A 144,179-nucleotide genomic window follows, 5' to 3' on the forward strand; every position below is an offset into this window, starting at 1 on the left:
GAGAGAGAGAGAGCAGTGTAGCCCCTGTAATTTTCAGATGTCCTTGTGGAGGAACCAGACCCAGTGAGTGAGAGAGAGAGTGTGTACTTTTCAGAAGTCTTTGTAGGGGAGGCAGTAATAGTATGTGTCTGTCTCTGTGCTTGTTTTGCATTGTTGTCAGAGTCTTTGTATAGCAGCCTGTTTATGGGATGAAGGAAAACTCCACCTCTCTCTCTCTTTGTTTGCCTGTGTTAGCCTGAAGAACAACAGTACCTGTGAGTAAAGCCCCAGGGAGATCACAAAAATGTGAGCTTGCAAACTCTGTGCATTTTGTTTGCTTTTTGTGTCTATACTTTCATTTACTAGAATTGCATCTATATGAGGAAATGGTGACTATTCAGGTGAACTGCACTGCTGTATTTTTATGCATTTATTTTGGAAATGGGAAAGTCTGGCTCCACCCCCAAAGTCCCCAGATATTTTCTGAATTAGACTTGGCAACCCTATCCAGGAAAGTCCTGGAGACTGCCTCCTAGGGTGCAGGGGAAAGAGACCTATCTCTTGATGAGAAAGGGCAGCCCACTTCCTCCAAAAAGTGTGTGGGAAAATCTCCAGGAAAGACCCGGAGGCTGGCTCCTTTGTTGAGAGAGAGAGGGGTGGGTGGGAAAAGAAGATAGAGAATCCCCCCGCCCCCTCCAACAGAAGACTCCCACTCACCCAGTAGTCTGGGATTTCTGGGCAGGCCTTGCATGGCTGGGGAACTCTCCTGCACCCCCCCACCTGAAAGGTGAAAGACCTCCCCCTGAGATAGGGTTGCCAAGTCCAATTTAAGAAATATCTGGGGACTTTGGGGGTGGAGCCAGGAGACTTTGAGGGTGGAGCCAGGAGACATTAGGGGTGGAGCCAAGATCAAGGCTGTGACAAGCATAATTGAACTCCAAAGGGAGTTCTGGCCATCACATTTAAAGGGACGGCACACCTTTTCAATTCCTTCCTCCCATAGGAAATAATGAAGGATAGGGGCACCTTCTTTTGGGGCTCATAGAATTGGACCCCCTGGTTCAAACTTTTTGAAACTTGGGGGGTATTTTAGGGAGAGGCACTAGATGCTATACCGAAAATTTGGTGCCTCTACCTCAAAAAACAGCCCCCCCCAGAGCCTCAGATACCTGAGGATCAATTCTCCATAATTTTCTATGGGAATAAATCTCCCTAGGGAATAACAGAGTTCCCAGCAGACATTTACCTCCCCTCCCCCTGTTTTCTGATGACCCTGAAGCGGGGGGAGGGCCTCCAAATCGGGAGATCTCCTGCCCCCACCTGGGGATTGGCAACCCTACCCTGAGATGTCTGCTCGCTTGGCAAGGTGTAGGCTAAAGGTGCCTCCCCCCTTGCTGCCTCCGCCAATGCCCGCTTGACAGGGCAGGCCCCAGCCTTGTCCTGCTGTGGTGGTCCAATGCACTTGTCTTTAGCAGAGGAACACTCCTCCCCCGAGGGCAAGTGCACCCAGCCAAGCCAAGCAAAGGAAGGGAGGGAGGCCAGGCCTGCAATGGAGGTCAGAGATCACCCCACCTCCTGCCACCTCCCTTCCCTCGAGGGCAAGTGCGCCCAGTCAAGCAAGGCAAGGAAGGCCAGGCCTGCAATGGAGGTCAGAGATCACCCCACCGCCTGCTACCTCCCTTCCCTTGAGGGCAAGTGCACCCAGCCAAGCAGGGCAAGCGAGGCCAAGGCTTGACTTTTAGTGTGGGCTGGAACCACAATCCCCCATCCAAAGAAGTCCTTCCCACCCCCGCCCCCTCACAATTTATGGAGCAGTAGCCAGTCCAGCCAGATTGCCAGACAGGCAGTAACTCCAAGCAAGGCCTCAACCTCTCCCCTTGCAGGGCTGAGGGGGTGGGGCCAGATTTCCAAAGAGCCTATACTGCCTTTGAAGAGCCGATACTGTAGCAATTTCACTTTCCATGTCTAGTTTAGTTTGGCTGTTGCTCCCAGTCTGTTCAGTTCAAGGTTTACTCCTGTTCAAACTTTTATACCCTCTACATCAGTGGCTCCCAACCTTTCTGGCACCATGGACAGGTTTTGTGGAAGACAATTTTTCCATGGACCAGTGTGTATGTAAGGTACTGGGGTTTTTGCTGTCCCAGGCTGCCTCTCCCACCCCATCCCTGCCCCCCACAGGGGGCTTTAAATGAAGGGTAGGCGAAGGTCACTGCCGCACTGCCCCTTCCATCTACCCAGGACCCAGGCAGATGAAAGAGGTGGTGCTTTGGAGTGAGGCTCACTGCCTCTTTTGTCCACTTGGGTCCTGGGCAGGCAGAAGGGCAGTGGGGCTGCTCTGTCTCTTTCATCTGCCTGGGTTCCGGGCAGGCAAAAGGGGCAGTGTGGCACCTCTGCCTCACTCCATGGCCTGGTTGCTAACAGGCCAAGGTCCAGTATCGGTCCATGGCCTGGGGGTTGGGGACTCCTGTTCTATGTGGCCTCTACTTTGGGTTACTTGATACATAGAACTGGATCCTAGAAACAGCCAGCAGAGCTTCACTTAGAAGTTTCCACTTCCTCATCTAGTCCTTGTATCACCAGTAAACAGGTTTTCTGGGGTTTTTTTTTGCTGGAGTCCATAGAAACAGAGCTCTGCATGGGCTGGCCAGAGCTCTGGTTGGCCCAACCTGCCAAGTGGCAATCACGTTCTCTGGGTCCAGGTGGAGTGCCCTAATACGCAAATGAGCTTCTGCTGGACTTTTTCTGCAAAAAAAGCACTGCCTGTAAAGCTGCTCCTGAGATATGGCTACCTTCCAGCACAGTGTAGAATGCAGTACAGGAAGCTAAAGCTTGAATGAGAAATCCATGTAAATGACAAATCCTCCCACACTTGAGCAGGCTCATAGCCAGGATTTTTAAAGTCAGGGGCATTTAAATTTCTTAGGGAGCACTGTCTAATTGAAATATAAATAATTAAATTAAATTAAATTAAACCTGAAGCACCCTGTGCAGGAGTATGACCCACCACCAGTTGGGCTCACTGTTGCTGCCCAATTCTTCCTGCTGCTGCTGTGGGAACCAAATACAAAACACTACTGATGCAAAATAAACTTAAATTACCAAATATGAGTTTCAAAATATCATTATATATATTTTCAATTAAATCTTCATAACTTCATTAAATATATATTCAAATCATCAAAAATCAAAGTTCATACAAAGGAATCCTCCACAGTCCAAATTAAGGACCTTGGAATACTCAAATTTTAAGTGGTAGTCCTTGGTACTTCAATGTATCCTAGGGATATGTTTCATCAATGTCCAACACAGACACTCAGAAAATGCCAAGATATGCAGCTGGATGTTCACATCAATAAGGTGAGTAGTTAGCAAGAAACCAGTAGCTGCAGCTTTCATAGACAGGATTCTTCCAGGAATGGTAACCACTACTGCAATTGGCAGGAGTTTGCTGCACTGGCTGGAGCTGGCAACCATGCCTCCGGATTCAGCTGGTTTCAAAGTTCTTTCTTAAAGCCAGCAAGCTGAACTGCTCAACTCCTTCAACGTACTGTCATGACAGCTTATATAAAAGCTCTGATGTACCTCTCTTTGGCATCAGAACCTTGGATGAGGAGCGGTGAGAGAGGAACTGCCAAGTAGAGATCCAGGCTGTGTCTCCAACTTCAGTGGAGTCTTCCTCCAGACCTTTCAGAGCCTTTCAGTCTTGCAGCTATCACTGGCATTCTTTGCCCCACACTGAATTCATTGGGAGGGGGAACATGCATCCACCCCCCCCACCCCACTCTTCTCTGGTTCCAGAGTGGTGCATTCTGCCGGGAGACAATTGGGCTGGGCCAATGGTGATACATGATGTTCTTGGAAGCTTCCATGGCTTGTCAGAGCAGAGAGCAAGCAAAGGAGGGTACAAGAGAGGCCTCTTCCTCTCCCCCATCCAACAGGGACCCATCCAGTGCTTGTGAGGGGTGAACATCTGCCTGTCCACCTGGCGAACCAACCACACCGCTTGGCAGTGATGTCTGGCTCCAGTGGGCAGTGCAGACACCTCTCCTGCAGACATTCAGCCATGGGGGAAGGCAAAATGCCCCACCGTAGCTATGGGCCTGCACTTGAGACTTCTCAAATCCTCTTCTCACACAAAGTCTGACTTAGAACCAAACCTTAATATAATAGAGATATTAAAGGTGGAAGTGCCCATAAAATAAATGCTATTTGGCCTTTCTAATCTGTAGGATTATACATACTTTCAAACATTATTATCTGCAATATAGTGGTGTCCTTACAACCTATGTTCTAGATCAACTGTTCCCTACCTTTTTGGCACCGGGAACTGGTTTCATGGAAGGCAATTTTTCCACAGACTGGGGGGGCAGCGGCACTGGGGTTTCTACTACCCAGGGCATCCCCTGCACCCATCCCTGGCCCCATGGGGGTCTTTAAATGGGGGGGAGACTGGGGCTGCTTCAGTCATCTCCCTGCGAGGTAGCAGAAGCAGCCAATCTGCCTCCTCCTCCCATTTAAAGACCCCTGTCAATCAGCTGACTGGCAGGGGTCTTTAAATGAGGGGTAGGTGAAGGTCACTGTCACACTGCCCCTTCTCCCCACCTGGATCCCGAGTGGGCATAAGGGATGCCGGGGCTGCTCTGGCTCACTCCAGGAGGCAGGCTCGGAATGAGGCTGCACCGATTTTTTCAACTGCCCGGATCCTGGGCGGGTGAAAGGCGTGGTGGGGCTGCTCTGCATCACTCCAAGGCTGCCTCCCCTGCATGTATCTAGGATTGTACATATTTTCCTGCAAGGGGAGGCAGCCTCAGAGTAAGGCCACACTACCTCTTTCATCTGCCTGGGACCTGGCAGGCGAAAGGGACAGTGTGGCACCTCTGCAGCCCTGTTGCTAACTGGCCATGGACCAGTATCTAGATGCTGCATAAACTTACTGGGAGCAAAGTTTCTCATGTTTCTATTGCTGTCTATATACGTGGGGTTTATAAAATTTCCTGCTGAGATCTATTTAGTTCTGCTAGACATTATGAAATGAAGCGTACTTGGGTTTTTAAAAAAAAATGCAAAAATGTTCACACAGAAAAACACCGTGATTATATTTAAATACATTGGTGTAGCCGCAGGAAATGAATGGGTTTTCAAGCAATAATATTGTGTTCTGTTGTGCATGCATGTTTCATGTAAGACCACCAATATTCAAAGGTTTGATGCTGTGAGAAACAGCTGGATTGAGTGAAAAGCTAAGAACTGCTCTGACATGTAAACAATTCTGTTTAATTATGCTTGCTAATTATATTTCCCATGGTAATTATACATAATATTTAAATTTATGTTGCAACTTCCTGTTTAGAGTGATTAAAAACACCCCTGCGCTGGGTGAAATACTGAAGTCAATTAACAATGTTTCAAATGTCTCTGGTTTTTAAAGCACACAGGGCAGAAAAGCCTCTGGTCAGTTGCAATCACACTGGATTTCAGACCCATCAGCAGTAATCCATAAATTAGTCAAATTTGCACCTTTGGGATACTTTCTAGGTACACTTACTCTTCACCTCAACAGCAACTGTGAGCCTTTTGGAAATGAGTTAACCTTGGGACTTGGATCAAAATGGGAATATTAAGTTACACTTCCTACCAAGTTAACATTTAGCCAAAATAAGAAGTGATAAATTCTGTCCAGTGATACAAAATGAGCATAAGTGGTACAGGCACAGCCTGTAGGTAATGCACAATACTGCACACTGAAAGCCAGCAAAAATGTTAAGCTGAGTATTTTCTAGTCAACATTCTTGGTGCCAAAAGTGGTTTCAACATCCAGAATGTTTTCTGAAAGACCTTCAAGACTGTATCTTTTTTCTAGACAGTTCACCAGTGTTTGCTATCCTGACTGCCATCTTCAAAATGCCACTTTTGCTTGAAAAACAATCCTTCCTAATTGCCAAATAGGAAATTGGCCATGTAATGCTATTGCTGTCACTGAAAAGAAGGGCCTTTTGAGCAGAAAAAGAAAAAAGAAAAGTAACCAAAGCTGTAGTTGACTGGGACTATGAAGAGGCTCTTGAGTCAGTGTGGCATGGTAGATAATGTGTGAGACTAGAATCCTGGGAGACCATGGGTCAAATTCCCACTACTACCATAGAAGCTCACTGTGTGACCCTGAGCCCATCATAAACTCTCAGCTCAGCCTACCTCACAGGATTGCTGTGAGAAAATGAAAGAGGGGAGAACAATATTCTGAGCTATTATGAGTCCAAAGTGGGGAGAAAAGTGCAAAATGCAATGCATAATAAAGTGCTGCATCTGACTCCCAACCATCCTGTCCACTTCAGTACCCCCATGGGGGGGGGGATGCTGAAAAGGGACTCTCTGCCCAAGATCATTGGAGCAGATTTTGTGAGAGCTGGAGATGGGACAATATTGTTTATGAAATTAGAGCTATTGGGTTATATCCCAAGATTGTTTTCCTTCAGTGGAGAACTTTCATTTACTGTATGGTAGCCTTTGTATCCAATGTATTGCTTTTCCTTTTCTGTTCTCATGGCACATTCATGAAAAGATGGAGAATACCCCTGCATGGGTGCTCCATTGCTTCTGAGTGCAGAGGTATTCACAGCAGCAGTGGAATTGCTGTCATGTAGAATCAGCTTTTGCTGCATATTACACATGGCAGTCCACATGAATTCTTTAATAACATTTAGGGATTTCACATGTGAAGCAACCATATGATCATGTTGTATATGCTACTACTGTACTTCTGGGACAAAAAGACTCAAAATTGAAGAAGCTTTTACATGCTGTTCTCACTGAACAGATCAAGAAGAATTATACTGATTAGAAGTTTGATAATGATATTTTTCTTCTCTCCATTTACCCTTTCACACTTTTCTTTGACACTTCTGTTGTTTTTTTCCCCTTAAAACCCCTTCAAGCGCTTTCAAACTATTTTAAATTCAGAATAAGCCTTCATTCCCCCACAACCAAGCTCCTTGCACTATTTCAGCAGTTAATTAACAATGAATGCCTTCCTTTGGAAACTGGGTGAAGGGGAGGATAAAAGATGAAGAAGGCTGAGGACAGACATAACAAGAATGGGGAGGGGGCCGAGTGGGTGGCTTATCAAATTCCCCAAATACCAGACACGAAGAGGTGTTGATTTGTTGCTGGGAAAGCCCTGTTTGTTTGCAGAGCTTAATCACCTGGTGTCTATTTGTTGTTTGAAGAATATGGCTGACAATAGAAGTGTTTGTAGGCAGAGTCCAGAACTAGGGGATGGTCAAAGTTGTACAGAGACAAATTATGGCAAAGAAACCTGTAAATCCTACAATAGCAACAAGAATATCTGGTTGCCTGAAAAAGGTCTGCTTTAATGATGTACACATGAAGTATACAGTGGGAAAGGAGTCCTCCCTGATGAATCACCAAGCTTTGATTTTTAGAACAAATCCTACAGGTTGGGCTAAATTTTGGTCCTCCTATTTATGCCACCAAACATTTGCACATTTCAGACTTCTTTTGTGTGTATCACATGCCTTCTGAGCAGAGAAGTAGTTTAACTGAACTCCAAAGGGAATTCTGGACATCACATTTAAAGGGACCACACATCTTTTAAATACCTTCCTTCCCTCCATTGGAAATAATGAAGGATAGGGGCGCCTTCTTTTGGGGCTCATAGAATTGGACCTCCTGATCCAATCTTGAAATTTGAAGGGTTTTGGGGGGAGAAAATTTGGTTTCTCTACCTCAAAAAACAGCCCCTCCCCGATACCCACAGATCAATTCTCCATTCCCCATGGGAATCGGTCTACATAGGGAATAATGGAGTGCCCACAGACATTTCCCTCCCCACCCTGCTTTCTGATGACCCTGAAGTGGGGGGATGGCCTTCAAACTGGGGAATTTCCTGCCCCCCACCTGGGGATTACAACATACAAAAAGTATCATGGCAGAAAAGAACAAGGAAACAAAAAGCAAAAAGCCCCACGTGAACCAGCTTCTATATCCAATTACATAACAAGAAAAGCCATTCAAATATAAATAATTGTATTTAACCCACATATATTGCTTTCATCAAAACAACCATAATAAAAGACCTCTTAGCAGAGACTTCTTCAAGCTGCAATAAACCTCTTGGTAGAGAGCATATTCAAGCTGTAATAGACATCTTAGCAAAGAGCTTCTTCAAGCTGCAATACACCTCTTAGCAATTTCTTAAAGCAAAGGCAATCATAGCCCAAATGTTTTCCAACTGAACACCCAAAGATGCATGGGGGCTTTCCTGATCTCCTCAGGCAGGCCATTCCACAATATGGGGAGCATAATAGAGAAAATATGTCAGCTGGGAATGACACTCCAGCATTCACCCTGACAATTCAAGGGAGTCAGTGCAATGTAACGGCTAGACAGCTGGACTTAGATTAAGATGGGCTGGAATCCCAGTCACAGGGTTTACTTTTATTAGTTGACTTTGACATAGACAGTCCCTCTACTGTACCATACAGGGTTGCTATGACAATTTATAAGGAGGGATGTGTATGCTGCTCTGGAATGAGAGCAGGACAGAAACATTTTATACAAATCAGAATCTTGAAGTCCACTTTGAGCCCAAACACTTGAACATACTGTTGTACCAGCAAATGACAGCTGAAAGGAATATCCATACAGAGGCTTTGGCTTCTCAGGAGCGTCTGGTCTGTCACTGTAGAAAACAGGATGCTGGTCTAGATGGACCATTGCAGGACTCATATTAACATTATTTTCTGAAATTTAAAAGTCGCTTATAGAAAATGCCTTTGGGAGCAGGATTCTTGATTTCTGATTAAATGAATAGGTTAGCATCCAATTCAACATTCTCTGAATTTTAGTGCCTAGCAAACTTCAGAAGAAAATGCAGTGCAATCTGCATTTGTACCACATGGGTTACAGTTTTTTCTGGTTAAACAAGTGACTTAGTTTTTTGCATTTATCCATATTAGCTACAAGGCTTATAATGTGTTGGGGAGAACTTTATAGAACCTTACAGTCATGAGTGGCTCTTTTATGTATGCCATGTTCCTAGGTATATTTGCTCAATTCATTTACATGTGTTTAGGATTACTGATTTAAACTTTTCTGGGTTTTCTAGCTCAACCAAAATACAGAAAGATATGGTTTTCCAAAAAGCACACTAATCGTGCAGATGTTTGAGTATGTGAAAACTGCACCATCTTCATACTATATCTAATAATATAACTATATCCAGGGCATTTTTTGAGCAGGAACACACAGGAACACATTTCTGGCTGGCTTTGTGTCAGGAGGTGTGGCCTAATATGCAAATGAGTTCCCTGCTAGGCTTTTTCTACAAAAAGCCCTGACTCTCTCTCTCTCTCTCTCTCTCTCTCTATATATATATATATATATATATAATAGCCTTGCCTTTGTGTGCATGTTTATCACCCACTGATGATAAACATGCACACAAAGGCAAGACTATTTATTAATCTTTAATATTCCTTGTGAGCCTATCACTGCCATATTTACTCAAAAAGAAGGCAATCCTGAATGTAAGTTGGTGGTGGTAGAAAGTGTATTCAAGTTGCAGCTTATTTATGGTGATTGCACAAAGTTTTCAAGGCAAGGAGTAGTTTGTCATTGCCTTCCTCTGCATAACAACCCTGGTATTCCTTGGTGGACATGCATCCAAACACAGGGCCCACCCTGCTTAGTTTCTGAGACATGATGAGATCAGGCTAGCCTAGACAGGTCAGAGCAATGTAAGATGACCATCTACAAAAATGTTAAATCCCCCACCACCACCTTTTTTAAAAAAAATCACCACCACCACCAAAGTAGCTGGATTGTGATATTGAGGGCAGCAAAACCAGACCATTACAGACAGGGTAACTTTCTACATATTCTTCTGGAATACTTCCCAAATATGCAGAAAACATTACTTTGTAAATTAAATCAAAAGGTGAAAAAAATCCATAATTGGCCTGATGTAAACTAAATTGACTCTAGGAACAGGGAACAATTTTCCTGTGCACCAGTTAAGAAGATAAAAAGAAGAGTTGCTTTTGTCAAGTCTGCAGATTCAATGATGAGTCGGTGAAGACTCTATTTTATTGATACTGATACTTGTGGCATAAGCCAGGTCTTGAAAAGACTAAAGAACATACAGTCGATACATTGCATATAAGGTACACTTCAAAAGGATTCCTACGGGGGGGGGGATTGTGCAGAGGACATTCACATATAGATGTTACAAATACATTCTCATGTTGATTAGAGGCCTGTTTGGCCTTGATACTCCCAGGCTCCTTCCTCCCCCCCAAGCCTGGGCTGAGAAGGCACAGATAAGACTTTCACACATTACCATTTCAAAGCAGGACCAGATCCCTAAAGGGAGGAGAGGATGAGCTAGCAGCATTTGGTTATACTTTGGTTCTACCCAGCATGCTCTGTGCTTGAGCCAGAGTTATAGACAGACTTGACATACTGCCCCCCCTAAGCTGCCTCCTCCACCCTGTGGGAACATTTCTGATGAAACTTTCGTATCAGGTCAGGGGCTGAGATATCTTTCTCAGCCACCCACTCATTTTTGCTGGAGGGGAAGTATTTCCATTTAATTAGGTAATAAAAAATTGCCCTTTTGACTTTAGAGTCCAGAATTTCTTGTACTTCGTGGTGGTTCTGGTTCTTAATCAGGATGGGTTGGGGGGCTGGTGTTCGAGGATGCCAAACAGAAGCTCCGGGGTCTCGACGGAGTAAGCTACAATGAAATACAGGGTGTACTTTACTAAATATCTTTGGCAGCTCCAACTCTACCGTTACTTGGTTAATGACTCTCTTGATTTTAAAAGGCCCCAGAAACTTGTAGGCTAGTTTTTTGGAGGGCTGGATGAGTGACAAATTCTTTGTAGACACAAACACTGAGTCCCCCACTTTAAAATCCCAGGCTGGGACATGAGATTTGTCATATTGCTTTTTGTAAGTTTCCTTAGCCGTCTCTAAATTTTCTTGGATTGTTGTCCAGCTTTCACTCAGTTTTTGCCACCACTGTTAAAGGAGGTTTGTTCGGGAGAGGGGGCCCCTCCTGGAAGCGATGGAATCGGCTTCCCCTCATACCCGTATACTGTTTGAAAGGGAGAGGTTTTGGTGGAGCTATGCATGCTGTTATTGTACCCATACTCTGCAAAGGGGAGTAGATACACCCAATCAGACTGTCGGTGGTTGATGAAACAACGTAAATATTGCTCTAAAACCCCGTTCACGCGTTCCGTCTGTCTGTCCATCTGCAGGTGGTAGGCGGAACTCAATCCTTGTTCTATACCTGCTAATTTACAAAACTCCCGCCAGTAGTTGGCAATGAACTGCGGGCCGCGGTCACTAATGATCTTGTCTGGGAACGAGTGAAGTTTGACCACGTGACTGAAGAACAGCTGGGCTAGTTTCTTGGTGGTAGGGAGTTGGGTGCAGGGAATGAAGTGGGTTTGTTTGGAAAAGGTGTCTACCAGTACCATTATCACAGTCTTGCCATGAGAGGGCGGCAGTTCCACAATAAAGTCTGTGGACACTATCGACCACAGTCTTTTGGCCATCTCTAGAGGTTTGAGTAACCCTGGTGGCTTCCCACCCCTCCTCTTGGCCATGATGCAGATGGGGCAGGAGACTACGAATTCTGATACGTCCTTTTTTATAGACGGGCACCAAAATTTTCTGCTGATTAAGTGAAGCATTTTTATGTAGCCGAAGTGTCCTGTCAGTTTGTTGGAATGGCAAAACTGTAACACCTCTGCCCGTAAGCTCTTCGGGACATACAGCTTGTCTCCTTTGTACCACAGCTCGTCTCCCCTCTTTTGGATTTCCCCGGGAGGTTGTCCCCTTCCTTTTCTGTCTTGGCGGCCACTCTCTCGGTCCCCCAGCCGTCCAGGCTCCGTTTCTTCTGGGATCGGGTGGTTACTACAGCAGCTACTTGTGAGGGGGGAATTAAAGAGTCTACTACTTCCTCCCTCTGACGTCCATGCTAAGGGAGGCGAGAGAGGGCATCCTCCAAAAAGTTCTTTGTCCCCGGGATGTACCTTAGTCTGAAGTCAAATTTAGAGAAGAATCCTGCCCACCTGATTTGCTTCTCACTTAACTTTCTCTTGCCAGTAAGGGCTTCGAGGTTTTTATGATCAGTCCAGATTTCAAATGGCACTTTTGCCCCCTCCAGCCATGATTGCCATGTTTTTAGTGCGAACGTCACTGCAAAAGCCTCTTTGTCCCAGACCAACCAGTTCCTCTGCTCAGAGGAGAACTTTCAGGAAATATAGGCACATGGCTTCAGTTTCCCTTCCCCATCCTTCTGCATGCGTATGGCTCCAACGGCCACATCGGATGCATCACATTGCACAATGAAGGGTTGTTGTTCATCGGGGTGGCTTAGGATCAGCTCACTAGTGAACAGGCATTTCAATTTGTTGAAAGCCGACTGACATTTTGGGCTCCAATTGAGACGGGGTCCCGGCCATTTGGCCTCTGGCCCTTTCCCCTTGGTTTTTAGCAACTCCATTAAGGGGAGGGCAATCTGGGCGAACCCCTCTATTAAGGTCCTATAGAAATTGGCGAATCCGAGGAAGGATTGGAGCTGTTTACGTGTCCTTGGGGGGGCCCAGTCTAACACTGCCTGCACTTTGGCCGGGTCCATCGCCAACCCCTTCCCCGACACCCGAAATCCCAGATAGTCCAGTTCACTTTTATGGAACTCGTACTTAGACAGCTTGGCATACAGTTGGTGCTTCATCAACATGCTAAGTACCTCCCTCACTAACTTCACATGGGACTGTTCATCTTGCGAATAAATAATGATGTCATCCAGGTACACCACCACCCCCTTGAAAAGGTATTTTCTGAGCACATCGTTTATAAAGTTCATGAATACCACAGGGGACCCTTGCAGTCCGAAGGGCATGACCAAGTATTTGAACTGTCCCATTGGCGTATTGAAGGCAGTTTTCCACTCATCCCCCTCCTTGATGCACACTCGGATGTACGCATCCCTTAAATCCAATTTGGTAAATATCTTTCCCTCCGACACTGTGCTTAATAAGTCCCGAATGAGGGGGATGGGGTAGGCATTGGTCGTTGAGATCACGTCGATCCCGCGAAAATCTGTGCAAAGTCTAAGCGAACCATCCTTCTTTTTCCTAAAGAGTACCGGGGCGGCATGGGGGGCCGTTGCCGGCCTAATGAAACCCCTCTCCAAGTTATTTTATAAGAACTTGCGGAGTTCCTTCTTTTCTGCCCATCCCATGGGGTACAGTTTGGCCCTGGGTAAAGTCTGCCCCGGGATCAGTTCTATGGTTCAGTCTGTATCCCGGTCTGGGGGTAATTGGTTTGCTAAACACCCCCATCAAGTCTCGGTATGCTTCAGGGACTGCGTGGACTTCCTCCACTGACATGCACGCTCTTTCTCTGGCCACTGGAGCCCGCGGACCCCAGGCGGGGTTCCAGAGGTGGGTTCGGCAGAAAGGGTCTATGAACCTAATAGTCTGTTCCCCCCACCATATGCGAGGCTCATGTTTCGCTAGCCAGCCCACACCCAGTACCACCGGACAGGAGCACGAGGGGGCGATTACAAAGGATTCTTGATCCCAGTGATCCTCCATTCCCATTGGTAAAAACTGAGTCTCTAGTCTACATGGCTCCCCTCGCATTACCGACCCATCCATTTGCTCAAATTGCATCGGGCATGGTAAAGGCAAGCTCTCTAGTCCCAGAGCCTCCACCAGGTTGGATGCAATTAGTTCCCGGTTGCACCCCGAGTCTACTAGGGCCTGGACCTGCATGAACCTCTTCAGTTTAGTGTTCAGCAGTTTCACTACCACAAAGTCCAATCGTCCCGTCACTCTCACCCTCAGTGGTGCCAGCTCCTTCTCGACCTGCTGGTTGGCACCCTTCAGAGCAGGTTGTTCTCGTTTTCCGATGGCTCGGATGCCCAAGTCAGGTTGCTCAGCTCCACCGATAGAAACACGTCCTAATCCGGCTCCTCCACCGTGGCGAGGCTGCTCTTCACCGCTTCCTTAGGGTGGCTTCTTGGGGGTTGGGGTGCTTGCCTTCGGACCTCCCAATGGGTTCCTGGGGGGGGGCTGGGCAACTGGAGGCAAGGTGGCCAGGGTCGCCACAACGGAAGCACTTGCGGGGTCTGGTAGGTTTCCCCCCGGTGGGTTTCTTGGGCTCCGCTTTGGAGGGAGCTTTTTGCGGCCACTTTCAGGACTGGTGTTGACACTGCATGGCCACCCGCTTCATGTTGGTCTCAACCTCCCCAGCCAATTGTATCCAGCCTACCAGCATGGTAGGTCTGGCTTGGGTAAGGGCCCGATCCAGGATGCTGGCGTTCAGGCCCCGAGTGAATTGCTCGATCTTCATCAGTTCATTCCATCCCTGCACCTTGCCTGCGTTGGTCCTGAACTCAGCGGTATATTCTCGGATGGTTCTTTGGCCCTGCTGCATGTCCCTCAGGGCGGCCAGAGCTCAGGTCTCCTGGAGGGGGTCTTCGTACTGGGCCAACAGAGCCTGAATGAAGGTTTGCACATAGTCCAGTTCCAGGCTCATGGCCTCGTACAGGCTTACGTACCACCTCTTCGCGTCCCCCTTCAGCTTCGACCCCAAGTAGTCAACTCTGCTGAACTCGTCAGGGAAGGTGTTTCCCCAGTAGTGCATGTAGCTATTCGCCTGGATGGCAAAATACTCCACCTCGACTGGATCCCTGTCAAAGGTGGCTTCCAGCTCACACCCTCTCCCTCCATCCCGGGGGGCGCGGGGTGCTGCCGGTGGCGGTGCTGGTCCCACCGGCTGGGGCTTGCAGCAGGGCCGGGGGTGGGAGGACCAGCGGAGGTTGATGGGGTCTCTGCGGCCTGGCTGTCCCCAGGGCACGGGATATCTGGGCAGTCATCGCCTGTATCTCATCCTTCAGGTCCTTGACTGCCCCGTCGACTTCCTTTACGACCATGGCTTGAAAGAGGCGAGCGTCTTCCTCGTGCATGTCTTTCGGCAGCGGTTCTTCTGCCCCCTTCTCCTCAGAGTCGGGGTCATCCTCCGGTACCTGGACAACGAGGGTGGAGTCGACCTCTCCTGGCTCCAAGGTGCCCAGGTTGGTGGGCTCTGTCTCGGTCATCTGCACCCTCCTCATGTGGCAGGTCAGGATCGCTTCCCTGCGAGCGGGCACCTCATTCATGGTAGTGGTTGAGGTCAGCGGCTGCCACTGTCAGGGGGTGACCACGAGCTGGAACTGTGGAGGGGAAACCGCGGCTCGCCTGGCGTCTAGGGTGCCGCCGGCGTGCCAGGGTGCCGCCGGCTCTTCCTCCGGGTTAGGAAGCTCCCCATCTCCTGGAATCTTTTCAGCCATCAGGCTACAAAGTTGCCAGGGTGGTTGAGCTCCAAAGGGGAGTCTTTTCAAAATGTCAAGTCTGCAGATTCAATGATGAGTCGGTGTGGATACAAAGACTCTATTTTATTGATACTGATACTTGTGGCATAAGCCAGGTTTTGAAAAGACTAAAGAACATACAGTAGATACATTGCATATAAGGTACACTTCAAAAGGATTCCTACGGGAGGGGGGAATTGTTCAGAGGACATTCACACATAGATGTTACAAATACATTCTCATGTTGATTAGAGGCCCGTTTGGCCTTGATACTCTCAGACTCCTTCCTCCCCCCCAAGCCTGGGCTGAGAAGGCACAGATAAGACTTTCAAAGCAGGACCAGATCCCAAAAGGGAGGGGGGAAGTAGGAGAGGATGAGCTAGCAGCATTTGGTTATACTTTGGTTCTAACCAGCATGCTCTGTGCTTGAGCAAGAGTTATAGACAGACTTGACAGCTTTTTATACTCTGCTTTTCTCTACCCTAAGTAGTCTCAAAGTGACTTACAATTGCCTTCCCTTCTCTTCACAACAGGCACCTTGGGAGGTACATGTGGCCAAGAGAGCTCTGAGAGACACTGTGACTGGCCCAAGTTCACCCAACAGGTATCATGTAGAGGAGTGGGGAATCAAACCCAGTTCTCCAGATTTGAGTGCACTGCTCTTAACCACTACACTATGCTGTCTCTTAAAGGAAAGTGTGAGGAAAACATGCTCAAATCCTGAGGTGGGGAGATTACAAAGAGTGAGGGTAGGATTTCCAAATTGCTCCTATGTCATCATGGATATGAATAATATTATGTGGAAATAAATTTATTCATCATCAACACTGGTTGGATGCCCAACCAGTAGGGATTGTGAACTACCAATGCATCTGACAGTACCAGGCTATAACATGCATGATAGATATATGTTGTGCCCATACTACGGATGCAGAAATCAGGTGGAAAAGTTCAGACATTTACGAGAGGCATTTTTAAAAATTGAATGGTTTATGTCTGTGAAATTTTTGGCAGTTTTCATAACTTTGTACATTGTATGTATTATCCTATTTTATTCCATTGTTCAATTATTTGCACACCAGCTTTGTTGTATTGTTAGTTGTATTGTACTGGTCTGTTGCATGCATTGCTTTATAATGCTTTGCTTTTTCTGTGTTTTGGTTTGCTCTCTAATGTATATAATCCAGTTTTATCCCACTATTGATTGTGTGTATTATGCTATCAATTGCCTTGTTTTCAACTGTGTAATCTTCCTTGAGTCTTAGTGAGAAAGGTGGACTAGAATTGTATCCTCTGGCATCAGGACTACAACAGTTTTTTTCTACTGAATTTCATGAGCATGTGAAGTGAGCATTGTTGTTGTTGTTGTTATTACAGATCTTTGATTAACAAGGGCGAATAATTACATTTCAAAAATCTGAAGTGTAGACATAGTAAATGAGGCTGAAGCATGAGGTGTGGAATGGACACTACAAATAGCCATTGATTCAGATTTCAAGGCAGGAGGAATAGAGTTCAGTTCATCTCTGACTGAAATGACACTACAGATAACCCCAGAGCACATCCATCTCCAGCTGCCAGCTCAAGACAAATTACCTTCTCTCCAGGATACTCTCTTTCACTGATTACCTACTACTCAGATTAAAAGCCATCTGACTTCTAAGAGAGTTTTTGTTTGTTAGATTCCCCTGGATTATGCAAAATAATTGGTGTGGGGTAGAAGAGAAGAGAATTTGGTACCTTTGAAGTCTTGTGAACACAATGCCCTGTTCTTGTCAGGCCAATTTAGTTAAAACTGGCCAGCACTTAGGCTCATCTAATTGTTTCCCACTTGGGCTAATCTAATTGTTAGTAAACTGTACTCCATTAATGCAAAAGAGAGAAGCAGATAAAATCCAGAAGTCTGAATAATAACCTTAGGTAAGGAAACCTGATTGCAGTTTTGGGGAAGAGATTATTTACATGAAATCTGATACTGAATAGTCAGCCAAAAGAATATAGTGTCATTCCTTTTAAATATTTTTCCCTTTACAAATCTTAACATTTTAATAAATCCATGTGTACTTTAAATTTTATACTCTTAGATCTCTGTGATCATTTCATAGCACCCTATTGAGGAAAGAGTCATGTATTACATTGGCACAAGCAAAGCAGTTTTTGTGTCAGTGGAATGTGCCCACACTTTACTGAGCAAGATAGTAGGATACAGCCTGTTATCATCATTCACAGTGGCATGGAATCAATGACCTCTGATTCTTGTCCCTTTCTGAAATAATAATAAAAATGGAATAATAACATACACAAGATTTACTACTAATAAAGGAAATGCAATATTTTAATAGGTCAGCTAACTGTTATTTGACTTCATGATATTGCTATACTTACTTCTGAACATATTTGCCTGACATTTATTTGTAATGTATTTATTTAAGCCTGACCTGGATAGCCCAGGCTAGTTTGATCTTGTCAGATCTTGGAAGCTAAGCAGTCCCTGCTTAGTACTTGTATGGGACTCCACCAAGGAAGTCAAGGGATGCTATGCAGAGGCAGGCAACCACCACCTTTTGTCTCTTGCCTTGAAAGTTCTACAGCAGGGGTGGCCAACGGTAGCTCTCCAGATGCTTTTTGCCTACAACTCCCATAAGCCCTAGCCATTGGCCATACTGGCTGGGGCTGATGGGAGTTGTAGGCAAAAAACATCTGGAGAGCTACTGTTGGCCACCCCTGCTCTACAGAGTCACAGCAAAAAAAGAAGTCATATTTAAACCTTTCCTCTTGGCTGAAGGCTCAGTTTACCTTCGGTTGTGTCAGGAAAGTAGCATATTACCCTATTAATATTCATTTTCAGTTGTTTAAGTCATAATTAGCAAATGTTTGCAATTTGGTTTCTTTGAAAGCAGTGCAAGTCTTCTGGAATAAATAGCAAATGATCTGATATGCAGTTTAGTTTGCATTAAAAGGAAATTGGACAGATTTATAGCCATGGTGATTAAATGGAACCTCTGTTTAGAAGCAGTAGTAAAAGTCACCATCAGAAGAGGTTTTGCCCTCCATGCCCTGTTGGTAGTCTTGCTGGAGGTATCTGGTTGGCCACTGCATGAAACAGGATGGTGGACTAAATGGACCATTAATTTGCTTCAGTGCTGCATGTTCTTATGCTGTATTGATTTTGTGGATTCTCTCAAGATGTAATTTTAAAATTATGCGAGGTTTAATCTTTTTGGGCCATGTCATAAAGCTTGCATCGAAGTCATTTGCAGTGCAATCCTAAGAACACTTTCTTGGGAGTAAACCCTACTGAATAAACCTGAGTAGGTTTCTACATAGGATGACACTGTTAGTAGATTAACATTATGAATTGCTTCATCACTAAACATGTGCTCACCACCTGTAGCAGCTCATTGGTGTCATGCACATGTCCAGGGCAACACACAGCTCAATGAGATGACTCAGTGTGATATCCAGGAAAGCTACAACATGGCTTTCATGTCTTTGAGTCCTACTTGGATGGTGCATCTTCCTTTAGCCTCAGATGGATACAGGGTTACCAGCCCTGCAGATGCTGATCATGGGATCTTTGGGGGGCAGAGCTTGGAGAGGTGGGTATGTCATGTATTCTGTGACCACTTCCAAGTAATGACCCTAAAGTGACATCACTGCCCCTCTTATGCTCTAGGAATTGGAGCCACTCCAAAAGCTGATTATCAAAAACTGTTAAAGGAACAGCTGGCAAGCATACATCCATGGCCCCCCTGGGCCAGGTGAACCCTGGGTTTGGTGTTGTGGGATGTCAAGGAGAAAAGGGTCTGGTGTTATTACCATCACCCCTGGCACAGAGTAAACCTAATTAGGATCAGCTTGCATGTTTCTATTCAGCCAACAGCTCCTGTGTGGATATAGTAAGGCATTTTAAACTTGTATGTCTTTGTTCTAAAAGTGAATGTACAGCTTTAAATTGCATCTCCCTACACAAGTATTTTTATTATGCTACAGAAAAGATCAGTCAAAATAATAATTAATGAGGAAAATAATAAAAAGAATAAATTTGGTTTTGTTGTAGGACTGAACTGAAAGGGCAATTACTTTCAGTCCAACTTATGGTCCTCCCATGGCTCTTCCTTGGAGAGGTACTGCTGGTATTTCTACTGAAAAAGAATGAGTAAAGCATCTTAGGCATTAATTGCTGTATTTAAAATATACATTATATTTACCCTGTTTTTTTCCTAACTCTCTTTTTAAAAATTTCCTTCCTTTCCTGTCTAATGTGCCTTATTTTAAAAATAGTAAGCCAAATTGAGTCATGTTTTATTTTTATATTTTAAACTAAGTTTAAGAATTAAAGGTCATCTAGGAGTCAAAGGTCAAGCATACTCTTCACATGCAGAAGATCCCAAGTTTGGTCTGTGGTATCTCCAGTAGCAGCTGGAGTTTGGAAGACCCATTTTGCCTGAGACCCTAGATAGCCACTGCCAATCAGAGTAGATATTCCTGAGCACCACATATTTTAAATACTAAAAGATCATCCTTCTGTGGAGTTCTTTTGGCCTCACCAGTAGACCTCCTGATGACACTTGGGTTTTGGCCACTGTGTGACACAGAGTGTTGCACTGGATGTGTCATTGGCCTGATCTCTTAAGTTCATATGTTCAGTTGCCAAATTCACAACAATGACAATGAGTAGAAGGAAAAAAAAATAATATGTAGTTACAGGAATGGCATTTGATCTTCCTGTATACAGCAGATATTTGGTAGACACAGTAGGGTTGCCAACCTCCAGGTAGCACCTGGCAATCTCTTTCTTTTACAGTTGATTCCTAGACAATCAAGATCAGTTTCCCTGGATAAAATGACTGCTTTGGAGTGTGGACTCTGCGGCATTATACTCTGCTGAGGTTCATAAGAACATAAGAGAAGCCATGTTGGATCAGGCCAATTGTAAAGTCTGCTGTATTTTTATTAATATGTTTTCTAACTTTGGTTCAGAAGCAAGGGATTCTGGTCCCATATTGAACACTGAGTGCTGCTAGCTAACTCTCCTCCCCCCCCTCCTCTTAGCTATGCCTTTGTTGTGTAGTCTGCTTTGAAATGCTGATATGGGAACAAGATTGTGGAGCCTTCTCAAGCCAGGTGTCTGTGGGAGTGTGAAGCGCCAAGGCCTTGGCATGCGAACGAGAGAGTAACATCCTAGTGTGAAAATATACTGCCTAGAGTACCCCGCCCGTAGGAATCCTTTGATCTATACCTTAAATGCTTGGTTAATGTTCATGTACCTCAGTCCTTCAATTGTTATCATGGTCTTCGTTTCTGCTTTCAATAAACTAGAAACTTTGCTTTAGCCAAAGACTCGTTATTGAATTCAGCTGACTTGACATTTTGAAGGACTCTCTATCTTGGAGTTCAACCTTTCCGGCAACTGAAAAGGCGATGTCCAATCAGCCTCCAGACAACGGAGAACTCCCAACCAGAGCGGAGGGGGCCGAGACACCCTGGCACATTCATACTGCCAGAAGGACCGCGGCTCCCCCCCCCCAGTTCCAGTTGGTGGTTACCCCCCGGCAATACCAGCCGAGGACCTCGACCACGTTGATGGACCAGGCACCGATCCGCCGAGAGGCGATCATGACCCGCCACACCAAGCGGGTTCAGCTGGCCGAAGCCGTGGCTGCCAACCCGGGTGAGCTGGAGGAAGGGGCCGAGGCAACCGTGACCCAAGTCCCGGGCGGCGGGAGCGAAGGCGCGGAGTGCGGGGAGGAGGACGGGGGGCTGAAGCCCAAGGACCCGCACGATGAGGACTACCAGATGTTCCAGTCAATGGTCCGCCGTGAGGTCGACGGGGCAGTGAAGGATCTCAAGGACCAACTGCAGACCCTGACTGCCCAGCTGGGGAGAGCGTTGAGGGTAACTGGGACCCGCCAACAGCAGCCGGCGCCGGCGGGGCCGTGGGGCCGGCCGAGCCAAACCCCACCCGTTGCCCCGGCGGCACCCCAAGCGCCGGCGGCCCCCGCCCCGGTCAGACAGCGAGACCTGGGGGGGGGGCGGGAGCTGGATGCAACTTTCGACGGGGATCCGGAGGAAGTGAAGTATTTTGCAATCCAAGCGAATAGCTACATGTACTATTGGGGGGATCTGTTCCCTGATGAGGTGAGCCGAGTGGACTATTTGGGGTCAAAGCTGCGGGGTGCCGCTAAGAAGTGGTATGTGAGCCTGTGTGAGACCAACAGCCCGCTCTTGCACTTCGTGAACACGTTCGTGCAAGCTCTACTGACCCAGTACGAGGACCCCCTGCAGGAAGCCAGAGCGCTTTCAGCGCTGCGGAACATGAAGCAGGTGGCCCGATCCATCCGTGAGTATGCGGCGGATTTCCAGGCTAACGCTGCTCGGGCCCGGAATTGGAACGAGGTAATGAAGATTGAACACTTCACTAACGGGCTGAACCCTAGCATCCTGGACCGGGCGCTCACCCAGGCCCAGCCAGACACGCTAGTGGGGTGGATCCAGCTCGCGGGGGAGGTGGAAACCAACCTGAAGAGGGTGGCAATGCTGCGACAAGCACTAGCGGCCGGCAAAGGTGCACCCAAAACCACCCCCGGGAATGTCGAGCCTCCCAAAACCAAGAAACAGCCAGCGGCCGCCCCGGCGAAACCTCGCCGATGCTTCCGTTGCGGCGACCCTAACCACCTCGCCTCCAACTGCCCTCAGCCGCCCGCAGGAGTGGCCCCGACGCCGGGGTTGACAAGGCAAAGCACCCCGGGTCCGAAGAAACCCACTGGCCGCCCTAAGGACGCGGCGAAGAGCAGCGCTCTGATGGTGCAGGAGGAACTACAGGAGGAGGAGGTCCGTCTCTCCGCCGAACTAGCCGACCTCGCCTGGGAAGAGGAGCCGGCGGGAAACGACGCCGACCTGCTCTAAATGGTGCCAACCAGCAGGTCGATCGGGAGAAGGCACCACTAATGGTGAGAACCACGGGACGACTGTACTTTGTGATGGTGAAACTATTGAACCCAAAACTGAAAAGATTTCTACAGATTCGAGCCCTCGTAGACTCGGGGTGTAACCGAGAACTGATCTCCCCCAAGGTGGTTGAGGCCCTGGGACTAGAGCACTCGCAGCTTCCCCACCCCATGCTGTTTGAGCAGATGGACGAGTCAGTGATGGGGGGGGGAACCTTGTATGCAGGAAACAGAACCATGCCCCATGGGGATTGAGGGCCATTGGGATCTGGAGACTTTCGTCATTGCCCCGGCCTGCGGCTACCCGGTGGTGTTGGGAGTGGGGTGGTTGGAGATACACGAGCCCCTCATTCGCTGGAAGGCACAAACCATCCGGTTTCCCGACCCCGATTGTGGCGGGCACTCGTGGAACCCAGCGTGGGGGCCGCGAGCGCCCGCTGCCCGGGAGAGGGCATGCTTCCTGGTGGAGGAGGCGCACCAGGTCCCGGGTGCCTATCGAGACCTAATGGAAGTGTTTAGTGAACGGGAAGCCAACCAATTACCCCCCCACCGGAACACGGACTGTGCCATAGAACTGATCCCCGGGGAGAGTCTTCCCCGGGCTAAACTCTACCAGATGGGGTGGGCCGAGAAAAAGGAGCTGCGAAAATTCCTAGACCTGAACTTGGAGAGGGGTTTCATCAGACCCGCAACGGCGCCCCACGCGGCCCCCATGCTGTTTAGGAAGAAGAAGGACAATACGCTTAGGCTTTGCACTGATTTTCGCGGGATAAATGCGATTTCAATGTCCAATGCTTACCCCATCCCCCTGATCAAAGACTTGCTGAGCACGGTGGCGGGGGGAAAGATCTTCACAAAACTTGACTTGAGAGACGCGTACTTCCGAGTGCGCATCAGAGAGGGGGATGAGTGGAAGACGGCGTTCAACACCCCGATGGGACAGTTTGAGTACCTAGTCATGCCATTTGGGTTGCAGGGGGTGCCTGGAGTATTCATGAACTTTATAAATGATGTGTTGAGAAAATTTTTGTACAAGGGGGTGGTGGTGTACCTGGATGACATCATTATTTACTCACAGGATGAGCAATCCCATGTAAAATTGGTGAGGGAGGTACTAACCACCCTGCTGGAGCACCAGCTGTATGCCAAACTGTCTAAATGCGAGTTTCACCGCACAGAATTGGACTACCTCGGGTTCCGTGTGTCCAAAGATGGCCTAGCCATGGACCCCACGAAGGTGCAAGCGGTAGTAGAGTTGGCCCCCCCGAGGACACGTAGACAGCTCTAATCTTTCCTCGGATTCGCAAATTTTTACAGAGGGTTCATTGAGGGGTTCGCCCAAATCACCCTACCCCTGACAGACCTCCTCAAAACAAAAGGGAAGGGGGAGGACGCTAAGCGACCCGGGGCCAAGCTTAACTGGACGCCCGCTTGCCAGGCGGCTTTCGACCGACTCAAGCAACTGTTCACTAGCGAGCTGGTCCTGAGTCACCCAGACGAGCTCAAGGGCTTCGTGGTCCAATGCGACGCCTCCGATGTTGCCGTAGGAGCCATTCTCATGCAGAGGGATGGGGAAGAGAAACTGCGACCCTGTGCCTATATTTCAAGGAAATTCTCAGACGAACAGAGAAATTGGTCAGTGTGGGACAAAGAAGCTTTCGCAGTCATGTTTGCGCTAAAAACCTGGCGGTCGTGGTTAGAGGGGGCAAGAGTGCCATTCGAAATATGCATAGATCACAAAAACCTCAAGGCACTCACTGGGAAAAGAAAGCTAAGCGAGAAGCAGATCAGGTGGGCGGGGTTCTTTTCCAAGTTCGATTTCACTCTGAAACACATCCTGGGAACCCATAACTTCTTAGCCGATGCCCTGTCCAGGCCCCCACAACACGAGAGTCAGAGGGAAGAGGTGGTTGACTCCTTAATATCCCCCACGCAAGTGGCGGCCGTGGTCACTATCCACTCACAGAAAAGGAGGGAGCTGGACGGGCTCAGCCGGGAACGCATCGCCCTAGAGGCTGAGAGGGAGGGAGGTGGGCGGCCTGAGGGTGTGCAGAAGGGGAAGGATGGATTATGGTATAAAGGGGAGAAACTATACATCCCAATGACTCTGAGAAAAGAAATCTTGCAGCTCTGTCACTCATCCAAATTGGCCGGGCACTTTGGATATGTAAAAACCTTGCATCTGGTAAACTGGCAGTTTTGGTGGCCGTCCCTTCGAAGGGACATGTTGGAATTCGTAACCAGCTGCCCGGTGTGCATAATGGCGAAAAAGAGAGGGGGGAAGCCCCCCGGTCTGCTGCAACTGCTAGAAACAGCCAAACGCCCTTGGGCCATTGTGTCTATGGATTTCATAGTAGAGCTCCCCTCTTCACGGGGGAAGACGGTCATTTTGGTGGTAATGGACACGTTTTCCAAGCAAGCCCATTTCATTCCCTGTGTCCAACTACCCACAGCCAAGAAGCTGGCCACCCTATTCTTCGATCACGTGGCCAAACACCACTCAATCCCAGATAAAGTGATTAGTGACCGGGGGCCTCAGTTCGTTGCCACCTTTTGGCGGGAGTTCTGCAAACTGTTAGGGATGGAGCAGGGGTTAAGTTCAGCGTACCACCCCCAGACAGACGGAGAGAGTGAACGGGGTGCTGGAACAGTATTTACGATGCTTTGTGAGTCAACGCCAGTCTGACTGGGTAGACCTCCTCCCGTTTGCAGAATATGCCTACAACAACAGTGCCCACAGTTCCACCAAAGCCTCCCCCTTCTCCACAGTGTTTGGGTATGAGGGAAAACCGATCCCGATGCTGCCGGGGGGGGAGGGTCCAGAAACGGGTTCTGCCTTCGAGCAGTGGTGGCAGGGACCTAGCCAATGCTGGCCCTCCATCCAGGAGAACTTAAAAGCAGCAAAGGAGGCTTACAAGAAACAATACGACAAGTCTCATGTGCCAGTCTGGGAACTAAAAGTTGGGGACTCAGTTTACCTGTCAACGAAAAATCTACCTCTCTCCCAACCATCCAGAAAGTTGGCTTTTAAGTTCATAGGTCCTTTTAAGATCAAGCGAGTGATTAACCCAGTAACTGTGGAATTAGATTTGCCTCCGGCCCTTGGTAAAGTCCACCCTGTGTTTCATTGCAGCCTGCTATGTCGGAGCCCGACCTCGACCGATTGACATCAATCAGAATCAACGCCCATCTCGGGCAAAGGGGAGTGTCGAATGCTCCCGAGTTCCAAAGCACAAAGCCATGATCGAGAGCAACCTTGAGCCCGCACCGTAGGGGGGGTTTAGGGGGGGCAGTATGTCAAGTCTGCTGTATTTTTATTAATATGTTTTCTAACTTTGGTTCAGAAGCAAGGGATTCTGGCCCCATATTGAACACCAAGTGCTGCTAGCTAACTCTCCTCCCCCCCCCTCCTCTTAGCTATGCCTTTGTTGTGTAGTCTGCTTTGAAATGCTGATATGGGAACAAGATTGTGGAGCCTTCTCAAGCCGGGTGTCTGTGGGAGTGCGAAGCGCCAAGGCCTTGGCATGGGAACGAGAGAGTAACATCCTAGTGTGAAAATATACTGCCTAGAGTACCCCGCCCGTAGGAATCCTTTGATCTATACCTTAAATGCTTGGTTAATGTTCATGTACCTCAGTCCTTCAATTGTTATCATGGTCTTCATTTCTGCTTTCAATAAACTAGAAACTTTGTTTTAGCCAAAGACTCGTTATTGAATTCAGCTGACTTGACACCAATGGCCCATCCAGTCCAACATTCTGTGGCACACAGTGGCCAAAAACCAGATGCCATCAGATGGTCCACCAGTGAAGTTAGACTCCAGAAGCCCTCTCACTGTTGTCCCCCCAAGCACACTGCCCCAGATATATTGTTCCTTCTATGCCTTGTGTTTGATAGTCACTGATGGACCTCTGCTCCATGTGTTTATTTAACTACCTCTTGAAGCTATTTATGCTTGTAGTCACCATCCCTTCCTGTGGCAGTGAATTCCACATGTTAATTACTCTTTGAATGAAGTACTTCCTTTTATCTATTCTGAACCTACTGCTCATTAATTTCACTGAGTACCCATGAGTTCTTGCATTGTGAGAAAAGGAGGAAAGTGCTTCTTTTTCTACCTTCACTATCTATAATTTTGTAAACCTCTATCATATTACCACTCATTATTTTATTTTTGTACATTATAGTTCACCCTTTCCCATAAGGGCTCAGGGTGGATTCCAACAAGCTAAAACATTAAAACCAACAGTAAAACATCAGAATAGTTAAAACAATTAAGCCAATAAATTAAAATTAATTATTTAAGATGGCATGGATGGTATGAGCACATGGGGCATAATTATCATGGGCAGCCTAAGTTGCCCAAAGATGTCAACAGTATTGGCCCCAACTGAAGTGGCAATCATTGCTGGGAGGCCAGTTAGATGGTATAATAGGATGAGGACGTCTGCTTGCCTCAACCATAGACCTGGTGGAACAGCTCCGCTTTACAGGCCCTCTGGAATGGTAACAAATCCGGACGGGCCCGAATCTCTATAGGGAGCTGATTCCACCAGGTCGGGGCCAGGGCCAAAAAAGCCCTGGCTCTGGTCGTGGCAAGCCAGTCGTCCTTTGGGTCAGGGATGGTCAGAAGATGTTAGCCAGCCGATCGTAATTTTCTTTGGGGCTCATCGTTTCTCCAAGCTAAACAGCCCTAACCTCTTTAACCTTTCTTCATAGGAAAAGTGTTGTATCCCCTTAATCTTTTTAGTTGCCCTTTTCTGCACTTTTCCCAATGCTGTAGTATGTTTTTTGAGGTCCAGTAACTGAAACCATACACAGTATCTAAATGAGGACACACCATAGATTTATACAGGGGCATTATGATGCTGATTGATTTGTTTTCAATTCCATTAATCCCCAGCATAGTATTTCCCCTTTTTATTGCCATTGCACACTGGGTTGACATTTTCAGTGAGTTCTCTGCCACAACACCAAGATCTCTCTCCTGGTCAATCTCTGACAGTTTAGACCCCATCAACATATATTTATAGTTAGGATTTTTCACTCCAGTGTGCATTACTTTGCATTTGTCCCTCCTCTTGCAAAACTTCACCCCCCAAATCTCCCACTGTTTCCCAAACTAGAGCTGGCAACCCTAAGAAACAGCTCTATTTTCCTTGTATGATATTCCTGTGCTACACAATTTGATTTTCTCCCTGTTTTTGCATTGAGAAGAGGATGCCTGAAGCAAACCCAGTGACATAACTTTGGACAAACCTAAAGTGTGGTGGCAATGGATTTTTAATCAGGGAGATAATTTTATTAACTGATCAGTTAAGTTTCATCATTTCAACAAGGCATTATTTTAGAGAGTGGGAATGTTCAGGGTGAAAAGAATTGTTAATAGTACATCAACAGAATTTCCAAGACATTGCTTTCTGAATAAAATCTTTTCAGCTGATACAAGAAACAAATTCATTGCAAGAACTTTGGGCTCACCTTCGCAAACACACTTCCAGTCTTGCAGCATATGTAAATTTACAAGAGAGATTGTTCACAAGATCACACAGCAATTTCTCACAACAAGAGTAAAAAAAATATTTTATATGATATTTGCATATAATCAGAGGTGTTGTTGTTATGTGGAGCACATTTGAAATATAAATAAATATAGGAAGAAGAATAGTGGGAGACAAATGACCACAGATATTAAAAACAGGTGTTGGTCTTCAATAACAGCCTAAGTTAAAATTTGTTTGGGAGAGTTCTTTGAAAAAGGACAAACACTTTGTTCCTTCATGCCATAGCCTTAAAGAAAGGAAGTAATTGACATTCCAAAGCAGGCAAGGTTAATCAGTAATGTACCTGATTAATCTCTTAGGACTCCACTCCATAACAAAGCTTCTATTCTGTTATTGTTCAGATCTCTAGAATGGGTTAGGAGAAGATCGAGGAAAAGGCATTTGGGTTTGACTAAAGGCTGGTACATTGTGGAGAACCTGATCAGGGTGATAATACAGGAGTGCTGAAATATAGTGCGAAGAGTTCTACTTATCATGATGACCCTTCATTTAATGCGGAAATGGCCTTTGCTTTGATCAAGATGCTCTGGATGTACCAGAGACAATAGTCACCTTGTTATAAAAGATTATGAGTAAATGAATTCAAGCATGAAACAAGCAATGTGCCATCTTTAACCACAGGACAAATTCTAGAAGAGCAGCAGTCATTTGTAACTGAAGGCTGAAGACAAAAAGGTGCTGTGACTAAATACTTTGTTATGGTGTGTGCTCTTACTCTGGCAACAATTTTTGCTACATTTTGATCTGCATTGTATTTATAACTGGCAGTTTCAGAAGTGCATTATCAGTTTTTTTAATCTCAACATTTAAATCGAGGGGTTTCACATGCTATGTATGGCATATCCCTGTGACAGTACCAGGGATATTTGATGGTCATGCACATATACCATGGGACCCAGAACCAACTGCCACTTCTCTCCATATATGCACACAGTGAAAAAAAAGAATGCCTGTGACTCTCATAAATGCACTGGAAACATTATTGGTTATGCTATACCACCACATAAAGTGGAAGTTCATGTTCCTTTGAACACATTTATTTCAGTATGCACCCACTTTGCTTTAATATCTCCACTCTTTCCCATAAAGTGTGAAGCAGCTTTCAGAAGCCACACTTGCTAAAGGTCTGTCCTCAATTCTTCATGGTGTTGGGCTTATAAAAATAAGCCTACATGGTGTGGCAGTGATGAATTCAGACTGGGTTGGGCTTTTGGCACACAGGTACAGACTTTCCCATGCACCAGTGGAAAGAGAGACCCTTGACTACTTGTAGTAACATTCCTAGGGTTACAGCAAGGATCACTGCCTCAGCCTTGCACAGATGAAATCTCTTGCTCTGCCATTCACATATTAGATTTATTTGTTCTGCTTTTGTTCATCTCAAAATGACTTCTGAAGCAGGAATGTGAATACAGATACCACAACACTTACACTTTTAAAACATTTAACTATGTTTACTAGCTGTGGTTGTATTTATTGCACAATTAAAAAAGAAGTACTCAGCAATACTTACTGCCTTGATAGGCAACTGTATGTGCATGCAGGGGGGTATCTATGAAAAGGAGATACATCTTCCAATCTCCCCAAAAGTAAAGTTATGGACTAAATTAGTACATAGCAACTTATGCAGGACAAACACCAGAAACATGCCATAGCTAAAATTGATGGGTTTTTTTGAAGAACTGGAAAAGTGACCACATTAGTCATTTGCTCAACAACCTTGTCAAGAACTCTTGTTGTAAGGCTGCTAATTCATTTTAGTGAAATGTCATGGACTAGCCCCATAGCTAAGAGTTACAGGGGAAGGGGGACACAGGGGGCATAGAAGGGGCCACGGGGTGAAAGCAAGAAGCTGGAGAGGGTGGGGGGCACCCCTCTCCCTCCCCCCTCCAGTGCGATTTAAATTGCATGTAAGCTCTGATTCCCTTTCTACCTTTCCTGGAACTCAGCCTGCAGTGATCAACTTCCAATTCCAAACTTAAAAAGAAGGCTGATTTGTATCTCTGCACTCCCTCCCCATTTCTCTGCTTTCATGTGCCCTTCAGCCGGGAACAGCAAGGAACGTGCGCAACTTGTACACGCTGGCTGGGGGAGACATGTCCTGGCCGCGGATGCCCTCCTCCCTCCCTCCCCACCTCAAAAGAACTCTAGCTGCCCTTGTAGCCTGTGCAATCTAGGGGCCTTTCCTCCCACCCACCCAAGAACTTACCGTTCAGGGGGAGGGGTCCCGAGGGGGAGGGGGGAGCCAAGGCTTGGAGATGGGGCCCGTAAAATCCACAAGGAGGTACAGTCCTGACCAGGTTTAATGAACACCACATATTTAGCTGGTTATGGGGGGGGGGAGAAGACCTGGAATTCTTGTGCTAGAAAATTAATCCCAGACACACATATTTTACTTTAAATATTATTTCAAACAGGAAGTGTTCTCATGTCAATTGTACTGTAGTCTTTTCAGCTGGCTGTAATTTGAATAGGGCTTGAATAGCTGAAGAGATTTTGGGAAGAAGGGATGGTCTAATTTGTTCATTCATGGGTAAACTGATAAATTCATTAATTGCTAATTATGGCCATGATCCAGAGAGCCAATTTATCCATAAAAAGCACAAATGATAGTTAAAATCAAATGTACAGCTTTAAATGTTGATAGTCTTGTAAGAAACATGAAATCTGATCAAATATTCCCGGAGATTTTCTTGATAATAACAAAGAAGAGAGTTATAATTCTTCCCAGGGGGAAAAAACCCCTCTGGTTGTTGTTCTCTCCCTCTCCCATCCCTCTCCTGCAGGCTCCTTATTACCTTGAAATCTGCATGAAATTGTGAATTAAACAACCGAAACATGCTGTGACTTCAGATTACTCTGCAGGAATAACTGATAGATCAGTGTGGTATTTCCTTTTTCCTGAGGGTTTAGGATAGCTTATATATATGCCTTGAAAGAACAAAATGCAACTTTTTTATCCCACAAAACAAAAATTGCAGTTAGGTGGATACCACGTGGCTGTTTCTCAGTTTAAAGAAGATTGTAAATAGGAAATATCTGATAGCTTTAGCAAGCGTTTTCATTCATCTAATACAGTCCACAAATCAATTATTCACCATTATTTATAATTTTTTCACAGCCTGGCTGAAGAGAGTGGGAGAGGCTATAAAAGGTTTCCAGTGCAACCCTAAACAGAGCAGTACCTTTCTAAACACACTGACTTCAACTGATTTAGAAGGGTGTAACTCCAGTCCCATGGCACAGAGTGGTAAAGCTGCAGCACTGCAGTCAGAGCACTCTGTGCTTAGCGTGGGGTCTTCTAGAGACCTGCAGAATGAAGACTGTACACAGTTGCTGCTAAGCTAACTATAAACAAGGTTTATTTACAATATTTATACAAACTGACAAAGTGCTCCGCCAACACATCCACTATACACACACCACAAGCAGAACAGGTCTATAGCACATTTATACAATTCAGTACCCAATCAGCTTAGTGCTGAGTCATTAAGCACTACCCCATTACATCACCTTGGCTGATGCGACCTGGAGCAATGCCAGCTTGTCCAGCTGTCATTTAGACCATGCAGATCTAGCTGTGGCCTGTAGACTGGATATGCTGACACCCCTCCTCAGGTCTCAGACCATCACCATTAACATTTCCCTTAACATCAGGAATCTGTCAACTGTTACACATTTTGTAAACACATCAGCAACATTTTCAGAAGATGTACAATGCTTTAGGATTACCAAATCTTTATTAACAGCCTCCCTTACATTTTGGTATCGGATGTTAATATGTTTACTCTGGCCCTTTATTCCTCTGTCATTTGCGAGATGTTGGGCAGCCGTACTGTCACAGTACACATTTACAGGTGTTGAATTCTTTATTCCTAGATCACTTAATAACTGTTTCTACCACTCAATATGTATAACAGTACCACTTATTGCAGAATATTCTGCCTCGCAACTACTCATAGATATGTGCGTTTGCTTTAGTGATTTCCAGATGATCAGAGCACCAAACATAAATATTGCACACCCAGAGACCTGCCATCCTGTCTTTCCCCAAACTTGCATCACAATAAGCCATCAAAACCTGCTCACTGTTAGTGCTCATTACCAATTTGTGCCCTGATGTGCCTTTGAGGTACCTAAGTACACATTTGGCTTCAACCCAGTCCCTTTGACGTGGCTCTGCACACTTTTGACTCAGTAGATGTACAGCCATGCAAATGTCAGGTCTGGTCCAGCATGCCAAGTACAAAAGAGATCCACCAAGGATTGATACATGCTTTTATTCTCTAGCACAGTATCATCCTTTCCTTTAATGAAACCAGTTGTCATAGGACTCCGTACAACCTTAGCCTCAGCCATCCCATATACCTTTAAGAGATTCTAGATTTTTTCCTCCTGGCATAATTGCAAATGACCTTCAGCACTTTTAGTGACCTCCATACCAAGATAGTGTTGTATCTCTCCCAGGTGTTTTATGTTGAACAGAGCTTGAGCTTCTCTAATAAACCACTCAAGCTGCTTAGTACTTTTGCATAGCAAACACAGATCATTAACATGAAACAGAATATAACATTCCTGTTCATATACTTTATGACAGAATAAGCAAGGATCAGCCGCACTTTGAGTAAATTCCAAACTTTCCAGTGCATTGCTCAAACACTTATTCCACTCGTTTGCTGACTGTTTAAGACCGTATAGTGCTCTGTTGATCCTTAGGACTGGTAGATCAATAGCATAAGGAAACCCAGGGTTTTGTTGTAAATACAATTCCTCTTTGATTTTGGCATTTAGATAGGTGGTGGTGACATCAAAGTGATGGACTGCCATGCCACTCAACCCAGCTTTACACAATGCTGCTTTTAGGATTTCTATTCGTACAGTGGGGGCAGAACTCTCATCAAAGTCCCTGCCCTCCAGCTGTGTAAAACCCCTGGCAACCAGCCTAGCCTTTCTCTGAAAGGACCCATCTGTCAATCGTTTTTGTTTGAACAACCATTTACATCCAATGACTGATTTACCAGCTGGTAGAGCTGCAGGCGTGAAGACTTTATTTTCGTTTAGGGAGTTAAATTTCTTTTGCATTGCAAGCATCCATGCCCCTCTTTCCTCCCTGTCTAAGGTTAGTACTTCCTTATAGCTCTGCGGCTCTTTCAAGTACACATAATTTATAGCAGCACTAAAACCGTACCTTTTCAGAGGCACTCCTTTGTTAGATCTGTCAGACACCCTTATTTTCTGTTCTGCACTCTGTGCATCTTCAGAGGACTGTGACCTCTGAATTGCCTTTGGTTTTATAGTTACACTCCCCTCCTCTGCTTGTTGAGATAGAGGCAACATTGCGGTAGAAGGCACTTCATTTGCATGAATTCTCTGCCAATTCTGATCCTCACAGAGAGTGGCAGAGCGACTGAAGCTTAAATATTATGTTCATCTGCTTAACATATTATGTTCATCGATAAGCCTTCATTCCATTTTGATAACCAAGAAACAATAACCTTTTAGCTCTGGCTCCACCTTTTCTCCTTTTGTTTACAGGTATGTTTACCCAAGCTTTCGCACCAAAAATCCTTAGGAACTCCAGACTGGGATTTTTGTCATACAGTACTTTGTAGGGAATATCATTTATGGCCTGTGTCCACAGTCTGTTCACTACAAAACAGGAGGTTTTTAATGCCTCAAACCAATATGAGATCTTCAAATCACTGTCTTTGAGCATAGCATGCATCATAGTCTGTAATACGTTGCCTTTTCTCTCAGCTACTCCGTTTTCAGGTGGCGCTGACACATTAGCTATCCTATGCTCTATCCCTTATTCTCTCAACCAGGATTCAAACTGATGCCTGATAAATCCCCCCCCCCATGTCCATCTGTAAAGCACCAATATTACAACTTAGCTGCTTTTGCACCCTGTTTGCCCAATACTTGAATGTACTAAACACATCTGATTTGTTTTTCATTGCATAGACCCAGGCAAAATGGCTTTTATAATCAACCAGAATCAGGGCAAACTGATTCTTAGACACACTATCGGGAAATGGGCCAATTACATCTGCATGAATTAATTGCAATGGCCTTGCTGATATCCTGTTACTTTTCTTTGCCACAGGATATGCTTTTGATTTAGCTTGCTTACAGATATTACAGTCTAAATATGAAGCACAGGGCATGACCTTCACCCCTGTTAAGATAGCCAAGGTTTTGTTTATGGTGTTAAAGCTTGCATGCCCCAAATGCCTATGTAGCAGGTGGATACACCTGTGGTGAGGCTTTTTGTTCACTACCAATCTTGCTCCCATTGCACTTTTCTCTAATACATAGACATTATCCTCAAAATTGCCTTTGGCTAATAGCTTGCTCCCTTTAAGATTTTACACCTCTTATTAGCAAAGGAAACAGTAAAACCTGCTTTGTCCAGGATTGACACGCTCAGCAGGTTCGTTTCCAAGCTAGGAACACACAGAACACCTTCAAATGTGTGTTCAAGCTCAGGGAAATGGATACTCCCCATACACAGTACCTCTACTGTTCTGCCATCCATAAGACTGACGTTTTTCAAGCTTGCTGGCACAATGTCCTGGAGTAGGTCTTTCTTCCGGCAGAATATTTGCGTGGCTCCTGAGTCTACAATCCATGGAGTGTGCTGTAAGGGCAAGTCTGTTTGCACCAACGTGACCTGTTGTCTCTGATAAGATGACTTCTTCCTGCCTTTCTTCACCTCTGGGCAGTTTTTCTTTAGATGTTTCTCCGACCCACAGGAAAAACGTTTCTTCACACGTAGAGCTCTCTCCTCCGGTTGCTTCCAGCTGGACGAAAATCCTTCTCCAGCTGGTTCTTTTGCTTTCTCCTGCCTCTGGCTGGGACACATGTGGGTGTCTTGCTCTCTGCATTCCTTTTGCAGCTGGTCCTCTGCCAAGAGCTTCCCAGTCACATAACTCAGAGGGAGCTTATCTGTGTCTTGTGCTTCAAAGGCCATGAGCAGCAAAACGCTCATGGAGAAAGCTTAGGATAATATACACTTTGCCTCTCTGCTCCAGCTCCTGGAAACACACCAACAAGGCGTTGAGATGGTCTCTCACCGACTCCTCCGGCTGCATCCGTTTGTGATAAATCTTCCGTGTCAGTGCAATTAGAGAGCCAGCAGTCTGTTGGACGTACACGGCTTTCAGACTATCCCAGGCTTCCTTGGCCTGTGTCTTCCCTGATACGTGTACTAGCTGATCATCTGCCACACTCAGGATTATGGTGGCTAGGGCCTTCTGGTCATGAACTTCCTCTGCGTGTGTGGGTGCCGTAGAAGGATCTGATATACTTTCCCACAGCCCTTCTCTCTTCAAGTAGTGCTCCATCCGTACAGCCCACACATTATAGTTCACAGGAGTGAGCTTCTCAACCAGCAACACATCTGTTGCTTGAACCATACTGCTATGCACTTGGTTAGCAGCCTTGCTATTATCTTCCTCCGAGCTGCTTTCTCCCGCACTGCTGGAGCTTCCCTCCGTCTCTGTTCTTTCCACGTGTGCCATTCGAAGACCACCACTTCTCAGTGTGCGTTGGCGCAGCGGAAGCGTGCTGGGCCCATAACCCTGTTTTTGCTTAGCGTGGGGTCTTCTTGAGACTTGCAGAATGAAGACTATACACAGTTGCTGCTAAGCTAACTATATACAAGGTTTATTTACTATATTTATACAAACTGACAAAGTGCTCTGCCAAAGTGCTATACACACACCACAAACAGAACAGGTCTATAGCACATTTATACAATTCAGTACCCAATCAGCTTAGTGCTGAGTCACTAAGCACTACCCCATTACATCACCTTGGCTGATGCAACCTGGAGCAATGCCAGCTTGTCCAGCTGTCATTTAGACCATGCAGATCTAGCTGTGGCCTGTAGACTGGATATACTGGCACTCACAACCTCAGTTTGATCCCAGCGGAAGCTGGGTTCAGGTAGTCAGCTCAAGGTCGACTCAGCCTTCCATCCTTCGGAGGTCAGTAAATGAGTACCCAGCTTGCTGGGGGGAAAGTGTAGATGACTCGGGAAGGCAATGGCAAACCACCCTGTAAAAAGCCTGCCGTAAAAACATCATGATGTGACGTCACCCCAGAGTCAGAAATGACTAGTGCTTGCACAGGGTACTTCCTTTACCTTTTTAAAAACTCTGTTTAGGATTATGCTGTAAATGTAATCAGTAAATATCTACACAACAGGCCTAAAGAGCATATTAGATTAACAACTGAACTTGCCCAAACTGAGTCATAGGGGCACATTTTCAAAAATCAGAGAACAGTTTAGGCCACAATTCTAAACATATGTACTAGGGGCTTTACTTCTAGGGAATTTACATCTGAGTACATAGATTTAGGATTGCATTGTTAATGTAATTGACATATGAAGTGTCAGTCTAGAACTAGGAAGACCTGGGTTGTTGTGAGAATGAAACAAGTGAGCATATATACATGCTACCCTGAATGCCAGAGGAATGGGATAATAAGAAAATGTAGCAGTAAAAGGGCAGCAGTTACAACACTCCTGTTTTTTACAAAAGAATTCTGTGTTCCAGTCAGCAAAGTACCTGTGTTGTATGTAAATCAGGAAGAACACCTGCTACAATAATCCGCTACTTTTTAGAATATGCACATAGGAACTTGATATTTTCTTGGCCACTGACTTGTGACGTTTCTCTTTAGCTTGGAGAAATGTCGCCTGCGGGGTGACATGATAGAGGTTTACAAGATAATGCATGGGATGGAGAAAGTAGAGAAAGAAGTCCTTTTCTCTCTTTCTCACAATACAAGAACTTGTGGGCATTCGATGAAATTGCTGAGCAGTCAGGTTAAAATGGATAAAAGGAAATACTTCTTCACCCAAAGGGTGATTAACATGTGGAATTCACTGCCACAAGAGGTGGCTACAATCATAGCCAGCTTCAAGAGGGGATTGGATAAAAATATGGAGCAGAGGTCCATCAGTGGCTATTAGCCATAGTGTGCGTGTGTGTTTATATATATATATATATATATATATATATATATAAATTTTGGCCACTGTGTGACACAAAGTGTTGGACTGGATGGGCCATTTTTTATAATTTATAATTGATGAAGTATGTACACAAGGATTCTGAACAAGCCACTGAACTTACAGGGAAAGGAAGTTCTCAGTAGGCTACTGCATTGGAAGGCTGCTGGCAGTCAGGAGCAAAAAGAGTCAAGCCCAAGTAGCTTTGCCACTGCTGCAGTGTTGTCAGATGGGTTCAGACCTGGTCACTGGTACTGGTTTACTATGAAGCAGGCAAGGGTTGTCAGGCAAGCATTGAGGATGAGCAGGAAGTTTAGTGGGACAGGAACATTAGGAGAGGAACATGCACTTCCTGTGCAAATTGTGTTGGTGTGATGTTCTAGACTCCCAAGAAACGTTATGGTTTCATTTTCAAATTTAGGAGAACGATAGAGCATCACAACAACTTAATGATATTACATCCATGTTCATGTAGTGTTTGCATGATACTTATTCCCCCCACCTCACATACACACCATTCTACCAAGTGGCAGCGGATAAGCAGGCTACAAGGTGGGAGGTCTCCTGTTATAGCGGGAGACCTGGCAAGCCTGGAATAAACCAGCATTCATTGTTGGTACTTCTGGCCAGGCTGTAGTTCCCTCAGCTTGGCTTGTCCTCCCAGTCTTCCCCTGCATATGCTTATATTTGGGTATAGAAATTTGCATCGACCATGAATTGCACAAAGTGGCCCTAAGCCTGTGTGGAGAAACGCCATCTTGGTTAATGTTGGTGCTTGGTTGGAGGGGAACATGAAACTACTAGGCAGGCTGTGTGGCCAGCCTTCCCTTCACTCCCCCCTGCCTTCCGGAGTTAAACCATCAACGCTAGGGGGAAAGCCTCCTAGACGGGCAGGAAGCTCTTTAGCTTTCCCCTCATTCCCTCCTCCCTTCTGGAGTTAAACCAGCAACTCTAGGGGGAAAGCCTCCTAGAGGGGCAGGAAGTTCTTTTGTTTTTTTTATTTGAGTTAGGCGGGAAAAGGGCAGTTCTCGGCTGGCGCTCAGGGAGAGAGGTTGCCAGTCTGTGGGCTCCTACCTGTGGGACCCCAGGCAGTCATTCACAAGGTAGGGCAAGTTTAGACCAGGGACAAGAGGCTACGTTTAAATCTACCTTTTATTTGTCCTGCTTGTTGCTGTTCAGGTGCTGTGCTAAACCTTTACATGTAACTGTTTTTGTTTTTATTTTTCTTTCTCTTCTTATTAAACATTTTTACTGTTTTGAATGCTGGCAGTCAAACTCTACCACATAGATCCCCAACCGCGTTAGACCATGCTGCTTTATGAAGGGGGCCCCGGGGAAGGCATGCAGTTGGATAAGGTGCCAATCCTCCAGGGGTTCCCCAAAGAAGTGCTGTGGTCTCTGTGATACCCAAGTACAGGGTGGCAGAGGACTTTGAGGCCTGGCCTCATAGCTGGAGAGGGGGATTGGGAGTCCTGTTCCTCTCAGTCTGAACTCCTAGACTGAGCAGGTGGTGGCAGCGAGCCCAAGTGGCCGGAGGAGAAATAGCTCCCTCCAGGAGTTGGCGACTCAATAGGGAGTTGACGGGACCAGGTCTGAAGGCAGAATTGGGCCGGTTCTGTCACAGCCTGTTCAAGTCTGTTGCAACAAAACGCTAGTTCAGCAGGAATGAGCGATATAGAGAAATAATAATTGCACATCTGGATGTTTCCACAGAAGGCTACTGGACTGGATAATACGCTAGTGTATGTTCCACTGAACAGATGAATGATACTGTCAGATATAGTCCTACTTTTTGTGTAATTCCAAACACTTGTTGCACCTTTCCACAACAGCATCAAACATCTATTTAAAGGTTTAGTGGACAATCTCTACAATTTTCTGCACAATGTTCTCTGATTGTGATCGCTGATTAAGAGTTCAACAGCACTGCAAAGACAGAGCAAGGATTTGAACACTGAATTCCCTTATCCAAATTTGCTATTGTAGACAGAAGACTTCATTTACAGCTTATTTCAGCCTCTGGATGACACACTGACAAAGCAAGTGGCACAGCAATCCCCAACCATATATGTGTCCACAGCAAATCTTTAGGTCCTTACTTTAGGTCTCAGTTCAGTTGTTGTTCAGCCACACAGTTGAGTCTGACTCTTTGCGACCCCATGGACAAAGTCATGCCAGGCCCTCCTGTCTTCCACCATCCTCCGAAGTCTGTTCAAATTTGTGTTTGTTACATCAGTAATGCTGTCCAGCCATCTCATCTTTTGCCATCCCCTTCTTCTTTTGCCTTCTGTCTTTCCCAGCATCAGTGAGTGCTCCCTTCTCATTTGGTGGCCAAAGGTTTAGACATCACATGAAAACATAGTTTAATTAAACTAACTATGATTAGTGTGGTTATCTCAAAGATTATCAAACCAGTGTCTTAAATCTTGCTTTAAAGTTGGTTTGTTATTCAACCGCAGTGCAGTGCAGAAGTAATGCAGCCAGGATTTGATCATTTAATTGTGAGCTGAGTCCTAGTTTCCAAAACGAACCATAACTAAAATAAACCTCAGTTTCACATAAGGTCTGAATCAAGCCATGATAGTAGAGTTCTGTTACTGGAACTTCAGATATATAATTTGATTTCTGGATTTCCAAAATGGCCAGTTCCAAATTTTCTAGAAAGAGGTTATACACAAGGCTGGATTAAGACATGTTTATGACCTGAACTAGGTGGTGTTTAAAAGCTCCACAGCATTACCAAAATATGGTGATTTATTAATTTCTATTCTTTTTAAAAAATTAAATGGCCCCTAGTAATCTGAGCCTCTAAAATTTAGGTTACTTAGTTTGTGCATACACATGTATACATAGACAGTTTGTGGTTTACAATTAGGGTTGCCAGGTCACCCTTGGCTACCAGTGGGGGTTGGGGGAGTAAGGTTGTCAGATCCGTGTTGGAAAACTCTTGGAGATTAATGAGTGGAGCCTAGGAATGATAAGGACCTCAGTGGGGTACAATGCCATAGAGTCTACCCTCCAAAACATCTTGTTTTTCCAGGGGAACTGATCTCTATAGTCTGGAGGTGAGTTGTAATTCCAGGGGATCCCTAGGCCCACCAAGAGGCTGGCATCACTATTTACAATGCTACAAATAAAATAAGTACAGAAAGAACCATTTTCATTTTTGTAAAGTGCTTGCAAACAACCAAATCAGAGGACTTCTGGTTTTAGAGATGACCGACTAATTCTATATATCCTTGGGCCTTCTCCAGGTATTTCTCAGCACCTTGGAACGATTAGGCTCACAAAGCCGCACACACTTCAATACAACAATTTAATCCTTTTTAGTGTATGTATCTGTCTCACTCAAGCATTCTCCTGGAGCTGTGTAATGATACATCAAATCGAATCTATTTCAAGGTAAAATGAGTGCTGCTGATGTCTAACACACTGTTCCTGATGTCTGACTTAGGCTCCAGACTTTGTGCAGCCTAGCACTGGAGTAGATTAAATATCAACTCAGGTCACGTTCTCATGGCCCTGGCACAAGTGCCAACATTCTTCCAATTATTCAAGGCCAAAGAGAGAGCAACCTGCTTGACAGAGTTGTGACACAGCTTGATTAGATTTAGCTGAGATGCCTGCCGAAAAGAATACCCTGATATTTAACTCAGGTGGAGAGAGTAACGGTATATCTGCTTAAAAGGAATTGGGAGGGAGAGAATACAAGCACAATGTATTTGTGCACTATATATGATAGCTTAATAATAAATATAGGTTGCCTTTATTTAAAAATCTGTTTGTACTTTAAAGCAGGGTTTATGGCTATCACTGGTATACAAAGAGCTATGGAAGCATTCACACATTGTGTTCTCATGAGCATCAAATATGAGAATGCAACTGTTGGCCATTATTATTCCTGCATTTTTCCCTCTTAACCAGGCTGTTAACCAGAAGTTCATTTCCATATTAGACCACACCCACTGACATCACCATTGGTTCACACAGGGCTTTCTTGTAGAAAAAGCCCAGCAGGAACTCATTTGCATATTATTTGCATATTTGCTGGCTGGAACGGCATTCCTGTGTGTTCCTGCTCATAAAAAGCCCTGCTCTTAACCATCACAGATATCAGGATAGCCACATAGCCGTGCCAGTTTATACAACCAGTACTTCCAGGCAAGCTCAGTTCAGTTTGTAAACATGGCAGTGACTCTGTGCATCTTGAAATGTTCTTTGTGTATTCCTGAGATGTTCAGGTGCCTAATCAATGTGTGAACAAGCTGTACTTCCAAAAGGTCTAATCCATGAATCAAGAAACCAGCCTGCAAAACAACAAATATAGTGAATTGTAACATTGCAGATCAGTATAAATTTTAAATCCTTTGATAAACATGTAGTAGTGTATGTCATAAAAAATGTCAATATGCAATACAGAAACAGAGTTGCCATGTTAAAAATGATGCCAGTTTACCTCATGTATAATTCACCAGAAAGAATGAGACTTCCATAAACAAAATTCTTCTTGAATGAAATAACTCATTTTCAGGTGTTTTTTATACACCATAGAATATATATCAAAGTAGATACTATATCTCCAGTAGGATACAGTGGTTATCTGAGTATGTGACCTTGCTGAAGCTCTCAGAATTCTCAAGTATAGATAGTATACTCCATCTTGTTCTTTGTACACTATTTATTTATTCATTTAAAACATTTTTATGCTGCCTTTTTACTCAATCAGGGTCCACAAGGTGGTGAATATATGAAACATTTAAACAATTAAAATACAGCTAAAATTCACCTTGAGTTGTCATATTTCAGAAGCTAAGCAGGGTCAACTATAGCAAGTACTTGGATGGAAGATCTCATTGGAATACCAGGAGTTGGGTGACAGGGGCAGGCTTTATTCAGCCACCTTCCTGAATATCCTCCTGTAGAGGTCATTCACCAGAAGTTGCCATGGCTTCCTGGTGTGTGTGCGCGCACACACACACACACACACAAATACAAAATATTTAAAAACCCAGCTAAAATTCAATTGAAATTCAATTAAACAAGCAATACTAGAAGGAGGGCCAATAACTATTATTTGTAGCATGGTAGACAAGACAAAAAAGACTTCACCTGCTGGTGAAAGACAACAATAAGAATCCCCTTGGGGAGGGAGTTCCAAAGATTTGGCACCATGACAGAGAAGGCCCTTTCTCAGGTCGCTACCTGTCTAGCTTCAGATGATGGGGATAACCAAAGCAAGGCTTCCAAAAATGACTGGAGTGAGAAGGTAGATTGGTATGGAAGAGGGTGGTCCTTAAGGTGCATTGGTCCCAAGGTGTACAGGGCTTTAAATGTCAATGTCAGCACCTTGAATTGAGCCCAAAAGCAAAATGGAAGCCCATGTTAGAGGTGGGCATGAACTGGCTCACAAACGAAAGTTCATTATTAATTTTGGCCAGTTCGTAGTTTGTGAAGTGAAATTCATGGCAGGTCAACTGGCACAAACTTTCTAGCTGTTTGTGGTGGTTCATGAATGGCATATTCACTCAATCTAAACATTTACCCAACTTCAAAACAAAGTGGGGACAGAACATGGATGGCATGTTGGGTTCACTATATACTACAGTTTACAGCTACTGTTGATACCTAAATCGTTCAGTTTCATTTATACTCAGAAATCAAACTTTCAGGTTTTAAACAATTTTATTAGTAACATATGGTAATTAATTTCAATTTCAATAATAACTACTTTTTTTCTTTTATCCCACATATTACTTTCTACCTCCCCCTCCCCCCATTACTTGACCCCCACCGGTGTTCTATACTTGAAATATTAATATTAAAGGTACCCTTAATTAATAAGAACCAAAATAAATATCCTCCTCCCTCTTGTACTTAATCATTATCAAAAATTGTCCAATGTCCTTTTATTTTCCACTCTTTTTCTACGTATCTTCTAAACTTTTCCCACTCCATCTTAAATACTTCTAAATCTTAAGGTTCTTGTTAACTTGTCCATTTCACTCCATGTCATAACTTTTACAATCCAATCCCATTTCTCTGGTATTCTTTCTTGCTTCCACAACTGCGCATACAATGTCCTAGCAGCTGAGAGCAAATACCAGATTAAAGTTATCTTCTTTTGGAAATTTTTCCATTTGTAATCCCAACAGAAAAGTCTCTGCAACTTTGTTAAATTCGTATCCCAAGATCTTAGAAATCTCTTGTTGAATCATCTGCCAATATTTTTTTTGCTCTTTCACAAGTCCACCACATATGGTAGAAAGAACCTTCATGTTTTTTTTACATTTCCAACATCTATCTGGCATCTTATTGTTCATCTTTGCTAACTTTTTAGAAGTCATATACTATCTGTACATCATTTTAAAACAATTTTCGGTTAATAAACAGTTTTATTAGTAACATATGGTAGCAAAACTATCTCTACAACTTATAAAAACTTAAAGTAAAAGAAAAAAACTTTCTACCCCATATCTTACTTTTCCCCCTCCCCTCCCCCCGTTACTTGACCCCCGCCAGTGTTATTTACTTAAAGGAAACAAATATTAAAGGTACATTTAACTATTAAAGAAAAAAAACAACAACCAACAGTTATATTCTTATTTTAAAAAACCTTAATCATTGTCAAAAATTATCCAATGTCCTTTTATTTTCCACTCTTTTTCTACGTATCTTCTGAATTTCTTCCACTCCAACTTAAAAAGTTCCAAATCATAGTCTCTTAATTTTCTTGTTAATTTGTCCATTTCACTCCATGACATAACTTTTGTAATCCAATCCCATTTCTCTGGTATTTTTTCTTGCTTCCACAGCTGCGCATACAATGTCCTAGCAGCTGAGAGCAAGTACCAGATTAAAGTTCTGTCTTCTTTTGGAAATTTTTCCATTTGTAATCCCAGCAGAAAAGTCTCTGCCACTTTATTGAATTCATATCCCAAAATCTTAGAAATCTCTTGCTGAATCATTTACCAAAACATTTTAGCCCTTTCACAAGTCCACCACATATGGTAGAAAGAACCTTCATGCTTTTTACATTTCCAACACCTATCTGGCATCTTGTTCATCTTTGCTAATTTTTTTGGAGTCATATACCATCTATACATCATCTTAAAACATTTTTCTTTAATACTATGACATGTTGCGAGTTTCATAGAATTTTTCCACAAATATTCCCAAGATTCCATCTTTATTTCTTTGTTTACATTAATTGCCCATTTTATCATCTGAGATTTCACTACTTCATCTCCTGTAGACCATTGTAAAAGTAATTTGTATACTTTTGAAATTAATTTCTCATTATCTCCAAGCAGAACTCTTTCCATTTCTGTTTGCTCCTTTCTTATTCCTTCAGTTTTGATATCATTCTCCACCAAACTTTTTATTTGTTGCATTTGAAACCAATCATACTTGTAACTCAGTTCTTCTGCAGTTTTCAGTTCTATTTTTCCACTTTGTATTTTTAGTAGCTGATTGTATGATAGCCGTTTTTCTTTGTCTGTTTTAGCCGTTATCTTTATCACTTCAGCTGGCACTATCCACAAAGGTCTCCTCTCATCACCATATTTCTTATACTTTATCCATACATTTAGTAGATTACTTCTTATGTAATGGTGTGAGAAAAGGCCATCCATCTTCTTTTTTCCATAGTATAAGTATGAATGCCAGCCAATTTTTTTTCCATGGCCTTCCAACATTAAAAGTTTTTTATTTAACAACGTTATCCATTCTTTCATCCATACTAAACAAACTGCTTCATGATACAATTTCAAATCTGGTAATTGGAATCCACCTCTCTCTTTTGCATCTGTCAAGATTTTCATTTATTTTAAAACAATTTTCTTTGATACTCTGACATGTTGAGAGTTTCATAGAGTTCTTCCACAAATATTCCCATGTATCCATCTGTATTTCTTTATTTACATTAATTGCCCACTTAATCATTTGAGATTTCACTACTTCATCTTCCATAGACCATTTTAAAAGTAGCTTATAGATTTTCGAGATTAATTTTTCATTATCTCCAAGCAGAACTTTTTCCATTTCTGTTTGTTCTCGTCTTATTCCTTCAGTTTTAAGATCATTCTCCACCAAACTCTTTATTTGTTGCATTTGAAACCAATCATACTTATAATTCAGCTCCTCAGCAGTTTTCAACTCTATTTTACCGCTTTGTATTTTTAATAGTTGATTGTATGACATCCATTTTCCCTCTCCTAACTCAGCTGTTTATTTTTATTACTTCTGCTGGCTCTATCCATAGTGGTTTTCTCTCATCGCCATATTTCTTATACTTCATCCAAATATTTAACATTATTTCTTATATAATGGTGAGAGAAAAAACCATCCATCTTTTTCTTCCCATAGTACATGTAAGCATGCGAGCTGAATTTATTTCCATGACCTTCCAACGTTAAAATTTTTTATTCAATAGCGTCACCCAATCTTTTATCCACACGAGACAAACTGCTTCATGATATAGTCTTAAATCTGGTAATTGGAATCCTCTTTCTTTAGCATCTATTAAAACTTTAATTTTAATCCTTGGCTTTTCCTGGTCTTTTTCTTAATTCATCTTCTTTTTTCTTAATTTTATTTTGAATGTCGAAGATCTGTTTATCTTTTGCTCTCTTATCTTTATTATTCAATGTTATTAATATTCCTCTCATTACTGCCTTGTAAGCATCCCATACTGTCTGAAATTCTATATCTTTTTTATCATTAACTTGGAAGTAAGCTTTTGTTTCATTTTCTAACGATGTCACTATTTATTTTGTAGTAAATCTTCATTTAATCTCCATCTTCTCGACTTCTTAGACAATTTTGTAATCCACATTATTGGGTTATGGTCAGCTCCTATTTTGGGTAAAATCTCTATCTTCTTTGTTATAAGTCCCAAATCTTTGGTACCCCACAACATGTCAATTCTAGAAAAAGAATTATGTCTGGCTGAAAAAAAAAAAGTATAGTCCCGTACTTCAGGATTGAACTTCCTCCATATATCCTCCAAATTCTCTTGTTTAACCAGCTCAAAAAAGGATTTGGGCAATTTCCCCTCTTTATTAATTTTTTTCTTCCCAGATCTATCTATTGCGTTCTGAATTGTTCCATTAAAATCCCCCATCAACATTTGCTCATAAGTCACTTCATCAGGGTGTTGCGTAATATTTTTAAAGAAAATGTCCTTTGCACCATTTGGAGCATAAAGTCCCAACAATAAAGGTTTTTTTGCATTCAATGTAATTTCCATCACTAGATATCTTCCATCTTTATCTTTAAAAACCAATTTCAGGTCTAATTCTTTTTTAATATTAAAAATTACTCCTCTCTTCTGTTCAGCCAATGTATAAAATTCTAGTCCTGATTGCTTATTCCATAAAAAATTATAATCCTTTTGTCTAATGTGCACTTCTTGTAAACAAACTATGTTACAATTTTGTTTTTTTATCCAATGAAATGTTGCCCTTCTTTTTTGTGATGAATTTAGTCCATTTACATTCCAAGATATCAATTTGTAATCCATCATGGTGCAAATTCTTTATTTTCTCCATAGAATCTACGCAGTTTCTGTGTGTTTGTAATTGTAATCCTCTTCCCTTGTAGTTCAAAGCTCAAACCTTCAGGTATTATCCATCTGTATCTCATTCCATTGTCACGTAGTTTTTCTGTTAGTTTTTTATATGCATTCCTGTCAGTTAACACTTGTCTTGGCAACTCTTTCATAATTCTTATTCTACTACCTCCCACTATCAATGTCTTTTCAAAATTTTTATTCATGATTTTTCCCACCATTTCCTTTGTCATAAATCTTATAACCACATCTCTTGGCAGATTATTCTTTTTTGCATAGAGTTCACTCTGAACATATAGTCATACATTTTTCTATTCCCTTCAGGATCTTCCTCCAAAAATTCTGCAATTATTTTTATTATATATTCTTTCATATCAGATTCTTCATCTTCTGGTACACCTCTCAGACGGATCTGTGTCTCCATCAGCTTGCAGTCATGTATTATCACCTTTTCTTGTAATTTTAACAAAGTGGAATTATGTGTTTTCACTCTCTCTTCCACCTCTTGTACTTTTTTTTATTACTACAGTCTCATTTCTGAGATTCTCTATTTCCTTTTTTAATTCTTTTTTTGAGTCCTCAATATTCTTTCTTATTTCTTTTTTAGAGGCAGTTATCATTTCTTTCACCCCCTTCATTATCCTGGCTTCCATTGCATCTAATTGGGCTTGCATTTTCTCCATTGAAGCAGACCTAGCATGAGTTAGCTTCGAGTCTAACATATAAAAAAGATCAAAAAATTTTATCTCCCCAAATTAAATTTGGACCATCAGGTTTAATAGAGTGAAACTTGCCCTTTCCAATACACCCAATTTCGCCATCCTCTGGGCCTCCCAGGCTCAGATATTAATGTTTAAAGTTTTTATTTCCCCCAAAATGGCGGTCACAACTTTTGCTTCACTTTAAAAAAAAATTCTTCTTTTCCCTTTAACCAATTCAATCTTCTTCACCACTGTCCAATAGTCCTTATTTTATAATTGGCAACTCAATTAACTCCACCTTTTTTATTGTCTGGGTCACTTTAAAAACATTTTTAAAACTTTGTCCTCCCAGCAATGGCCGCTGATGTTTCTCTGTGATATTGTAATCCTAGAGTAGGCTGTTTACTTCTCTAACTTCCTTCTTCTTTTTCTGGTACTTCCTGCTTTTCCTGCCACCAAGTCTCATTTCACTGGTAGAGAAATCTCACGATGTCTGACGTACTTCCTGTGTTGACTATGAGTGCTGCAGATCTGTAATGATGGGGCTGCCTCCTCAACCACAGATAGACTAAACAATAAATTTCTTTAACCTCTTAGCACTGTCTTTTAGATCTACAAAGTTCAAATTTAGCCCCTTTTCTTCTCCTCCTTTCAGGTTCCCATTATATCCAACTCCCACCTTTTAACTTTGTTTTGTTTAGCTTTAGTTAGTCCCGGAGTGAAAAGATAGCAATCAATACCTTTTCTTTGTAGTTTATCCAGCTCAACACCAGTCTTTTGCAGATTAGATGTTTAAAGTTGTAAAAGAAGATTCGGATCCTGTCGAGCTTATGTCAAATAAATGACTCTGGAAACTTCTGCAGATGAGGAATATGCAACTTCTCCCCGGAGATCCCTCAAATCCTCAAAGGAGCCCCCTCCAGGACTCCCTTTCAGCCAAGGTAAGTCTCCTCAAAGTTTCTGTGCATATCTTGGATGATTCTCTAGCTGAGAAAAGTAGGCAGTAGGCATTAATTTGCCTTTTACTACCCCGAACAGAAGTGCCAGCCTGCCCCCGTTAAGGATAGCAGCTCAGCTAGCCATTTTCTGATCCCAGAAGTCCAGAAATCAAACTTTCATTTCATTTCATGTATTCAACATATCCTGCCCTACCTACATGTAGATGGCATGTAGAGGTCTCCTGTGACTTTGATGTCTCTGCCTTGCACAGGATCTGAGGGGCATCCAGGGGAACTTCCCTGTGACTGATGTTTCTGGTTTGCACAGGATCTATTCTATAGAACTGTCATCTGCTTATGAGTAGCTGCTTAGCCCAAATCTCTGGGTGGTTCTTCCTAGTGGCTTTATATAGATTTTGGGGAAGGTCAAGGGGCAGTGCCTCAGCACCATACTCTGGAACCTACCTTTGAGGTAGGATCAGAACCACTGTAGAACAGTGTCTCCAAGTCCCTGCCTCAAAAGGCAATCCAGAAGGATTTTATGGTCCATGGTATCAAAAGCCATCAAGAGATCTAGGAGAATTAACAGAGTTGTACTCACCTTGTTCATCTCTTGGTGTATATCATCTACCAGGGTGACCAAAGCTGTTTTGTCCCAAAACTAGGCCTGAAACCAGATTGGAATGGGTCTAAACATTCTATTTCATTCAGGAATCTCCAAAATTGCCAGCCACTCTTTGTTTGGAATGTTTAGTGTTGGGAGAAAACATAGACATTGTGGGAATTTCAGAAACTTGGTGGAATGAGGAGAATCAGTGGGATACGGTGATTCCTGGATATGTTATATCGGAAGGATAGGGAGGGAAGGGTTGGAGGTGGGGTGGCTCTGTATGTCAGAGAGGATATACGGTCCAGTAAGACTGAGGTCAGAGAATTAGATTCACTTTTAGAAATGCTTTGGGTTGAAATAGAGGGCCCAAAAGGAAATTTAACTATGGAAGTTTGTTATCGCCCACCAAATCAAAAGATAGAGGACAATTATAATATGATGGAAGGCTTAAAGATAGCGGCTAAACGTAAAAACTGTGTCGTAATAGGTGATTTTAACTACCCGCAGATTGATTGGGTCAATATGTGTTCTGGTCGGGAGAAAGAGATTGAGTTTCTAGATGCTCTCAATGACTGTGCTATGGAGCAGTTGGTCACAGAACCTACCAGGGGTGAGGCGATCCTGGATTTATTCCTAAGTAATGCCCAAGACTTGGTGAGAGATGTAAAAGTGATTGCGCCGCTTGGGAGCAGTGACCATAATGTTATTGATTCCACCGTTTGTATAAATAGGGAGTTGCCCAAAAAGACCACCACAACCACGTTTAACTTTAAAAGGGGTAAATACACTGCGATGAAGAGGCATGTGAGGAGGAAACTGAAAGGAAAGGTAAATACGGTCAAAACCCTTGGGGAAGCTTGGACAGTATTTAAAACTATAATCCTAGAAGCTCAGATAAAATACATACCACAAGTTAGGAAAGGCACAAACAGGCATAAGAAAAGGCCTGCATGGTTAACAAACAAAGTAATGGAAGCTGTAAAAGGTAAGAAGGTCTCCTTTAAGCAGTGGAAAACCAGTCAAAGTGAGATTAGTAAAAGGGAACACAGGCTGTGGCAAATCAAATCCAAGACTGTGATCAGGCAGGCAAAAAGGGACTATGAGGAGCATATTGCAAAAAACATAAAGACCAACAATAAAAATTTCTTCAAATATATTAGAAGTAGGAAATCAGCCAGGGAGGCAGTGGGGCCCTTGGATGACCATGGGGTAAAAGGATTACTGAAGGAGGATAGGGAAATGGCTGAGAAGCTGAATGAATTTTTTGCCTCCATCTTCACTGTGGAAGACGAGAACTTTTTGCCTGCCCCAGAACCACTAATTTTGGAAGGGGTGTTGAAAGACCTGAGTCAGATTGAGGTGACAAAAGAGGAGGTCCTGCAACTGATAGACAAATTAAAAACTAATAAGTCACCGGGTCTGGATGAACTTGTGGATCTTCTAACAAAAATCTGTAATCTTTCATTGAAATCTGCCTCCGTTCCTGAGGACTGGAAGGTAGCAAATGTCACCCCCATCTTTAAAAAGAGTTCCAGAGGAGATCCAGGAAATTACAGGCCAGTCAGTCTGACTTCAATACTGGAAAATTTGGTAGAAACCATTATCAAGGACAGAATGAGTAGGCACATTGATGAACACGGGTTATTGAGGAAGACTCAGCATGGGTTCTGCAAGGGAAGATCTTGCCTCACTAACCTGTTACATTTCTTTGAGGGGGTGAACAAACATGTGGACAAAGGAGACCCAATAGATGTTGTTTACCTTGACTTCCAGAAAGCTTTTGATAAAGTTCCTCATCAAAGGCTCCTTAGAAAGCTTGAGAGTCATGGAGTAAAAGGACAGGTCCTCTTGTGGATCAAAAACTGGCTTAGTAATAGGAAGCAGAGAGTCAGTATAAATGGGCAGTCTTCGCAGTGGAGGACGGTAAGCAGTGGGGTGCCGCAGGGCTCGGTACTGGGTCCCATGCTCTTTAACTTGTTCATAAATGATTTAGAGTTGGGAGTGAGCAGTGAAGTGGCCAAGTTTGTGGATGACACTAAATTGTTCAGGGTGGTGAGAACCAGAGAGGATTGTGAGGAACTCCAAAGGGATCTGTTGAGGCTGGGTGACTGGGCGTCAACGTGGCAGATGCGGTTCAATGTGGCCAAGTGCAAAGTAATGCACATTGGGGCCAAGAATCCCAGCTACCAATACAAGTTGATGGGGTGTGAACTGGCAGAGACTGACCAAGAGAGAGATCTTGGGGTTGTGGTAGATAACTCACTGAAAATGTCAAGACAGTGTGCATTTGCAATAAAAAAGGCCAACGCCATGCTGGGAATTATTAGGAAGGGAATTGAAAACAAATCGGACAGTATCATAATGCCCCTGTATAAATCGATGGTGCGGTCTCATTTGGAGTACTGTGTGCAGTTCTGGTCGCCGCACCTCAAAAAGGATATTATAGCATTGGAGAAAGTCCAGAAAAGGGCAACTAGAATGATTAAAGGGCTGCAACACTTTCCCTATGAAGAAAGGTTGAAACGCTTGGTACTCTTTAGCTTGGAGAAACGTCGACTGCGGGGTGACAGGATAGAGGTTTACAAGATAATGCATGGGATGGAGAAAGTAGTGAAAGAAGTACTTTTCTCCCTTTCTCACAATGCAAGAACTCTTGGGCATTCGATGAAATTGCTGAGCAGACAGGTTAAAACGGATAAAAGGAAGTACTTCTTCCCCCAAAGGGTGATTAACATGTGGCATTCACTGCCACAAGAGGTGGTGGCGGCCACAAGCATAGCCACCTTCAAGAGGGGTTTATATAAAAATATGGAGCAGAGGTCCATCAGTGGGTATTAGCCACAGTGTGTGTGTATATATAAAAAATTTTGCCACTGTGTGACACAGAGTGTTGGACTGGATGGGCCATTGGCCTGATCCAACATGGCTTCTCTTATGTTCTTATGTTCTTATGATCACCTTGCTTAAGAATGGTAAATTTAAGATTTGAAGACTTCACATTTCTGGGATCCAAGATCACTGCAGATGTTGATTGTAGCCATGAAATTAAAAGATGTTTGCTCTTTGGAAGGACAGCTATGGTGAACCTGGGTAGTATAATAAAAAGTAGAGACATCACCCTGCCAACAAATGTCCATGTTCCTGGTCATCAATCGAGAAACTCAAGATAAGCACATTTAAAATTGCCTTTCTCTTTTTCATATACAGACACTAATAGCTGGAAAAGAGAGAAGTGCATTATTTGGTACAAGTGAATTCAGCTGAAGAAACCCCACAAACCACAGCTGAGAGAAAGCATTTGTGCCTGATTATCTGGAGGATATTTGGAGGATGGCACAATTTCCAGGGATTAAAACCTCTTAGTGTTTCAAAGTCTAACTAGAAAACATCTTTTTGCTTAAAAAAAAAGGCCTCCTAAAATAAGTTCTGACAGTGTAATCAATAGTTCTGATAAGGTGTTTTAAAACAAGTCTCTTCTGATTATGGAATACTTATTGGTTACCCAGAGGATATATGAGAGGTCTGCTACTAGCACCTCCATTGTGATGTGTTTTGTTATTGCAATTTTAAAGTCTTTATAGTTGTAACTGGTCAAGTGTTAGGAGCACTTTTGGGTTGATCAGACAACTACTCTAGTCCCTACTTGCACCACTATTTCACAAAACATCTTCTTCCTCATCCTCCCCACCCCCAACTTTGGAGGAGGCCATGTCTCCTTAAGAATATCATAGTGTAATATATGCAGTATAGAAACCAGCTAGCCTCTGGTATCAGTGATGTCTTTCCATTCTATAGGCAAGGAGATATAGCATCAGTGTTACTAAGGATTCCCAAGACACTTCTTTTAAAAAGCACACCTCATGGAAGCTTTCATTTAAAAGTGGGGGAAAGCTCATTCTTGACATATTAGAAAATGTTGTTGTGACATCCATAGTCTTTAATCTTTTTACTGACTTTTTCAGCATTTGAATGACATAAGTTTTGGCTTCCAAAGTATTTTTCTGTGTGAGGACTACATGGAATGTGAAATGATCCAAGCCTGCAGCTGAAAGAAGCAAAGACCTTGGCACCTCAAATTCATCATGTTCATGAAGGTCATGTACATCAGTTTACTTGACAGACTGTTCCCTTTCATGATGGAGGGTCCACTATGCCCTGAAACTGGCTGTGAAAAGAGCAGCCACACTGGTAGCAATCCATATTGTCAACTTCATTCAAGCAGAAGAGCCCATAAATCTTGACATTTTGCCCCCAGCAATCAGAGGTCTCCTCCCTGCCCTTCACTTGTTCTACAGCAACTAAACTAGCATGTAACAAAGCTCAGAGTTATTTAATAAATGGGGAAAAGAAAAAGCACCCTTTCCCATATCCCCCAGAACAGATTTAGATTATTCAGGATAGATGCTGCGACCTCCTTTAGGGATTTAAGAGCACACTCCTAAGCGGAGGGGGGGGAGGCAAAAGTGCTCTGGAAATGAACTAACAGCTACGTGGGCATAAATGCCAGTTGTGCCATTTTAAGTCCCTCCATGCCGTTGCAAATGGGAGATATACTAATCTACAGGAGCTCGGGCGGGCGCCCCCTCCTGCCTTCAGGCAGAGGAGCGTTGCTCCCAGTCAGCGGTGTGACTAGGGCATAGGCAGCCACTCTCACATGGGAGGGGGTGGAGTCAGGGGTGTGTCCAGGCATAGTCAGCTCCCTAAGAATTTTGGGCCCTGGTACGCCCCCTCCAAGAGGCACAAAGTTATGCCAATGAAAAGGCTGGCACATCCCATAGACACCTGTTGATCCTGAAAATACAGTTCCCCCTTGCTGCTGCATGAGCCCGCCAACTCCTTAGGAAGCCATGTAATTGCTTCACTAATCCCTTTGTTCCCTGGGCTTGGTGAGCTCCCTCTCAGACACCCAGTCGCTGCTCCCCACCCCCCAGATAACCTTCTGCTCCGGCCTCACACACTTCCTTAGGTAGGGCACACAGCACAGGACTCTGTCTCAGAACCCCCTGCTGTGTGGACTTAGAATGAGGATGAGGCACTGGCAGGGCTGGCTCTCCTACTAGGAAAACTAGGCGTTTGCCTAGGGCACTGGGAGGGTGCCTTTTGGAAATTGTGCAGCTGGGGCAGAGGCGGCAAGAGGGAAGGAGATTGAATATGTCTTAGTTTGATGTCATAGATGTTTGGTTACAGGATGGTTCTTGGATGAAACTCATTTGCGAAACGTGGGATACGAAGTCAACGAACACGTAAAGGGAACACAGTACCTTTGGAGTTTTTGTTTTGGGAGATTGGATCAACCATAGCTTTTGGAACTGACTGCATTTGAATTTCCAAGGGAAGCTTTTTAAAATGGACTCTTTGCATTCTCCTTGGAACCTTCTTGAAATTCATTGTGGAATCCATCCCCTCATAAAAACTTCCTGTATATTTGTGGTATCTTTATAATAATTTGGACACTGTACTCACTTATTAAATGTTTATTTATTTCTGTGTACGCAGTGGTTTTGCTTTGGCTTGTTCCCACCCTTGGCAGAGCAATGTGTGTGGGGGGATTTGGCAGCTGCTCCGATGCCTGTGGGGAGGCAAGTCAGTGACCGTTCCTTTAAGGCAGTCCCTGGCCAACATGCCGCCTTGTGCTGCTGTGGCTAATGAATTGCGAGCAGTCCAGGAGTGCAGCAACTCAGAACAGGAGGGTTCTCTCCTGTGCTGAGGGGGGTGGGGGTGTTATGTAAAAAAAAAAAAAACCCGTCTCTGCTGACCCTGGCTGCAGGTGGCTTGGCACTCCTCCCCAAGTGCTCCAGATCTTTTTCTCTGTTTTAGAGGTGGGGATTTGACAAAGAGGCTTCCAGTTACGGTGAGTCCAAGCTCCACCCCACCCCCACTCTACTCAGTCAGCTGTTTCTGTCCTCCTCTCAGAGTGAAGCCTCGTGCCCTGTAGGACTTTCCAACTTCTACCTGGTTCCTGCACAATAAAGCCTTAGATGTGTCTCCACTTTGTCTCTCTTGCCTGGCCTCTGCTTCACGCTCCTATCTGCCCCTCTCCTTCCCCTTCTGCCACTTTGTTGGTGGGCTCCCCAGGGAATGTCTCAGAGGGTGAGCTCAGTTGCTCCAGTAGGGGGGCAAGGGTGGTGGGGACCAATGAGCCACCTCACTGAGAGGCTGGACAGGGAAGCCCAAGGGTCTTTTTCCCATGCATACCATGGGCGGGAGGGTGCCTGGGGCCAGATACATCACCACAACCTGCCCAACCCCATGGGGCTGTCATACTCATGGCACAGAGAAAAGAGGAGTGCCTGGCTGGTGCCTCACACTGTTTTTTGCTACCACCAGGGGAGGGGTTCCCCGCAAGTTGCGGGGGGCATCAAGGAGGAACTTCAAGTCCATGCCGGGGAGGGCTTCCCTGTAGGACTTGGTGGCATGCTGGGACTCTGTCTGCTCGTTCCAATACACGCATTTTGCCTGGCTTCTCTGAGTACAGACTCCTGCACTATGTATTTCCTGTTTGCTTATGGCTCGCTGGGAGGGCACATGACTCCACTCATCTGCCTTCCATTGGCACGAGTCTCTGACAGTGGGTAGGTGCAGCCATGGGACTGGCCAATCCTGTAGCTTGGCATTTTCCCTTCCCTCCCCCCATCCCCAACTCGTCAGCAAGCCAGGCTTCTCTCTCTCACATGCGCACACACACAGCCTCACTCCTTTCCCTTTCCCATGTCGGCAGGACTTCTCTCCTTTGACTTGGGCCGTATGCCTGTGACTGGCACAGTTCTCTGTCAGGGGGCAGGGAGGGACACATGATCAGCCTCTCTGGTGCTGCCTTTTCCCAACCCAACTGTCATGTGCCACGGTGCCTGTGCCAGGACTGGCCAATCCGGTGGCCCAGGGAGGCTCCTCCCCTCTTGCTGCCTCTGTCCCAGCTGCACATCTGCACTCCAACAGAATTGCCATGGGGACGGTCTCACATGCAGAGAGCTATGCTTCTCCCCCCATGCCCGGGTGTAACTTAGCCCTTAGGGAGTCAACCAGCGGCACCCCAGTTACGCTTACGTTGTAACGGCCACATAAGTCAGGATTGGGCTGCCCATATCTTATATTTGTTTAAATTTGCATATATTACTTCATTTAAATATAGATTTATAATTTGCCTATTGTTTAACCAAGTTAAACTTCTAGAAAAGATGTACAGATTGCAGGGAGGGAGGGACCCTGCCACCACCATTTAGCCATTGAGCTTGTGCTAATGGTGCTAATGGCAATGCTGTTACAGGCATATCAGCCATGCACTTGCAAGGCTATGGGTGCATTCACACTACACTAATGTTTTGTGACTGGATTTTTACTCTATAAGAACAGCAAAAATCCACTTGCAAAACACATTATTTAGTGTAGTGTGAACGTATTCTATGTCGTTATGGCTGGGAAATCTTCTCTTCATATCCCAGTTCTGGACTCCAAAACTTAGTCCATCCCTCTCTGGGACTACTTAGAGTTGGCATGTGATCTTTCAGATTTAACTACTATGCTTTTAAATACTCTTACTACAATGTAATTCTTCATCAAGTGCCAATAATAGTTGTAATCAATAACTCTTAGGTATGTGATTGACACAGCGAGCTTACAGTTAAGAATGATAGACTGAACAAGTACCTAGCATATAAACCTAGTAAATTAAGCTTTGTCTAATTTATTTTTTTATTCATTAGCCTAACAGCATCAACATGTGGGATATATATCACAACTTGAGGAATGAGGGATGGCAAGAAGCCTTGTGATTCAATTGAGAATATATATATTCTCCTGATGCTAAGTTCTTATTTCCAGGAATTGGTTCAAAACAATAAATCAAAATTACGTTTGGTAGGCAATGGATATGCTCCAAAACTCAGCAGGATTCAAACAGAGATACAGAGCTATCTTGGATTAATATGCATGCATATCCCTCTTGTATATAAACCTAATGAAACATGGCAGCTTCCAATTTTGTGTGAGCACTAGAACTTCTGCAAACACTGAAGCTAGCAATTGGAACAACAATGCTACTCAACAGAAGGGGAGATTATATAATGATGGCAGTGTGCAACAATTCAAATTATTCTGATACCTGAAAAGTACAAAATATACTTTCAACTGAAATTTTCAAAAAGGTTGGTATATTATATATTCGTATTGAACGATTTAAGATATAATCAAGTATCACACAAATAAAAATGAATTGATTTATTGAAATAAAAAACCTGAGAAAACCTGAGGAAGAGAGAATATAAAGATGTGGAATAGAAACCCAAGCATATTTGACATTGATTGAAAACCCAAAACAATTTGATTAATAAATTCTGAAAATATTATTTTAAATAACATTTCAGAGATTACATGAGTGAGGACCCAGGGCAGTACAGTTTGTTTGTTTTTCCACTGTGGTGGTAATTCCTCTTTTGAAAGGTATGTTATTTTTTTTATTTTTTTCTATTTTGAATTCTATGTCTGTCTAGATTGAATCTTGGCAGATGGAGAGTGTGTACATCACTGAAATGCTTTCCCAAATAATATTTGCCAAGTATATTGTTTAAACACTCTAACATATAGGCAGCATGCAACAGCCCTGAAGAAATGCTGTGTCACAAACAACTAAGCACCAGTCAGGATGAGTCCAAGCAGCTGCCTGTGGCACCTGAAGCAGTTCGGTTCTTATGTGATTTTTTTTTTCAAAAGTTGTCGATAATGCAGTAAAATAGTTAGTCCTATCAGTTGATGTAACAGCATAAGAAAGCAAGCCAAAAGCTATGTCTTACATGTGGTTCTTTGATAAATAACTTTATGTGTGTTCAATATTTTAAAAAGTATTACCATCTGTTTGTTTTGCACTGATACGTGCTGCATTTTTGCACAAATTCCAGCTTGTACTGCATAAGCTAAGCAAGGTATGGCACTCATTAGACTGGGTGACAAAGTTTTAAATCATGTGGGCCATGTTTCAGCATGTTATTCATAAAACTAGGTCTGGGGATAAATGTACTGTTGGAACTCAGCATATAGTACTTTTCCTCAGTAAGATACATCATAAATATTAACTGTCCTGAACACATACACAGGCTCATGGCCTTGGCTTCAAGCCCTGTTCATGGAATCTAGAAAATAAGTTCCAATTTAAGGTAATGGGAATGTGAGGAACCCTGAAAAGATTCTATATAACCTTCTAGACAGCCTTTTCCCCAACGGACTACTGTAACAGAAGAGGAATTAGGTCCCAGGTATGAACTGTGTGGGATTTTACCAGAAGGATTCCCGCTACCACCTCTGAGTATCTCTTAAATTGGAAGGTCTGGTGCCTTTACAGGGGACATTAGGCACTGGTGATGGAGATACCAAGGCTGCTGGTGGTCCATGCTGGTGCACCACCTCTAAGAAGAGAGTAGTGTCTGGTGTGGATTCCAGCTTACTATTGTATATGTCTCTATTGTAGAAGTCTCTCCAGCAGCCAGCTGATTGGTGGCAGGGGTGTGGCCTGCTGCTGGTTGGGCCCTACAACCCTATTCTCACCCCTCTCCTAGTTGGCAAATTCTAACTTAATAGTAGAATTTCAGTAAATCTTTGTTAATATTATGAACAGAAGGGGGGAGTTTACATTGCTGCATTACCTATCAAAGTAGTAAAATGATGCTTTCCCCCTGCCCACCCTTTTATATGTGTGTTAACGGAATACTAATCTGTTCTGGTAACTATAAAGGAGTGCTAGCTTCAAGTTAGGGAATACCTGGAGATTCTGGGGGTGGACCTGAGGATAGTGGGATTTGGGGAGTGGAGGGACTTGGATGGGGTATAATACCAAAAGTCCACCTTCCAAGGTGGCTGTTTTCTCCTGGTGGACTGATTTCTGTCACCTGGAAATCAATTGTAATCCCAGGAGAACTCCAGCCAACAGATAAAGGTTGGATAATCCTAGAGTACCACAGTGAAGGACAAACCAAGCACATAAAAAAACCTGTGGCAAATTAACAAACTACTATTGCCCCCCCCCCAGTCGGAATGAAGAGGCTGACACATTGTGTTGGATAAACTGGGCTGCTTTATTGGAAACAAACTTGAGCAAACTAGAACGACAAAGGGTATGGCCTAACAGGACAAGCCCTGGGGTCAGCCCCATGACTCTGCCTTGTCTTAGGAGGGCGAGCCACCCTGCCCCCAGCACAAGCCCAGTATTCTGGCTGGTGCTGAGCAGCCAGGCCCAAAGCCCGCCTCCACCTGGGCTAGCATCAATCCCTCTGGAAAGATCCGCCCTGGTGAGGCTTTGCCGTGATCTGCACTCCCTGCATTGAGCTGTACTGCCCATCTGCAGTTCATACAGACCACCCGCACCAACTGGTGCTGAGCCATAGGTGCTCCCCTGAAAACACTGTGGCCAATACCTCATCCTGCCACCGCCAATGCCAAGCCTCTGCTTCGGCATTAGTGCCCCCTGGACGGCCCAGAGCCAACCACAATTCCTGCCTAAGCTCTTCCAAAAAGGCCCGGTTGCCCAACTCAGACAGATGAACCCCATCCAGCCTATACAAGTCAGCATTCTCAACTCGTATGGCCGGATGGGGAAGGAATATCTCTAGGCCCCTTTCCATGGCCTTCTGCAAGGCCCGATTGGCCTTATGCCGGGCGCATTCTATCCCCCCGGGAGAAAGGGTGGACCGCCAAACCCTGCGTGGCAGAGTTGCAGACCACACCAAAATAATACCCGGCCATCTTCGCTTAATTGCCCAAAGATCTGCCTGCGCCTGCAAAGAAAGGGCTTTCCCCTTCATGAATCCCAGGTCATTACCACCCAGGTGGATGACTAGGATGTGAGGAGGAGGCGCCACCCTCCCCTGGAACAACAGTGGCATGATCCCCGGCCAATGCAGGCCACGGTGACCCAGCCACTCCACCGTTGCCCACTTGCTAAGACCCAGCTGGGTGCTCACTGGCGATCTCCTGGCTTGGTGGGCCGCCCAGAACACCATACTGTGCCTGCAGATGAGGATCTGACACCTCTCCCTACGAGCCACCGCACCTGGAAAACAGAAAAACGTCACCACCTGGAAATATGCCAACGGGCAACAAAACAACCACACTGCTCCCCCACCTTCCTAAGTGACCAACAGGCGCATGTAGGATTTGAAGGCTGCTGACTGCCACCGGCCAATCCGCTGTATGGTGGAGGGGGTGTAGCCCATCGCTGCTGCCGTGAAAGCGGCACCAATCCGGAATGAATGTGTTCCAAACTTGACACCCCCCAACCCCAACTCAGCCAATGCCTTGCCTGTCACAGCCCAAAATTGATATTTGTAAGGGGGAGGGGCGCTCACTATGGCGAAACAGGGGTCCATCGCCCTCCCCCCTGAGCTGTACATACTGCTCCAGGGCCTTGACCGGGCACAAATCTGGTAATACACACTGGCCAATTGCAATAACCATGCCCCTCTGATGCTGGTCTGCTTTGGACCATGTAACAGTCAAAAGAATTTGCCCCCATACAATTTTGACATCATTGGCACGCAGCGCACAGTCAGAATTGTCAGTCTTGGACTGCACAACCAACTTGCTAATCCGCAGTGCCGTAAAAAAGGCAACCAAAGAGGCTGCATGAAACAGAGCGGCCTCAAACAAAGATGAACATATCCCCGGCCAGACCCTATACAGCCCCTTCAGCACCAAAGGGGATATGGGTTGCCGGGTATCAGCCCGTGGCCTGTGCTCCCTTGCCCAACCTTCCAGCATCTTCCTGACTCTAAAATCGCCCGTGCTCTCGTGGAGCCCCTGTGCTTTACTCATGAAGGAAAGTGCTGCCAATTGTGCCCTAATTGACTTAAGCCCTAACCCTCTATCCTTCTGATATATGCAAAATTGCATGATGTGCGCCACAGGAACTGGCCAGCTGCCCAGCAGCACTCCTAAAAACCTGAAACTGTAATCCTGCCCTCTCATAAGCCTTTTGGGTGCTCGGTGCCAATGCTAATTGAATTGCCCTACTGGCTTCAGCCTCCCAAGCTGCCAAAGTTCCTGGGGCATTCGTGCTGGCCACGGGTCTGCTTCCGGAGCAAGTTGGCGAAAACGCTTAATCTGTTGGCGAGATCACCACCCCATTGCACGCTCCTGGAACATGCCTTGCAAGGAATAAAATGTTCAACTGAAGGCATTGCAATGTGAATGCCCGCACCAGATTCATTACCAGTGCTGATTTGGAGGACAAGGAGTTGATGACATGTACAGCCATGTTATCACACCAGAAATGGACAGTATGGTTGGCCAGCTGCTGCCCCCAAAGCCAAACGGCTATTAAAATGGGGAAAAAATCCAAAAAGGTGAGGTCCCTGCAGAGCCCACTGGCCAACCACCCTGAGGGCCATTGCTCTGCACACCAGTGGCCCCGGAAGTATACCCCGAATCTGGCGGCACCTGTTGCATCCGAAGATATCTGGAGCTCAGCTTCAATCTTTAAGTCCTCCCGCCAAAATGAAATACCATTAAAAGATTCGAGAAATTCCTCCCAAACCTCAAGATCTCACTGCATGCCCGCAGTCACTCAAACTCTATTGTGAGGAAGCTCCAGGTGCCCCATGGTGTCACATAGTCGCCTCAAATAGGCCCCGCCCAGGGCCACAACTTTGCATGCAAAGTTGAGGTGTCTTACAATCTGCTGGAGGCTAACCGCACTCTAAGACCAACCACTTTATCCTCAGGCAGCCGTGAAGCTTGCTGAGTGGTGTCTAGCTCAACACCTAAAAACGTAAGCACCGAAATAGGCCCTTCGGTCTTTTCATGTGCCAATGGCACACCCAGCTCTGGCGCCAGCTCCTGAAATGACCGTAATAACCTGGCACATTGCCCTGACCCCACCAGGCCCACAAAAAGCTAGTCATCCAGGTAATGAACAGTATCACCTAGCCCGACCTGTCCCAAAGCACCCATTCCATAAAGGAACTGAAACGCTCAAAAGCGGCATAGGACACCAAACAACCCATGGATAAGGCCCTGTTCATGTAAAACTTTCCTTCAAAACTGAAGCCCAGAAGGTCAAAGTCATCCAGATGAACCGGCAAAAGGCGAAATGCTGACTTAATGTCGCATTTTGCCATCTCAGCCCCAACACCACACCCCCGCACTACTTTTACTGCTTGGTCAAATGAAGTGTACCTAACCGAACAGAGAACATCCGGAATGGAATCGTTCACTGATGCGCCCTTTGGGTAGGACAAATGGTGTATCAAACGGTATTCCCCTGGCGCTTTCTTAGGCACCATCCCCAAGGGGGATACCCATAAAATGGGCACTGGCGGAGCCTCGAAGGAGCCTAGGACCCTCCCTTCTGAACACTCCTTGGCTATTTTTGCCCTTACTACATGCTCCATACCTACCACCGAACGGAGATTAGGAGCCAAGCAAGGTACCCTAGGTCCCAGGTACGGAATACGGAACCCGGAGGAAAAACCCTCCAATAAATACTCCCTATCTGCCACCAGGGGATAATTGCCAAGCAATCTACTGAGTACCTTCAGTTGGATGGGGCTGGGCCCCTTTACCAGGTGGCTGCTGGTTACCCCTCCCCCACCGGGGCGTTTAACACCTGCCTTGGGTTTTGACCGGCTGCAGGCTGAGAAGGCATGTGACCCAGCACACAGCGGGCACTCGTGCTTAAATTTACAGGGCTTCATGGAACACACGCCCTTGGATGTGAATTCCCAACATAACAGCCGGGGTTGAACTGACTGGCCCGCAGTACTGCGGGCCCCTGCAGCAAGCTGTTGCTTATGCACCAAGTGTCCACTATCTTCCCTATCAACTAAATTAGGCTTTGCTGGGGACATCAACTGTAGCCAAAGCTGCTGATTAATCTGGTCCCAAGGTAGCCCTGGGTTAACTGCGGCCCTCATCCGAAAGGCCTCATCATATTGCAACCAAGCTGCACCGACAAAATCAGTGTATGCACGGTACACTATGTCGCAATACTGGGAAAGCGCCACCGTGCGAAACGGCTGCACCCTTGCTATGACACCGGCATAGATAAGGAAGCCAGGCAGCCAACTGGCCCAAGTCCTATCCACTTTTCTACGCTTTAATTTTTCCTTTTCCTTATCGTCCAGCTCTTCCTTATCCTTCTTTTCTAATTTCCTAAAGAGGAGGCTGAAGAGGTTCACGTATTCGCCCCTCAAAATCTTGTCACGTGTAGCCACCAACAGATGGTCCCCCAATAGCAATGCAGTGTCGCCATATGGAAGCACATTAAAAGGTATGGACCCATAAGGATTCGGGGGGTAACTCCACATACCACACTGATAACCCGGCCACCCACCATGCATTGGAAACTGCTGTTGCCCACCCCAAGGCAGCACCCCTGGCGGAGCCTGTTGCAATGGGACACTCTATGACGCAGCCGGAGCAGCTACCCGCAAGGAGGCCTGTGATCCAAAACCTGCGCAACTTTGGCCTTGCGGCAATACCAAAGGAGTACCCCAAGCCCATGACAGCCCAGCAACACACTGGGGGACCGAAGGTCCAATCTGCCCTGCTCCCTCTGCTGTGGCTGGGGGCTGCCAATAATTGTGAGGGACCCCAAGGCCAGGTCTGAGGCTGTTGTTGTAAAGAGAGCTTACCGACATCACCAGAGGGGATAACCGCCACTGCCACCGCCGGAGCCTGCTGCCCGACATCTCCCACTGCCCCAATAACCAAGGGCTCTTCACCTGGCAGCTATCCTGTGTCAGCGCCATCCTCCTGGTCTGATTCGTGTCTCATGTAAACCCCTGTAACTCCGCCCTGTAATGCAGAAAGACGGGCCAGAACCTCCTTCTCAAAAGTCAATCATGATGAACGCCCCGTTGCTCTACGGTGCCCTTGCCATATGGGAGCCCCTGCAGCACCTCTCTGCTGCTCTAAAGCCTCTAATTGGCCCATAATAGCTTGTCTTAGCTTTGCCTACTGACCCACATCCTCGGCAGGGCTGGGTTGCTGGCCCCGCCACCTAGCGGGCCAGGTGGGTTGCTTACCCTTAGAGGTGCCCTGGCCCTTCTTGGGAGCCATACTAACAGACCTCCAGAACCCCATACGAACCCAAATGGCTCAGGCCCGCTAATAAGGTGGCCCACCCTTTAAACCCCGGGGGTTATGGGACCTGCCACCCGCCCTTTCTAACACTTACCACTAGGCCGTGCTGAGGATGGCTGAAGACCGGGGGGGGTCAAGCTCTCTCACAGCCACCCCCCCCTGCGCACTCTCAATATGATGGTGGGGTTGGAGAGGGGAAAGGACCCACTCCAAACCCAACCACCCCCAAGCACCGCAAGATTAAAATGTGGAGGGGGGTCTAGGAATGTCTGTCCGAGCACCCCAGCAAATGACCCTTTCAAGGCCCCAGGCCCCAGCTCCACGCCCCGTCACCGTAAGGCTGAGCCTCGCGCCGCTGGACTGCACGAGCCCCTTAAAATCACTGCCACTCGCACGCCAAAGGGCTGCTGCACCCGCTGAACACCCTGCATAGCGTTGTAGCTGTCATGGAATGCCCCTCGCCAGTGCCGCCCGCTGACGCAAGCCCCGGCTAGAAGACTCCCACGACATGGCTCTCCTTTCAGAGAGCTGAGAAGCAACTGCGTGCTTCTGGGCAGAGCCGGGGCTTTTACAGCCCCGACACCACGCCCAGAGCAAGCTCCTGGATGCCCGGGACAAGGGGCCAGCCTTCCCTTTTTCCAGGTTGGCAACAGATGGCCCCCAGCCTATTGCTGGCGATGCCAGCTTGGCTAGGAGAGACCAACTTCCAAAATACAAAGTTTTAAACACCAGTTACACAATATATAAATGGAAAAATACTCATTTCATTATATTTAACAGCAAAACACTCTAGAAAATATACCAAGATAGAAAACGTAACAATTTCACAGTTCCTCAGAGTGTGAGTTCAGAATTCAAAGTTCCATACATGCATCAGGCTCTTTCATTATAGAGCCTATCACACCTTAGTGGGGCAGTAGCAAATATCCCTTTAAAACTAAGGTGGGTGTAATATACTGAGTGACAAGACATGTTGAAGGCAACATGCTTTATTAGCGAGTACATCACAAGGGAAGGCAACAAAGGCTGGGTCCCGATTATATACATATCCCGGAACAACCCTCAGTCTGGCCAGGTCCAATCCTGGCCAGTTAAACTTCCCATCACAGATCTTGATTGGCAGAGCGTATTTGCGGAGCTACATCCGGGGACCAGTGGACTTCCACTGGTCACCTCTGTAGCGTCCTCTGTGTTGTAATTTCAGGATTGAAATGCAAGACACAACACTCCTCTCCCCCTAGTTCAAGATACGAAGTCTTCCAAGTAGGCTGGTACCTTGTGTTCCCGAGTCGACCTCCTCGGGGTTATTTGGGGAGTTGGAGCGGCCGCCGTGGCTGGCAGGGCAGCTGGTTCCTCGTGGTGGGGTGACGCCGCAAAAGGGCTGTCCATCACCTATTGCTGTTCCGGAATCTCCTCTCGGGGGGGGGGGGGGTGTTGCTCCCTCCGCTGTGGTGCTCTGCCGTCCGCATAGGCTGGGCAGCTTCCGGGGGTGTTGCTGTTAGTACTCCCCCGCTTCTCGCTCCCCCGATTGCTGTCGGTTCTTCCGGCAATGTGCAACGGCGCAGCTGGTCAATATGCCTCCTTAGGATCTGGCCCCCCTCCGAAGAGACCTCATAGGAGTGGGGCCCGGTGACTCACATCACCCAGGCGGCTAACCACTCTGGCCCGCTTGCATAGTTTTTTGCGTATACCGGATCCCCTGGAAAGAATCCCCTAGCAGCTTCCCTGGTTTCGGGGGAACTGCGGAGGTCCATAGCCCGGTCAGGATGCAACCTGTTTAGCCTCGTGATCAACTTCCTCCCCATTAGTAACTCGGCAGGGCTTAACCCAGTGATGGGGTTGGGGGTGATTCTGTTATCAAATAGGAAGGCTGCCAGGCGGTGATCCCAATCTCCCTGTACAATGCGGCCGCGGGCCTCTTTAGTGGTGCGCACCATGCGCTGTGCTTGGCCATTGGTGGCTGGATGGAAAGGGGCGGACCGAATGTGCTGGATGAGGTACTGATTCAAGAACTCCTGGAATTCCAGGGAGGTGAAAGTGGCCCCATTGTCCGTGACGAGGGTATCGGGAATCCCATGAGAGCAAAAGACCCTTCACAAGGCTCTGACCACTGCCGCGGTGGAGGTTGAAGCAACAGGAATCACTTCCAACCACTTGGTGTATGCATTGACTAAAATAAAGAATATTTGGCCCTGGTATGGCCCTGCAAAGTCTAGGTGTAACCGGGACCACGGCCTCCTGTTGGACTCCCAGCGGTGGACAGGGGCACTGGGCGGATCAGGTTGGGACTCTTGGCAGGGTTGTTACCTTCTAACCCACCCTTCTATCTCCTTGTCCATCCCCGGCCACCATACATAGCTACGTGCCAGGGCCTTCATGCGCACTATCCCCGGGTGTGTTTTGTGTACGGCTTACAGCACTTGCTTCCGCAATGGGGGGGAACCACCACCCTGCTACCCCAGAGAAGGCACCCCTTGTGCATGAACTGTTCTTCTCTGTGTGATGCGAATGCCCTGAATTCTGCATCCAGTTTGCCCATGGGCCACCACCTTCCCACCCAGTCTAAAACGCGTGTGAGGATGCGATCTCTACCCGTGGCCCTAGCTACCTCAGCGGTGTGGAGGGGCCTCTCTGGTAGAGTCTCTATAAGCATCACATGGTGGGCGGGGGTGGGATCCAGGTCCATAGAGGGCAGCGGCAGGCGGTTGAGGGCATCCGTGTGTCCCATAGCTTTGCCGGGGCGGTGGACCAGGGCATATGTGTACGAGTTGAGGAACTGGTTCCAACTCAGGACGCGCTGTGACAGAATTTGCAGTGTCTGGCGTTCTGGGGTGAGTAGGCCCAATAGCAGATTATGGTCTGTGGCGATTGTGAAACGCCTACCGTACAGGTAGTCATTGAATTTATGCACCCCTGCCACTATTGCCAAGACCTCCTTGTCTATCTGGGCATAATTGCGCTCCGCGAGGTTCAGTGTCCTCGAATAATAGGCCACTGGTGGAAGACAACCTTTGGATTCATATTTTTTGGTTCATGTCAGAGGAAGAAAGTATAAGAAATGAGGTCCTGCTTTTGCCTTTTGAAAAAATGTAGTAGGTACCATTTACAATGTTGTTAGTGTGCACATCTCTGTGTCACTGTGTTTCAGTTCTCTGGAAGCTAAATGTATGAGCAAGTGATAAACTTTCTGACTTTAGAGTAGCACAGGTTTATAAGGGTGTGGCATGCCAGTGCACTGCTTCCCTCCCATAATGCTGTTCCATATATTCAGTATCTGAGCTGCAGCTATTTTATAGTAAGCAGGTATGTGGTCAAAAAGCAGAGAAAGGCAGTATGTTTGAGAAAGTGAAGAGGTTCAGGTAATGATAACGTGTCCGCATTTTCATTTATGAAATGCTGGGGGGCTTAGAAACTGGATTTACAGCATCCTTTGCACATAGGTTCACTATCTCAGTTTGTCATAAATGTAAATGTTTACCCATTACAGTTTCAGACAAAAAAAATCATCCAGTATATATTGGAGAGCAATTGGAAACAATGTCTTCAAAATGAAAAAAAATAAAAATAAACCACCAACAGGGCTAGAATGGTGTTATATCTTGGTCAAATATTCATCTCTGAAAAAACTATAAGGCACATGGATTACAGTGTAATATTTCTACATGAGTATGTTTCTTGTATAAATTTTTAAAAGTAACTTTTGAGCCAAAAAAGTCAGAAAAGGTCTAGAGTGTTATTTAATGAGGATCAGGTCCATTGCAGTTCTAGTTTCTTTCTTCAAGCACGTATCAAATAAGCTCTCCCCCACCTCGATGCAATTACAACTTCAAAGTCAGAACCTTAAAGAAAAGGAAATTGTAATACCGCCTGCTATTTTTTTAAAATCTCAGATTTGACGGCAATTAAAAATAAAATACAGCTTGTTAGTGCCTTGAACATGTACTTTTACATTTTCAGCCTTGGAAAAACACAGACTTTGACTCCTTGTGTCAGGGTAAGGGCCTCCACACATTGTCCCCACATTACACTTTTTGATCCTGTTCAAAAATGTTACCCTGTGTAGCTCCATGCATCAAAGGAGTGCTTGTACACACTGGGATCTGTTTCAACCCTGAGGCAATGAGACCAAAAGACCCTTCTCATAAATTCTAATTCAAAAGTTTTTAGTTATCAAGAGGAAGTTTCCAATTGCTCTCTCACATGTGGGAAAATATGTAAGCTACTGAGAGGACCTTTTGTCTGGGACTTTAATGGGGCAATTTGCAAAGGGGGAGTGCAAAAGTTCTCATGTGCAGTGTGTAGAGACAGTAAGCAGGCACATACTTGGTATTTAATGAAGTTCCATGAATCATTAGCCATACAATAACCATTGGGTTCTATAAATCACCTGCAACGATATTTTAGGCCAGTAAGTTGAACAACAGTGGCAAAGTGGAACACCTAAAGAGACATGAGGGGTGGGGAAAGAAGCAAAAGATAAAAGGAGGCCCATACCCTGCATTTGTCTTTAGCTGCCCCGGCAATCTGGAAATTAAGTCCTGTTGTTTTAACTTGCTTGCTGTACAAAAAAGCAAAGCAATAAAACACAAATAGTATAATGTGCCACCCCCTTTACCAAGTGCTGAGGTTACAAAGTTCAAAATTTCCTGTGTAAGTCTTCTACCTGTAATATAGAGCTTGTAATGTAGTGGATTACTTTACAGGGCTGATGTAACTCTGACAACAGATGCAAAGCAGTATTCAAAAACTGTTACTATATGTCTTTAGAAGTACTACATTAATTGAAGGACAACTCATGAAAATTAAGAAGAATTAAATAAATCTGACTTTCAAATTGCTATGTTCTTGCATGAAAGAGCCACCTCTTAAAAATAAAGCACTAAAATAATTCTAAAATGCTAAAATAAAGTGAGACCCACAATAAAATAGTCAATGAAGTCTGAGGAGTCAAATCTTGTTGCAAGCAACCTTGAACTCATTGGGTGGCCTTGGATGTCATTTTATCCCAGCCAGATTCTGGCAGCAAAACAACTGAGTGACATCACTGGGTTATTCTGAAGATGAGTAACATTGCTCTTCAAATGTGATTTATACAGTTAGAAATGTTAAACAAAGAGTTAGGAATATTGTCACCGCATATCAGTAATGAAACACAAGACAATCGTTCAATGACCTGGCAGTTTAAAAAAAAAGAAATCTCTTTTTCACAAACAAGGTTTTATTTAACCTAAGCTATGTCATAAGATTGTACTAAACTGATATTTGAGTTAGAAAACAGACATACTCATGGAATTCAGTTAGAAAAGATATAATAAACGTAATTAAGTTTCCAAAATTAGCTGAGAATCTCCATCTACAGCCAAAATCTATTCAGGCTCATTACAACCCCCCTCTGGCCTGTCCAACATCTGTCTCTAGTACTGCATAGCAGCCTATTGACTGCTCTGACTTATTCCATTAGCAAGTATCTTAAAAGTAGAAACAAATCCAGTAGCACCTTAAAGACTAACAAAATTTGTGGTAGGGCATGAGTTTTCATGAATCACTGCTCACTAGAAGCTCATTGCTACCCATCTCTATCCCAAAAGTATTTCTTGTTTGCTGGCCATATCTGGATTGGCATTCCTGCCACACACCCTCTCCTAAATATGATGTAAGATCTGGATGGTTAAGTTTGCAACTACCTACAAATTCTCAGCTAAAACGTAATGAAAAAGAATTCCTCCTGTCCAGTAGCCTGACATGCCTCATGTAAGGTACCTTTGAGAGGTACTTCTATAGCTAGTGTAAAGAAGACATTTCTTTAATTGGGCACATGGATCTCTAGTGAAGAGTCAGGAAGATCTGATCACAGTATTTTGCAGGATATTTGGGTAACTTCTAGTTTGCAAAAGAAAAAAAAAGGGAATAACAAACATGAAATGCCCAGGTACATGACATATCAATATATAAGGTAATCTACAAGGAAGATTAAGTATTTCAATATATTTGGCTCTGTTAGCGGGAAGCCTTTGTGTCGTTGGTGGAGTCCCTGGGTGCCGGGAGGGCCTAGCTTGTGGGTCTTTAGTAGGGGGGTAGGCCTGTAGGCCTTTAATGAATAACTGGTTGGTGCCCTTTGGGGAGTGGAGTTCTTGGTAGAAGGCATTGCTGGGTGCCCAGCAGGCAGGAGTTGGGGGCAGTATTGTAATTGCTATGGGGCCTAAGAAAAAGCAAGGCCCTTCAAAAGGGAAGCAGCCAGCCAAGAAGCCCATTAAGAGGCCCACTCCCGCTGAGCCTCCAGTTGAGGACTGCGATGATGCCAGTATGCATCAAGCCATACTGGATCACTTAGCTGTTTTGGAAGGGGAAAAAAGGGTGGCAGGCCCTTCAAGGAGACTCACGGGGCTTATGGGTTCTGGTAGGGCCGCTACCATCGCTTTCCAGAAGGAGGTACTTGCACGTCTTTCTGCCTTACAGGGTGGTGAACTCAGCAATTTGCCAGAGTTGGGGACATTGGAGGAGGAGCACAGGGAAGAGCCTGAGGAGGTTGCTGTGATTCCACATGACCGTGAAGGTAGGTTACCTGCTCAGCAACGGGGGACGATGTGGCTGTGGGGCCCCTGGGGCCCGATTGTTGGACCCGGTCTGGGCGCAACTGGGCTGTCCCATTCGACAGGTTCCCCCTATGTAGGCGGGGGCTCGTCTACGAGTCAGCAGGTGCTGTCAGGATGACCCTCCATTCCGTCTTCCATTTCAGGGCAGGTTGGGCTTTGGTCACCTTGGCCTTCCTCTTCATCATTGGTAGGAAAGTCTGGTACTGCAGGAGAGGCGGTGACTTCCACGGCTGGGGGAGTGCTCCCACGGGGATTGCAGCAGGTCTCTTCTTTACACACATCCTGGTCCCCGCAGCAGTGGGGGAGTTAGGGGTTTCCATCACATCCCCCAATTCTGTATAGTTCGGCGGCTTTTCATGCTCTCCCATTTGGTGATCCAGCTATGCCGCTTGGTGATCACCTTACAGTGGCAACCAGGGAGAAGATTTTGAAAGGTGAATATGTGGACGTATTCAGCTTGTTATATAGGGAGCTGGAAAAGAAATCCTAGGATGAGATGGATGATTAGGATAAGGAGAAACTGAAGAAGAGAAAGGTGGATAGGTCATGGTCAAACTGGCTGCCGGGGTTCCTAATATATGCGGGCGTTATTGCCAGGGCATAGCCCTAGTGGGCAGCCCCTCTCTTCCAATACTGCGATATTATTTATCGTGTGTACAATGACTTTGTGGGTGGGGCGTGGCTTCAATACGACGAAGCATTTCAGATGAGGGCAGCCGTTAACCCAGGGCTACTGTGGGATCAAATCAATCAGCAGCTTTGGCTGCAGCTTATGGCACCTGCAAAACCCAATCTGGGGGATAGGTCGGACAGCAGTCATCTTGTTCAGAAAACAGCTCAATCTGCTGGCACCCGCGTTACTGCGGGACAGTCAGTTCAACTGCAGCTGCTTTGCTGGGAGTTTACCTCCCAAGGAGCGTGCACCAGAAAAGCCTGCAGATATAAACATGAATGTCCGCTGTGTGGGGGGCCCCATGCCTTTATGGCCTGCAACATGTCTAAGCCAAAAGATGCCATTCCTGTTGAGTTGTGTTCCATTAAGTACACGTCTTTTGACCAGGCAGTGTGAATTGTGCGTCACTGTGGGGTGGGTGCGGAGCTTGCGAAATGTGACATCAAGTCGGTCTTTTGCCTCCTTCCCGTGCACCCAGATGATTTCGAATTGTTGGGTTTTTGCTTTGAAGGGGGTTTTTACCTGGACCATGCCCTTCCCATGGGGTGCTCCGTGTCGTGTGCTGCTTTCGAGCGGTTCAGCACGTTTTTGGAATGGCGTTACATTTTAGGACGGGGGTGCGCGACACGGCGCATTACCTAGATGATTTTCTCTTTGTTGGCCCGGCAGGCTCGGGACAATGTGCCCATTTGCTGAGGTCATTTGAGCGGTTGGCGGCTGAGCTGGGTGTACCTTTGGCAGGCGAAAAGACGGAGGGCCCTACGACTGTTTTGACTTTTTGGGGGATAGAGCTCAATACCGTGCAGCACCTATCTCGGCTACCGCTGGACAAGTTGAAGACTCTGCGGGATAGAGTGGTGGCGGTAAAGGGCAAGCGGAAGGTCACGCTGCTGGAGTTTCAACAGTTAGTGGGCCACCTGAACTTTGCATGTAAGGTGGTGGCCCCCAGCCAGGCATTTTTGCGTCAGTTTTGTGATGGCATGGCATCTCTGCGTTTGCCTCATCATTTTACCCACGTCACTAGTGGTATGCACAGCGACCTTGAGGTTTGGGAGACCTTTTTGAGGGACTTCAATGGTACGTCTTTCTGGCGGGGGGGGGGTAATGCAGTTGGAGGCTGAACTTCAGATTGTATCAGACGCTGCCGGCACTACTGGTTTCGGTGTGTATTTTCGGGGACAGTGGTGCGCTGCACCTTGGCAGGTTGAGTGGTTGAGCTCTGATTTAATTCGCAATTTGATGTTTCTAGAGTTTTTTCCTATTGTAGTTGCTGTTTTTATTTGGGGGCATTCCCTTGCCAATCACACGGTGCACTTCTGATGCGACAACATGGCGGTTGTTCATGTTGTCAACAACCTTACCTCCAGGTCTCCACCAGTGATGAGGTTGGTTAGGGCATTTACGTTGCGTTGCCTTGAGCTGAATGTTTTGTTTTTAGCCCGGCATGTACCAGGCATCAGTAATGGCATGGTGGACGCCCTGTCTCGCCAACAGATGGCGTGTTTCCGGCAGCTAGCTCCAGAGGCCAACCCTCTTCCAGTGGGCATACCTGCAGAGCTGTGGCAAATTGGAGGGACAAAGTTAGCCGGGCGATTCAACTCGCTATAGCACCTAGCACAAAAAGGTCGTATGACCAGGCGGCGAGTCAGTTTTCTGTTTTTCGGGTGGGTGCTGGGCTTGAGGAGGCTTGGCCAGTTCCTGTTGAGCATCTGCTGCAGTTTTGCATGTGGCAGAAGGGTCGAGGCCTCTCTGTTAAATCTATTAAGGGTCACCTGGCGGGGCTGTCTTTTATTAGCAAGGCGCGGGGGTACTCGGAATGACGAGGGATTTCCGCATTTCAAAGATGTTGGAGGGGTGTTCGCTGGAGGCTGGGCGACAGGCTGACAGTAGGCACCCTATTTCTCTTTCCATACTCCATGGGCTTCACGCCACCTGGGCCATAGTTTTCACCTCAAGTTTCGAGCAGGCATTATTTCATGTGGCTGCATTAACGGCTTTTTTCGGGGCATTACGGTGTCCGAGTTGTAACGATGCTTTGGGTAGGGCCCTTCAGGTCGGGGATGTTAAGTTTTTGAAGGGGCAGGCAGTCATTCGAGTCCAACGGTCCAAGACTGATCAAGGTCAGAGGGGTTGCACAATTACTTTGGGCCCCTGTTCTGATACGGAGCTATGTCCTGTGCAGGCCCTTGTGCAATATTTGGAAATGCATGGGCCGTCTCAGGGTCCTCTGTTTTGCCATAAAGACATGTCCCCGCTGTCTAAGTTTCAATTTTGGACAGTCACCAGTCGGGCCTTGGAAAAATTGGGACTGGGGGGTGCAAAGTTTGGCAGTCATTCTTTTCATATAGGAGCCGCATCCACAGCTGCAGCCATGGGCTACGAGGGTGATGCTATTCGCCGGGTGGGTCGTTGGAAGTCCGGGGCTTTTCAGACTTACATATGGCCTCTACAGACTTAAGAGGGGTAACTGCTGCTGGCTTTCCCTTCAAGATGTTTTTATTGTTTCTTCATGCAGGTGTAAGTTCTAATGGTTTCTCTTTTGTAGCTGTGGCTGGCCTGAAAAGGAGGAGGATCCTCATTTGCAGCCACAGTATTGTTTTTTGGGCAGCACATCAGGCCCGTCGGACGCCGGTTGGATCTCAATTGGGCCTGAGTGAGCGGGCTGTCATTGAGTGGCAAGGCCGACGTGGCATGAAGTGGGTGGGACTCCTTTTGCTTCTGTTCAGGGAAAGGAGGGGCCCGCCGCCGCACAATTTGGTGATTCACCTGGGGGAGAATGATTTGGGCTTAATGAAGGGTAAGGCCCTTTCACTTCAGGCCCGGGATGATATCACCTTGATCAGGAGGAGATAGCTGGGTGTACTTGTCCTGTGGTCGGCCATGTTGCTGCGCCGTGAGTGGCGGGCGGCCTGGGATCCAGCAGGCTTGAAGCGGGCCAGGAGGAAGGCCAATAGAGCCTTGTGTATTGCCATGGAGTCGGGGCTGGGAGTTTATGTGCCACACCCATCCATCAGATCCAGTTGTGCAGATTTGTATAGGCCTGACGGGGTTCATCTTTCACTAAAGGGCAATGAGGCCTTTTTGGCTGAGTTACGGCAGGGGCTGGAACATGTTCTTGTTTAGGTTAGGCTTGGCTCTGTCTGTGGCTGTTTATTGTTGGGAACATGTTCTTTTGGGGTATTGGTGAGCTCCCATGGCACCGCACCATTGGGGTGAACGGTGTCCCTGGGGTGACCTAAGCTGTACAGCCCAAGGTTGGTTCCAGGGAGCCTCGGGATCCCATCACTATTGAGTTGTCCACATCCCAGGCTGTACGGCTTGGGTGAGGGTGGAGCTTCGTGAACGGGATCTCGTGCCTGGCCGGCCGGGTTTGAGCCATTGGGTTCTGACCCCTGGCTTGACCTGGCCCCATTTTTTTCCATTGCCATTGAGTTTAAATAAAGTGGCCCTTTATTCCACCTTGGTGTCTGTCTCATTATTCCGAATGGGGGGGGGGGCAATGAAAACTCTCCATGGTTTGAAAAAGAGTTATATAATTTTGAATCTGACCTTTTTTTAAATCATTGCTGTGTTTTTATCTACGAGTTATGCTAATAAAAAATACTTAATATTTTTGATCCTTTGGGATCAATGGATCAACTGCCAACTTAATCCACACAAAAATAACAGGCAATTTCCCACCAGGACAGAGGCCTGTTTGAGCCCTAAAAGAAGGTATTAAGCAATGCCCTGCACTGCTATTAATATCATTAAATTACCCTAAGCAAAAAGACATCTCAGAACCAGACAGGCTTGTGTTGATATTAAAAATTGACAATCTGCACTGAAAATAATGGCGCTTGACAGCTGGAGGATGAAAGACTGCACTAGAAGAAAAACATGGGCCACCACCCTTGACATTGGTGATCACCCCCTTCTTGACTGCTTCTTCCCACAGACCAGTTTTCTAAAGCTCTTTCCTCTTTACAAAAACATATCAGAACCAAAGAGTTTATCTGACCTGACCTTTACCCTAATGCTGAACCCTCTTTCATGTTCATTCTTTTCACAAAAGCCACCACATGTAATATCCCTGCAGTGCTTTGTCTTATTTGGCCCTCATTATGATTTTCCACATTAAATTTGTATGCTACAACTGATAATGCATTCATCAGAAACTGATTGTAACACATTATATATGAGAGAACTTTAGTATCCTTCATCACTTCAGTGCAATGAGATGGCTTGAAGATCTTTGGTTTGGAGAATCAACCTGGGGAGGGCAGTGCAATCTATTCTCAAATTCCAATTGCTGTGGAAAGGAAACTATATCACTCTACAGAGTCAAGATTTGTGTTTAGATTTTGTTTCAATATATTTATAATGTTTAATTCTACAGCAAGATACCAAGCTTATTATCTAAGGGAAGATTTTTCTCAAATACTTCATTATTTAGGAGTCCTGATTATCCAAGCTCACTGTGTAAAGGATTACACCATACCAGTATAACCCTATCTGATCTGCACATAGTTTTGTCAAAAGTATTGACTATGTTACTGTTCTTCCCTGTAACCCATTAAATGGCTATCTGAATGAAAAGCAGTAATAAGGTAGTACTGTATATCCAGCCATTTTTGCCTTATGTATGTTGTACAATAAAGCTAACTTCAGCCTTCAGTTTATGAAGTCATATGAGATGGTAGAAAGAATACTTTGCAGCCAAGATTGCATCTGCAAATTCGCGCCCAGCACAATTGTTTAGGATAATTGGGGACCTTATAACATTGCCACAAGGCAAACCAAACGTTAGAGAATTAGAGATAGGCTGTGAGGCATTTGCGAAATATTTTGCAGATAAAATCTCGTCACTCCGCCAAGACTTGCCTATCACATTAGATACAGTAAGTGAAATTGAGGCTCCGCGTCTGTCTTCTGATTTAAAGCTGGACCACTTCGACCCACTCAGCCTGGAGGAAGTTGATGGAATTCTCTCTGCTGCTCACCCAACAACATGCGATCTGGACCCTTGCCCCTCTTGGCTGATTAAATCTTGCCAGAGGGAGCTTAGATGTCCTTTACGGGACATCATAAATAGATCCCTCTTAGAGGGGCGTTTTCCAACACCTTTGAAAGAGGCCTTGGTCCGCCCCCTCTTGAAAAAATCTACAGCAGACCCGGCCGAATTGGCAAACTACCGACCGGTGTCTAACTTACCATTTTTAGGTAGAATTATCGAGAGGGCAGTGGCACTGCAGCTACAGAGATTTCTAGATGACGCTTCTATCCTAGACCTGTGCCAGTCCGGTTTCCGGCCGGGCCACGGGACAGAGACGGTCCTGGTCGCCTTGGTGGATGACCTCCAACGGCAACTGGACCGAGGCAGTGTAGCGGTGCTGATGTTATTAGATCTGTAGGCTGCATTTGATACGGTCGACCATCGGCTACTGATCCACCGCCTCACCAACATAGAGGTTAGGGGGTTGGCTTTACAATGGCTCTCCTCCTTCCTCATGGGTCGGGGACAAAGGGTGGTGATTGGGGGTGAATGATCCCAGAGGCGCACACTAGACTGTGGGGTGCCTCAGGGAGCAGTTCTCTCCCCGATGTTATTTAACATCTACATGCGCCCCCTTGCCCAGATTGCCCGGAGGTTTGGGCTGGGTTGTCATCAATATGCAGATGACACCCAGCTCTATCTGCTAATGGACGGCTGGCCCGCCTCCGCCCCAGGGAACCTGGACCAGGCCTTACAGGCTATTGCAACGTGGCTTAGGCTGAGTGGGCTAAAGTTAAACCCAGCGAAGACAGAGGTTCTCTATGTGGGTCGTGGCACTCTGGAAAAGGAAATATCTCTCCTGACCTTCGACGGTGTGCCACTAAAGACGGCGCAGCGGGTGAAGAGTCTGGGTGTTTTACTGGAGCCTTCATTATCAATGGAGGCCCAGATAACAGCCACTGCCAAGTCGGCATTTTTCCATCTGAGGCGGGCGAGGCAGTTAGCCCCTTTCCTAGAGCGTCAGGACCTAGCAATGGTGATCCATGCGACGGTCACCTCAAGATTGGACTACTGTAACGCCCTCTACATAGGGCTGCCTCTGTGCCAGACCCGGAAGTTACAACTAGTGCAGAACGCGGCGGCCAGACTGTTGCTTGGCCTCCCAAGATGGGAACATATACGGCCGGGGCTACGTGAACTGCACTGGCTACCGATTGTATACTGGGTCCAGTACAAAGTGCTGGTCATTACCTCTAAAGCCCTATATGGCCGAGGACCAGCCTACCTGAAGGACCGTCTCTCCCCGTACGAGCCCCAGAGAGCATTGAGGTCAGTAGGAAAAAACAGATTGACTACCCCTGGGCCAAAAGAAATCAAACTCCAAAACACCCGCACACGGGCCTTTTCTTCCGCGGCCCCATATCTTTGGAACCAGCTCCCAGAGGAGGTGCGGGCCCTGCGGAACCTCGATCAATTCCGCAGGGCCTGCAAGACCACCCTTTTTAAACTGGCGTTTCCAAATAGCTGAATTACAAGTGCACAACAAAGAAATATTCGCCATCGATACCAACTGACAGATATAGCGTCAGCGACAATAATACAATTAGATTTAACTAATGTAACCTAATTTAATGTAATTAGATTAATAATGGTTTTAATTAATGTATTAACTGGTTTTTAAGGCTAATCTAATGTTTATTAATGCAATGGTTTGTTAATGTATTGTTGTTGTTTTTTCCTGTTGTTAGCCGCCCTGAGCCTGCTTGGCGGGGGAGGGCGGGATACAAATAAAATTTTATTTTACTTTACTTTACTTTACCTATGCTGTTGTCACATTTCTATATATTTTATTTATAAAACATATCCTTTGCTTTTCTACCCTCATCAGGGCCACCAAGGCAGCTTACAAATTCATAACAAGTAACATAGTAAAAACACATGATAAAAAACCATTTAAACCAACATATATCATTAAAACAAAACAACTGAAAGTTATAATACAAAAATGTAAAAAAAAAAATCCAAAAGGAATCACCCACTGGTGGAAGACAGCAACAGAAGGTGAAAAGCAAGTCTCTCTGGGCACAGAGTTCTAAAGTTCTGGTGTCACAAGTGAAAAGGTCATCTTGCAGATTGCCATTCAACTAATCTCAGAAGGTAGGGGTTCCCTTTGTGCATCTTTTGGTCCAGCTGATGACCAGGGTGACCAAAGCCATTTCAGACCCATAACCAAGCCTGAGCTTAGATCAGAAAGGATCCAAGCAACCCACTTCATACAGAATTGCTTGAAGTTGTGCAGCCACCACCTGTTTAATCACCTTGCTTAAAAATGGGACATTTGAGACTGGTTGATAGTTATTGGAATTGCTTGGTTATTGGATAGGTGGCTATTGGATAGCAAATACTCTATTCAGAGAGATGGCTGAATAAAGCCTGCCCTTGCTTCTGGCTCTGGTATTCCAAGGCAGTCTCCCATCCAAGTACTTGTCAAAGGTGACCCTGCTTAGCTCATGAGATCTGATGAGATCAGGCTTGCCTGGCCTATCCAGGTTAGGGCTGAGCTTCTTAAAAACCTTTAAAGATGATGCTGTCTTCATTTCCTCAGGAAGCATTTTCCACAGGTTGGGAGTCACTACTGAAAGGGACCAGGTGCTAGTAAATGCCAAGCAGACAGCCTTCAGTGGATGAAACAACCTGAAGGTGGCAACCACATGACTGTAATTGGTGCCAAGGGGGCATACAGGAAGGCATCTTTCAGAACTATGGCTGTTAGACTGTGAAGGGCTTTAAACTAACACCTTGAACTGAATTCAAAAACAAACTGGCAGCCAAAGTAGCTGTTTTAAAATAAGTGAGAAATGTTCCTGACTGCTAGCCTCTGACAATAATCAGGTTTCTGCATTCTGAACTAGTTGTAGTTTTTGGAGGATGTTTTTAAAGGCAGCTCCACTGTGGAATTCCCTATTTCTTTGATATCTACTCTTCTAAGTTTTAGGTGGCAGTGGAGATGCTTTTATTTTCTAGGGACTTCAACCATTTAAATTTATTTTTGTTGTAAGGCTGTTTTCTGTTGCTGTTCTACTTACTTGTAGTTGTAATTTGCTATTGTCAGATTGATATTAATGTTGACATTTTAATGTTATGGGGTTTTTAATAATGTCAATGCTATCATTTCACCATAATTTCCTTGTTAACTGGATAACTTTTTTTTTTGTTATAAACTAACATAAATTATGGGCCACAGCTCTATTACTTTAACATCTCTGATCTACAGTAGTGACTTAATTGAAAGTTACCTCCCTAAATCTGTGTTGTTATTCTTGTCTTCTACTCTTCACCTTTTGGGGCAACCTTAACCTGGTTCTAAGCCTCATCTTTGTTCTTCAATCACCACCCTTGCCTTAAAATGTGCTGAGGACATTCAGTCCTATAACTAGCTCACTTATTGGTCAGCCTTGTGTTTGATGTGCCTTTAGGACCCCTTACTAGAAGGTCTCTAGAGTTGTTTAGCCATAAGTATTGGTTTGGACCAGCCTCCATTTCCTACACTCATGTCTCCCAGACTCAACATGATTCCATTCCTCTCTTTCCTTCTACTACACTAAAAAGGGGCCCTATTTAGGCACCAAAAAACTTGAAGCCAAATAAACTAATCGATTAAACTTAGTACACATCTCAACAAATTGGAGGAGGGATGAATCTATCTTTCAATTGCCAGTTTGAGAATAGGAACCAAAAAACTTGACAGATGACTTTCTAATCCCTGTGTTTTCATGTGGGTGGACCGGATGGTGACATATTGGGAACTTTAGCTTGAGGGAAGTGATGCTTTTGTTGTTGTTCAGTCATACAGTCGAGTTCGACTCTTTGCGACCCCATGGACAAAGTCATGCCAGGCCCTCCTGTCTTTCACCATCCTCCGAAGTTCCAATGCAGTATCGTTCTTTGCAGCATCGTACTTTCCTTTCACCATCAGACACATCCACAGTTGAGCATCCTTTCGGCTTTGGCCCAGCCGCTTTACTCTTTCTGTGGTTACTTATACTTGCCCACTGCTCTTCCCCAGTAGTATATTGGGCACCTTCCGACCTGAGGGCCTCATCTTCCAGTACCATATCTTTTAGCCTTTTGTTACTGTCCATGTGGTTATCTTGGCAAGAATACTGGAGTGGGTTGCCAATTCCTTCTCCAGTGGATCACATTTTGTCTGGGTTCTCAGCTGTAGTCTGTCCATCTTGGGTGATCCTGCATGGCATAGCCCACAGCCTCACTGAACCGCACAAGCCCTCTCACCACGTCAAGGCAACAATGCTAAACTTGATCAAATTTGCCTGGCATTCTAGGATATGTGAGGCACCTGGCTGTTCATATACTGCTCTCAAGTTCCATTCTTCTACACACATACATACATGTGCTAGAGCATGTAAAAATCTTACAGTTTTTATGGCTCAAAGTAGATATCACAGCAAATTCTCCCTTCTCTTGAAATACCTAGTTATTAGGATATAATATAGATGCTGATAGGAAGTTCAAGTCCTGCACTAATAGTACTGACTCAGGTCTGGTGAGCAGTAGCATAGGAGAAGCAATTGATGAGTCAGCATCTGTAACTGTCATTGCTGCTTGAGTCTGAGTTGAGCAGAACCACACTGTAGAAACTACTTGGCATGGATCTGGCTGGTAGTGGTATGGGTGTCAAGCATCTTGTTTCTTTTATGTTTTGCCTGTATTGATAGCTATTTTTCTAATGTGTTACACATCAAAGCCATGTAACCTCTTCCTTAGTTCTCACTTGTAGCAAATGCAGGAATGTCCTCTTTGAAGATAAAACCTCCAGGAACATTTTCTCAGGCTTAGGTCTGAACCCAGGACGTAGCTAAACCGCAATAGTAGATAACGTATTTACCAAACTGGATTTGAGAGACACGTATTTCAGGGTGCGGATTAAGGAGGGGGACAAATGGAAAACAACATTTAACACCCCAATGGGCCGATTTGAGTACTTGGTGATGCCATTTGGGCTACAAGGAGTGCTGGGGGTGTTTATGAACTTCATCAATTAGGTCTTAAGAGAATAGCTATATTGGAGAGGGGGTGTACCTGGATGACATAATTATTTATTCAAATGATATGGAATCCCACGTGAACTTAGTGAGAAGAGTCCTTTCTACTCTATATGAGCATAAACTGTATGCCAAACTGTCGAAGTGTGAGTTCCACAAAACAGAGTTGGACTATTTGGGATTTAGAGTGTCGGGGAAGGGGCTAGCCATGGACCTAGCAAAAATTCAAGCAGTATTAGATTGGGAGCCCCGGAGGACACGTAGACAGCTACAATCATTTATCGGGTTTGCAAATTTTTATAGGACTTCCATTCAGGGGTTCGCCCAAGTCATGTTACCCCTGACGGATCTACTAATGACCAAGGGGAGGGGACCAGAGGCGAAAAAAACGAGAGCCAAGTTAAAATGGACTCCCACGTGCCAGCAAGCGTTCGATAAACTGAAAAGACTGTTCACGAGCGAGCCGGTGCTGAGCCACCCTGATGAGCTCCGGCCCTTCGTGGTATAATGCGACACTTCCAACATGGCCATAGGAGCAATACTTATGCAGACTGACAAGGGGAGACTGCACCCCTGCGTTTACATTTCTAAGAAATTCTCTCAAGAACAGCACAATTGGTCGGTGGGACAAAGAGCCGTTTGCAATGACTTGTACTTTAAAAACATGGTGATCCTGGCTAGAAGGGGCGAGAGTGCCGTTTGAAATTTGGACTGATAACAAAAACCTAGAGGTGCTAACGGGGTGCCGAAAACTAACTGAGAAACAAATCCGGTGTGCAGAATTCTTTCCCAAATTCGATTTCACCCTCAAACACATTCCAGGCTCAAAAAACGTTTTGGCCGATGCCCTGTCCAGGCTGCCTCAACATGACAGCCAGAGGTAGAAGGTGATAGACTCTATAATACCCCCCAGCCACGTAACCACAGCAGTTACCACTTGTTCTGGAAGAAAAAGAGAACCAATAGAGCCTTGGGAGGGGAGTCGGCTAATAGAGGCAGTCAAAGTAGAAGGGGAGGAAAAAACGGAGGGAATAAGTAAAGGACGGGGGGGTTTCTGGTACCATGAAGGAAAACTCTATGTGCCTAAAAGCCTCAGAAGGGAAGTGCTACAATATTGCCATAATAGCAAACTTTCAGGCCATTTTGGATATGTGAAAACTCTGCACTTGGTTAACAGACAATCCGGTGTGCAGAATTCTTTCCCAAATTCGATTTCACCCTCAAACACATTCCAGGCTCAAAAAACGTTTTGGCCGATGCCCTGTCCAGGCTGCCTCAACATGACAGCCAGAGGTAGAAGGTGATAGACTCTATAATACCCCCCAGCCACGTAACCACAGCAGTTACCACTTGTTCTGGAAGAAAAAGAGAACCAATAGAGCCTTGGGAGGGGAGTCGGCTAATAGAGGCAGTCAAAGTAGAAGGGGAGGAAAAAACGGAGGGAATAAGTAAAGGACGGGGGGGGGGGTTCTGGTACCATGAAGGAAAACTCTATGTGCCTAAAAGCCTCAGAAGGGAAGTGCTACAATATTGCCATAATAGCAAACTTTCAGGCCATTTTGGATATGTGAAAACTCTGCACTTGGTTAACAGACAATCCGGTGTGCAGAATTCTTTCCCAAATTCGATTTCACCCTCAAACACATTCCAGGCTCAAAAAACTTTTTGGCCGATGCCCTGTCCAGGCTGCCTCAACATGACAGCCAGAGGTAGGAGGTGATAGACTCTATAATACCCCCCAGCCACGTAACCACAGCAGTTACCACTTGTTCTGGAAGAAAAAGAGAACCAATAGAGCCTTGGGAGGGGAGTTGGCTAATAGAGGCAGTCAAAGTAGAAGGGGAGGAAAAAACGGAGGGAATAAGTAAAGGACGGGGGGTTTCTGGTACCATGAAGGAAAACTCTATGTGCCTAAAAGCCTCAGAAGGGAAATGCTACAATATTGCCATAATAGCAAACTTTCAGGCCATTTTGGATATGTGAAAACTCTGCACTTGGTTAACAGACAATTTTGGTGGCCATAGATGAAAAAAGACATCTCTGAGTATGTCTCTGCCTGTCCAATATGCATCATGGCCAAAAGGAGGGGGGAAACCTCCCAGACTCTTACAACCAACTAAAACTGCAGAGCGGCCCTGGTCCATTGTATCCATGGACTTTATTGTGGAACTGCCCACCTCTCAAGGGAAAACGGTGATCCTAGTGGTTGTGGATACTTTCTCAAAGCAAGCTCACTTTATCCCCTGCATGAAATTACCCAACACAAAAAAATTAGCGTACTTATTTTTCCAGCACGTGGTTAAAGTACACTCATTCCCTGACAAGGTCATTAGTGATAGGGGCCCACAGTTTGTTGCCAAATTCTGGCAGGAGTTTTGCAAATTGACTGGGATGGAGCAGGGTTTGAGCTCTGCGCATCACCCAGACAGACAAATGGAGAGGGTTAATGTGCTTTTAGAACAATATTTAGGGTGCTATGTAATTACCAGCAGATGAACTGGGCAGAACTGTTGCCTTTCGCTGAATATGGATACAACAATGGCGTTCACAGTTCCACTAAAACCTCTCCCTTTAAAGTAGTGAATGGGTATGAAGGGAAACCCTTTCCGCTCCTGACGGGGGTTAATAGCAATCCAACCCCCTCCCCGTTTGAACAATGGGAAAAGGGTGGAAGGTGATTCAAGAGATTCTAGAAATTGCCAAGAAGGAGTACAAAAAACAGTATAACAAAAAGCATGCCCCAGAGTGGGATTTCAAAGTGGGAGAGACTGTTTTCTTATCAACAAAGAACTTGCCGCTGCCACAAACTTCGAGAAAATTGGCATTCAAATATTTGAGGCCCTTTAAAATAAAAAGGGTAATAAAGTAACTGTGGAACTGGAATTACCCAAATTGTTTAGTAAAATGCACCCTGTTTTCCATTGCAGCCTTCTACAGTGAGATCTGGGGGCTACGAGCTGGCATCCCCGCCCGCCAGCGCCCATTCCCATTCAAGTGGATGGTCAGAGTCACCATGAGGTGCAAGAGATATTGGATGCTAAAATAAAAAGGGGACTGCTTCACTTCTTGATACAATGGAAGTACTTCCCCCCAAGCTGTGATGAGTGGGTGGAAGCATCCAATGTCCGAGCCCCAATATTGGTGAAAAGGTTTTACCTACTGCACCCAGACAAGCCCTGAGTGAGAGCTTGGGGGGGCAGTATGTCAAGCATCTTGTTTCTTTTATGGTTTGCCTGTATTGATAGCTGTTTTTCTAATGTGTTGCACATCAAAGCCATGTAACCTCTTCCTTAGTTCTCACTTGTAGCAAATGCAGGAATATCCTCTTTGAAGATAAAACCTCCAGAAAAAATTTCTCAGGCTTAGGTCTGAACCCAGGATGTAGCTAAACCGCAATAGTAGATAATGTAGCAAGCATGTGAATTTCACACGCTGGAGTAGAATTCCTAAGGTCTCTTTGATGTGCCCCTTAAAGCTAGTATTCTTGAGTTACAATGTATCACTTCCAATCTGGTGCCTATCCGAGGACAACGGATTATCAATAAACCAATACTTTGTTTCAAAATCAAGGACTGGTTATTTTGAGATCTAATGCTTGACAATGGAACAAGACAGTGGGCAAGGCAACACCAGCATTGTTGCAACTGGCTGCATACAACCTGAGCAGCCCCTGTTGATAATGTTCACATTGGCTAGCTCCAAGGTCCCAGTAGCCTTGAAGGCATTGGCCCATCAGGAACTTTCTCAGTAAGTTAAAGCCTAGTATCATCACATCATGCAATTTCTTTCTTTCAAAACGTATGACATAGTGACATCATACAAGCCCATTTTTTTTCTCAAAGGAGGTAAAACTAGACATACCACTATCATTGTGGTGGCAAATGCATCAAGCTGAAAACGTTCATTTTCAGTCCAAGCAATACTTTTTCTGTTCTGAACTTATGTTCTGACAGTTTTTCAAGAGAGAGGAAATACTTACCAAACAGATAGACGGGCAGCTGTGTTGGTCTGAAGCAACAGAACAGAGTTGGAGTCCAGTAGCACCTTTAAGACCAACAAAGTTTTATTTAGAATGCAAGCTTTTGTGTGCATGCACAGTTCATCAGATAATGAAATGGGGTACAGTGAGCAATGCTACATACTGTATAGTTTGTGGGCAGTGGTTGAGTATGCAAAAGAGAACAAAGAATCCAATGGCAAAACAGTGAAATCAACAAATTGAAAGAATAACAAGTTTGGTTTGGATAGAATCAGTTTTATGGGAAAACAGCAAAGGCTATAAACATGTCAGAATTGGAGAATAATGGCAATAACTTGTAATGGTGGCATCACAAGGCAATAAATGTGCTGTTAATGGCTCTATTTCTCCATAAGCATGGGTTAAACTGAGAACATTTTTTTTTCAAGGTGTTTCTGTCCATCTAATTTACTTTTTAACATGAAGCATAGCATTATAAATATCATTCAAGTTTGCCAGTACAAAAACAAATGCATTAGAATACAGTGGGTTTAGCATATGTAATGAAATAAACAACCAATATCCCTTATTCCAGTTTGTCAATACAAAAAAGACAGTATTCTGATATACTATTCTAAAAGAGGAATATAGTGGAATACAGTGGACGTATAGCTCAATTTTGTGAGAATGGGGAGGTGTTTGTTCCAAGTTTCATAATAACTTGTAATTCAGCAATTTCCCTCTCCATTATATTCTTTACAGTAAAACAGTTACTTTGAGGTCACCCATTGAATGTCCTGGAAGGTTGAAGTGTTCGCCTACAGGTTTCTCAGTTTTGTAGTGCCTGATGTCAGATTGTGACCATTTATCCTTCAGTGTAGGGTTTGTCCTGCTTGCCCTATGTAGAGAACTGAAGGGCATTTTGACATTTAATGGCATATATAATTTTGGAAGATGAACAAGTGAATGAGCCTGAGATGGTGTACTTAATGCTGTCAGATCTGTGTTGTCTGGCTGTCAGTGACTGTGTTGTCTGGGTGTGTGTGGCAGCAAAGTTGGCATTTAGGTTTATTGCAAGCTCTGGTACCAGTGTCCATGCTCAAATGAGATGTTATATTATTGTGAGTGAGGAGTTGTTTGAAATTAGGGGGCTGTCTGTGTGCAAGAAAAGGTTTGCCCTCCAGTACTTTTGAAAGAGATCTGTCACTGTCCAATAGATAGAGGTTGTAAATCACTGATGATGTGTTGAACTGTTTGGAACTGAGAGTTGTGTGTGACCACTAGTGGTGTTCTATTATTGTCTTTTTTGGGCCTGTTTTGTCAGGTCTGGGAAGTACCTTCAACAATAATGACTCTCCATGGAATTAGGATAAGCATTTATTGTAAGATACCATCATGGACACTGTCAGAGCCAGTGTCAGAACTGGGGTACAGCTGCAGGATATATAATTTCTTTGTGGCCATTGCAAATGCACCTTTTGTTATAAGCTTGAGATTATTTCAAAAGCAAAAGCCTGCACAAAATAATTCAATTTACTTCTCACATTACAAAGCAACACATGTAATCACCACGAGATAACACACTGGACTAACCTTGAAGGCCAGGCTGAGAAGGAGTGAGCTGGCCTCCCTTGTGGGGCACTTGAGTTTGGGTTTCTTCTAGACAAAGCAAGCACACAAGCATTTATACTAAATATAATAATGGCAAGGGATCTTGTCATGTCTTGTAACAGGTTTTCTCTATCATTCTGGCTTTGTTAATCTGTTTCCTGACTTCATCAGGCGGGTACTTTAGTTCCCAAAAGGTTTGTTGTAGATCCCTCAGGTGAGAATCTCTGTCAGTAGAATTGGAACAAATGCAGCTGTAGCATAGCGTCTGGCTGTAAACAATTGATCGTTTGGTATGTTTAGGATGGTAGCTGGAGGCATGCAGATATGTTTGTCAGTCAGTAGGTTTCTGGTATAAGGTGGTGTCTATGCATCCATTGTGTATTTTTACAGTAATGTCCAGAAAATGTATTTCTCACATAGATTGAGTCATTGTCAGGTTGATGGTAGGGTGAAAGTCATTGAATGCCTTATGGACTGAGTCCAGGGTTTCTTTGCCATGTATCCAGACAATAAAAATGTCATCAATGTAATGCAGGTATAAGAGAGGTATGAATGGATGGGAGTTTACCTCCAAGTCAACCATAAAGATGTTAGCATATTGTAGGGCCATGCAGGTGCCCAAGGTTGTACCATTGATCTGGAGGAACAGTTCATCACCAAATCTGAACTGGTTATGGGTGAGAACAAAATGGAACAGTTTGGTGGCAAAGTCATCTGTGGTTTTATCAGAAATTATATTCCTTATAGCTTTCACTGCCACAGGAGGTGGTGGTGCTACAAGCATAGACAGCTTCAAGAGGGGGTTAGATAAAAATATGGAGCAGAGGTTCATCAGTGGCTATTAGCCATTGTATATATATGTGTGTGTGTGTGTGTGTGTGTGTATAATTTTTTTGGCCACTGTGTGACACAAAGTTGGACTGGATGGGCCATTGGCCTGATCCAACATGGCTTCTCTTATCTTCTTATGTTCTTGTAATTCATCTTGGTGTGTGGGATGTTGGTATACAGAGATTCCACATCCATGGTGGCTAAGATCGTATTCTCTGGGATGCTATTTTAGTATAGTATTCTCTGGAATACTATCTCAATAAAACTTTGTTGTCTTAAAAGTGCTACTGGACTTCTGCTTACCAAACAGATCACTTTCTTCCTCACCACATTAACTTAGCACAATTTCTAAACAGCAAAGCCATACATTTTCAGTTTATTGTTCAAATAATTAAAGCAATTCTACCTAAGATTATGATCTAGTAATTTGCAAGATAATGGAAAGGATGAAAAAATTATCTGTTTGAGAAAGAAGGCACATAATGATGGCTTCTTTCAAATCAATGTAGACAGTGCAGTTGTGAAAGCTGTGCATAAGTGTTTCTTTCAAAATCTCAAAAGCAGTTAAAGGTTGGGACTCTTTTTCCAAACATGCCATAACCTGGCATGTGCATTTTGTACTCAGGTATCCACACCTTCATGAAAACACTGTGAGAGAAGCTGCACCAAGGAAATGAATTGGGTTAGTTTGAAGACAAGATTAGCTGGGATAATTTTTTCCTGGTGATCACAAAGGTGCTGAGGGGAAATAACTTTAATTCTCTTTCTGTATCCCAGGGAACAAGAAAACATTTCATATCCACTAGAACAGCCAGGAATTTAGAAAGACTTTGTGGCATAATGAAAAGTGAGTGAAGCTAAAAGGACAGTGTGAGCAATTGTACTGCTAATAAATGAAGTCGCACAAGTGAGGCCCAAGCTCAGGGGAAGGAAACCAAGTTAGCAGTTGAGGACAATATGTTAACATTTTTCATGCAACTTTATTCCTGACCATCCTATGCTGTCCTTAAACAGGACTTGAAACAATCACATCACATATGTTTAGACATTTTTTTTTAGTTCTTCATTTTATTTGAACCAGAAACTAGAATTGTATCCTCTTACCAGGATTTCACAAGAATTTTGTGGCTAGTATGTTGCTGGTGAACGGTGACAGATAAAAAAAAATCACTGCCCCAAAAGCAACTTCCTTGGTGAGCCCAAAGAGCAACCCAGGAGATCAAAACCATCAGTTAGTGTCTTACCATTTTACACAGACTACAAAGAACAGTCTCTTAAAGATTAATGTTATGGTCTCTCTCATGTTGTGGGCAAGACTAGCCACAGTCCCCCCCCCCACAACTTTCCAGTTGCTACAACCATTTTGGGTAGAATCCAGCCACTCCTCCCCCCCCCCCCAGCATGATTGTCTGATGCCAAGCTCACAGGGGTATCAGTAGCATATCAAGAATCCAGACAGGTGGGTAAAAACTTGTGCATACTCTCTCCAGTTAAACAAGATGTTACTTCTATGAGGGACAAACTCAAAGTATTGCAAAGGTCAGGTTCTAGGTGCACTAAAGAAAAAGACAGAATCTAACTAAACTACTACAATCTAGGTTGCCTCTACAAGATGCCCACACCTTGATGCATTTGTATCTCCCTTTTGTGTCATTCCCCTGTCATCCTTCATGGAAACTACATGCTCCCCTGAGTTCCCAAACAAGAAGCAAGCCCCAGCTGAAGGAACAGTTTCTCTTTTCAGATCTCAGCCCCACGTGTGCCCAGGAGTCTTCATCCAATCTGGGTGCTAATCTGTGGGTGTCCAGCCCACCAAACCTGCACCCTCCAGTCAAGAGGTGTTAATGCACTACAGGTCTGATATGTTATCTTTCTCAGCTGGAAAGGATGCCCTCTTGTAGCAAATAGCATCTTTTCTCCTTCTTCCTAGCCATGAAGACACCAAGACCTTGTTCCACCATCATAATTATCAAGGCATTGCCTGTCTTCTCATCTTCTGCCTCTCATCTCACTATAATTAACTGGATTCCACTGATCTTTTTCATTTAGTTTTCTGATATGCCCTTTAGCACTAGATTTTCTTCATTATTATGTTTTGTGCAGAAAAAAAAAATCACAGATGCACAGAATTCCAGCAGCCATTGCAGATAGCTGAAAATCTTTAAATCACACTGTAAATCAGTATCATGTATTTAAAACCTCATTGGTTTCCTGCCTGGCCACTATGTCATAATTTTAGTCACACCAACTTGAAGAGTGCTAAGAAGCTGAATTATTATGTATAGAATACCTGCAAACATTTAACAACAACAAGCATAATAATGTGAAAGGAGCATAAGTGATGTACATGTCATCATGTGCAACACGTATCACCTTGGAAATATGAAAACTAAATCTCCAAAGCTGCTTTTTCACCACCTGTGGTGTTCAGAAATCAACAGCTTGTGTGTATGTGTGTTTAACTTCAATGCATGCTGTTAACACTTCAGCCAGCTTCTTATGGTAATTGTTATTCAATCCTCTCAGCAATTTAAGAAAAACAAATGGTATTGCTTTCAGTTTACTTTCCAGATCCTGCAGATCTAAAGATGATACTGAGGCCTTTCTAAAGAGTCAATGATTTTTACAAGCATTGAGGCTGATAATGAGGCTGGTTTAGACACAATGTGAAGTCACCTTTTATTTAAACTAACTATTGCTAGTGGATCATCCCAGTCCATGACTTTGCACTAAGTTAGTTTGAGTTGAGGAATTGTAGCCAGAATACAAAGCTGCCTTTACTAATCAGTGCCGCAGTCATTGTTGACTCTTTCCCTTATCACCCTGCCCCATGCCAGTTCTGAAGAATTCCGTTCCCAAATAAAATGACCAGGATTTTGAACTTCAGTATTCTATGCTGTTAGATTTACTATCATATCCAGGAACCTGATATTTTAGCAGCCATTATCTAATACACACCTTAAATGCATCAGGATTTGAGCTATATCATGATAGTCTTGGCATTGCCTCTGTTAACTTGTTGCAGTCAGAATGTATGCAACATGCTCCAGGACTGTGAGAAACAGGATCCGCTCAGCTGTATCTAGGCAGTGTCCATGCACATTTTGTTTCTGGTTCTTCTCAGGGTGTCCTGAAATCATTCATGGGCAACTAGATTTGAGCAAAAAGTTTTGAGAGTCAAAGCTCCCTTTGTCAGACTGATATCTGCAGGGCCAGCCTTAGACTATCTGGCACCCAAGGCAAGGCCAACTTCTGGAAACTCCCCTCCCCTGCACTGATAACATCACCAAGTCACATGGGGGGTACCTAATTCAGTACCCCCAGAATGCTGGTGCCCTAGGCAATCGCCTAGTTTGCCTAGTGGCAGGGCCGGCCCTGAGTATCTGACAAAGGGAGCTTTGACTCTTGAATCTTATATTCTGAAAATCTTGTTGGTCTCTAAGGTGCTCCTGGACTCAGTCTTATGGTAGACCAATACAGCAACCCTCAGAAACTATATTCCTGGACAAATACTTTCTCTTGCGAAGCTGGAAAACTAGGGTGTGGAATCAAAACTGTGATGTGTGAGTTTTACTGCAATATAACGTAATGCATACAGTGTCATTTAAGAGATGAGAAGAATATTATCTTCTCTAGTATCCCTTTTAGTATATCATCACAAGAACAGAGTCTTAAAACATTTTCAGTTTTAAAAACCATTGCTTATGTGCTCAGCCATACTACTAACAGGAACCCCTCATTGTTTAGTCTGAGGCACTCCTTAGACATTTGCTCTTCTCTCTAAAAGGCAGGTTTCTGTTAAAATAAATGAAGTTTGTAGCCCTTTCCTTTGTGAGGATAGCCTTTCCAATTCCTATACAAATCCAAGTTCTGTTGTCCTGTTAAGCTAGCCATGCAGAAAACAGTTTCCAGCCAAAGAATAGGAGTAGCCAACGTATGAACTCTATACCTCAATGAGGTGTTAACATCAAAGCTGCCTTAGTCCATTTAAATGCTAACATTATTAGGCAAGGAAGTCTACGAAACAAGCACTCAGTGGGAGTCAAAGAAAGCGTTGTAAAAAGAGTTTTCTTTATGCTTATCACACTCCAATTCACTTAGGATGAGCTCTTGTTCTATGCCTTCCAGTTTCCTAATTAAGTCTTCTCTTGCTTTCTGCAGTGTTTAGATTGGAGTTTTTCCTTCCACCATTAGCGTTTTTCTTTTCCTTCCTTTTTTCTATCTCCTTTTCTTTGCTGTTAATTACAGTGATGGAGCTTTAATGCAACCCAATAGATGGATACCCCAAGTTCTATAATTTTTTGGCTACCTGAGAAAGGATCAGTCCACATATTACAAAAATGCACCTGAATTAGTCATTATGCCAGTCAAGGAAATGTGTATTATTGAACTGGAGCTATTTTCTCTACAAGTAATTTACACATAGTTCAGCTCACTGCTCCATTTTCTTTCCTTTTTTCAAACCCTGTGGTGTGCAAGATGTGAAGTGCATGATCATGTTTTGTGTTTGATAATTCCTCCTGGCAGGCAGAGGGCAAACTGGAAAGCTTTTGGTCACTTCCAAGTCTTGTTGCTAAGGGAATGTCCCCTTCAGTCTCATTTAAGCAATCAGCTCTGTCTGGGTATAATCTTATCTCACCTGTACTTTAAATCTGAAGGTGATTTGTTTCCTCCTAGAAACCACTTGAAATCCAGTCCATCCCTAACTCCACCCTGGCTTAGACCATTTTTACAGACACTTTCAGTCAGCCAACTGCTGCTCCCAAGTCCCAACCTTGACAAGTTTCATGTATGTGTTTGTTTCTTTAGCTTCATTGATAGCCTGCCTTTCTCACTAAGACTCAAGACAAATTACAAAATATAATAAAAATCATCAATTCAATCAGACAGCATAAGAAAGTAAGGGAGGGGGGAAAGGAGTCCTCAACATAGGGCTGATGGGTGCTACAACTCCTGCTGACACCTTTCCTGGTACCCACCGTTTTTAGAAAGTGGGTGAGCCAGGTGGTTTTCTACCTAGCAAGCATTGTGATTGGCTATGCAGGTTAAAATAATGTTGTTTTGGCAGCAGCTTCTATACAGTGTCGTTTTATATATATATATCATTTCATATTTCCAGTGCGTTTTTTGAAAAAAAATACTTTGCTTATCACCTGTATTTGGGCTTCCTCTGTGTGTATGCCAGCTTGGTGTAGTGGTTAAGTGTGCGGACTCTTATCTGGGGGGTTTGATTCCCCACTCCTCCACTTGCAGCTACTGGAATGGCCTTGGGTGAGCTATAGCTCTCATAGGAGTTGTCCTTGAAAGGGCAGCTGCTGTAAGAGCTCTCTCAGCCCCACCTCCCTCACAAGGTGTCTGTTGTGGCGGGGAGGGGAAGGTAAAGGAGATTGTGACCACTCTGAGACTCTGAGATTCAGAGTATAGGGCAGGATATAAATCCAATATCTTCTTCTTCTTTGTGTGTGTGTGTGTGTGTGTGTGAGACTGGTTGGTTGGCACAATCTCCCATGATGACTATGTTGTGGTTGGCTCCATCACTGGTGGTGGTGATTTTGTGTGTGTCAGAATTCTGAAGGTGCGAAAAGGCTCAAAAAGGTTGGGGATCCACATATCGCATGATGATAAATACTCAGGAGAAAATCAAGTCTTGGCAAGATATCAAAGATGGCTGCTATATTATCAATCAGTCTCAAGACCAAAGGAGATCATGAGCATTAAAGGTGGAGTTCTAAAAGATGCAACTGAATTTGAATAGCTAATTATAAAACAAAAAGAGCATTTACTACAATGGATGTATAAGATTTTACTCCAGCTAGAAACAGAAGATGAATAAATGAAAAAATGTGTGATTAAATGGATGCAGAAGGAAGGCGGAGCGTCGCGAGGCAATGGCGGATGCAAAATAAGTGAGCTCCGACAACCTCCTTCCCCAATCTATTAACACATTGCTACTACGAACTCCAATGTCCACTAAATCGAAAGGAAAACCGGTGCTACAAAAGAAGAAGCAGATTTCAGCAAAAAAAGCAGCGGTGCCAAACTACTTTTCACCAGAAATCTTATCTAAGGTTGGTGGCCCGTTCTCGTGCTCCCCGATTCCCTGCAAAATGGTGCTCAGCCCTGCTGCCTCTCACCTTAACCAGCCATCTACCCCACCTGCTCCTGGTCGTGAGGAGGATGGCCTGATTTGCCATAGAGATCTTGATCTACTATGCCTGGATATTCATAAATATTTTAACGAATCCATAGCTGAACACATTAGGCCCTTAAAAGAGCAAGTGCAGGAGTTATCGGAAGACCTTGCCACTACCGCCAAAATAGCGGAGAAATCAGCGGAGCTGGGGCTGTCTATTAAAACGGAACTTACCTCTTTCAAAAGCAATGAAATCAAACTTCAGAATAGAATATTGATTTTGGAGAACAAGTGGAGAGCTTTAAACTTGAAGCTACATGGGTTTGATGAAGGGGCTGAAGATAAAAGCGATCTTTTATTGTTTATTGAGAACTGGCTCCAAGAAAAATTTTCGTTTCCAGGCAACATGGTGAACAATATAGTCAGAGTGCAAAGACTGGGCCCTAGGAAGTCATTGCGAAGTAACTTCACTAGAGACATTCTTGTACAATTCTCCAACTCCAGAATTAAAGACATGATTTTAAAAAAAGCAAGACAAAGTGATGCTTTGACATACAATGGAAAACAAATTTTATTTTTATTGGATTTATCTCCTGAAGCGCTGGAGAAAAGAAAAAAATTGAAAATCATCACGAATAAGCTACATGCTAGCAATTTGAGATTCCGTTGGAGCCCAACGTCGGAGATCTTACTTTTCAAAAATGGCATCCTGTATAGAGCTTCTGATGCGCAGTCAGGGATAGTTTTAATGGAAGCCTTATCACTAAAGCTGACTCTGGAAGAGAAGGATGATCTATGGAAGCTGTTTCCAGCGCCAAGGAACCAAATGCCCAACAAGGCTGATGAAGACGCAGCCGCGTAGAAACTTTCTAATGCACCTCAATATGTTTCTTTCAAGCTATTGCTCTCTGACCTCGAACTATCCACGGAGTTGCACTTACGGGAGCTGGTCTTAGTGCATTTTAGTGTTTGGTATTAGTTAATAGACTAAAATGCAAAGGGGTAGGGGGGAGCTTTGATGGCAGAATATAGGTTTAAGTTTTGGAAAGGAAAAGGCTTCCACCCCCTCCTCAGAATGCTGTATCTATCTGACTTCTATTGTTACTCGTTAGGGTTAGTGTTTAGCACTTAGGATTTAATAATTAAAATAATTAACTAGTGTGTTTCCTCTAGAATTATATTTGTTTTGAATGGATGTTTATTCTTAACAAAATTATCAGGGGACTCATGGCTGCTGGGTAAATCACATATTTTCATTGTTGATCTTTTCTTTTGAAGGAATAATGAACTTCTCAGTATGTCTTTCATTCCAGAACTAATCAGTTTTGTACTTTTATAATATCTATAAGGTTTGTAAATCAAGTATTTTTTAGTTCTTGAATATATGACAGTCTATATTATTTCTATTTTTATAATGATTCAATTGTAGATAGTTGATAATTAATTACTATGTGCTGGAGAAGGTGTACAGCACTATAGGCCTGTAACAAAATATTACTATACTTTATATGAATTTTAAGATGTATTTTTTTATCATCTCAAGGCTTACTTACCAAAAGATTATATATATATTAATATATATATAATTAATATATAATTAATATAACAATAAGGAGCATGTGTTTAAACAAATATTAATTAACCTTATATTAGTTAAGGAATTGAATATTAATGAAGTTTTAGTCCTTGGGTATATTTAAATCTTTTATAAGGTTCTTTAGGCTTATAGTAACTAATTTTGGAAGGGGTAAAAAAAAGAAGAGAAAAGGGGGAGAGATAGATGAGGTTTAAGACTATAATAATCTTTTGGAAACTCTAGGTAACACATTATCTGATTTTTGTGAAGAACTATGGAAGTGTATTTGCTTCTGATGTACATACTCTCTTATCATAGTTCTTATTTGGTGATTATAACTCAACAATGGAAGTACTGATCAATATTAATGTTGTTGTTATAGATGACAATTTTGCTTTGCATTGACTACTTATATGTTTTTTAATGTTTGAAGGAGTTTGTTACTCATCGGAAATATTGGGGAAGGAGGAGGCGTTAGATGTTTAAATAATTTTTTGTTGGTTATTTTCACCCTCTGGAGAGGAGTGTAGGAGTTTCAAGGAAGGGAAACCTATAGGTGTTTTCCCTAACCTCCTTATTTAAAGGAGGCTTTGAAAAGTTACCCATCTTAGGGTATTTAGCTTTTTTACTTAGTTAAAGTTTACCTTTCTATAGAGGTATTGTGGAAAGGTAAAGTTAGTTCTTATTTTCTTCCCCCTTTATTGTTTTTTTAATTTTTAATTTGCAATTTTGATTAAAAATTCTTTTTCTTTTTGCTAATTTAATTTGTGAGATTTTTTTGAGTGTAAGTGTAGTAAGTTGCTTCAATACATCACAGCCAGGTTTTGGGTCCTTAGTAATTCTTAATCTTTTTCCATCCTTACAATGTCCAGAGAAGTTAAAATCCTCATATGGAACTGCAGGGGTTTTAAAAACCCAATCAAAAGGGCACGTATTTCTAATTTTTTGACCAAAGAGCAACCACAAATAGTTTGCCTTCAAGAAACACATGTAAAAAAACAAACTGCTTCTTTGTTACGTTCCAAATGGTTTACTCAGGTTTTCCAAGCCACAGGGTCTTTGAAAGCTAGTGGAGTAGCAATCCTGATTTCTAAAACCACATCTTTTAGTCTGCAAGGCATGAAAGCTGACCCCAACGGTAGGTTTGTGTTTGTTAAGGGTATTTTAAATGGCAACCCACTAACAATTGCTTCCATCTATTCTCTGAACAGTGGCCAACTGAAGTTCCTGGAGGAAACCTTTTCTGATCTGATGGGTTTTAAGCAAGGGGAACTCATTATTGGAGGCGACCTTAATTACGTTGTCGATCCAGCTCTGGATAGTCAGGCCGCAGAGGGACAAAGTTCATGTCTCCTAAGAAGACAGGTTTATATGATCTTTTTCATTCCTTTAACTTAACATAAGAACATAAGAGAAGCCATGTTGGATCAGGCCAACGGCCCATCAAGTCCAACACTCTGTGTCACACAGTGGCAAAAAATTTTATATACACACATACACTGTGGCTAATAGCTACTGATGGACCTGTGCTCCATATTTTTATCTAAACCCCTCTTGAAGGTGGCTATACTTGTGGCCGCCACCACCTCCTGTGGCAGTGAATTCCACATGTTAATCACCCTTTGGGTGAAGAAGTACTTCCTTTTATCCATTTTAACCTGTCTGCTCAGCAATTTCATCGAATGCCCACGAGTTCTTGTATTGTGAGAAAGGGAGAAAAGTACTTCTTTCTCTACTTTCTCCATCCCATGCATTATCTTGTAAACCTCTATCATGTCACCCCGCAGTCGACGTTTCTCCAAGCTAAAGAGTCCCAAGCGTTTCAACCTTTCTTCATAGGGAAAGTGCTCCAGCCCTTTAATCATTCTAGTTGCCCTTCTCTGGACTTTCTCCAATGCTATAATATCCTTTTCGAGGTGCGGCGACCAGAACTGCACACAGTACTCCAAATGAGACCGCACCATCGATTTATACAGGGGCATTATGATACTGGCTGGTTTGTTTTCAATTCCCTTCCTAATAATTCCCAGCATGGTGTTGGCCTTTTTTATTGCAAACACACACTGTCTTGACATTTTCAGTGAGTTATCTACCACGACCCCAAGATCTCTCTCTTGGTCAGTCTCTGCCAGTTCACACCCCATCAACTTGTATTTGTAGCTGGGATTCTTGGCCCCAATGTGCATTACTTTGCACTTGGCCACATTGAACCGCATCTGCCACGTTGGTAGACATTTGGAGGACACTTAATCAGGGAGCAAGAGACTATACTTTCTTTTCACATGTACACAATTCCTATTCCAGAACTGATTACATTTTAACTTCCCCAAATCTTTTAAAATTTGTTCACAGTGTAAATGTAGGCTCGAGAACTATTTCTGACCACTCCTGGGTGACTGGGGAGTTGGAGATTTTGAGCTCTGATAAAGGCCCAACTTGGTCTTTAAATAAACTACTTCTCTCAAAGGAGAGCATCTGTGAGGTAATTAAAAAATCAATTCAGGATTACTTTTTACACAATGGGGATTGTGGAGTTTGGCAACATCTGATTTGGGATGCATTCAAAGCTGTGCTTAGAGGGAATCTGATCTCAATTGCTGCGGCATGCCATAAAAATAGATGCAAAACAATAATGGAGCAACAACTTAGAATTGCTGAATTGGAAAAGAAACATATAAAATATGGAGGGAAAAAAACTTCTAAAAAAGCTGTCATTTGAGAGAAATAAACTAGAACTGATTGAAACCTCTGACATACAAAAAAAATTGTTGAATCTAAAACAGAAGTTTGTCACCAAGACTTCGAAGTCTCTAAGGTTTTTGAAGTTTGGGTTACATCAAAAGAGTGCTACTACAATGATTCATTCTATTCATTCATCTCAAGGTGATATCCATGTCACACCTCAGGAAATCACCAAGGTATTTCAAGAATACTACTCCTCCTTATATTCTTCCTCTATTGATAGTAACCTGGATTTTAAAACATTTCTAAAAAATGCTAAATTTGACAGGAAACTAACTGAAGAGGATACTGACTTTATGGATAGATCAGTTTTAGAATCGGAAATCCTGGAGGCATTATCGTCTATAAAAAATAACAAGGCAACGGGGAAAGACGGGTTCCCTGTGGAATTTTATAAAAAATTCAGTTCTGATGTGTTGCAACCCCTTCTGAAAACCTGCAATCTAGCAATGGAAACTGGAGTCCTTCCAGATCCATGGAAGGATTCCAAAATGATTGTGATTCACAAAGAAGGCAAAGATAAACAAAATCCCAAATCATACAGACCGATTTCAATATTGAATCATGATTTCAAAAAATTTTCAACCATCTTGGCCCGTAGATTAAATAAAATTATTTGCTCCTATGTTCACGCTGATCAGGCAGGATTCATTCCTGGTCGCTCCATCTCTGATAACATTAGGAGGACCCTTAATCTAAAACATTATGGTAAGTTGTCTAAAGTAACTTCATTAATTCTTTCTTTGGATGCAAAGAAAGCGTCTGACATGTTAGAAATCAATTACCTAAAAGCTGTCTTAAATCACATGGGTTTTGGCCCAAACTTTCTAAATTCAATTACGGTCATTTACAAAGACCCTAAAACGCAATTAACCATTAATAATCATAGATCAGATGAAATACATTCGTCAAGGGGTACACATCAAGGCTGTCCGGTTTCTCCAATCTTGTTTGCTATTTCGTTGGAACCATTATTACACTTAATTCAGTCGGATCCTGATATTGAAGGCATTAAAGTGAGAGGTAATTCTCATAAAATCAGCCTCTTCGCCGATGATACTGTTTTTTATTTGAGTAATCCAGTACAATCTCTAACCAAACTAATGAAGATTATAGCATCATTTAGGAAATTCTCAGGCTTTACCATAAATATGTCTAAATCGGAAATGTTTCCAATCCATGTTCCTCCAGATGTCTACCAACAATTAGAACATTCTTTTCCTTTCAAATGGGTTACTAAATCATGGCGTCATTTGGGTATCCACATTCCTTTGGACCTATCCAAATTGTTTGAAGCTAATTTTAAACAACTCTTTACAACTACCAAAACTAATCTAACTATATGAGCTAAACTCCAGCTCAACCTGTTAGAGAAAATAGATTTGTTAAAAACTTTTGTTCTTCCTAAATTTCTTTTTTTATTTCAAAATCTGCCTATTCCTATTTTGAGTAAGGATATGAAGTCTTAGCAACAATGCCTGCCTTTATTCATTTGGAACAATAAAAAACCAAGGATTTCGTATCATGTCCTTTCTAGGCCTCTCGTTAGGGGAGGGTTGGCGGCACCAATCTTAAATAGTTATTACGCGGCAGCCCAGCTTTGCAATGTTTTGCTTTATGCTAGGAAGGAATGTCAACTACCCTGGATTCAAATTGAATCAGCTAGCATTTACCCTCTATGTCTTAAAGAATTCTTTTGGAACTCTAGGGCTGAAAGGAGTAAAGTATTGTTAAATAACCCATTTTTACGATGCACTTTAGAGTCATGGGACAAGTACAGAACCTTTGTGGTCCAGCCTTCCACTCCTGTGATGCCTTTCTTGGGTCAGCACTGGTTTCCTCCAGGAACTTCTGAGGGGAGTTTCAGAACTTGGATACAGCAGAACATTCTAAGAATTTCAGATGTCAGTTCCAAAGGAAAATTGCTTACTCGTAACCAATTGGAATCCAAATATAAAACCAATATCCCCTGGTATGAATATCACCGACTTTATGATACATTGAATAAGGTACTCCCTGTTACGATGTCTGTCGGTCAATTAAATGTTTTTGAAAAGTTAATTCTCAAAGAAAACACAATTATGAGAGGAGTGATTTCAAAATTATATAATTTATTAAATCAAAAAAATTGGTCGCAGACATCAGCACAACAAAATGTGTGGAGCAAAAATTGCTCTCTTAATTTATATGAAGAGCAGTGGTCCACAATCTGGATGTCTTCAATATGTAGATCCAGGTGCACGAATTTCAAACTACAGCAGTATAAATTATCTTCTCGTTGGTACTTAACTCCTCTTTCTTTGAGCCATGCAAGAAAAGGTTACAATTCCCATTGCTAGAAAAGGATGTAGTGAAACTGGATCCTTCTTTCATTGTTGGTGGTCTTGCCAAAAAGTTCAGACCCTTTGGAATACCTTAATAAATAAAATTGAATCCATTACCAACGAAACCATTCCTCGCACCCCGGAATCTATTCTACTTAATTCTCTCTCTCTCGGCTTGACTTCGCGAATGAAGATTTAAGAAGGGTGCAGTAGTCCACGTCTGCTGCAGGCTCGCTGGTGGCTGACAAGACCAATGCGGGACAGGCAGATCCGGCCACAGTGGCTGCAGGGAAAAGTCTGATTTGGGGTTGGTGCTGTAGCAGTACGATTCTTCCTCAATCTTCTTTTGTCCTCAAGACCAGCTATGCGTGCGTTCTCAAAGGAAGAGACAGCCTGGTGGATGGTGTGCCTCCATGCTTTGCGATCTGAGGCTAGGTCAGACCACTGGTGATGGTTGATGCGACAGGTGCCAAGGGATTTCTTCAAGGAGTCCTTGTACCTCTTCTTTGGTACCCCTCTATTTCAATGGCCGGTGGAAAGTTCGCCATATAGAGCAATCTTGGGAAGGCGGTGGTTTTCCATCCTAGAAATATGCCCTGCCCAGCATAGCTGCGTCTTCAACAGCAGTGCCTCGATGCTTGTAACCTCCGCCCTCTTGAGGACTTCAGTGTTGGTCACAAAGTCACTCCAGTGGATGTTGAGGATGGTGCGAAGGCAGCGCTGATGAAAGCGCTCAAGGAGTCGCAGGTGATGACGGTATAAAACCCACGATTCAGAGCCGTAGATGAGGGTTGTCATCACAACTGCTTTGTAAACATTGATCTTTGTGCCTTTTTTCAGATGCTTGTTGCTCCACACTCTTTTGTGCAGTCGGCCGAATGCACGGTTTGCCTTTGCCAGCCTGTTGTCAATCTCCTTGTCGATCTTGGCATCTGAGGAGATGATGCACCCCAGGTAGCTGAACTGCTGGACTGTCTTCAGAACTGATTCACCCACAGTGATGCAGGGAGGGTGATAATCTTCCTGGGGTGCAGGCTGGTGGAGAACTTCTGTCTTCTTCAGACTAACTTCTAGGCCGAATAGTTTGGCAGCCTCTGCAAAGCAGGACATCATATGCTGCAGAGCTGATACCGAGTGGGAGACGAGTGCAGCATCATCAGCAAACAGTAGCTCTCGGATAAGTTTTTCCATTGTCTTGGAGTGAGCTTTTGGTTGACTCAGGTTGAACAGGCTGCCATCGGTGCAATAGCGGATGTAGACACCATCGTCATCATCTAGATCTACTGCGGCTCTTTGAAGCATCATGCTAAAGAAGATCGTAAAGAGAGTTGGCGCGAGAACGCAGCCTTGCTTTACACCTGTGCCTATTGGGAAGGGCTCCGAGAGGTCGTTGCAGTGTCTCACTTGGCCTCGCTGGTCTTCGTGTAGCTGGATGATCATGCTGAGGAACCTTGGGGGACATCCTAAACGTTTCAAGATTTGCCACAGACCTTTCCTGCTAGCGGTATCGAAAGCTTTGGTAAGGACGACAAAAGTCACATATAGACCCTTGTTCTGTTCCCTGCATTTCTCTTGGAGCTGCCTGAGAACAAATACCATGTTGGTGGTGCTCCTGTTAGCTCTGAAGCCGCACTGGCTCTCTGGGAGGAATTCTTCTGCAATGGTGGGCACCTGTCTGTTCAGGAGTATTCTGGCAAGGATTTTGTCTGTGATGGAGAGCAGGGTTATCCCCCGTAGCTGGAGCAATCTGACTTTTCCCCTTTGTTCTTGTGTAGAGTGATGATGATTGCATCGCGAAAGTCCTGTGGTAGTTTGCCTTGTTCCCAGCAGGTGACAAGTACTTTGTGAAGTGTGCTATGTAGTACTGTGCCCTCATGCTTCCAGATCTCTCGTGGGATTCCATCAACTCCCGCTGCCTTGCCACTTTTCAGTTGCTTGATGGCTTTAACAGTCTCTTCTAGGGTGGGGATCTCATCCAACTCTGTTTTCACTGGTTGAAGTGGGGTGAGATGGATTGCTAAATCTTGAACTACGCGGTTGGCACTGAAGAGAACCTGAAAATACTCCGACCACCGGTTCAGTATGGATGCCTTGTCTTTGAGGAGTACTTGGCTGTCTGCACTACGCAAGGGACTCTGAGCCTGATATGATGGGCCATATACTGCCTTCAGGGCTTCGTAGAACCCTCTTAAATCACCAGTGTCTGCACACAGCTGGTTTCTCTCTGCAAGCTTGGTCCACCACTCGTTCTGAATGTCTCGAAGCTTGCGCTGGAGGTTGCTTCATGCAGTGCGAAAGATTGCTTTTTTCCCGGAACAGGAGGGCTGAGCTAGATGTGCTTGGTAGGCAGATCTCTTTTTCGCTAATAATTCTTGGATCTCTTGATATTTCTCGTCAAACCAGTCCTTGTTCTTCCTTGTGGAGAACCCGAGGACTTCTTCAGAGATCAACAGGATGGTAGTTTTTAGGTGTTCCCAGAGTGCTTCTGGAGAAGGGTCTGTGGGGCAACTGGGTCCTCAATTCTTGACTGGAGTTTTGCCTGGAAGGCAGCTTTAACTTCGGCTGACTGAAGGCTGCCAACCTGAAGCTTCCTCCGAGGGATAGCTCCTTTCCTGGGTGTGGGTTTAAAGTGAAGACGGAGATTGCAGTGTACAAGACGATGATCCGTATGACATTCAGCACTGGGCATTACTCGGGTGTGTAAGACATCTCGAAGGTCTCTCTGGCGCACCAGAATGTAGTCGATAAGGTGCCAGTGCTTGGACCGTGGGTGCATCCAGGTTGTCTTCAGGCTGTTCTTCTGCTGAAAGATAGTGTTGGTGATGGTGAGCTGGTGCTCCGTGCAGAATTCTAGCAGGAGGCGCCCGTTATCATTGCAGTTGCCAATGCCGTGTTTGCCAAGTACTCCTTTCCAGGCTTCCGAGTCTTTACCTACTCTGGCATTGAAGTCACCAAGGATGATCACCTTGTCCTCTGTAGGGGTCTTCCGTACGAGGTTGCGTAGATCAGCATAGAACTTGTTTTTTTCTGCAGGATCTGCTTGAAGGGTTGGGGCATACACACTGAAGAGTGTTGCATGCTGCTTGTTTTGAAGTGGGAGGTGCATGGACATGATGCGATATGAGTGACCTGTTGGCAGGTTTCCGAGTTTGGAGGCAATGGAATTCCTGACCATGAAGCCAACGCCAGAAAGGCGGCTCTCAGCCTTTGACTTACCCGACCAGTAGAGGGTATAGCCAGCACCGTGTTCTTGAAGACTATCTTCCTCAGGGAAACGGACCTCACTGAGAGCTGCTATGTCAATATTCAACCTGAGAAGTTCGTGGGCAACTAGAGCAGAGCGTTGCTCAGGGCGACCACTGTCTACTGTGTCAAGCATGGTTCTGATGTTCCAGCACGCAAGCTTTAGTCTTTGCACACTTGGTGAGGCAGGTGCATGTCTTTTCTTTGTTGTTATTTTTTGACCGCAAGCAAGGATGCCCGTTGACCGTGGCTAGCCAAGTGGGGGGGGGAGACGAGCTTTGTTTAGGCCACCTTTTCTAGGCCCCTCTCCGTGTGGAGCAAGCAGTGCTGTCCCTAGATAAGGCTGCTTGGTCGTTCAGGGTGCTGCCGAAAAATGCTTTCGTCTCCGGGTCAGCATCAGGCGACCAATACCCTGAACCACCTACATGCAGGATCGGGACTGCGGCTTCCAGTGGCATCTTCCACCTGCCGTTTCGCCCCTTGCCCATCGCTGCAGGACTTGGTGTGTTGTGGGTTGTGGATGTGGATATGCCCTTCAGGCCTGCGCAGAGGAATTTTTAGGTGAAGCACAGTGTGCGCAGTACTGGCTCCACCCTTTCACCTTAGGGGTCATATGCCATGGCCCAGTAAGCCGGGACACCGGCAGCGAGTCCTCCAGGTGGTAGGTGTTACATTAACGAGCTCTATCTGCCCGGGTTTGATATTAGAATTTTCCTTCTCTTGGCTGGCGAGGTTGGTGAGCCCAGCCTGCCCATCCGGTTATACCGCCGGACATTCGGTCGCACCATGACGTGGCAAACTCTGTGAGAAATGGGAGGGACCAGTGGGAAGGTGTTGCCATGGATGCAGTAATGCAGGAGAGGCCATTGCAGTGACCATCTGCCAGGCATAGCCGGACAGTGACCACGCGGCGTTTACTACACCGGGAAAGGAGAGGCTATGTATTGCGCATACACTTTCCCTGGGGGGGCAGGATACCCAAGAGGGAACCCACCCCCCTCGCCCCCCTAGAGCAATTAACAATTAGCAATCCAGAGCAATTAACAGGAGGGTTACCTATCAGCAAGGACTCAAGCTTTTCAGCCTGGGGCCACTGAGGATCTCCCTTTGAGCTGCTAAGACTACTTAATTATTCGCTGAATAATAACTATACCAAACAAAAAAAGGAACTTATTTCCCTGCTGATTTTGGCATGAAAAACTTTTGGCAAAATGTTGGAAAGCCGCAAGAATCCCTTCATTAACCCTGTGGTTTCAGAAGGTGTGGGACATTGTTATATAGGATAAAATCGCTTCACAACTTATTTTTAGTGACAACCTCAAAGTAGGAGAAAATTTTGTTGAAAAATGGTTTATCTTTCTTGATTATGTAAATGCTAATTCGTCAAAAAAATGAAATCCAAAGAAATACTTAAACTTCATTTTGTATTGATTTATGAGTGCTTTGCTTGATGAAGGGCTTTAAGACTTGGCTGTGAGTTTTGGAGTAGCAGAAGGTGAAACTTGTTCCCCCACCCCACCCCTCTCTCTTTTTTTTTGAGTGTGTGTGTGTGCTGGCTTAATTTAATGTTTTGGTACATGTATTCTTGTAATATTTGTTTTGTGGAAAATAGAGATATATTAAAAAAATAAAAATTTTGAGTTAAAAAAAATGGATGCAGAACTTCAAGGAACAGATATATCTTTGCAACAATGGTATGACTATGGGGGGAAAATATCAAATTTACAGTCAGCCAGACAATAAGAGAAAATTGGTACAAAATGTTCTTAGATGGTATATAGCTTCAAAGGACATTGATTAAAAGAGGCCATGATGGTACCACTCTTAAAGAAACCATACCTGGATCCCAATTACCACCCAATTTTGAATCTTTCATTTCTGGGTAAGGTAATTGAGAGAGTGGCAGCACAGCAGCTCCAGAATTTCTTGAAAGATACATTGACCCTAGATCCTTTCCAGTCTGTCTTCCACCTTGGCCACGGAATGAAGACTGCACTGGTCACCCTCACAGATTATCTCTGCAGACAGCCGGATTGAGGTAGGCCAGCACTGCTGTTATTGTGCAATCTGACAGCAGCATTCAACATGGTTGACCAAAAGTTGTTGACCCACTGCCTTGCTTAAGGAGGAATTTATGGGATGGCCTTGAAGTGGCTTACCTCATTGATACCCCTTGGTACGTGGGGGTCTCTCAGGAGGTAATAGCCCTCACTCTCCTCTTCTCTCGTGGATGCCACCAGCAACAGGGATCCAACTTGGAGACAGATGGTTTGGGCACTGCACAGGGCTGCCTCCAAGGCTGAGGTAAGAGGCCAGTGCCATGGAAGGCCATGCTTTGGGTGGTGTGGTGCAGACCCAGATCAGAGGCAGAAGAGAGCGGAAGCATGTTTGCAAAGCTGCCAGGGCTGTCCTAGTGCCCAGAGGGGATGCAGCAACATGGAGGCCAGGGTGCAACCCTATGGGATAATTCTTTCCCCATTGTTGTTCAACATCTACATGAGCTTCCTCACTCAGCTAGTGCAGAGATGGAGCCCAGCTGTATTTGTTGATGGATGGATAGCCAGACACCACCCCAAAAAATCTAGCCAAAGGGGTGAAAGCCATGACTGGTTGGTTGATTGAAGCAGAACTGGCTGAGACTGAATCCATGCAAAACAGAGGTTTGTGACTGGAGAGGGGATTCAGGATTGGGGTGCCAACTCCCAGCCATGGATGGTGTGCCATTAACAGTGGTATTTACCAATAAGAGCTAGGGGCATGTTTCTGGATGCCTCCCTATTGAGAGAGGCCTAGATCACAAATGTTGCTAGGCAGTCATTTATCCAGCTTCACCAGGTCAAGCAACTGGCTCCCTTCTGGTTTTGTCCTGACCAAGCCACAGTAATCCATGTAGTAGTCATCTCTAGTCCAAACTACTGTAATTTGCTCTATGTCGGGCTATCTTGAGACTGACCCAGAAACTACAAATGGCCCAGAAATAGGGTTGCCAAGTCCAATTCAAGAAATAGCTGGGGACTTTGGGGGTGGAGCCAGGAGACTTTAGGGGTGGAGCCAATAGCAAGTTTGTGACAGGCATAATTGAACTCCAAAGGGAGTTCTGGTAGGGTTGCTAAGTCTGTCTCAGAAAATATCTGGGGACTTTGGGAGTGGAGCCAGGAGACTTTCACATTCCTAAAATAAATAAGCAAAAAAACCAGCAGTGCAGATCCCCAGAATACAGTGTTCATTTCATCACTCCAACCAGCTGCACCTTCTCTCTCTCTCACACACACACACAAACAGAGAGAGAGAGAGAGAGCACCCAAAATAAACAGTTTGCAATCCCACACTTGTGTGATCTCACGAGGGCAATTTACTCACAAGTTGCTGAAGTTCAAAGTTCTAAAGAATAAAACAAGGAAACTAAAGGTTCTAGTTCTCTAGTCTCTGAGACAATTATAAAACCAAAGCAGTTTCTGGACTCCTTCCCTTCCAGCAGGCATGTTGTTCTGCAGGCTTGCCCCACCCGCAGCCTGGTCTAAGATTTAAAGGCACAGAGCACCTTTCTAGGAAAAAGGCTATTCCCGGGGTCTTCTTAAACCTTCAACGTTTAAAGGCACATGGGGGCTGTTGGGACAGGGCTTCCCCCCCACCAGCCAGCTGCCTGGGGATGGAAAGGAGCCTGCAAAAGTGGAGGAACCCCCGCTGGGATCTGGGGATAGGCAAGCCTACCCAGAAAACAGCAGCACGGGTTCTCACCTGAACCCCATTAACAGCACACATTCAACCAGTGCTTTTACTGCTGCGCTGACTCTAAGTTGAATACTGGATCAGTTTCAAGGTTCTGGTATTAACCTTTAAGGCCCTAAATGGTCTGGGACAAATGTTTTTTCAGGACCACCTCTCCTGCCACTTCCCCCCCCCCCACCCGAAGAGCACTTGGCTGAGAAAAATCTTCTGGAGATCCCTGGCCTGAAAAATATCTAGCTGTCCTCAACCAGAGCCAGGGCTTTTTTGCCCTGGCTCCAATGTGGTGAAACTCTCTGCCTCCATGCCTGAGGGACCTAGTTCAGTTCTTCAGGGCTTGTAAGGGAGAGATGTTCCACCAGGCCTATGGTTGAGGACAGCAAACAGTTTTTTAATTAGCCTGGCCTCTTTTTCTGTTCACTCCCTCACTTGGGTAAGCAATCTGTTTTAGACGCCATCTGAAATGGCTACTGAAATTGTTTTTTTATTATTTTATTATTAAATTTTATTTGTATCCCGCCCTCCCCGCCTAGGCAGGCTCAGGGCGGCTAACAGCATTCAATAAAACATTATACAAAATACAATAATTAAAACAACATTAAAATTATACATAGTTAATACATATCTTAAAACTAATCCAGCATATATAATCTATAACTTAACAGCAGCAGAGATGTTCCAGGCGCTATTTATCCATTTACATATTTAGGTAATGGCAAGAATCACTAAAGAGTTACTTTGTTGGATCATCCGTTCGGCCATCCTCTGTCAGCAGTCTAAGACAGCCTGCCTAAAGAGGATGGTCTTGCAGGCCCTGTGGAATTGGTCTAAGCTCCGCAGAGCCCGCACCTCCTCCGGGAGTTGATTCCACAGGCACAGGGCTGCCACGGAGAAAGCCCGTGCCCGAGTGCTCTGTAATTTCGCCTCCCTTGGCCCAGGGACAGTCAGCTTGTTCTTCCCTGCTGACCTCAGTGCTCTTTGGGGCTCGTATGGGGAGAGACGGTCCTTCAGGTAGGCAGGTCCTTGGCCATATAGGGCTTTAAAGGTAATAACCAGCACTTTGTAGCGAATCCGGTATATAACTGGCAGCCAGTGCAGTTCGCGCAGCCTTGGCTGTATATGCTCCCATTTTGGGAGTCCTAATAACAGCCTGGCCGCTGCGTTCTGCACTAGCTATTTTGAGCTATTTAATTATGATTGTAAATTTGAATGTTGTACACCATCCTGAGCCCCAAGTATGGAGGAGGGTTAGTTTATAAATTGAGCAAACAAACAAATACTGAGAAAGCAAATAAAAACATACAGAGAACATAAGAACATAAGAGAAACCATGTTGGATCAGGCCAATGGCCCATCCAGTCCAACACTCTGTGTCACAAAGTGGCCAAAAAACCCCAAGTGCCATCAGGAGGTCCACCAATGGGGCTAGAAGCCCTTCCACCTTGCCCCCCCCCAGCACCAAGAATAAGAGCATCACTGCCAAAGAGAGTTCCAACAATACACTATGGCTAATAGCCACTGATAGATCTCTGCTCCATATGCTTATCCAATCCCCTCTTGAAGCTGTCTATGCTTGTAGACGCCACCACCTCCTGTGGCAGTGAATTCCACATGTTAATCACCCTTTGGGTGAAGAAGTACTTCTTTCTATCAGTTCTAACCCAACTGCTCAGCAATTTCATTGAATGTCCACGAGTTCTCGTATTGTGAGAAAGGGAGAAAAATACTTCTTTCTCTATCTTCTCTATCCCGTGCGTAATCTTGTAAATCTCGATCATGTCACCCCACAGTTGACGTTTCTCCAAGCTAGAGACCCAAGCATTTTAACCTTTCTTCATAGGGAAAGTGTTCCAAACCTTTAATCATTCTAGTTGTCCTTTTCTGCACTTTTTCCAATGGTATAATATCTTTTTTGAGGCACGGTGATCAGAATTGTACACAGTACTCCAAATGAGGCAACACCATCGATTTATACAGGGCATTATGATACTGGCTGATTTGTTTTCAATTCCCTTCCTAATAATTCCCAGCATAGCACTAGCCTTTTTATTGCAATCGCACACTGTCTCGACATTTTCAGTGAGTTATCTACCATGACCCCAAGATCTCTCTCTTGGTCAGTCTCTGCCAGTTCACACCCCATCAACTTGTATTTATAGCTAGAATTTTGGGGATTTTAAAAAGTTTTATTAGTTTCAGAAAAAAAATAGGGGTAGGGAATAGAGAGAATAGAAAACAGAATACATATTAACCTTGTTCTGCATAGTTACTTTCAGAAAATACAAGCCTACATCTGCAATACTTTCTTAAAGTATTTATAGCTAGGATTTTTGGGATTTTAAAAAGTTTTATTAGTTTCAGAAAAAAATAGGTCAGTCTCTGCCAGTTCACACCCCATCAACTTGTATTTCTAGCTAGGATTTTTTGGGATTTTAAAAAGTTTTATTAGTTTCAGAAAAAAATAGGGGTAGGGAATAAAGAGAATAGAAAACAGAATACATATTAACCTTGTTCTGCATAAAGTTACTTTCAGAAAATACAAGCCTACATCTGCAATACTTTCTTAAAGTACATAAATTGTCACATATTATTATCTCTAAGCTAAACACCATCAACATTTTGATATTTTGTATTATGAATCTTTTAGTTAAGGTATCTATTAAGTTTGACAATTCCAATAAAGGCAATTTTGTAATATAAAATACAGGAAAAAAGGAGAAATAAGTTCACACCTAAGAATCTTAAGAGTCTTGAGTGTCTAACCAGGCATAGAATTTCATCCAACATTTTCTTGCTTCATCCTTAGATTTCCCAGCCAACAGCTGGGATAAAAAATCCAGCTCTGCTGTTTCCAGAATTTTTCCCACCAAGTCCGTTTTCATGAGAATTTCCTGCAATTTCCATCTCTGCGCCAAGAGAATCCTGGTTGCTGTGTTGAAATGTGCCAACAAAAGTCTAATTTCTTTGGAATAGTCCTCAGGATATATATTCAATAAAAATAGTTCTGGTTTGAATTGAATCTGTGTCTTCATAATTTTCTGTAGTATTTCATGAACCATTTTCCAATAGCCCTTCACCATCTCACATGTCCACCACATATGATAAAAAGAACCAACTTGTTTAGTACATTTCCAACATTTGTTAGACATATTAGTATAGATCTTACACAATTTCTGTGGAGTGAAGTACCATCTATAAAACATCTTATACAAGTTCTCTTTAAAAGTTACTGACCTAGTTAATTTAACATTGAACTTCAACAGTCTCTCCCATTCTTCTAATGTAATGTTGTGGCCAAAGTTTTTTCGCCCATTGAACCATACAATCTTTTACAACTTTATCTTGTGCCTTCATCTGAAGTAGATATGCATATAATTTGGAGATTAACTTTTACTGTGGACCTAAAAGTATTTTATCAAATGGGTATTGTTCTGTATCGAAGCCTGTCATCTTGCCTTTGGCATACCTAGATTCAACTTGCATTCTCTGTCGGAGCGGGAGTAGCAGAGTGAGGGAGATGACTTGCCCGACACAGGGCTTCAGGAAAGAAAATCAGGCAGACACGTGCAACTAGTGCCAAAAGGTGTATTAACATATATACACAACAAGTGCTCTCTTGTGCAGTCTATACAATATCACCTCCACGGACAAAGTGCTTCGCCTAACCACCATCTCACAGGGAGAGACCTGTGTGATGCACACACAGATCATATATAGTCCAAGCAGCCAATCCTGGCCGTGCTGACTCAGCAGATTGCATCACTTGGCTTCTGCCGGCTCAAGCCGGTCTGCTGATCAGGTCACTGTGACCTAGCCTGGCAGCTAGATCACCAGCTGTCATACTGTAGCTGTCAGACTGGGTTTATGTAGATTCTTGCTCCAACACACCTCCTAATCTATTTAAACCCAGTGCACCAAAACACTTTACACAGTTTACATACATGTCCACCAGCAACATTACAGTTCATATTTACGTAGCTCGGAACCCTTTCCGGAATTCGTTCAGGAACTCATCATGATTGTAAAACACATCATCGTGTTCCTGTTCAGCCAGCTCTTTCAGACGCTTGGCTTCAGCCTCCTTCTCCCTTGCCTCGCACTCTGCCACCCAGGCTTTCCATTTCTTAGCCTTTTCTTTTAACATTTCCTCAAATCCGGGTGGGTCTGGATTGACAGTCAGAGTGACATAGGGACACTTGTACCTAGCGGGACGTTGGCCTTTGGTGGACCTGGCAGACACCCGTGGCCCTGTGCTTGGACCAGCTTTGTCTTCTTCGGGTTGCTCTGTTCCCACCTCCTGGGCTGGTTGCTCTGCCCCTGTAATTGGGTGTTGAACCTCCTGACTCTCACACTTTACCTCCAGTTCCTGCATTTGAGGCTCTGCCTCCTGACTCTGCTCGTCAGGCTCTGTGCCAGCATTCGGCTCACCTTCTCCAGCCCCACTGGGTGCCACCTCCTGGGCTGGAGTTCTGGGCTGCGCTCCAACATCGTTATCGCTACTTGGCAGCAGGACAAATTGTTTCTGCAAGGAGTGCAACCTTGGCCAGCTGCTTTCTTCATTGAACTGGGCACTCTTACTAAGTGTTATCTTGCTTTTGCTATTGCAGAAACGATAACACCTGGCCCTTGGCTTGTAGCCCAGAAAAATTAGGCTCTCTGCCCGGACATCCCCCTCCCCGCTACTCGTGGAGTGGATGCCAACCCGAGCCCGTGGCCCAAAGACTTTTAAAGAACTCAAATCTGGGGTCTTGTTCAACAGTAACCTGTAAGGCACATTTTTCACAGTATTACACCAAACCCTATTTTGCAAAAAAACAGCTGCATGTATGGTTTCTGCCCAATAGGTCATTGGCAGTTGTGCATCCTCTAACATGCAATACATCACATTCTGCAATACAGCCCCATGCCCATTTTCTCGGGGCGTTGCCGGGTTCGTCAGACGGTGGGCGATGCCCTTGTTCTCCAGCCAACGTTTCATCTGGTTAGATAAGAATTCCCCCCCTCTGTCGGTTTGTACAGCCAGGAGATTAACCCCTAATTGTCTCTCCACTGCTTTGACCCACTTGGTGAATGTCTTATACACCTCAGACTTATGCACCATGGTGAAAACCCACGCGTACCTCGTGTGGTCGTCGGTGGCCACCAAGCAGTATCTCCTCCCCGACAGACTCTTTGGCAATGGGCCAATAACGTCTAAATGGACTAGTTCCAGGGCTCGTGTGCTTTCCCTTGAGCTTTCTTTAGCAACAGCACACGCCTTGCTTTTGGTCTTCTTGCAGACCTGGCAATCCAAGTAACATTTGCAAGGATTTACTTTCAAACTAGGCACAAGCTCCAGGGTTTTCTTTAACGCCCTAAATCCGCAGTGCCCAAGTCTCCTATGGAGCAAATGTATACAATTATTGTGCACAGGCTCATTTGACACCTGTGCCACCTGGGCACATTCATTCTGGACCACATACAGTTTACCTTCCCTCTTTCCTGTCACAAGCAACTTTCCCCCACCTCCCAGGATTTTGCAGCAGGTTTTCTCAAATCTCACCTGGTATCCCTGGTCAAGCAGTGTGCTAACACTCAACAGGTTAGACTGCAGTGAGGGTACATACAACACATTTTGCAACATACATTTCAGTGCAGGAAATTCCACATTGCCTGAGCAAACAGAATTGGCAGTGGTCCCATCAGCCAATCTCACATACTTATGCTCAGGACTGTCAATGTTTTTCAACAACTCCTTCTCGCAGCAGAGATGGCTCGTTGCCCCGGAGTCTAAAATCCAAGCAGACCCTGTGCTCTCTACTGCAGACGTGACCAGCCGGGTTGCTTCCTCACACGGGCTGGCGGTCCTCCGCTCTCGCCGCACACGCCCCCGCCTCTTCTCCCTCTCAGGGCAAGCTCGGAGCAGGTGCTGCGACGACCCGCATCCATAGCAGCGACGGACTGCAAACGCAGTCGGCTCCACTTCCTCCACCTTCGGACGCCTGCCAGCAGCAAAAGCTGGCTCATTCTTGGCTGTCTTCCCGGACACACCGATAACAGCACGCTGCCCGGCCGACACCCCCGGACAGCTCACGGCCGCAATTCTCTCTTGGAAGTCAAGCAGGTGGGCACAGACGTATTCCATGGTCAGGGTCGCTACGTCCACCGTCTCCAGAGAAGTTATCAGGGGAGTGTACTCAGGTGGCAACGACGACAGCAAAATGTACACTCTGTCGTCTGGAGCTACAGTCTTGCCTCTTGCCTCCAGCTCAACGAAACAGTCCGTTAGCCGTTTGATGTGATCTTTCACACACCCTCCAGCCGGCATAACGGTGCGGAACATCCTCCTTGTCAAGGCCATGAGGGAACCAGCAGTGGTGCTAACATGCACCGCACTCAACGCGTCCCAGGCAGCCTTGGGAGTGTCCTTCCCTCGCACATAAACCAGCTGGTCATCTCCTATAGACAGCACTATGTTGGCCAGTGCCTTATCCGATAACACAGTCTCGGCAGGAGATAAGTCAGCAGGGGGGTTACTCACGAACAGCCATTGCCCTTCACGCTTGAGGTAGTGTTGCATTCTCAGGCTCCACACCGCGTAGTTGGCTGAGGTGAGCTTCTCAACGGCTACTCCAAGCTGTTGCTGAGCCATCGTGCCGACTCCTCCTCACAGCTGGCTGCCGACGTCCCTCTGGCTCTCAAACAGAGAACGGTGGTGCTTCTGTGTCCTTCACCGGCGTTCCTCGCCTCCGGCTCTTTCCAAACTCACAGTCAGCTCAACTCTCAACTCTCTCCTCCGCGCAGCGGAACCGCCCTGGGCCCATAACCCTGTCGGAGCGGGAGTAGCAGAGTGAGGGAGATGACTTGCCCGACACAGGGCTTCAGGAAAGAAAATCAGGCAGACACGTGCAACTAGTGCCAAAAGGTGTATTAACATATATACACAACAAGTGCTCTCTTGTGCAGTCTATACAATATCACCTCCACGGACAAAGTGCTTCGCCTAACCACCATCTCACAGGGAGAGACCTGTGTGATGCACACACAGATCATATATAGTCCAAGCAGCCAATCCTGGCCGTGCTGACTCAGCAGATTGCATCACTTGGCTTCTGCCGGCTCAAGCCGGTCTGCTGATCAGGTCACTGTGACCTAGCCTGGCAGCTAGATCACCAGCTGTCATACTGTAGCTGTCAGACTGGGTTTATGTAGATTCTTGCTCCAACATTCTCAACCACCAATTCATTTTAATATCCATATTTTCCAACTCCTCTCTAGTTTTCAGCTGATTATCTTTTCCCAACAAGTCATCATATCTATAACTCTGATTTGGTTTTAAAATATTTGGATGGGTAAATGCTTCCACTGGAGAGACCCATCTTGGAATTTTTTGATAAGTTCTAATTTTTAACCATGACCACGTGTGATACAAGGATTTCCGGAACCAATGGTTCTTAAAATAGGAATGGCCTTCAAGTCTTTGATACCATAGATACGTATGCCACCCCATAGTAAGATCATGTCCCTCTAGCGACAATTGTCTCTTGTCATTCAGTAGTATCCAGTCTCTTACCCACAAAAGCACAGAAGTTTTTGCCAGTCTGGAAGGTCCATATCTGCTCTTAATTTGGAATCTTGCAATGTCTTTAGTTTGATTCTAGGTTTTTTGCCTTGCCAAACATATTTGGAGACCAACTTGTTCAATTCTTGAAAAAATCCACTATTTAAAAGTACTGGAATAGTTTGAAACAAAAATAATAGCCTTGGAAGGATATCATCTTTATTAAGGCTATTCTTCCCATTAAAGATAGGTTCAAGTCATGCCATTTTTCCACGTCTTTTTTAATTTCCTTAAGTAATTTATCATAATTATCTGTTTTTAAATTGCTACACTTATTTAAAATCAGAACACCTAAATTCTTTTCTCATACAAAAATCCTGATTTTGCTGAAGAGATTGGATTTGTTCCATCGTCATATTCTTTGTCAGAAATTTTTGTTTTGTGGTAATTAATCTTCAATCCTGCCCAGTAGCCAAATTGTGTGATCTTGTTTGTAAGACAGTCTATTGAATCTATTGGTTGCTCTAGTATAAAAGTCTCTCAGTTTATATTGTTCACCTTTTATCACTGCTCCCTTGATACTTGTATCTTCCATTATTTGGTTATTCAGTATCTCTAGTGATAGAATAAAAAGTAAAGGTGACAGTGGACAGCCTTGTCTTGTACCTTTCTGGATATTAATTGCATCTTTAGGGTTTGTAGAATCTTTTGGGCTCAAGTGCCGTGTTCTACTGGAGAAAGTTTTTCTTCCAGACGTTTCGTTCTCGGCTGCGGAGATCATCCTCAGTGGCGTTGCAGCCGGAGTAGGCGCTCTGACCTTCTTGGCTGCTGTGCATTGAGTGAGGCCAGGGCTGCTGGAGAGCTGCTATTTCTAGGCTGGAGGGGATGTGATGAAAGGGCAATAGGTTTGTGGATGTACCCATTGTTTGGTGGGGCTTCCTGAAAGGGTAGTGATAAGGAAACTGGCTGTTGAATGTGACCATTGTTCTGTGTTAATTGCTGGGAGGGTTGGAAGGGGTGTGAAGATAAGGAAGATGGTTGTTGACTGTGCTGATTGTTCTGTGGAATATGCTGGTTGTTCTGTGACATTCTGCAATTTATAGTCTGTAGGGTGTTTTGCAGAGCTGGATACCAAGATTGGTGGATGGAAATGCACCAGTTGTGCTGGTGTTTGTAAATCTCAATAGCTTCTCTGTTCAGGCGGGTATGATAATGTGAGGCCATAGAAAGGACTTCAGTTCTTTCAAAGTGGATGACGTGGTCTCCTTCTTGAAGTGCATGTTCCGCTACAGCTGATTTTTCTGGCTTAAACAAACGACAGTGTCTCTTGTGTTCGGTGAGGAGGGTGTTGATACTGCATTGGGTAGTGCCAATGTAGACTGCACCACAGGAGCAGGATATTTTGTAGACTCCAGGGGTTGAAAGTGGATCTCTCATATCTTTGGCCGAGTGCAGCATGTGGTGGATCTGTTGTGTGGGTTTGAAGACTGTGTCAACATTGTGGTGTCTGAGAATTTTGCCAATGCGGTCAGTAACAGATTTTATGTAGGGCAGGAAGGCTGTACCTACATTTTTGTGTGGCTCGGGTTTTGGTGTGGATGGTCTCTTGGGATGGAAGGCTCTTCTAATTTCTTGTAGGGAGTATCCATTGGCCTGCAGTGACTGGTTGAGGTGGTGTAGTTCCTGCTGGAGTTGGCTTGGTTCACAGATGCGTGATGCTCGGTGGATGAGGGTTTTTATAACTGTACGTTTTTGGCGAGGATGATGATTGGAATTCTTATTTAGATAGTGGTCGGTGTGTGTGGGTTTCCTGAATACAGTGTGGCCGAGTTTTCTGTCATCTTTCCTGGTAATGAGGACGTCAAGAAAGGCAAGTTGACCATTGTTTTCTTTCTCCACGGTAAACTGGATACGAGGATGGACTGAATTCAGATGAAGGAGAAAGTTATTCAAAGCAGCCTCTCCATGACTCCAGATGGCAAAAACATCATCCACATATCGGAGCCAGCAACGTGGTTTTAGGAGGGCAGATCTTAGTGCTGTTGTCTACGCATGTGTTCCCCTATCTCTCTATCTATTTTTCTTAGGACTGTGTGTATGATTTTATGAGTATTTTATCTTGTATGGAAGCCTATATTTTTCCTTAATAAATTTTAATGTGTTTTACTTAGAGTCCCTAATATTTTTAAGCATTACTTTCTGGACGTGGAATCCTGTATATACAGGTAAAAGATCCTGAGTGAGCCAGGTGCCCACCTGACAATTCCCTAACCTTGTTTTGAGGGCATTTTGGCTTACAAGGCATGGAGAAGCAAGCTCAACCCATAGGAAAAAGAAAGAACAACCCAACCAAACCTGCACCTTCTTCTTTTTCTATATGGAGACTTTGATATTATTTCTAAAAGGAGCATGATGATGATGTACTTTGGCTTTGCTGTAGCTGGGTACCTATTGTACCATAGAGTTTTCCCTCCCAAATCGCTAGAGCATCCGGGAAAACCATAGAGCAGCCGGAGAGCGATGTCACTGGCATGATGATGTCACTTCCGGGTAATGTCAACATGCCGGCAACGTTGGGGAGGTTCCCCCTGCTGGCCTAATGTGGGCTAGTGGGTTGGGAACCTCCAGGGTGCAAGAACCCATGCCTGACCCAGGGGCTTGGCAGCCCCAGATGACAGTCATGAAGGAACCAGAAAAGATCTTTAAGAATATGTCACTGGCGACTAAGCAAGTTAATTCATGCCACAGTATTCCCCATTACTATATCTGAGTGTGAAAGTTGGACAGTGGAAAAAGCTGACAGGAAGAAAGTAGATTCCTTTGAAATGTGGTGTTGGAGAAGAGTTTTATGGATACTGTAGATTGCCAAAACACAAATAAGTGGATTCTAGATGAAGAAAGAAAGAAAGAAAGAAAGAAAGAAAGAAAGAAAGAAAGAAAGAAAGAAAGAAAGAAAGAAAGAAAGAAAGAAAGAAAGAAAGAAAGAAAGAAAGAAAGAAAGAAAGAAAGAAAGAAAGAAAGAAGATATTGGATTTATATCCCGCCCTCCACTCCGAAGAGTCTCAGAGCGGCTCACAATCTCCTTTACCTTCCTCCCCCACAACAGACACCCTGTGAGGTGGGTGGGGCTGGAGAGGGCTCTCACAGCAGCTGCCCTTTCAAGGACAACCTCTGCCAGGGCTATGGCTGACCCAAGGCCATGCTAGCAGGTGCAAGTGGAGGAGTGGGGAATCAAACCCGGTTCTCCCAGATAAGAGTCCGCACACTTAACCACTACACCAAACTGGAAAGAAAGAAAGAAAGAAAGAAAGAAAGAAAGAAAGAAAGAAAGAAAGAAAGAAAGAAAGAAAGAAAGAAAGAAAGAAAGAAAGAAAGAAAGAGCATAATAAAATTTAGAGCAGAGATGTTGAACTCATTTGTTATGAGAGCCGAATCTGACATAAATGAGAGCTTGTTGGGCTGGGCCATGTGTGTCATAAAATATAATGTCATGTAGCAGAGATATAAACTTTATAAAGGACACAGACAAACACAAGGATTTTTTAAAAACTTAAAATAAACAATTCTTAAAACATTAGCACTTGTTGATCTTAATGCTGCTTTCTTTGTATCTCTCCTATGCAATCCAGGGAACTGGACAAGGGAAGCTCTGGGAACCAGGAGGAGGAGGAGCCTCAGCCAATAGAAGGAAGATAGGCTTGGCTGAGTAGCTCTGCTGTGCAATTGAGAGAAAATTACCAAGAGAGAAGTCACTACAGAGAATGTAATACAAAGCACAACCTACAGGTTATAGTGACAAATAACTATGCAATAAGCAATAAACAATACAATAAAGTCCCATCCAAAATCACAGTCTCTTCTCATTATTTAAATTACAAAAAGGAAGTCCATACTGTTCTTGTTCTTAAAGAACTTGCAATCACTGCTGCAATAAGAACAGATCACAAAGGAACTTGTAAACTGATGTCTTCATGCAATGAGAAGAAAAAAATTCCATTCATATCACTACTAGAAATAAATTCTTAAAGCCAGTGGTGAGTGTGAGCCACCATAGAGAAAATGTACTGGAGACTGTGTCCCTTAGAACTTATTTCTAGTAGTTTGATATTGAGTATCATTTGAAACTGTGAAATATCCCTCATTGATAAAGTAATTGAAACAGGTGTGGCAGAAGTCGACAACCTGTTCAAGGAATTTCATTTTGCTGCTATACAGTGAATACAGTAATATGAAAGGATTTTTTTTTTGTTCATGTCTTTGGCTCTCAAACATCTGAAGTTTATTTTTTGTGGCTCTTACATTAAGCAAGTTTACCCACTCCTGACCTATAGCATGAGGAAGAGAATGAAAATTTAACCCTTGTTATTGAACTCTAGGATTCAGCCCTAATACTGAAAACAGACTTCTCGATTGTATATTGGCACAGATACCAAGCCCTATGAGTTCTTCGTGTTTGTGGCTGTGCAGCTGAATTTGTTATTATGGAGCTAGATGACAAGGCTGAAGAATTTATTTATTTATTTATTTATTTATTTATTTATTTATTTATTTATTTATTTATTTATTTATTTCAATTTATATCCCACCCTCTCCGCAAGCGGACTCAGGCCCACAGACATGCTATCTGCAATGAAGATTTCTACTTACAGTACTGCCACGTTACACCCAAGAATTTGCTTGTTTGCTGGTTGCTGAGTACACCTATCTTCCCTGAAGGCAACATTTTTGTTGAAGGGATTTGCACTTTCCAGGCACTCACAACATAACAAAGATAGATAGATAGATAGATAGATAGATAGATAGATAGATAGATAGATAGATAGATAGATAGATAGATAGATAGATAGATAGATAGATAGATAGATAGATAGATAGATACTCCTCTCATTTTCTCCAGGCCATGCATAATTTCATAAACCTCTGTCATGTTCCCCCTCAGTCATCTTTTACAACATATTTTTCTTTCTCTTTTTTTAAACTGAAAAGCCCCAAAGTCTTTGCCCTTTCTTTATAGAAAAGGTGCTCTAACCTCTTAACCATCTTGGTTGCCCTCATCTGTACTTTTTCCAGCTCTACAATATATTTATTTTAGATATGGAGACCAGAACTGTGCACAGTATTCCAAATGAGACCATACTATAGATCTATGCAGGGACAATTTTATAATGGCTATTTTATCTCCAGTCCATTTTCTAATAGCTCTCAATAACTTTTTCACTGCTGTTGCACACCAAGTTGACATTTTTATCAAGCTATCCACTACAATGTCAAAATCTGTTTTCCATTCAGACTCTGTCAGGTTAGACTCAGCAAAATGTGGTTCCTAATAAGACTTATTATCAGGACTTGCTATTTTTCTAATACATGTCATTCCTTATTAGTATCTTCTCTGTAGCACATATGTATTTGTCATTGTTTTAATGTATTATCATATTGGTTTGGTGTATGTTTAAAATAAAGATTATTTATATATGTTAGGGGTCCCAATCCTCCCGCTCTGGCGGGAGACGCCAGGTTTTCCAGTCTCTTCCCCCGCTCCCCCCAAAAACAGCAGCGGGGGGAGGGGAGGGGAGGGAAACGGCGCCTTCTGCAGATTCAGAAACGAATCTGACTCTGCAGAAGGAAGTTCTGAGGAAGAGGTGTGCGTGCGTGTGTGAAGCGGCACGCGCAGGTTTCTGTCGCATGCGCAGTGGCTGAGGCTCTGTTCGAGAGAGCGCGCCATGCCGTTGAGGAGCAGGCTGAGGGAAGGCGGGTCGGCCAGCTCGCGGCTGCCTGGCCTCGGTCTGTGGCGGCTCCGGCGCCCGCAGGACGTTCCAGAGTCCCCAGGGCTATGACCTGCCTCCCTGGCTTCCTCAGCGGTGGCTCTCCCTGCGCCGCCCTCCGCTCCCTAAGTTTCCCCTCCTCGCCTCCACCGGGCTCCCCGCGCCTTCCTCGGCGCAGTCGTCGCCCTCGCCACGGCACCTCAGCGTGGAATCAGTCGTCCCTGGGATCTGTGACTGTCAGCCATGAACACAGATGTCTGTCTCTTGATGAAATTAGATGGGGGTATGTGAAGAGAGCAAGCACACACACACACACACAGAGCTCTTATGGTTTTTTCTGTGTGCTACACGATAGTGATCTGTTTGGAAGCTACAATGCCTTTTAAAATTTAACTATGCCTCTCTTCTTATATTTCCTTCTGTATATAGTAGGCCAAGGGCTATTTTAAGTTTTAGATTTGGAAACATGTTTTCTTTCTGGCATGATTAGGGCTGTTTGTTTTCTGCCAGCTGCTGGTTAATATTTGGGCGGGGGGGGGGGGGTTAACATTAGAATAGGCAATAAGCAACTTTAGCTTGACATATATGTAAATGAAGAGTTATATGAAAATAGTCTGTGCCCTATTTTGTGCCCTCAGAGTTCTTGTTTCACATTCACAGTAGAGGAGCTTTTCCTTTATAGAGTGTCACAAGATTGCTAGAAACTATTTTAATAGCTATTTTTGCCATTTTGAATGTGAAGTAAGGTATAAAAACAGCAGGTTGGACCAGGGGGTCCAATTCTATGAGCCCCAAAAGAAGGTGCCCCTATCCTTCATTATTTCCTATGGAAGGAAGGAATTGAAAAGGTGTGCTGTCACTTTAAATGTGATGGCCAGAACTCCCTTTGGAATTCAATTCTGCTTGTCACAGCCTTGATCTTGGCTCCACCCCTAATGTCTCCTGGCTCCACCCCCAAAGTCTCCTGGCTCCACCCCCAAAGTCCCCAGATATTTCTTGAATTGGACTTGGCAACCCTAATATATGTGTATATAAATAGAGAGAGAGAGAGAGAGCCCCCCCCCCCCTAATATCCAGCTGGTACTTTTCTGCCTGTAATTGAAAACTATTATCAAGAGTCCTATCCTCTGCTGCCAACAGGAACAGCTCTCTGCCCTCCTCTAAGTGACAGCCTTTCAAATGCTTAAAGAGAGCAGTCATATCCTTTCTTGGCCTCCTCTTCTCCAGACTGAACACTCCCAAGTTCCTCAGCCTTGCCTCCTAGGGCTTGGTCTCCAGGTCCCTGATTATCCTTGTCACTCTCTTCTGCACCTGCTCCATTCTGTCCACATCCTTTCTGAAGTGAGGCCTCTAGAATTGCACACAGTACTCCAGGTGTGGTCTGACCAATACAATATACAGTGGGACTATGATATCTTGCAATTTGGATTTTATGCCTCTGTTGATATACCCCAAGACTGCATTAGCTGTTTTTGCTGATGCATCACACTGATTTGTTCATACATAGCCTACAGTCCACCTGTACTTCAAGACACACTGTTACTCCACATATACTGCTACTCAAAAGTGTATTTCCCATCTTGTAAGTGTGCTTTTCATTTTTGTTACCCTGATGTAGAACTCTGCACTTATCCTTGTTGAATTGCATCATGTTCATATTCCCCACTTTACCAGTGTGTTCAGATCATGTTGAATTCTATCTTCTGATGCATTCATTACTCCTCCCAATTTAGTGTCATTTGCACAGTTAATTAGTCCCCCCACCTCCTCATCCAAATAATTTATAAAAATACTGAAAAGCATTGGGCCCAGAATGGCCCAGAACCTCTGGTACCCCACTGGACACCTCCCTCCAATCAGATGAAATTAACAACCACTTCTTGGGTGCAGCTCTCCAACCAGTTCCCTGTCCGCCTAACTATTATAAAATCCAGTCCACAATCCTCCAGTTTACTAATCAAAACACTTGGGGAGGCTTATCAAAAGCTTTACTGAACTCCAGGTAGACAATGTCAATGGCGTTCCCACAACCCACCCCAAAGTTTTTTTCGCAAACACCAAGTCCCCCGTATTGAACCTTTGGGGTGCTCGGACTACCTCTGGCACCTCCTGCCAGTCTGGGGCTCTGTTGGGGTGCATCCAGTCCAGGAGCGTTGACAGCTGCCGGCCCAATAGTAGCTGTTCCAGGCTGCGGCTGGTGGCTGTGCAGGGGATTATGTGCTGCACCAGTAGGCATTCTGCAAGGCAGGCCTCCCAATCCCCATGTATGATGAGGCAGAGTGACTCCTTTGTGGACCTTACCATTCTCTTGGCTTGGCCGTTGGTGGCCAGGTGGAAAGGGGCTGACCTAAAGAGTTTTAGGTTTTGTTCGCAAAAATCCTGAAACTCACCCAACATGTTCCATTGTTGGAAACGAGTGTGTTGCGCAAGCCATGTGTAGTGAAGATCTTACAGAAAGCACCAATTGCGGCTTGGAAGGAGGTGGATGCCAGAGGGACTACCTCAAGCCATTTAGAGTGGGAGTCTACAATGAAGAAAAATACTTCCCCCTGGAAGGGCCCTGTAAAGTCCAGGTCCAGGCAGGAACAGGGGTTGCGTGTGGACTCCCACTGTTGGGCTGGTGCTCGGGGCAGAGCCGGATGTGTTTCTTGGCATGGCTGGCATCGGGCAACCCAAGACTCAGTAGCCTCATCTATTCCCGGCCACCGTACATAACTGCGGGCCAGCGCCTTCATGCACACTATTCCCGAGTGGATTTCATGCAGCGTGGTGAGGATTCGCTGCCTCAGCACTGGGGGAACTACCACCCTGCTCCCCCACAACAGACCCCCCTTATGCACAGAAAACATGTTCCATTGGGACACAAACACTGAAAACTCCAAGCCCACCCAGCCCGTAGGCCATCCCCTCCACACCCAGTCCAAAACCCAGGAGAGGATCTTGTCTCTTGCAGAACATCTTTGGGGTGCATCAGGCGGTCAGGGAGGGATTCAAGAAGCATAATCTGGTGTACCGGGGCTGGATCTGTTGATGGCAGTGGCAGGCAGCTCAACACATTGGCATGGCCCATTGCCTTCTCTTGGCGGTACTAGAGGTTGCACTGGTAGCCCACAAGGAAGATGGACCACTGCAGGACCCAGGGTGAAAGCATTTGATGTGTTTGGCGGTCAGGGGCAAATAGGCCGGTAGGAGCTTATGGTCCATCAGGATGGTGAAGGGCCCGCCATTCAAATAGTCATTAATTTTTTTTTACCCCTGCCACGATAGCCAGGCTCTCCTTGTCGATCTGCGCATGATTGCGCTCTGGCTTGTGCAGCGTCCTGAAATAGTAGGCTATCAGGACCTCGCAGCCATCTGGCAGCACATGGGCCAAGACTGCCCACCCCGTGAGGGGAGTGTCACAGACCAAAATGATGGGCAGCCGGTCATCAAAGTGCGCCAACAAGCTGTTCAAAGTTAAAATGTCTTTGACCACCAGAAAAGCGGTATCTTCCTGGCTTTGATTTTTGTCCTGTGCTGGGTGGATTCTGCTCGTGTCACCGTGTAGCCCAGAAAGTCTATCGTAGGGACCACTAGCACACACTTCTCCCTTTTTACCTTCAGTCCTGCCCCATCAAAATGTTGGAGCACTGCCCGGAGGTGGAAGGCAAACTCTTCTTTGGTGACCGCGGTGATCGTCAAATAATGGCTGTACCCCAGGGGTACCTTTTAACAAAGAATCCATTAAGTTCTGGAATATCCTGGGGCCATGCTGACCCCGAACTAAAGACCCTTGACCTGGAAAGTGCCCCGATGGGTCACAATGGTTTGGGCTTCAGCTGTGGCAGCATCCACCAGAAGCTGCCTGGGCCAGGTCCAGCTTGCCGATAATCTTGGAACCTGCAAGGGATGCCATAACATGACTGATCACCAGGACTGGGTATGCGTGGTCCTGCAGCGCCTTGTTTATTGTGAATTTTTAGTCTGCACAGATGCGGACATTGCCATTGGACTTCACTAGAGTGACAATAGGTGCCTCCCATTTATCATTGGCGACTGGCTCTAACACACCTTGCCCATGAAGCAGTCTAGCTCCTCCTCAATCTTAGGTCTTAGAGCCAAGAGAACCCGCCGGGCCTTCAGCCTTATGGGCTGCACATTAGAGTGGGTCCACAGGGGGTCCAATATACATTCCCAGGCTACCACCAAAGACTGTGGGAAATTCTTTGCAGATGTGCTGGAAGTCCCTGCATGAGGGTGCCCTGCATGAGGGCCCCCATCACCTGGATCTCCAGGGCCTCAAACCATGACCGGCCTAATAAATTACACAGGTCCCCCTGCACTACGATTAGGGGTAGCTTTCCAGAGAACTGCCCATATTTCATGTGGAAATTTCCCACCCCCAATACGGCAACCTCTTGCTTCTGGAAATCCCTGGCAATGAATGGGGATAGTTGTAGTTGGGCTCCCAGGAACAGCTTATGGAGAGTCCTGAATGAGATGACCGTTTGTCTGGTCTTAGAGTCCATCTCCATTTGCAGGGCTTTCCCTCAATAAGCACAGTTATTTTGAATTTTTCTGGGGAGGGCATGGGAAGCTGGCATACCTGTGCTCCCACTTCGGTGAGTGCGTGGAGTTGTTCTATGAGGCTGACCTCGTGGGGGCAGCCATCTTTCTGCCAGTTGGCACTTCCTGGGGCTTGGTGTGCCAATTGGGAGTGGCACACGTGTGCCAGATGGCCTGTTTTTCAGCATTGGTGACAGACTGTATCTCTGAACTTATAGGTGCAGTGCTCGTAGTGCTTCCCACAGCCGGCACACTCTCAGGTTGGTGTAGCCTCCATTCCCCTTGGTGGCCTTGAAGCCACAGGTTGCAGCTTGAGTGAGTCATCATCTCCCATGTCCTCCAAGTCGGACTAGTGCGCGGCTCAACGTGCAGAAGCCGTTGCTTGCTTCTTCCTTGATCATTCATACGCTGTTGCTCCCTGATCGCCTTGGTGTGGTCAGTGTCATCCTTACCCAGAAGCTTCTGACAAAGCTTCTCGTCCCACAGGCTGAAGATGAACCGGTCCCTCAGGGCCTCATCCAGGTGGGCAAACCTTCAGCAAAGTGACAACTGGCATAGCATGGCGATGAATTCTCCCATGGACTCATTGGGCTTCTGGCAGCACTCTAAGAAATTGGCATGCCAGGACCATTGGCTGTGGTGCAAAATGGGATGTTAGGGCCTTGGTAATGGTCCGCATACACAACACAAAGAATGAAACAAATTTGGTCTGGCAAGACCTGTTGTGGATAAATCCATGCTGATTTCCCCAGATGATCAAGTTGTCCTTCATATGTTCATAGACTGACCCCCTTTAAAATCTGCTCCAGTATCTTCCCTGGGACTGACTGGCCTGTAGTTTCCTTGGTCATCTTTCCTTCTCTTTTTGAAGACTGGGATAACATTTGCTCTCCTCCAGTCTTGTGGCACATCTCATGTACACCAAGAGATCTTGAAGATGATGGACAAATGCTCTGCAAGAACTCTAGAAAGTTCTTTGAGCTTTCTTGGTTGCATACAATCTGGCCCAGGGGCTTTGTACTCTATTCATGCAATGGAGCCAGGTGCCTCTCAACAACCTTTCTCTGTCCATATTGACCAGCAGCCTAGACGCCATGCCTTGCCTACTACCATCTCTAGATGAGCTTGCTCTCTTCTTCAGGGAAAAAAACTGAGGCAAAATAAGCACTGAGCCTTCTGCTTTCTCTCTGTCAGAGTTTCTCCATTTTCAACCAACCTTGTATTTTATCTTCACATATCTGAAGAAGTTTTTCTTGTAGCAAACCTCCTGGCCAGCCTCAGCTCATTCTGAGCTTTGGCCTCTCTGATGCCTTGCAGCCCTCAGATACTCTTTTGCCCCCCTAGTCGGAATAAAGAGGCTGACACAGAATGTTGGGAAATGGGCCACTTTATTTAATTAACACAATTAGCACGGCAAGGGCAACCTGCAGTGGGACAAGCCCTGGGGTCTTCCTCAGACCCCGCCAAGTCCCATGAAGGGCGAGTCACCCTGCCCCCAGCACGAGCCATAAGATTCTTGCTAATGCCAGGCCGGCCAGGCCAAAACCCTCCCCTAAACTTCTGCCCCGATACCCAGAAGGAGGCGAATTTAGGAGGAGGCATGAATACGATCCGCATTATACAGCATTGAGCCGTAAAGCCCATCTGCCACTCCTGCGTATCGACTGCACGAACAGGTGCAGCTGCCTGGGTGCTCGCCTGCGAGGTATAAACCCCTTGCACCTTCTGCCACCGCCAATGCCAAGCCTCTGCTTAGGCAATGGTGCCCCACAGAGCAGCCAAGGCCGCCCGCCCCTGCCAAATGTCGTGAAAGAAGGTCCGCTTACCCACATCGGCAGATGAATCACATCTGGCCGCCACTGCCCCCACATGCCCTTCCTACCAGGAGGAAGAAGGAAGGTACCCAGACCTTCACCAAGGCCGCCACAGGGCCAGATGCCTTCCGTCAGGCCCGCTCGACCCCGCCGGGTCCCGAGCGTCCAGCCAGATCAGTGTAAAAGGCGCCCTGTTAGTCGGACTCCAGGCCACCCCCACACGATGGCCTGGAGCTCCGCCACCAACTTTACAAACCAAAAAGGGGGGGCTGCCCCACCAAACCCCGATCATTCCCACAAGGGGAATGCAAACAGAGGAAGGTACCCAGACCAACCCCCAAAGGCCACCACAGGGCCAGGTAGGCTTCCATCTGGCCCGTTCAACCCAACCAGGCCCAAGCAGACAGCCAGACTCTAAAGTGGCGGCCAGGTGAGTTGGAATCCAGGCCACCCCCACTTGATGGCCCGGAGCTCCACCACCGGCTTAGACAAAAACGAGGGGGGGGCTGTCCCTCCCACTCCGATCAGTCCCACTAAGGTGAATGCTGAAAAAGGAAGGTACACAGACCGACCACCAAGGCCACCACAGGGCCAGATAACCTTTCGACTGGCCCGCTCAACCCAACCAGGCCCGAGCAGCTGGCCAGACCTACCAATAATTGACAGCCAGAGGGGTCGGACTCCAGGCCACCCCCACACGATAGCCCAGAGCTCAGCACCGCTTTCAATAATGGTGGGAGCCGCGGCCAACTCATCCCCAGGTGCCACAGCGTTCTGCCACAGCCCGCACCAACAGCAACAAGGCTTTCGCTGGCGATCTCCTTGCATAATGGGCCAACCCCAAAATCATACGGACCAGAAACTAATCTGCCTACCCTGGCGTGACACCCACCTCTTGCTGGTCAGACCTAGAAAGCCCACTGGTGCAGCCGTGGCATGGCCCACATTTGGAAAAAATGTTGCGGATCCTACACCAAGTCCATACCCTTAACCCGGGCCAGACCCATAACCGCCTGAAATGACTTAACGGGGGGGGTGACTCTGTACACTCCCCCCTCCAGCCCATAGCATTGACACTTACACCGTCACACACCGACCCCATTCAGGGACAAATAAGCAACAAGTGCCCATAACCACTGATCCGGTAGATCGGCATACCTGCAGCCCAACTCTTCCGAATTTTACGTTGCCATGTGCCGCCCAGACCACCAATCGTTCCGGGCAGCCAAATTGGCCTTTAGCCGAAGGATGTCAAAAACAGAAGTCGGCGCGACCGCAGAAAATCGTGCCGTCTCATGGCCTGAGCTGTCTCAGGCAAACCCGGTTAAACCTCCTAGTACGAACGGCGAGGAGGCTCGCCATGCGCATCCTGCGCACCCAGCTCATGCAACAACCTTTCAACCACTTAGGATTCTAAATCCTCGACTGGATTTGAAATGCTAATCGTCTTGCTAAAAAGCAAAGGCGGCCAACTATGCCAGATAGGCCTCACCTTTAGGCCCAATATCAATCTGAAGCGCACAGAACGACATACAACCACCGCAACATTGGGTCGACTATCCCGACAGCGCGTACGTCTGCCCGTCCTACCTCGTCGAGTGACAAGCTCGGCACCTGCCGTGTACCAGGGGACAAGGTAACACAACTGCCCTGCCACTATCGCCTAGCGAGCAGCAATGACTCCTGGAAAATTGGTTCCAGCAGAAAATCTGCCTCAAACCACCGACATAATGCTTGTCCCTTGTCCAAACAATATGACCATCACGAATAACAATCCCGCGTTATGCTTATCCTGAAAAAACAACACCTCTACTGAGGCATCGTAGAGTAAAGCCATTACCACGTTCATTACTGGCATGGACTTAAATATCAACGATTAAATAACGGGTGCTGCCGGCCAACTGACGCAACCAGCCGTACGCCCATTAGCCGTCCGCGCCCCCAGATCCCTAATTACCACAACAATAGAAAAACACAAAATGCTGGGTTCCCGCACACCCCCAGTACTACTAATGCCGGTGCTACCGACCAGCACTCCAGTGCCGCCGGCAAAGAACCTGAAACCGGACGACCCGGCCGCTACAGAGGATACCGGAAGGACACTTCACAGAATGCCCTTGCGCCAAACGGAACGGCATCCAACAATTGCCAGAAAAAGGTGACCCGACAACGAGCCGCTGAGGAAACTAGCTGTTAATGTGCAGCACGATGGGGGGGGGGGCAGAGGGACTGTATGGTGCCGAAAGACGCCACAATCCAACTCCCCCCGAGGCCACCATTCTAACGGTGAAATCAGGCTCAACAAGCTTAAGAAACTAACCGCACTACATGCCCTCTAGTATAATGGCTGTGAGTCGTTACCGAGCTGTTGTGCTCCCGTCGGGATTCACGAAACCAACAGTACCGAGTACAGTTCAATCCCCACTGAAATTAAAGAATGAACCCCGGGGGAGAACCCTTCGGACAGCCTCAACACTACGATGTACGAAAAAAGGGGGGGAGGGGCAACCGCCGCGGCACACAAAGGCGACCTAACCAGGGTGCGAAGCGCCACCCACGCCTAATTCCCAATTTTTTGGCCCCCGCTGACATAATAGTCTGCCTCAACTCAGACCCGACCGACTACTCCTCATGCAGCTTGCCCGGGAAAACCCAATTAGTAGGGCCGTTGTTATCCACTTCCGATTGGAAGGAACTTGCCCTTTCTTAGACCCATTGAAAGAAAACCAACCATTTCGACCGGAATTACCGTCACCGCACCCACGCAGGTAATTAACCCGTAACCGATACAGCTGCCTTATAATGCCTCGTACCGCCGGACCGCCACAGTCAGCAGCATCCCACCGAACCAATGGCGGCTCGCCGAATCCGAAGCAAAGATCCATACGCCCGTTTGCCCGGACCCTCTTTAGTAGGGTACACCTTACATCGAACCTGGGACCCTGCACATCAAGTAGCTGCTCAGCCAGTGGGAAACCGACCCGGAAGAAAGTGGGACGGTTAGCGAAGAAGAAAGCATAAGCCAGGTGGAAGGCCAGCAGCATCCCCATCTCCAGCCGCAAGGAACGGCCAGCCTGACAATGGCGCCCTTTACTTGGGTGGGCAGGGGACCCCATCCACAAACCATGGCAGACCAATCTCCAAAACCCCCAAAGAAATCTCCACTGCCTACCTCCCCAACAAGAACTCGGTCTTCCTTAGAGGTCTCCCATTCGAGGCAATGACCTTAACAAGCCCTGCATGGCAACCTCCATACCAGTCATGGACAACCCGTCCGGCCACAGGGACTGACAGGACTCAGCCAGCCTAGACTAACTGACTCAGGGGAACTTTGTCACAGCAGGGGAAGCCCGGCCTTTCCCTATTCAGTTCCCCACCAGCAAACGATCCATAAGACATAAGAGAAGCCACGTTGGATCAGGCCCGACGGCCCATCCAGTCCCACACTCTGTGTCACAGAAGAACATAAGAGAAGCCAGCGGGATCATGCCTATGGCCCAACCCCTTTGTGTCACAGAAGAACATAACAGAAACCATGTTGGATCGGCACATGGCCCATCCACTCCGTGTCACAGAAGAACATAAGAAAAGTCATGCTGGATCAGGCCAATGGCGCATCCAGTCCCTCACTCTGTGTCACATAAGAGAAGCCATGTTGGATCAGGCCAATGACCCATCCAATCCATCACTCTGTGTCACGGGAAAAACATAAGAGAAGCCATGTTGGATCAGGCCAATGGCCCGACCAGTCCAACATTCCGTGTCACATAAGAACATAAGAGGAGCCATGCTGGATCAGGCCAATGACCCATCCAGTCCAACACTCCGTGTCCATAAGAACATAAGAGAAACCCTGTAGGATCAGGCCAGTTGCCCATCCAGTCCAACATTCTGTGTCACATAAGAACATAAGAGGAGCCATGCTGGATCAGGCCAATGACCATTCCAGTCCAACACTCCGTGTCCATAAGAACATAAGAGAAACCCTGTAGGATCAGGCCAGTTGCCCGTCCAGTCCAACATTCTGTATCACATAAGAACATAAGAGGAGCAATGCTGGATCAGGCGAATGGCCCATCCAATCCAACACTCCATGTCTCCTAAGAACATAAGAAAAGCCCTGTAGGCTCAGGCCAGTGGCCCACCCAGTCCAACATTCTGTGTCACATAAGAACATAAGAGGAGCCATGCTGAGTCAGGCCAATGGCCCATCCAATCCAACACACCGTGTCTCATAAGAACCTAAGAGAAGCCCCGCTGGATCAGGCCAGTGGCCCATCCAGTCCAACGCTCCATACCCCATAGGAACATAATAGAAACCACCTTGGATCAGGCCAATGGCCCATCCAATCCGACACTCCGTGCCACCTAAGTGCATAAGAGAAGCCATGCTGGATCGGGCCAGCGGTCCATCCCATCGCACACTCTGCGTCACATAAGTACACAAGCGAAGCCATGCTGGATCAGGCAAATAGGCCCTTCTGATCCACCGCTCCGTTACACAGACAAACATAAGAGAGGCTGTGTAGGACCCGGCCCGCGGCCCATCCGGTCGAGCACTCTGCGTCACCCAAGAACATAAGAGGAGCCATGCCGGGCCAGGCCGATGGCCCACCCAGTCAAACGCTCCGCGACACACAGTGGGCGCCCAGGAAGGTACTGCCCCTTCCCCCAATAGACCCCCCTTTGCTCCTAAAACATACACCTTCGAAGAAGGGTGGTAAGGAACCGACCCCAAAGAGTCGCGGCCCGAGACTGCGGCTACTTGCAAGCGGCGGGTGGGGGAGGGGGGGACAAAAGCGAATAAAAACCTTTCCAGACCCCCCTGCCCGCCGGCCGACCGCTCAGCTTCGTCCCACTCGTTCGAAGGCACTTCAGCCCTCAGGCCAAATGCCTCGATCCACTCCCCATGGGAGCTCGTGGCCCCGACCCCGTCCAGGTCCTCCACAGAGCCGTCCAGCCCGATGCGGCCTTCATCCGCTCTCAGCCTCATACACCAGGGACCTCCGACCAGGCTGAGAGTGGCAACGCGACTGATCTGTGAGGGCGGGGCCGAGGCTACAAACAGCCCCGACGCTCCGCCCGACAGCCACTTCCGGATGGAGGGAAGCTCAAGCGCAGCCTCCCCTCCTTCCAGGGAGGCAAAAGGCGGCCCCGTGGCGCGCAGCTGCTTTGCGGCGCGGCCTTTGAGGGGCCGAATTATAGAGGTATGTCCTTCTCTCCATTTTCCTAAATGCAATCTGCAAGACTGCCAGAATACTCCACATGCAGCTCCAGAGTTACACAAATAACTCTCCAATTTTATTTTGGTTCACGAAAAAGGTGTGTGTGTGTGGTGGGGGTGGGGGGGGGAAGAGCCTCTTCCTTCACCACCCACGCCACTGTCTTGAGTCAAATAGTTTTCTACAGGCTTTAGAGGTAATGTTTCTGCAGCTTCTGGATGGAGGGGTTGTTTATCACTTGATAAGACTGGGGAGGGGAAGAGTATCTAAGCCCACTGCATTGTGGACCTAGACATTTTTAAATTACCCTAAAGTGGTGGCAGTGTCCTTATTGCAGCCACAAGGACACCATCACATCTAGTTTGGGTCTGAGGTTGAAACTGAGTTGGGTCAGGGGAACCTAAACACAGCTTGTTAAAAAATGTGCCATGTAGTTTGGTAATTGGGTTGCAGCATGAGAGCCAAGGGATCTTCTGCCTCAAAAGATTAACTGACATTTGTGTTTGATCTGTCACTGAAGATACAATAAATATTATTTTGCTTCACCTTCAAGAATTAACTGAAGCTAATTGAAATTATCCTTTTTATTGTTTGTTTTAAACAATGCTGAATTGCTTTATGTGATCCCATTGTTTTATTTTGAGGGGATACCATTTTGCTGTCTGTGAACCACCTAGGGAAGATTTTTTGTTAAAAAGTAGTAATAAGTGTATGTCATGTTGGGTTTAACAGCAGCCTTGCAAAGGATTATATTTTAGAAAGGAAGCTGATGCTGAAACCATAGAGGAGGAGGAGATAATGATAATATTGGATTTCACTCCACCCCTCACTCTGAATCTCAGAGCAGCTTACAATTGCCTTTACCTTCCTTCCCCACAACAGACCCCCTGTGAGGTTGGTGGGGCTGAGAGAGCTCTCACAGAAGCTGCCCTTTCAAGGACAGCTCTGCAAGAGATATGGCTGCCCCAAGGCCAGTCCACACACTTAACCACTACACCAAACTGGCTCTTGAGTAAGAAGGTCATGCAGTATCTAAGCAAAGAACATTGCAGTTCCCATATAAATGCAAAAGCATATCTTAGAGAGAGGAATTATATCTGTGATATAGATATGATACATGCTGTTCCATAAATGATCGTCTGTGAATAATTGTACGATTTTGGTGTGCGGGATCCAACACATTTTCTGCTCAATGTATATCATTTTTGAAGGTTCTGTAAAAAGCTTGAAACAATTTCCACTGCCAAACGTAAACAAGGCTTACAGATAGTTCTGTGATGTTGGTATGTAAAGACCAAATGAGATCCGTTTACACAAATAAAATGAATATTTAAATAAAAAGCAGCCACCATCAAAAAAAAGTTTTCATTTTAAATTTTTAGCTGTTTTGGTTAATGCAACATAGTGTGTTTCTGCCAACAAAGGCAGTTTCTGATCAGACCGCACCGTGTTTTTCCTTGGAGATTCTGCAGACAGGGTGGTCCTCTTTGAGGGACGGGATGGGGGCTCGGTTAACATTACACATCTTTCATATATGCAGGCTGGTAAATGGAAGGCATTACAACTGTGCAGTTTGTCACCTAAAACTGAGCTGAAAGGTTTTTATATACATGGAGTTCTATGGCAAGAGGCCTTGCCATGTACAGTACCTTTTTTGTTCTCCTCCTGTTTTACAATAAAACAAATCACATTTTATTGATGAAACAACACTCCTGAACTTCTAGAGACAGTAAAAACCAGATGGAGATGAAACAGGAAGAGTAATTTAAAGCAAACAGAAGACCCCTTTAGCTGGGCAAACTATATTACAGAACATGGCCTTATGAAGCATCTATAGTTGTTAATAATTTCACAAGAATGTCACCAGAACTATCCTCCCTCCCTTTTCCATAAATGCCATTCTCTTTCATCACTGACAATTAAAAAAAAATGTTTTCAAAGAAACCTTTCATTGCTATGATAGCTGTCAAGATCACCTGAAATAATAGGACAGGTGGACAAACAGATTAAAAAATGGCCCTAGGCATGACAGAGTCTTCATACTGAGAACTTCCACAGTATTGAATGTCAACTCAGGGCCAAACTAGATGATACCACATCTCTGAGTCTGCCATAGGGATGCAGTCCCATTTTGCAGCCTGGAATTTTACCTTTCAAAACTCCATGGGGCCTGATTCTGCTGGGATCAGAGGAGCAGGGGGATGAGGGCTCCTGTCCCCCTCATGCTGTTTGGAAACTTATGGGAGGGAGAGGAGCCCCTCATCCTCCCACACTGCAATCCCCAGCAGGATTGGGCTTGTACAGTGTTTTGCGGGATAAAAACTAGGAATGGGCATGAACTGAAAAACAGACCATGGTTTGAGCACAAACAAGACCAGTTTGTGGTTTGTTTTGAATCAATTCATTTGGTTACACCATGCCTGAACCAGAAAATGAACTGCCTTTTTTTCCTTAGCGGCTCATTTGTTTTATTTTTGTGGTTCAATTTTTCCAGACAGCCTGGCGTTGATTCAATCAATTCCTAGGCAACACTGGAGATGGACTTATGGGAGCCCCAGATGTCCCAACTCAGTTACTTTCACTTTGCAGCACGAAGAGATTTAGTTGCCATGAGAGCTGACAGTGAGCTTTCCTGGGGGCACCTGCTTTGGGGGGATATAACTCAGACATTCCAAATCTAATCTGTACCAAACCTGGAGGGTGGGTGGAGAATAATAATAATAATAATAATAATAATAATAATAATAATAATAATAATAATAATAATAATAATAACTTTTATTTCTATCCCGCCCTCCCTGCCTAGGCGGCTAAGGGCAGCTAACAACAATTTACACGTTAACATAAATAATAAAACTTTAAATTTAACAATTAAAATTAAACATATAAAAACCAGTCAGTTAAGTTAAAATACATAATTTACATTACACTATATATATATATCTGGCAGTAATAAAACTATTATAGCGCTGGTTCTGCCAGTTTAGACAATCTTATATGAGTGTTCTTATATTTAATAGATGGCGGTTCTTTGTATCATGCAACTCAGCAGTCAGTGTCACCATAGGCTTGTCTAAAAAGGGCGGTCTTGCAGGCCCTGCGGAATTGGTCGAGGTTCAGCAGGGCCCGCACTTCCTCCGGAAGCTGGTTCCACAGTGCAGGTGCCGCAGCTGAAAAGGCCCATACTCTGGTGTTTTGGAGTTTGACCTCTCTCGGCCCAGGGATAGTCATTTTGTTTTTACCCACTGACCTCAGTGCCCTCTGGGGTTCATATGGGGAGAGACGGTCCCTTAGGTAGGCTGGTCCTCGGCCATATAGGGCTTTAAAGGTGATAACCAACACTTTGTACTGGACTCGGTAGGTAACTGGTAGCCAGTGCAGTTCGCGCAGCCCCGGCCGTATGTGCTCCCATTTCGAGAGCCCCAATAGTAGCCTGGCCGACGCGTTCTGCACCAGCTGTAACTTCCGGGTCCGGCACAGAGGTAGCCCCAAGTAGAGGGCATTACAGTAGTCCAATCTTGAGGTGACCTTTGCATGGATCACTGTTGCGAGGTCGCGGCGTTCCAGGAAGGGGGCCAACTGCCTTGCCCGCTTCAGATGGAAGAATGCTGACTTGGCAGTGGCTGCTATCTGGGCCTCCATTGATAACGAAGGCTCCAGTAAAACACCCAGACTTTTTACCTGGCGCGCTGGTTCCAATGGCGTGCCGTCGAAAGTTGGGAGAGCTATTTCCCCTCCCAGAGCGCCACGACCCACACAAAGGACCTCTGTCTTCGCTGGATTCAACTTCAACCCACTCAATCTGAGCCACGTCGCCACAGCCTGTAAGGCCCGATCCAGGTTCCCTGGGGCGGAGCCAGGCCGGCCATCCATTAGTAGATAGAGCTGGGTGTCATCTGCATATTGATGGCAACCCAGCCAGAACCTCTGGACAATCTGGGCAAGGGGGCGCATATAAATGTTGACCAGCATTGGGGAGAGAACAGCTCCCTGAGGCACCCCACAATCAAGTGTGCGCCTCTGGGATCGCTCACCCCCAATGGCCACCCTTTGTCCCCGATCAGAGAGGAAGGAGGAAAGCCATTGTAGGGCCAACCCCCCAACCCCTATGTCGGCGAGGCGGCGCTTTAGCAACTGGTGGTCGACTGTGTCAAATGCCGCCGACAGGTCTAATAACATCAGTACTGCAGCGCCGCCCCGATCCAGATGCCGCTGGAGGTCATCCACTAAGGCGACCAGCACTGTCTCCGTCCCATGGCCCGGTCGGAACCCAGACTGGCACGGGTCAAGAACGGAAGCGTCATCTAGGAACCTCTGTAGCTGCAGCGCCACTGCCCTCTCAATAATTGTACCTAAAAATGGTAAATTAGACACCGCACGGTAGTTCGCCAATTCGGCCGGGTCTGCTGTACTTTTTTTTAGGAGAGGGCGAACCAACGCCTCTTTCAAAGGCGTTGGGAAATGCCCCTCTACGAGGGATCTATTTATGATGTCCCATAAAGGACATCTAAGCTCCCTCTGGCAGGATTTAATCAGCCAAGAGGGGCAAGGATCCAAATCACATGTTGTTGGGCGAGCAGCGGAGAGGATCCCATCGACTTCCTCCAGATTGAGCGGATCGAAGTGATCCAGAACCAAACCCGAAGACAGGCACGGAGCCTCAATTCCACTCACTGTTTCCAAGGTGGTAGGCAGGTCTTGGCGGAGCAGTGAGATTTTAGCCGCAAAATATTTCGCAAATGCCTGATGAAGAGCCTGATGAAGACTCCTGGTGAGTTTGGTATCTCTAACTCATGAGGGGGCTGTTCTACACCTCTCAAATCAAACAAACCAAATGAACCAGTCCGGGAAATCAAACGAACCACGAACCTACGTGAACTACTGGTTCAGGCAATCAAACAAATCACGAATCAACACAAACCACATTTTCTTGGTTCATGCCCATACCTAGTAAAAAGGCTTGTATGACCATAGGAAAAAAGTCTTCATGCTGCCTAATCCTGAAGTAAAACCAAGTGTCAAAGAATATAATGGATCTTTGTTATTCTCTTGAAATCAAGTTATAACTGTCTATAGCCCTAATTTTAAACTAGACTGCACAGACACAAGAAGCATGCCAGATCAGACCAAAGGCTCATTTAGTCCAGCATTCTGCATTCACACAGTGGTCGTCTAGCTACCGACTAGAAAGGATGTCCAGTTTGCCTCGACCAGGGCCAGGGCTTTTTCAGCTCTGGCCCCGACCTGGTGGAATCAGCTCCCTATACAGATTTGGGCCCTTCCAGATTTGTTACCATTCCAGAGGGCCTGCAAAACGGAGCTGTTCTGCCAGGTCTATGATTGAGGCAAGCGGACATCCTTATCCTCCTATTATACCATCTAACTGGCCTCCCAGCAATGACTGCCACTTCAACTGGGGTCAATACGGTTGACATCTTAGGGCAACTTAAAAGATGATGCTGTTAAAGTGATGCACACATTATGTCAGCAAATTTGGAAAACGCAACAGTGGCCACAGGATTGGAAAAGGCCAGTTTATATTCCAATCCCAAAGAAGGGTAATGCCAAAGAATGTCCAAACTATCGCACCATTTTCACTCATCTCACATGCCAGCAAAGTCATGTTAAAGATCCTACAAGCTAGGCTTCAGTAGTATGTATGCTTAAACCAATTTTATTATACTGCAATATATTGTAATAATATTTATAAAAAATTAATACAAATACATTACATTTTTCTCTTCCCTCCCCCCCTTTTCATGGTGTATTATAATTAAATTGTTAAAAATAAAAGGTAATTTTATCAGTTAAATAATATTCATTAAAAATTCTTAAAACAAGAAGAAAAAAAGGAAAGAAAAAACCATATGTTATAATTATAATCCATTTTCATTATAATCCTTCAGTCTTTACCAAAAAAAATTGAAAAAAAATGTTCACATAGTCTCGCTTTTTGACTGTAGTCCATTTATTATTCCTCTAAAGTTCAACCATTGTCAAAAATCGCCAGATATCCTTTAACCTTCCATTGTTTTTCAGCATATTTTTGAAATTTTCCCCACTTATTTTTAAACTTCTCTAGATCATATTCTTTTAAGATTCTTGTAAGCTTGTCCATTTCACTCCAATGCATAACTTTTAAAGTCCAATCCCACTTTTCTGGTATTTTATCTTGCTTCCACATTTGCGCATATAATGTCCGTGCAGGTGAAAGCATGTACCAAATTATCATTCTATCTTGTTTCGGAAATTTTTCCAGTTTACAATCTTGTAGTATGGCTTTCTCCTGCATTTTTTTTTATAGTGGAATCCACTGTATCAATTCTTGAGTCTTGCTCTTTCACCTTTTCTTCTACCTCCTGCACTTTCTTTAACGCTACTTGGGAGTCTTTTTTGAGAGCCTCAATTTCTTTTTTGATTTCTTTCTTAACCGCCTCTGCACTGGATTCAATATCTTTTTTTTAATTCCTTCTTACTCTGTTATTGAATCTTTTATTACTTTTGCCAGACTTGCCTCCATGGCTTCTATTGCCTCCTGCCATTTAGACATTTTTGCTTCTTCAAGTGACCTAGCCTTCGTACGAATCTGCTTTGCTCCCGATTTATGCACAGACATCACTGCCTGCCCATTGCTAAAATAGGCTCTGAAGTTGACAACACCAAATTGAATTTCAATTACACAGTCTTATAGATTAGAGCATGCCCTTTTAGATGAGCCCAAAATCGCCATTCCCAGAAGCTCCTAAGTCGAGATATTAATTATTAAAGTTTTATTTTCTTCAAAATGGTGTCTGCAACTTTTCTGCCCCCCTTTTTTTTAAAAAAATTTCCTTTTTCTCCTGGAGTGCTCCAAAATTAGTTCAAAGCATATAGTCCAATAGATTTCACCTTTTAATGATGATATCTGCCGGCTCCACTATTTTTTGAAGTCCCATTTTCTTTTAAAACATTTTAAAACTTTTGACTTTCTTTTAATGGCCGCCGGTACTTCTCTATGATTTATGATCCTAGAGATGGCTAGGAGGCTTCCAGTTTTCCCTTCTCTTAATGGCTACTACCTTCCTTTCTTGCCACGAAGTCTCATTTTCTTTTTTTTCTTTTTTTTGTGTTTTAACAATTTATTGATAACATATGGTTACAAAACTTAATTATAAATTTCCTGTACTAACCCATATGATATTTCAATCCCCCTCCCTCCATTGTTTGACTTCCCCGAAGTTATATATTTAAGTTCAATACTAAAGGTACCACTAACTGATCAAAGTTCAATATTTTTTTCCCCTCATCAATACTAAAAAATTGTCCAATGCCATGAAGTCTCATTTTCGATGGTTTTAAAAGTCTCATGATCTTTCTATGACGCCATTTCCTGGGATTTCCATCAAGTCAGCAGTTCTGTTTCAGAGGGGGGTGTCTGGCCCAACCACAGGTAATCAAAACATAAGTTATTTTCCCTCTTTTAACCTTGTTTCTCAAATTTCCTTAGTCCCAACTTTACCCCCTCCTTTATCTTCTTTACTTTAAGGTAATGTGTTTGGATCCAGACCTTTGTCTTTATTTCAAAAAAGTCTTATTTTAGTCCCAGAGTGATAGATAAAGATCTTTTACCTTTAAAGTCACTATCCTTTTGAACACCGTTCTCTTCCAAGATAGATGTTAAACAGTTTCAAAGAAGCTTTGAATCCTGGTGAATTTAAGTCAATTTAATGACCCCAGAAGTCCTTTGTAGAAGTTGGAATGCAATCCTTCTCCGAAGACTCTTCAAAGCCAAAAAAGAACCCCACTGGAATTCCTCGTCAGCCAAAGTAAATCCCCTCAGAATTTAATATGCATGTCTTGGCCTTCTCCCTGCCTGGGAGAAGTAGGCAGCAGGCGTTAGGATCACCTTTTCTGCCCAGAACAGAGGCTCTGGTCTGCTCCTCTCCTGAGAAGCAGCTCAATCCTCCATGACCCAAACCCGGAAGCCCGGCTTCAGCAGTATGTAGAACAGGAACTACCAGAAGTTCAAGCTGTGTTTCGGAGAGGTAGAGGAACTAGAGATCAAATTGCCAACATTCGCTGGATTATGGAGAAATCATGAGAGTATCAGAAAAAAATCAATTTCTGTTTCATTGACTACCCTAAAGCCTTTGATTGTGTGGATCAAAACAAACTGTAGCAAGTCCTTAAAGAGATGGGAGTACCAGACCACCTCACATGTCTCCTGAGAAACCTGTATAAGGGTCAAGAAGCAACGGTCAGAATGGGATATGGAACAACTGATTGGTTTAGAATAGGAAAAGGAGTTCGACAAGGATGTATATTGTTACCCTGCTTATTTAATTTATATGCAGAGTACATCATGTGGAATGCTGGCCTGGATGAAGCATAAACCGGAATTAAGATTGCTGGGGAAAACATCAGCAACCGCAGATATGCAGATGATACCACTCTAATGGCAGATAGTGAGGAGGACCTAAAGAACCTTTTGTTGAGGGTGAAAGAGGAGAGCACAAAAGTAGGCTTGAAACTCAACATCAAAAAAACTAAGATCATGGCATCTGGCCCCATCACCCCTTGGCAAATAGAAGGGGAAGACATGGAAGTAGTGACAGACTTCACATTTCTGGGATCCAAGATCACTGCAGATGGTGACTGTAGCCATGAAATTAAAAGACATTTGCTCCTTGGGAGGACAGATATGGCAAATCTGGGCAGTATAATAAAAAGTAGAGACATCACCCTGCCAACAAAAGTCCGTATAGTCAAAGCAATGGTATTCCCAGTAGTAATGTATGGCTGTGAGAGATGGACCATAAGGAAGGCCAAGTGCAGAAGAATAGATGCTTTTGAGATGTGGTGCTGGAGAAGAATCTTGAGAGTCGCTTGGACTGCAAGAAGATCAAATCAGTCAGTCCTAAGGGAAATCAACCCAGACTGTTTCCTGAAAGGTCAGATGCTGAAGTTGAAGCTCAAATACTTGGGCCACCAAATGAGAAGAGAGTATTCCCTGGAGAAGATCCTGATGCTGGGAAAGACAGAAGGCAAAAGAAGAAGGGGATGGCAAATGACGAGATGGCTGAACAGCGTTACTGATGTAACTAACACAAATTTGAGCAGACTTTGGAGGATGGTGGAAGACAGGAGGGCCTGGCGTAACTTTGTCCATGGGGTTGCAGAGTCAGACTCGACTGTGCAACTGAACAACAACAAAAGGAACACACCCTGTTTGAATGCAGAGAAAGCCATTGCAAATTAAATGAGCAGCAGGCAGAGAAGAGCCTTTATAATGGATGAGAGCAGGAAGGGGAGGAGCTATAGGCATAATATGAAAATAGACATGCTGCAGGGAAATATACATTGTCCCTGTTTCCATCCGTGAAGAATCAGAAGTTATGGACTATGCTTCAACAACCCAGAAGGTTTGTTAGGCAGCTCTTCATCTGATTTTCTCACCCTCACTATTGTTTTATGGCCTTATACTGTATTTCTGAAATCCATGAACATTTAAATATGGAAGATTTCCGTTCATCTTTTCCATGTGTGTGTGTGTTTTCAGTCCTAATCACTGGGCCATGGGGGCATTTATAAAAATTGTCAGTGTTATATTTATGGAGCACAAGGGAAGCAAATTAAACTGGGAGGAAGATGTTTTCCATTTATATGCAAACAATAGGGATTGGGCTTATTTCCTAAAATAATACCACCAGTACGGTGCTCACTTTATAGCACACAGAAATTTCTCAAATACCTTCTTTCAAACTATCAGGTGATTTAGAAACTTGACATGTTGGAAACTGCTACTCCCCTTAAAAGGAAAAGCAAAAGAATTCCTAATTGTAATGTTTGGAAGGTGTTCATTCCAAAGGAATTACCTATTATTTTCTTACCATACCTATTATTAATAGCTGTTATTCTGAATAAAAGCAAATACTTAGAACTTTCATAGGGTGCACGCAATGCCCTTAAACAAGTCTTCTCTGCTCTAGGCTAAGCATTTTGAGAAGTAGCCAGTTTACTGCAGATGGATCCAGCAATAGAAATGCAGAATTGTGTCCTTAAATAATGGAAAGGAATGCTTTATTGCAGCCAAAGATATTGCAAACATGGGTGTGTTGCCACTTTTTTTTTTTTTAAGGAATACAAACATGTTCTTTCACCATCCCTGGAAGAGCTCCTTCCATCAGTAAAGATCTCCTTTTAATCTAACCCTATAGTTTGGATTATACTCAAAATTGTGGAAGATGTACAAGGTGTTTTACAGAGCATCCTGATTTGCCAACAGCATAATCACCCTGATACAGATCAGAGCTGCCAAACCTCCTACTATGGCAGCAGGCCTCTTGCTGACAGCCATCATTGCCCACTGCCACTCCAAGCTATGGCAGGATTTTTTTAAAAAAAAGAAATGTTGGTATATGTGTACTGCTACGCAGAGCTTTTTTTGTAGAAAAAGCCCAGCAGGAACTTATTAGTACTCAAGGTCACACCTCAGACATCACCATCATTTGCATCCTAGGCCACACCTCTGACATCACCAAAAGTGCTATAATATCTTTTTTGAGATGTTGTAACCATAATAGTACTGTGTATAATTCTGGTCACCACACCTCAAAAAAGGTATTCTAGCATTGGAAAAAGTCCACAAATATATAGCGATAGATAGATAGATGATAGATAGATGATAGATAGATGATAGATAGATAGATAGATAGATAGATAGATAGATAGATAGATAGATAGATAGATAGATAGATAGATAGATAGATAGATAGATAGATAGATAGATAGATAGTGTCCCCCCAAAAAAATTCCAACACTCTACTTGATCACAAGAGCCAGCATGGTGTAGTCCAGGGGTGGCCAAACTTGCTTAACTTAAGAGCCACATAGAATAAATGTCAGAAGTTCAAGAGCCACAAAGCATAAATGTCAGATGTTTGAGAGCAGAAGGAAGGGAGGAATGAGAGAGAGATGGAAAGAAAGCAACTTTAATTTTGAATGCATTCTCTAAGCTGCTGGTTGGCTTGGCTTGGAAAAGTGATTTAAAGAGTGAAATGCCTTCTCCAAATTGGCTGACAGGGCAGTGAGGGTTCCAAAAGCCACACAATATATGTGAAAGAGCCACATGTGACTCCTGAGCCACAGCTTGGCCATCCTTGGAGTAGTGCTTAAAGAAAGAAAGAAACAGAAATAAAGCAAATAGGGGGAAAGACTGACTGACAGAAAGAGAAAGAGAGGGAGGGAGGGAGGGAGGGAGGGAGGGAGGGAGGGAGGGAGGGAGGAAGGAAGGAAGGAAGGAAGGAAGGAAGGAAGGAAGGAAGGAAGGAAGGAAGGAAGGAAGGAAGGAAGGAAGGAAGGAAGGAAGGAAGGAAGGAAGGAAGGAAAGGGGATGGCTGGGAAATAAGGCAAACAGGGAAAAAGAAATATTGACAGAAAGACTGACAGAAAGGAAGAGTGGGGGAGTGGAAAATAAAACAAATATAGAAAAAGAAAGACTGACAGAAAAATGAATGAATGAATGAAAGGGGGAGAGAGTTAGTAAGAGATAGAGATGGGGGAGGTGGGAAATAAGGCAAACAGGGAAAAAGAAGTATTGACAGAAAGACTGACAGAAAGAAAGAGTGGGGGAAAATAAAGCAAATGGACAGAGAAAATGAAAGACTGACAGAAAGAAAAAATGAGTGAATAGAAGGGGGGAGAGAGGCAGGAAGGAAGGAAGGCAGGAAGGAAGGAAGGCAGGAAGGAAGGCAGGAAGGAAGGAAGGAAGGAAGGAAGGAAGGAAGGAAGGAAGGAAGGAAGGAAGGAAGGAAGGAAGGAAGGAAGGAAGGAAGGAAGGAAGGAAGGAAGGAAGGAAGGAAGAGGGGGAAGAAAGAGGGGGAAGAAAGGGGATGGGAGCAACTTACCTGAACTCAATGTAGCTTGGCCTCCTTTGTTGGGAGGCTGCCGCATGCATGCAACTGGGCCTCCAGACCCCCACCAGCTGGCGTAAGGTCAGGAGGCTGCTGCGCATGTACGGCTGGGTCTCTGGACCCCTGCAGTCCAGCACGAGTTCAGGAGGCTGCCACGCATGCATGGCTGGG

This window comes from Heteronotia binoei, chromosome 21 (genome assembly GCF_032191835.1).
Source record: "Heteronotia binoei isolate CCM8104 ecotype False Entrance Well chromosome 21, APGP_CSIRO_Hbin_v1, whole genome shotgun sequence".
Classification (NCBI taxonomy): domain Eukaryota; kingdom Metazoa; phylum Chordata; class Lepidosauria; order Squamata; family Gekkonidae; genus Heteronotia; species Heteronotia binoei.